Here is a 139,569-nt window from a genome sequence, read left to right as displayed (position 1 = left end):
AGGAGGACACACACTCTTGAATGAGCCTCAGGGGTCTGTGTGACCCCCTTCCAAAGTGAAGGCCAGGGATGCCTACATGGAAAGTAGGGCAGGACATTGTTTCACTGTGTAGGGACATCTTGGGACCTAATCACGAGGGGTCCACCATGTTCTAATCTGGCCTGACAATAATACATCCTCAACGTGACCTCCAGGGACTCCTTGTAGGAGGCTCCAGATATGTCTACAAAAATTAATACTTAGTTGAAGAGGCAATCGAGGACAGAATGGATGACAACATAGATTTGAACACAATGTAGTGCCACGGAGTGATAACTTTTGGATATATCAATTGCAAACAGAATATTCAAGTGAGTGTAACGTTGAAATAATCTGTTATGGATTATATGGAATCTCTCTTAGACCCCTATAGTTAAAGTAGCCAAAGTTCATGAAAGGTGAGGAATAACAGGACAGACTGCAGTTCTGTTAAGTTAGCATTCCTTAACAATCAAAACTAGCTGCACATCATTTATAGCTGAAACGTACCGGAAATTAGGGTGCGGCACACTGCAGTATTGTAGATTCACATTCTAGCCTCTGGTGCTCACTTTGATTTGGGGGTCCTTACGATGGCCTAGAGTGAGAATTCTGTGCTTCTTCCATACGCCTCTCCAAGAACTGCAGGCCCCAAGAAGAATCTTGGTTGGACCAATACAATACCAACCACTGTGTATGAGAGATGGAATGTAAGAGGACAGATGCACCACTTGTTGCAGTGAGGCACTATCTTTGCTATGTCTCTAATAGAGCCAATCTTAGTCTTGCGCTGTAATGATAATTTGGTTCAGGCCCAACGTGAGCAGGAAAGTGTACAAGACCCATCTCATGAATATTAATGAGGTGCAGTTTGGCTGTGCCACTAATTGGCCATCAGTTAGTACGGATCTTTGCAAGGAACTTCAGACCTCAATGCCTGCTTTCGCATCACAATGCCGCCTCTGTGGCATCCTTTGTGGCATTGCGACCCCTGTCACTTTAAGGAACAAACAGTTACAAAATTCAGATTGGGGGAAATGGACAGGGAAGGGAGAGCAGGTGGCATATGCCACAACTACTGCCTGTTCCGCTCAATGCCAGCAATGTCACCATGCCTAGAGGAAGGTGCCCGCCCTGGGCAGCTTTCACTTTTTACCCTGTGTGAAGGGTCATCATTCAGTGTTTTGGGCGCAGTGACAGTACCAATTTCAGAAGACAAGAGATACAATTCAGGTCAAGTTGGCAAAGAAATATTTTAGAATTTAGATGAAGTATGACCAAGGAAAACACGTTTGACGTGTAGCACAATGCTCTAAAAATAAGAATTAGAAATACCCTTTCCATTCTTCTTTGCGTGTCAGTGTCTTCCTTGTTCACCTACTGTATCCAGTTGAAGTTTGGATGTGTGATTTAAATATTTACCTAGCGTCTGGGATTCTAATAGACTTCATATGTTTGTGTTCGTCATATAGTGCAAATGGTGTCGAGGCAGCAACTTGCTGTGCTGGGTAAAGGTACTTTAAATGTGTAATTGGAGGTGTAACTGGTTGCATAGGAGTGAAAGTGGACTGATACGGATTCATGATGCACTGATCCTTAAAGAGGGGCATCTTCAGCTTTTTCTGATACTGCAGCAGGCTTGGAGCAGTCCTGATGGATGCAGGGCCGCATTTCAGAGCCTGGGTGCATGGGTGGAGAAGGCCTGTTGCCTTGGTTTTACTTTTCTTTTTCTTTGCATTTCTTTGGTGTGCTGAGAACCACCAGAGGTGCGGGCTTGTCGGCTATATACGAGGGGTTGCATGTCACGATGGCTTTGCAGATGATACAGCTGGTTTTGAAGATGGTGCGGGCTGGCAAAGGGAACCAGTGGACGTCCATCAGGGTGCGGTTAAGGCTATGGTACAGCAGAAACACATAAAAGGGGCCAACAATTTATGAATAACTTATCAGATAAATGTTTGGTATTGTGCATGATGAAAAGATTTGATTAATACTAAAAACACCATTAGTTACAAAATAATTGCAAATTCCAATGAAATTTGTGTCTGTTATCTTCCCCATTTCTAGACAAGTTGCTCATTCTTAAGTAAATAAACAAATACATTGTTCACCTATCTGTAAGGAATGCCTCTTTTTGTATTGTCACGCCTACATTTGAGTCGAAAAGCCAGCAGCATCAGTCCAGAGTGTATGTACTGAGGACTGATAACCAGACTTCAGTGCCAGTGCCCTTACCCTAACGTGTATGCCAAATTGGCTTTTACCAGATTACCATGAGCTAGCTTACCTACAAGACCCTAGTATATGATACCCACGGCATGTAAGTTAGAGGGTCACCCCAGGGATTGCAGCACTGGCTGTGCCACCATGAGTATGTTAAAGGTAAAATGAGTCTGCCAGTCCACCACTGTAGACTGGAAGATGAGTTTGGAACTGCTAGCGAGACTTTGACATTTACAGCCATGCATATTCAAATCATTCCCTGAAATGTGTAAATCACCCCATGATGGGCCTACTGAGCAGTAACGCAGGGTGCAGCATATTTCTTGGACAAAACGTGTATTTTATATGCTCTAAGAGTAAAAATAAGAAACTGATGTTTTTGGCGAGCAAAGGGTTAAACACTGAACCCTGAGCTGCACTAACTCTTGAATGGTGCGACCAAAGTGGACACTCCAAGGTATCAACAACTTTTTACATTGAGCCCGACTAGACTCTCTAGTTGAAATTAAATGTAACAAGTTGTGTTGTACAACGTTTACAAAATTTCCACTTTGTTGCCTTCAATCGCCTGTGCCCTTAACGGTTACACAAATAGCATGAAACAGAGAAAGCTTTCTACCCTCCTAGGGAGATATGCTAATGACTCCCAGGAAAGGAGGCAAGAGGGGGCCTGCTCAGGAGAGAGGTGTTAACACCCTCCTGCAGGAAGCCACACAGGTGTTGGCCCAAAAGCCAAGCTTTAAAGCAGAAGCTGCCCTTGAAGAACAAATGGGGACCATTTAGGAGAGGGGCAGCCCCATTGTTTAGGTAGACTAGTTGGCACCTGGGAAGTAGAGGGCAAACCTGTTGTCAAAGTGGTTTTCCAAGGGAGTCTAATCCCCTTGATAGCCTTACCTTTGGGTTGGACTAGAAAGCTCTGGATGCTGAGAGAGTGGTTCTGCTTTCTTGAGTGGGCAGAATGTTGCATCTCGGGATAGTCAGATGCCATACTTCCCAGAAAGTGGTCATCGGGAGGGAACCTGGTAGCTCTTTGGCTACCAATCAAGTCTAACCTGACGGCACTTTCTGAGCATAGAATGGCCACCCAGATCTCGTCTGGACTGGAAGGAAGACTGCCCTGCTGCACCATGGAACCGGCAAAGATAGGCTGCACTGGCGTATACTGCCTCCCAGTCACAGACAGGCTTATGCCCAATGACAGGGCACTGACAACAATGGTCACTCTGAGAAATCCGAATCATCAGTTTTGGTGAGATTTATAGAAAATGGGACTGTAATGCGGAGTTGGTGCCAACCAGGAAAAAAACTGAATCTGAGTTTAAGAAACTCTAAGGGCCAGTTAAAAGGAAGAAACTCTCTATACCAATGACTTCCACTACCCAAAGAGAATGGAACAGCCATTCTGTAATATTTGCGAGGGAACATCTCTCAATCAATCAGGATTTATAAAGCACAGCTAATAACCTGATAGAGAATCCATGCGCTTGCAGGTCCCAGAGGCGTATACGAACAGCCAGGTCATGAGGGCCATTCGGAATTCTGGAAGTGAGGTGATGGTCCAGAGGCTGTTGCAGGTCTTTGCTGACATGTGGAAGAAGGAGCGTCCCCCACTTCTGCTTCACTAGATGCGAAGAGTAGGGGCAATTGAATGGGAGGCGGAGCGTAGTCTTCTCAACAGTTGGTGGAAGTTCAGGCGGTGGTTAATGTAGAGCCATGTGTTCGTGGGTCAGCAGCTTGAACTGGCATCTCTTCTGTACGGGGAGCCAGTGAAGTTGCCTGAGGTGAGGTGTGATGTGGGTTTATCAGGGAAGGCCGAGGATGAGTCTGGCTGTGGTGTTCTGTATCTTGGACTATCTGGAAATGTTACATATATGTTCATAAGTCACAAACGCCTTTGTATGGTTTGGTCTGCCATTTTATTGTCTGATCTGGACCCACTCAGCCAGCGCTTGCACATAGGTTCAACAGTGTGACCTATGAGAAACCTCAATTCAGTTCATTGTGGATACAGGCACATTTAACTGATCATCGGAGATGTCCAACAATTGCACATGTTATGAGAATAGCCTTCAAGGCACAACGTTTTTGATCTCCATTTTGTCCAACAGTTACAAGTGTGTCATCTGTAGCTGTGCAGAAAATGAATGCAGCTTTTGGTGCTAGGAACGTGAACCAGGAGAGTTGCAATGTGGCATGTCAACAACCTACGTGAATTGTTTATTTCAATGGTATCAACCTGCACACCCTGATTCATAAATTTCTACTGTGTGTACTCCTACAACTGCAATGATTCAGTGTGTGCTGGTTCATGAATGGGATCTGCCACTGTCCCTAAATAGATACTTGCAAAGCTGAGTGCGCAGAAACCTGCGCACCGTCTTCAAGCGCACTACACAATGACCCCAAGAGGTTTAAAAAAAAAACTGTAATTTTGTAACGTCATTGTTATTTATAAAATGCATTATTTTTGTGTTCCGGCAGGTGGCCAAATATTCTTTCTTAGTCCACATCAAATCTGTTCCCTTGAAGAAGGGTTCCAAGAACCCGAAATGCATTGGGGCTGGCATAAGAAATAGGTTCACGGATTCTGTTGTTTGTATTCTGTTTGATGCATTTATCATTGTCCACTGAGAAAATATCGATGTTTAATTTGAAGCGGATTGTCAATTAAGTGTCAATTTTACTTTATGAAAACTTGAATTGATAAATACATGTGTATATCAAAAATGACAATCTGAAAGAAACACGTTAGTTAGATTCCTCACCTTAGAATATCCCCAGGCGTCAGGCTGGATCCGGAAAGATTTTTATCAGCAATACCCCTTGCCTGTCGCTAGGCGTCGTCTGCGGCTACGCGTCCATCGTCGGCGTCGTGCGCCGGAATGACGTTGTTGGAATACTTAGACGCCACCCTCGCGCGGTGACGTCAGTTCTTCTTTTTTCCGCGTCAGACAGCGCCGATCCGGGAAGAGCTTACCCCTTTACTTTTTGGACTCTTTTGTCTACTCAACTCGAACTGGTGCCGGTAGGATGCCTGGTTTTAAAGCCTGTGACTCCTGTCACCGACTGATGTCGGTAACGGACCACCATCACCGGTGCCTTTACTGCCTGGGGGCCGACCACAATGCAGAGTCGTGCCTCGACTGCCAGGCCTTGACCTCGAAGGCTAGGCGGGAGCGGTCCCGCAAGCTGCTCGAGCTCCGACACTCGGCTCCGTGCCGTTCAAGGTCCCGGTCCAGGATGAGGTCGAAGGACCAGTCGCGGAGCCGCAGCCACCATCACCGCTGGTCGAGTTGAAAGTCTTCGGGTAAGTCGAAGCATGGCAAGAAGTCCAAGAGGCGACATCGCTCTTCGTGCTCCCCTTGCCGGTCGCGCGGAGCCGCGTCCGTCACCATCCCCACCGGTCCCTGGGACTGATGCGACTCCGGCGGAGATCAGTGCCTTCCTCTCTGCCATGAGGCGCCTGGCTCTGCTGTCGACGCCTGCCGGCGCGCCTTCGGGCCCCGCGGGCTCGACTGGGCGGCCTAGTGAGCCGGCGGCTCGGCACCGTTGTCGACTTCGGTCCCGACGCCGCAGGTCCCCGAGAGATCCAGGCTTGGATCTGTCGGCGCCGGTCGACCTCACGACGCCTCCTCCGCCGACACCGGTTCCACCTCCGGTGCCGTCTCCGGACGACGCCGTTCCCCGGTTCAGCCCCGGTCCGGGTCCGGCGCCGCATCCGACGCCGATGGATGACCATTTCATCTACCGTCCGGCTCCGGTTATTCCCCCTGTTTATCAGGAATCGGATGACGGGGGCGACTGGGAGGGGTCTGAGGACACTATGGCCCTGCAGGCCAACTTATCACAGGACTGGGCAGATGAGCTGGGGGATGCCAGTGGTCCGGACACCTCCCCGCACACTGGCTTCATCTCTGCTCCGACTGTGGTTTCGGAGGAAGGTGCTTCATTTTCCGTGGTGCTGCGCAAGGCGGCCGAAGCCCTTGGGCTGGAGTTGCCTGCTGTGGCTGTGAGGACTAATCTCCTCACTGAAGTGCTTCAACCGTCAGCAAGCTCCTCGGAGCCTCTGCTGCAGTTCAATGAGGCACTAGTGGACGTTCTGAAGGGCACCTGGTCCAAGCCCTCCACAGTACCTCCTGTGGATCGGAACGTGGCCCGGCGCCACCGCCCTGCACCGGGCGACCCCAGTTTTCTGTCCCAACACCCCATGCCCGAGAGTCTGGTTATCCAGGCCTCTACTTCCCAGTCCTCCTTCCCGTCCGCTCCGGGAATCCAAGAGGCTGGAACAGTTCGGTAAGAAGCTGTTCTCTTCCCTTAGTTTGGGACTGCGGTCCTTGAACTCCGCTTGCCTCTTGGACCGTTACTCTCACTCTCTGTGGGATACGGTGGAGGACGTGCTGCCCCTGTGTCCGGAGGAGGCCTGGACACGGCTCGCCCAGGCTCTTGCCGATGGGCGAGATGCAGAGCGACATGCTATACGATGTGGACTAGACACTACGGACTTGCTGGGTAGGGCGATGTCAACCACAGTGGCGCTCCGCCGCCACGCCTGGCTGCGGTCCACGTCTTTCTCAGGGGATGTACAGAGCACCCTCATGGATCTGCCCTTTGATGGCACTTGCCTTTTTGGCGAGAAGGCGGATAGTGCGCTGGTGCGCTTCAAGGACTACCGGGCTACGGCCAAGTTCTTGGGCCTCTCGGCCCCGTGACCGCAAACTTCTGCCTTTCGTGGCCAAGGAAGGGGCGCCCCCTCACGTCCGCCTAGCCACTGGCCGCAGACCCAACCTGCATGCGGTCGCGGACGTGGATTCCGCCGAGGCCCATTCCACGCCAGTGGGAGGCAGAGTTCGCCATCACCTGCTCCACTGGCGCTCCATCACTTCGGACAGGTGGGTGCTGCAAATCGTCCGAAGGGGCTACTCCCGCCCCTTCGAGACGACCCCTCCAGCCATGCCACCACAGTACCACCGTATGTCGGGGGATCATTTGAATCTTCTGTGGGAGGAAGTTACGGCCCTCTTGGACAAAGGGGCCGTCGAGTGCATTCCTGGTCCAGAAGTATGTCGTGGTTGCTATTCCCACTACTTTCTGGTTCCCAAGAAGGGCAAAGGGGGCCTACGCCCTATCTTGGACCTCAGGAGCGTCAACGCCTTCCTCCGGAAGGAGAGGTTCAAGATGCTTACCCTAGCTCAGGTTCTGGCTGCTCTGGATCCAGGAGACTGGATGGTAGCGTTGGACTTGCAGGACGCTTATTTTCACATCACCGTCACAGTGGGTCAGGAGCATTTTCAGTTCACAGTGCTGCCCTTCGGCCTCACCAGTGCCCCTCGGGTGTTCACGAAAGTGATGGCGGTGGTCGCAGCTCATCTGCGCAGATCAGGGGTTCCAGTCTTCCCCTATCTCGACGACTGGCTGTTGAAGGCGGGCTCGCCCCAGCAAGTAGTCTCCCACCTCCAGACTACGGCCGACCTCCTGCATTTACTGGGGTTCTCCATCAATGTGCTGAAGTCGCATCTGAGTCCCTCCCAGAAGCTCCTCTTCATCGGAGCGGTTCTGGACTCGGCGCAGTTCCGGGCTTATCCGCCGGAGCAGCGGGTCTGGGATATTCAGGCTCTGATTCCCATCTTTCAGCCTCTATCCCGGGTTTCGGTCAGGTTGGTGCTGTCGCTTCTGGGTCTGATGGCCTCCTGCATCCTGTTAGTGCATTACGCCAGGTGGCGAATGCGCGCTCTGCAGTGGGACCTGAAGTTTCAGTGGGCCCAGCATCGAGGCAACCTGTCCGACCATGTCTTGATCTCGGAGGGCACTGCGAAGCAGTTGCAGTGGTGGCTCACGGACCGCGATTGGGTCAGCGGCAGATCCCTCTCCCTACCCCAACCGGAGCACGTAGTAGTGACGGATGCGTCCCTCCTGGGATGGGGGGGCCACATGGGAGAGGCAGAGATCAGAGGACTCTGGTCTCCGGCGGAGTCTCTGCTCCATATCAACCTTTTGGAGCTGAGAGCGATCCGACTTGCACTGAAGGCATTCCTTTCCGTTGTCCGGAGAAGTGTGGTGCAGGTGTTCACGGACAACACCACCGCCATGTGGTATTGCAACAAACAGGGCGGGGTGGGGTCGTGGACCCTTTGTCAGGAGGCTCTGCGCCTCTGGACATGGCTGGAACATCAGGGCATCACCCTGGTGGTTCAACATCTGGCAGGCTCTCTGAACGCCAAAGCAGATGAACTCAGCCGCCGGTTTATGATGGATCACGAATGGCGTCTAAACTCTGACGTGGCGCAAGTCCTCTTTCGGCAGTGGGGAGAGCCTTGGTTAGATCTATTCGCCACAGAAGAGAACGCGCAATGTCAGCAGTTCTGCGCGTTGGAGTTTCCAAGGCGGCACTCGCTCACAGACGCTTTTCGTCGCTTTTCGTCGCGAGTGGAGTTGCGGTCTGTTGTTCGCCTTTCCGCCTATACCACTTCTGCCCAGAGTGCTGAAGAAGATCAGGCGCGACCGGGCCCAAGTCATCTTGGTGGCTCCGATTGGGCACGAAGGTACTGGTATCCTGAGCTACTCAGTCTGTCAATCGATTCCCCCGATACGACTGCCTCTTCAGGAGGACCTTCTGTCTCAGCAGCAGGGGACGGTCCTCCACCCGAACCTGTCCAGTCTCCACCTCCATGCGTGGAGATTAAGCGGCGACAGTTGATGCCATTTGAGTTGCCTCCTGAAGTCTGCGATGTGATTCTGGCAGCCAGGCGTCCCTCCAGAAAAACTGTATACGCCTGCCGGTGGAACAAATTTGTGGCATGGTGCACAGCAAAGGCTGTGGATCCCCTTTCCGCCCCTCTTTCTGAGGTTCTCCTCTTTCTTCTTTCCATGGCCCAGCAGGGCTCTGCCCTGGGTACCGTAAAGGGTTATCTTTCTGCTATCTCTGCCTTACGGCTTCCTGATCAGCCTTCTTTTTTCAAATCCCCTGTTGTTTCTCGTTTCTTCAAGGGCATTACTCACATGTTTCCTCCTGTCCCCTTCGTAATGCCTCAGTGGGATTTGAACCTGGTCTTCACATTTCTGATTTGAGCCTCTTCATAATTTTCCCCTTCGTCTTCTGACTCTTAAGACTGCTTTCCTGGTAGCTATCACCTCGGCTAGACGGGTTAGTGAGCTCCAGGCTCTATTTTCTAAGCCTCCTTTTCTTTCTGTCCATCCAGACAAGGTTGTCCTCCGGACTCGTCCTTCCTTTCTTCCGAAAGTGGTGACTCCCTTTCACAACCGGCAATCTGTCACGTTGCCCACCTTCTTTCCACCTCCGCATCCTTAGAAGGAGGAAGAGAGGCTCCACTGTCTGGACCCAAAACAGGAGCTGTCCTTTTATTTGGACCGCACCAAGCAGTTCCGGGTGGACGACCAACTCTTTGTTGGATACGTGGGTGCTAAGAAGGGGCAGGCAGTACACAAGCGAACCATCTCGCGGTGGGTCGTCTTGTGTATAAAAGCCTGTTACTCCTTGGCTAAAAAGGACCCTCCTGTAGGGCTGAAAGCCCATTCCACCCGGGCCACAGCGGCGACTACTGCCCTGGGCCGAGGAGTCCCCTTGCAGGACATCTGTTAGCTAGCAACGTGGGCCTCGCTGCATACGTTTGCCAAGCATTATTGCCTGGACAGCCAAGTCCGGAGAGATGGCTTCTTTGGCCGTTCTGTTCTCCAGGACTTTCTGGTGTGATCTTGGTTCGCAGACCCACCACCGGGGTTGGTATTGCTTGGGTATCTATTCTAAGGTGAGGAATCTAACTAACGTGTTTCTTTCAGATGAACAAGTTACTTACCTTCGGTAACGATGTATCTGTAAGAAACATTAGTTAGTTAGATTCCTCACCGACCCACCCATCCTCTCCGTTCTGCGAGCCGACATCTAGGGTTAAGGCTATCCTTTTCAGGGCCCTAGATTTTTTGGCACCAGTGTCGGTCTCTTGTATGGCTCTGCGTTCCTGGCGCGGAAAGCTGTGTACAAGAACTGACGTCAGTACGCGAGGGCGGCGTCTAAGTACTCTGACGTCATTCCGGCGCCCGACGTCGGACGCGGAGCCGCAGACGACGCCTAGCGACGCGCAGGGGGTATTGCTGACAAAAATCTTTCCGGATCCAGTCTGACGCCTGGGGATATTCTAAGGTGAGGAATCTAACTAACTAATGTTCTTTCACCTGGAGAACAACAATGACAGCAACTCCTCCACCCTGATCGACAACCTCGCCAACCTGAACGACTGAAACAGCTAGTCACGACGCCGACCCACAACGCCGGCCACACGCTAGATGTCATTTCGCCTCAAGCCCCCACGTCACCTTCAGCCACGCCTCCGAATTCACCTGGACAGACCACCACTGCATCCACTTCTCCTTCCGCAAACCGCCCACACACCACCGCACCCTACAGACCCCCCGCTGCCGCTGGGGCAAAATCACTAAAGAACAACTACAAACAAACCTCGCACTCTACCCCCCGACGACCCCAACCAACCCGGATGAAGGGGCACTCGCCCTCGAACGCTGGATGAACGACTGAGCCAACACGGTCGCTCCACTGAAAAACCCCACCAACACAGACAGCAGCAGAAGAGTCAGCTGGTTCACCCCGGAACTCCTCAACTCCAAACGCACCTGCCGGAAACTGGAAAATATATGGCACAACGACAAGACGCCAGACAGCCGCTCTGCCCACAAAGACGCCATCCGCAACCACCACCACCTCATCAGGACCGCCAAAAGAACCTCCTTCACAGACCACCTTGACAACAACACACACAACAGCAAGGAGCTCTTCACCATCGGGAAGGAACTCTCCAACCCCAGCTCCAACGCCAACGACACATCACCATCGCAAGCCCTGTGCGACTCCCTTGCCACCTTCTTTCACCGGAAAATCACAGACATCCATGACAGCTTCAGACCCCAGACGACCCCTGCCGACCACACTGCACCGAACCCACCGCACCCCAGCGCCCACAACACCCTGACTACCTGGGCCAACGTAAGCATTGAGGACAGAATCAAGACCATGGGAACAATCCACTCCGGATCCCCATCCGACCCTCTCCCGCACCACATCTTCAACAAATCCAGCAAGTCCACCGCTCCCCACCTGCACAAAATCATCAACCTGTCCTTCGAGACCGCCACCTTCCCCGAGATCTGGAAGCATGCAGAGATCAACGCCCTACAGAAGAAACCCAAGGCGGACCCAAGCGACCTCAAGAACTTCAAGCCCATCTCCTTGCTTCCGTTCCCAGCTAAGGTCATCGAGAAGATAGTAAACAGCCAGCTCACCCGGCACCTCGAAGACAACAACATCCTAGACCCGTCCCAATCAGGATTCCGCAGCAACCACAGCACCGAGACAGCCCTCATCGCCGCCACAGACGACATCAGGATCCTGCTGGACAGTGGCGAGACGGTTGCCCTCATCCTCCTGGACCTCTCCGCCGCCTTCGACACAGTCTGCCACCTCACACTACGCACACGCCTTCACGACGCAGGGATCCGTAACTAGGCCCTGGACTGGACCACCTCCTTCCTCTCCGGCAGAACGCAGAGAGTCCGCCTCCCCCCGTTCTGATCCGAGGCCTCCAAGATCATCTGTGGCGTCCCTCAAGGATCCTCCCTCAGCCCGACACTGTTCAACGTCTACATGGCACCAGTAGCACGCATCGCCCGACAGCACGACCTCAACATAATCTAATACGCCGACGACACTCAGCTGATCCTCTCCCTCACAAAGGACCCCCTCACACCAAATCCAACCTTCACCAGGGAATGAAGGCCGTCGCCGACTGGATGGAGGACAGCCGCCTCAAACTGAACACAGACAAGACGGAGATCCTCCTCCTCGGATCCAACCCCTCTGCATGGGACGACTCTTGGTGGCCCACTTCACTGGGGTCCCCTCCGGCCCCCACCGACCACGCAGGCAACCTGGGAGTCATCCTCGACTCGAAACTCTCCATGACCAAACAAGTCAACGCAATTTCCTCCACCTGTTTCAACTCCCTCCGCATGCTCCGCAAGATCTACAGATGGATCCCGACCAACACGAGGAAAACAGTCACCCAGGCCCTAGTCAGCAGCAGACTCGACTACGGAAACGCCTTCCATGCCGGAGCCCTGTCCAAGCTCATCAGCAGACTACAGAGAATCCAGAATGCCTCCTCACGCCTGATCCTCGACGTCCTGCGCCGCGACCACATCACCCCCCACCTGAGGAACCTGCACTGGCTCCCCGTCGACAAAAGAATCTCCTTCAAACTCCAGATCCACGCACACAAAGCACTCCACAAAACCGGCCCAGCCTATCTCAACAGTCGACTCTCCTACGTACCCAACAGGAACCTCCGCTCCGCTGACCACGCCCTGGCCACGGTCCCACGCATCCGGAGAATCACTTCCGGAGGCAGGTCCTTCTCCCATTGCGCCGCCAAGACCTGGAACACCCTCCCCATCGACCTGCGACAAACCGAAGACCTGCTGTTTTTCAGGCGACAACTCAAGATCTGGCTCTTCGACCAGTAACAGCACCTACCCCCACCCAGCGCCTTGAAACGCTACCGGGTATGTAGTGCGCTTTACAAATTATGTGATTGATTGATTGATCGTTACCAAAGGTAAGTAACTTGTTCTTTTATTGAGTTGTTGTAAATTTGTTTACCATTGATTATGCACTAATTTTTTGTTGCGCCTCTTGGAGTCATTGCGTAGTGCATTTCAAGACGGTGCGCAGGTTTCTGCGCACTCAGCTTTGCATGTCAACAACCTACCCATGTCAAACCAAGAGTCCGGTGCCTGGACACTACTCCAGTCTCAATTTCTAGATGCCCCAGCTCACCGAGCTTAACCCAAATGGTGGGTGCAGTCAACCCCGGTGCTGCTAATGCACAAATCAAAGAGTTCATAGGATGCTACCCAGCAATTAAATCATTGTTTAATAGGAATTGTGTAGGAGAGTAGGGTCTGCTTTCTATGTTCACCCCCACTTTTTGCTTTTGCTTTACTGGTTTTCGACTTAGATGTGGCTGTGGGCCTGCTAATCAGACCCACAGCCCTGCTGTTCTCTCTCTAAATTGATACTATGTACTTTAGGTGCATAACCCATTTGGATAGGATCACCTTATTGGCCCCTGTACAGTGTACCTTAGGTACCCAGGGCATAGGTGTATCCTAGGCCTACCAGGGGCTGCAGCATGTATTATGCCACCCCTGGCCTGGCCTTCCATTATGACACAACTGGCTGATCACTCAGCTGGGGCAAGGTCGTGTAATCACTCCTTGCTTAGGTGTAGTATTCCTATACCTATCTCCTATATAGACACATGTGTACCTATCAGCCACTCCTATAGCAGGCCTTAACAATCCTGGAGGCAGAGTGCTTGGTAACATGTGGGATGGTGCTCTAGCCTGAGCTGAGCCTGTCTGCAGCTTTCCGAACCATGTCCTTATAGCTGTTCTATGATATAGCCTACCATATACTCTTAAAGTGCCTTATAATATTAAACGGTTATGGTAACTTTGGTTTGGCTTTATCAAAACATGTCGTGTAAGGTGTCTAACACTTTGGAATAATACCCCCATCCCATTTCTGGGGATGAGGATATTATCCCTCCCTTCTAGAAGGAGAAGACATGTTGAAACCTACTTACCCGGTTAAAGTTAACCAGAGCCCCAGCATCTCAAAATGGATGCTGCGGCCACTACACAAGTCTGACCTCCTGCTGCTGGGAGTGATCCCGGCAAGGGAGGCTTGGACAATAGGTTTCCTGCCTTGGGAGTTGCGAGCACCACCCCAGACAGGCCTTAGTGTATTGGGGCAGGGAGGGATGAATGAAACGAGACACTGCTTGGGGCACACAAGGTGTCCCATGCATAGTCCAGTTCAAACCGGTGCTGGGGCACACCAGCCCCAGTCCTGGTGCGAAACTGGACAAAGGGAAGGGGGTGTAACCACCCCCCCTCCCAGGTCCCACCCATAAGGCGTGACCTAGCAGGCAACCCAGCCCCCCAGATTAGTATAAGAGTGGTAGCTGGGCCCCAGGAGATTAGATTATCCTGAACCTGCAACTTGAACAGAAACTCTGGACCTTCGACATTCGACGAAAGAAGAAGACTGAAGGGGGGGACCCCCAAGCCCACTTGGGGGTCCCCCCATACAGACCCCCAAGTGGGCTTAACCAGAGAAGCAGGAGAGACGGGTCCCCTTCAAGGGAATCCATCCACTCCCATGTCTCTAGCATCTCTAATGCCTCTTCTCACAGGGGAATGACTTCCCCCCCCCCAGAGATAAGAGCATGAAGCCAGAATGAGGGAAGCGAATCTGAGGATTGAGAGGGAAGAACTTGCCCTTGCCAAGGAGAAGCTTGCTCTGGCTAGAGAGCAAAAGTTATGTGGGTTAGAGCCCACTGGTGGCAGCAATATCCCTAAGGATAGAGACAGGCACTATGATAATAGAAACCTGAGCAAGATTGTCCCTCCCTACAAGTGTGGGGATGACATCCACAAATGGATAACTGCTTTGGAGAGGGCTTGCAAAGTACAGCAGGTACCCCAAAGTCAGTGGGCAGCTATCTTGTGGCTCTCCTTCTCTGAGAAAGGTAGAGACAAGCTCCTCACAGTTAGTGATGAGGATGCAGACAATTACACTGTCCCGAAGAGTGCTCTAATTGATGGGTTTGGCCTAACTACTGAACAATACAGGTTGTTGTTCAGGGATACCCAGAAGACACAGACTCAGGACTGGACTGACTTTGTAGATTGTGCCACTAAGGCTCTGGAAGGCTGGCTAGTGGGAAGTAAGGTTAAGGACTATACAGGATTGTATAATTTGATCATGAGAGAACAAATCCTTAACAACTGTCAAAACCAGCTACTGCATCAACACCTGATTGATTCTGATCTGACTTCGCCCCAAGAATTGGGAAAGAAGGCAGATAGATGGGTCAGGACTAGAGTTAAGCGGAAAAACCAGAACCAGGGTGGTGATCAGAAAAAGGCAGACCAGAAGGGTAATGATCAGAAACAAAAAGACCAGAAGTCTTCACCAGGCCCCCAAAAGCCTCAGGGGGAGGGTGGTCCCAAAAAGGATAAAAAGAAAGATGGCCAAAAGAAACCATGGTGCAACTATTGTAAGTCCAACTCACATTGGTTTAGTGAGTGCACCAAAAAGGATAAGCCCCCAGCCACCATTGCCCCTAAGGCAACTGTACCCCCTAGTTCAGCTGTAAGTGGTGGTTCCCAGCAAAAGGGTGTAGTAGGGTTAACCCTGGGAACTGAGGAGGATTCTGGCCTAGTCAGAATACCTACTCAGGCTGTTCTGATCTGTGATGGGGACTTAGCTTTGTCCTCTACTGTAGGCCCCAGTAACCTGGACAAGTACAGACAGACTCCTTTTATCAACCAAAGAATAGCTCAGGCCTACAGGGACACTGGGGCTAGTGTCACAATGGTGACACCTGCTTTTGTGGACCCTGGACAGATCATACTAGGTGAGAATTACCTAGTGACCAACGCTAGCAATGCCACTACCTCCCATAGTGTGGCTATTGTTAACTTCTCCTGGGGAGGGGTAACTGGCCTCAAGAAAGTTGTTGTTAGTTCAGACCTTCCTGTAGAGTATTTACTGGGCAATGATCTTGAAACTTCAGTTTGGTCTGAAGTGGAGTATATGACCCATGCAGAAATGCTAGGGATAGATGCACATGTCCTTGCTGTGACCAGGTCACAGGCCAAAAAGTGCACCACTGAACAAGTGCTGGACCCTGAAACTATGGGCCAGTCACAAGCCAAGAGAAAGAGCAGTAGGGTAAAGGCTGTGCCTTCACCCTGCCTCAGGCACTGGATCAGCCCTCACAGGAGGATGATTCTGAGAGCCCTGAAGGAACTGTCCTAGAAGAACTTGAACCTGATCAGGTTGAGTTTCTTGGGATAGGGGGACCTTCAAGGGCAGATCTGAGGCAGGCACAATTAGACTGCCCCTCTCTTGAACCCCTCAGACAGCAGGCTGCTGCTGAGGCTGCTGGGAATGCTGAAGGTACCCATAGAGTGTATTGGGATGAAGGGCTGCTGTATTCAGAGGCTAGAGACCACAAGCCTGGTGCATCCAGGAGGTTGGTCATACCACTGAAGTTCAGAGGCTTCCTTCTTACCTTGGCCCATGATATTCCCCTTGCAGGACACTTAGGCCAGAACAAGACTTGGGACAGGCTTGTCCCTCACTTTCACTGGCCCCATATGTCAGAAGATACCAAGGAGTTTTGTCGCTCCTGTGTCACCTGCCAAGCCAGTGGCAAATCAGGTGGCACCACAAAGGCCCCCCTCATACCACTCACTACCTGTGGTGGGGGTTCCCTTTGAAAGAGTGGGCATAGATATTGTAGGACCAATGGACCCACAAACAGCATCTGGGCACCGATCCATACTGGTGATAGTGGACCATGCCACCAGGTATCCAGAAGCTTATCCCCTGAGGACCACAACAGCTCCTGTTGTGGCAAGGGCCCTACTTGGAGTATTCTCCTGAGTGGGCTTTCCAAAGGAGGTCATTTCTGACAGAGGTGCCAACTTCATGTCAGGATATTTGACTGCAATGTGGAAGGAGTGTGGTGTGAACTACAAGTTCACCACCCCCTATCACCCACAGTGCAATGGGCTTGTTGAGAGATTCAACAAGACCCTAAAGGGAATGATAAAAGGTTTACCAGACAAGCTTAGGCGAAGATGGGACATCCTTTTACCCTGCCTTCTGTTTGCTTACAGAGAGGTCCCACAAAAGGGGGTTGGCTACAGCCCTTTTGAGCTTTTGTTTGGGCACCCTGTAAGAGGACCCCTATGTTTAGTAAGGGAAGCATGGGAGAGACCTCTCAGACAACCCAAACTTGATATAGTGGATTATGTACTTGGTCTCCGCTCCAGGATGGCAGAGTATATGAAGAAGGCTTCTAAAAACCTTGAGGCAAGCCAAGAACTCCAAAAAGCTTGGCATGACCAAAAGGCTGTGCTGACTGTTTACCAGCCAGGGCAGAAAGTGTGGGTGTTGGAGCCAGTGGCCCCAGCAGCACTCCAAGACAAATGGTCTGGACCCCACACTATTGTTGAGAAAAAGGGAGAAGTCACCGACTTGGTGGACCTTGGGACTCCCAGAAGCCCCCACAGGGTGCTTCATGTCAACAGATTGAAGGCATATGTTGACAGGGCAGACATGGGCTTACTCATGGCTACAGATGTGGGGCAGGAGGAAGAGAGTGACCTTCTCCCAGACCTGTTGACTCAGAACCCTGATGATGGCTCAGTTGATGGTGTGGTCTTTTCTGACAGCCTCACTGTCCATCAGCAACAGGACTGCAGACAAGTTCTGCAATCCTACAGACCTATGTTCTCTCTGACCCCAAGTCAGACAAACTGGTGCACCCATGAGGTGGACACTGGTGACAGTCTGCCTGTGAAGAGTAAAATCTACAGGCAACCTGACCATGTCAGGGACTGTATAAAAGTTGAGGTACAAAAGATGTTGGAGCTGGGAGTCATTGAACCTTCAGAGAGCCCTTGGGCTAGTCCTGTAGTTCTTGTGCCAAAACCTCACACCCAAGATGGTAAGAGAGAGATGAGGTTTTGCGTGGATTACAGAGGTCTCAATGCTGTCACTAGGACAGATGCCCACCCAATACCTAGGGCCGATGAGCTCATTGACAGACTGGCAGCTGCTAAGTTTTTTAGCACATTTGACCTGACAGCAGGCTACTGGCAAATCAGACTAGCTGAGAATGCAAAGGCCAAAACTGCTTTCTCGACCCCAGGAGGACATTATCAATTTGTGGTAATGCCCTTTGGTTTGAAGAATGCACCTGCCACTTTCCAAAGGTTGGTGAATCAAGTCCTTACTGGGTTGGATGATTACTGTGCAGCTTATCTTGATGATATTGCTGTCTTTAGCTCCACCTGGGAGGGTCACCTGGTCCACCTGAGGAATGTTTTAGAGGCCCTGCAAAAGGCAGGCCTCACTATCAAGGCCACTAAGTGCCAGATAGGGCAGAGCAAGGTTGTATACCTGGGCCACCTAGTAGGTGGGGGTCAGGTTCAACCACTGGAGAGCAAGCTCCAGACCATAAAGGACTGGACTCCTCCAACTACCCAGACTCAGGTCAGAGCTTTCTTGGGCCTGACTGGGTACTACAGAAAGTTTGTTAAGAACTATGGGTCCATTGTGACACCACTTAATGACTTGACCTCCAAGAAAATGCCAAAGAAAGTTCAGTGGACAGTAAGCTGTCAAAAAGCATTTGATGACCTGAAGCAGGCCATGTGCAGTGCACCTATTCTGAAAAGTCCAGACTACTCCAAAGAGTTAATTGTCCAGACAGATGCTTCTGAGTTGGGTGTGGGAGCTGTTCTTTCACAACTTAATATAGATGGTCAAGACCAGCCCATTGCTTTTATAAGTAGAAGGCTGACCCCTTGAGAGAAACGTTGGTCAGCTATTGAGAGGGAGGCCTTTGCTGTGGTTTGGGCCCTGAAGAAGCTGAGGCCATACTTGTTTGGCACTCACTTCAAGATTCAGACAGACCATAAGCCCCTCTTGTGGCTAAATCAGATGAAGGGTGAAAATCCCAAACTTCTTAGGTGGTCCATTTCCCTACAGGGGATGGACTTCACAGTGGAACATAGACCTGGGACTGACCATGCCAATGCAGATGGACTCTCCAGATACTTCCACTTAAAACATGAAGACTCAACTGGTCAAGGTTAGTTTAATGTCCCTAAGTTTTGGGGGGGGGGGGTGGTTGTGTAGGAGAGTAGGGTCTGCTTTCTATGTTCACCCCCACTTTTTGCTTTTGCTTTACTGGTTTTCGACTTAGATGTGGCTGTGGGCCTGCTAATCAGACCCACAGCCCTGCTGTTCTCTCTCTAAATTGATACTCATTGCTAAACAAGTGTTTGAGCGATAGTCATTCAATGTTGTCAGGTAAATCATTTGAGGTACAAACAGCGGTTTTCGAAGAGTCACTATACATCTTTACAATAAATGTCTTGCATCAGACAGACTGGTAGCAATGGCCAGATCTAATCTTTTGGATAATGGCCAGAGAGTATCCAAAGGTTATTTATCCGCTTTAATGTCTGCCTGCACAATCTGAACCAGTCTTCATTCACTCGCCACGTTACTCAAGGAAAAGCCCTATTTTGACCTGATGGGTATGGAGTAGCAGGGGCAGAGATTAGTGATGCTGGTCGCTACTGATCTTGCTGGACATGGCCACATAGGCGCAGCTATTGAGGCTAAATGCAGTATCGTCTGGGGCTACCTATTGGAAACAACAAGAGAACGTCCCGTTGGCACTCATGCTGCTCTTGTAAAATTCTTCTGTTGCAGTCAGATTGTGGTCTAGTTGGAGTTGATTGTCTCCAGAAGAGACTGACACATTTATCTGCTCTCCATCTTTTTCTTTTTTCATCTACCGAGGCTCACGGCTTGGATATTTTGACCTCTAGTCACCTGAAGGTTGAAATTAAATGGAGAGAACACTGAGGTTATACGTGTGGGTACCAACCCCCAATTGTGGGGGCCACATCACTGGCTGGCTACTCTTGGATCACACAAGAATTCTACGGGGCGAGAGATGCACACCTTCATAATGCCATTTCATCGGTATTTACTTGATTCATCACTATATCGGCGTGCTAACTTGTACGAGCTTCGTCCCTTTGCGCTGCAAATTATATTTAGACAGAGGCAACAGCCGGCCGAGAGGGCGTCCACGAGCAAACAGATGGTACAATCCCCAATCGAACCAATATCAAGGAGAGATCACAACCAGGAGGAATGTTTACCGATGGTAACGGAAGAAATAGGATCCATATACAATCTATCCAATCAAGCCCTTTCACCGGCTGAAATCCAAGTTCTCCAAAAAGGCCTATCATTCATCCCGACGGCAAGACCAGACCTCAACCAAATGAAAATGGAAATAATCCAACTTTTCCGAAAAATGAGACTCAAAATATTCTTCCAAGATAGAGAAGAAACTCCATCTCGAAATTTCTCCGGCTTGAAAAATCCATCTTCCTTTTTTCCGAACACACTAAACATGCCCGTAGAACTCTTGACATTCGAGAAAAATGTTTTAAGAGATCTAGACAACCTTGAAAAAAAGAAATCTTTCATAAAATGGAATTTGTCAAAGAAAGAAACGGAAGCCTTAGACCATCTGGCGCATAACAAAAACCTTATAATCAAACCGGCAGATAAGGGAGGAGGAATTGTTATCTGGCCGAGGGAAAAATATGAAGCTGAGGTACAGCGCCAACTAGCGGACATCAAATATTACAGAAAAACGAATGAAGATTGGAACTCGAAAATCAAAAGAAAACTCTTGCCCATCATCAACATAGGCAAAGAAGAAGGCTGGTTGACAACAAAAGAATCAAACTACCTGATCAACGACAACCCCAGGACACCAATGATGTACGTCCTCCCAAAAGTACATAAGGATTCCCGGAATCCACCAGGGAGACCCATAATTTCGGGAGTCAATTCGATATTGGAGAGGCCAGCGAAATATGTGGACACATTCCTAAAACCATTGATCAGAGATACTCCAAGCTATGTGAAAGACACAATGCAGGCAATCACCATGTTTGAAAACTTCCCTTTCGACGAAGAGAACGAAATCCTTGTAACTCTGGACATTGTCAGCCTATATTCAAACATCCCTCAAGAAGGAGGTCTAGAGGCAATACAAGTGTTTCTCGAAAAAAGAGTTAGACCACACAATGTACCAACAAACCACCTCGTCCAACTAGCAGCAATCTGTTTGAAACACAATTTTTTTACCTTTAATGACATTCAATATCTTCAAGTCACGGGAACCGCGATGGGATGTCCCTTCGCCCCTGAAATGGCCATAATGTTTATGGCATTATATGAAGAAAAATGGGTATACAACAACAACCCATACGACGGCCATATAAAATTATGGCGTCGGTACATCGATGATGTGTTTATGCTGTGGAGAGGCGAGATACAAACCTTAGAAACATTTGTGATATGGTTAAACAACAGAAATCCAAACATTCAATTCACCATGAACTACAACAAAACAGAAATGAACTTTTTGGATCTCCTAATAAGACACGAAGACGGTCACCTTTATACAACACTATACACTAAAAAAACAGACAAACACCTTTCTCCATTTCTCAAGTTTTCACCAACGCAACTTACGTGAAAATCTTCTGTACAGTCAGTTTCTGAGAATAAGGAGAAATTGCTTCAAAAAAGAGGACTACTTCACAAATGCCAACTTCCTAATGGAAAAACTGCTTAAAAGGAACTACCCCAAAAAATTGCTCAAAAGGGCACTAAAAAGGGCATGGTATACGCCCAGAGAGTCCCTCCTATCCTCGAAACCGGAACAAACAACATCTAAATTGGTATGCGTCACGACTTTTTCAAGCAGAACAACTGAGATGCAAAAGATTATCTGAAAAAACTGGGATACAATAAAAGGCATTCAGTCTTTCACACAGATACCAATTTTTGCCCTAAAAAAAAACAACAGTATAAGAGAAAAACTGGTACGTGCAAATACAACCTATAAACAACCAGTAGTATCATTGAGGTCCATGCTCTCATTACCTCCAATAAAAGGACACAGAAAATTTGGCACATGTGTATCCTGCGAAAGCACAGTGGAAGGTACGAAGTTCGAGTACGGGCAGAAATATATAATCCACGACAACTTTACCAACTGTAACACCCATAATGTCATCTACTGTGTTCTATGTTCATGCCCACTGGCGTACATCGGGAAAACCACACAACCCGTGAAAAATCGAATTTCCCAACACCGCTCAAGAATCAAATGCAAAATTCAGAATGCACCGATGGTGTCCCACTGTATCGAGAAAAACCACAGTCCAAATGAGCTCAAATGGACAGTTCCACGCCACATTCAAGGAAGAAACGTCGACGCAACTTTATCCAAAATGGAAGCAAAAACCATCATGGTACCATAGATAATGGACTAAATGAAATGACGGAAATAGCACACATCGTATAATAGGAGTTAGATACGATACTCCCCCATTTCAACAATACCACTTGTGGACACACAACAGACATCACCAACACCAATCAAATGTGTAGGATACATCTGTACTCTTGGACCCACTCTTGGACAGTAAAAACAAAGTTCAACTGAGACTAAGAAAGTTTCTCCCTCTCAAAACAACAACGATGCTTTAACCTGCAGCCGAAAAATAAAGTTTCATTCAAACTTTTTTCCCTGTAAACAACAACTTCGTAACTATGACTACGTTTAACGTAACCACGCCGGAACCTCGACATAAATCAACCAATGGCAAAGAACGTTTCTCAAGCAATTCGATAATGCCGGAAACGTGAGAATAGCCGAGGCCACGAAATCAACGCCGCAGTTTCCAGCGAATCGAGAAGAAACTCTACATCGAAAAAGGTACGAACTAGCAAGCATAACCAGTATTAAGGTAGACGCGCAAAGCGGGAACGCCAGCAAGTATAAACATTATTAAGGAAGACGCGCAAAGCGGGAACGGCAAAAAACACCGGAGACGGGATAAAACTTCCCTTACTGCGGGCATTTTAAACTCCATTAAGTTCTGTAAGCGCAGATACCGCCTTGAAGGCAATCATAACCATCGAGAGCTTTGCAGAAATAACACCGTGATATGGCAAAACATATCCACCCTAATACGAAATTAGCCGCATCAGCTTAGAAATAATCGCAGAAAGGAGGCAGCAATAAATCATAGCCACACCAATGCATCACGGCAAAAGCGCCAACGCCAGGTATAAGCCAGTAATCTTTTATCTCTCGTCCCCTAGAGAGAAACAAGTCAGACCAGAAAATACAAACCAACCCTTCGAGCCGGCAGCCCACGAGCAGAACGGCAAGGTAGGAGAAGCACGATGATAACCACCATATATTCACCAGATAACCAAGAGTGGCACAACACTCACAATACATTCATCTATTGCAGATAAAGAAGAAAAAGTCTTCATACCCGTTTAAAGAGCGTAAGTTAACACAAAACTATTGTATCTAGAACACCCCCATTCCGTATTAAAAGTAAAATAGACGTATTTTTTGTCCTTGCAGGGAGATAAGTCCGATCTCAACTATACACCAGCCCTGAAGACGACCTTACAAACAAGATATAGGTCCCCATTGTCAAAGGTCGAAACGCGTTGGCAAAAAAAAGCAGAGATCAAAAGCACTAGTGGGGGAGATGAATTCAAAACAGTGCCCCATCGAGCATACACATTAAATAAATAAAGTTTGCTCGCATAAATTCACTGAGCCTTGAAAATTGACTCTGCCCAGGACCGCAATCATAGCAAGGACTATAGGAGCCAACCAGCCAAAAGTTCTTATAGACAATCTATATCGGACAAACGATTAATGTCACACCAAAAATTGACTTTCTGATTGTTTCACATGAAAAATTGACTTTCTGTTTGTTTTCAATTTCATTGCAATGGTATTTTTGATACGTCACGAAGTCACTGTACAAATGTAAATATCTGTCACTGTATTTTGTATTTAATAATGTGCAACGTGAGATGAAGTAGTGTTTGTTCTGTTTAAATGGACTAAGCAAGTGAAAAAAGTGTTTCCAATCGCAGTCATTAAATAGACTAGCTGATATAACAATGCGTGATTAATGGTGTCAGAGGTAAACCAATTGTTGCGCAAATTATACTAAGACACAGGGGAACCGAACAACGATCCCACCAAGCTGCACAGCCGGAGCACTGTACAAATCCAATGAGTTGAACTCCACACGATATTTCAAGCTTGTATCCATAATTTTCACCATTTATGTATTCATTCTCCAAACTTGACTTTTGTTCAAATCATTTTATCCATATTAAATGCTGAGCATGGATATTCACAAAGGGCACAGGAACACACGTAGTTTCCACATGTCATGGTTTTATTACTCAACCCAATGCATTTCGGGGAAATGATTACCTTCGTCAGGCGCATCTAGAAAAATACAAACACATACATCTGACCAAACTTGATCAACGTAATTAATGACTTTCTTATTTTAAACCACTGAAATCCAACTATCCTCCTTGAAGGTCACATTTTCAATATTCCACACTCCCCGTTAATCGAGCTTGTTCCCAACACATTCACATCGATATGTTTGTACCAATCCCATCCCCATTACCCTCACCAATACCACTGTCACTTCCATGCCCAAACCTTTAAGAAAAATACGTTTAGCTCTAGATAAATTCAGCACCTTTCATTAATAACCTGATGCCACTTATATTTAGTCACAAAAATATCCTCTAAGATTATTAGCACTTGACATGACTTGCAGTTGATTATATTTAAAACAAAATTCTCTAAGATTCCATTTTGCAAGGTTCACAACTGTTTTAAACTTCTTGTTTCATTTCCCTGCGCTTGTTCCGTAAGAGTACTGGCTAACTCCCTTGTGAAAACAACCTTTTCATACGTTCTCCTCCCAGGTTATTTTTGTGACTAAATATAAGTGGTGATGGTAATGGGGAAGGGATGGGGTACAAACATATCGATGTGAATGTGTTGGGAACAAGCTCGATTAACGGGGAGTGTGGAATATTGAAAATGTGACCTTTAAGGAGGATAGTTGGATTTCAGTGGTTTAAAATAAGAAAGTCATTAATTACGTTGATCAAGTTTGATCAGATGTATGTGTTTGTATTTTTCTAGATGACCCTGACGAAAGGAATCATTTCCCCGAAATGCATTGGGTTGAGTAATAAAACCATGATATGTGGAAACTACGCGTGCTCCTGTGCCATTTGTGAATATCCACGCTCAGCATTTAATATGGATCAAATGATTTGAACAAAAGTCAAGTTTGGAGAATGAATAAATAAATGGTGAAAATGATGGATAAAAGTTTGAAATATCGTGTGGCGTTCAACTCATTGGATTTGTACAGTGCTCCGGCTGTGCAGCTTGGTGGGACCGTTGTTCGGTTCCCCGGAGTCTTAGTCCTCTTGGATCACCTCCAATTCCTGTTTCTAAAGTGACAAACGTCCCATGAAAACTCACATTTCTAAAGCCGCTTCCACCCGTTTTGGTGTTTTAAAGCGGTTAAAAAAACAAAATCTCTGGATAATACCCTTTTCTACTCAACGAACTGTCATTCAGGCTTTGATTTTGTCAAGGCTGGACTATGGAAACATTCTGTACCATGGGCTGGCAAGACTTCACTCAAACACCTACAGGTGGACCAGAACACGGCCACCAGACTGCTATTCCATCTCGCCAAACACGCCTGCTCATCAATCTCTTTTGTGACCTCCACTGGCTTCCGTTGGAAAAAAACTGATTCGGTTCAAGGCCATGTTTATTGAAAGGCCCCTCTTTCTGCAATAGCAGGTGAAACACTACTGCCTCAGCCGCTCCCTTTGCTCCAGCAATCGGAATCTTTGCATGGTTCTGAGAATTAAAATAATACAAAAAATGAAATTTAAAAAAAAAAAAGCCTTCAGGGCAGTCGCTCTTTTTCCTATCTGGGATCTAAGTTGTGGAACACGTTTCCAGACTCGCTAAGAAGGTGCCAATGCTTAAGCGACTTTCTAAAACTCTTAAAAACATAGCTTTTCAAGCTGTTCTGCTGGATCTTGGCCAAGCCACTTTACCTTATATGTTGAGCGCTGAGAAACCCTGTCTTGTAGCTATGCGCTTTATAAAATTATATAATAATAATGTGTATTTACTACGTTTTGCTGACTCTTTACCTGACAAATAGGCATGGATATCTTAGGCCGTTACATCAGCTGCCAGAGTTTACTGTTTTAAGACTATTCCTGCATAGTAGGCCGTTGGATAAGGCTTGTTTGTAAAGAGGCATAAGGTCCAGAGAGGATTAGGAGGAGCAGGAGGAGTATTAACAGGAGGATGATTAGGAGGAGGATGGTGGTGGTATAAGGTAAAGTTTCATGCTGGCTGTAAAAGGAATGCTGGCTTGTGGTGTGTTGTGGCGGGGGGAGGGGGGATACATTTGGTATATTTCAGAGCTGCTAAGGTTTTCAAGATAGTAGACATTACAGGGACACTAACCGTGTAAGGTTTTCACTGGGAAATAGTGTGTGCTTGATGGTGTGGTCTGGAAGCCTGGGAGTTAGAATGCCAACAAGTGTACGGACCTCTTAGATCTCCCGGTTTTGAATGTTGTCAGGGAAGTGTTTCGTAGAAGTTAGCAATAGATCTGTACTGATACATAAAAAGTTAGGTCTCATTTAATGGTACCTACAGGAAATTTTATTTATAAGGATTTTAATTCACTCGGTCAGTTTAGCCCTAGCTGATTATTTGTGTGTTTTACTATTCAACGACCATTCATTAGCACTAAATGCAACTTTAACGTACTGAAATCATCCTCCTAGACAGGGGGGGTACTCCAGGATGGGACAGTCACTCCTGAACTGAGCCAAATGGATCAGAGGTAGGATGTGACTGAGAATAGCCAATGGGATGGGTTGAGCTCAGACAACCATATGGATAATTCCACCGCTTGTCTCCTATGCTGAAGTGCTCAATGGTATAAACAGTCCGTGTCGCTGCGGAGATATGTGGGAGGGGCTGTGTTTTAAGTAGAAAAGAGCATGGAATGTGTATGGTTCATATAGGCTTGCTGAGTTGCTACCTAGAAGGTATGGAAGCACTGGTCTGGCCTGATGGTTGGGGGCGGGGAGACAAAAGACACATATGCTTCCTAAAGTTGTACTGGGCCAGCTTTGATTAAATGGCAAACGGATTCTTTCCGTCATCAGTGGAAGGGTTGTTCCATGGGTTTCCAGGGTAGTATCTAAGTATAGGGATAGAAGTATGTTTTTATTTTACTTTGTTATGTGGTCCCTAAACACTGGCTTACCATTCCAGTCTTCCCAAGGCTTGTTTTTATTTTGGTGAGGGATGGTGGGGTGGAGTGTGTCAATGAACAGTTGGTTACCTTATTAAGAAGAGTTTGTGAGCCAGTGGTAGGATATATCAGAAAGAGGGGCACAGGAGTGAGGTCATACAGGTTGCTTAAATGTGGACTGTTGGACCTGGCCCTTTTTACAGGATTATCCCCCAAACTTTGCCTTCTTCCTCCTATCTTTTCTGACCAGTTTTTGTTGGCTTTAGGACTCTGGGCACTTTACCACTGCTAACCAGTGCTAAGGTGTATATGCTCTCTGTGTACATTGTATTGGTGATTGGTTATCCATGATTTGCACACCTAATTTAGTAATAAGTCCCTAGTAGAGTGCACCAGTTGTGCCCATGGCCTATAAATCAAATGCTACTAGTGGGCCTGCCACTGCAGTGTCGGTGTGTGCAGGTTTGACTCTCTCTCCCATAGGTTATCATTGGAGCTGCCTTGTAACCTCTTACAAGTGTAACTTCCACTTGGGAACAGATAGCGGTTTGGAGCTGGAAGTCTCTAAACTCACAATTTACATTTTTTTTTGTGAAGTTGGTTTTTAAATTGTGTGTCTGAAAATGGCACTTTTAGAAAGTGGGCATTTTCTTGCTTTACCATTTTGTGTCTCTGCCTGCCTGTGGAATCCATTTCTGAGGGAGGGTGACAGTTGGGCTGTTTAACCATTCCCTCTAGAAAGTCCCACAGAGGGAGCTGAGGTGTGCCCTGCATATCCTGATGGCCCATCACAAGGCTGATGGGTCTTTCTGAGCTAGCGTGGTAGGGGGAGTTGTCACTGACACCTGAATAGGGCTCTGCCTGTCCTCACACAAAGCGGTCTCCACCACCCTATAGTGTGTCTGGAGCCAGGTCAGGGAAAGGCAGTCTTGAGCACTACAAAGACTTTCCTTTGGAGTTTGCCTACTTCAAAGGCAGAAACTGGTATATGTACTGCAGCTGTGACACCATAACGTCAGAACACTTCTGGACTAAGAGGAGATTCTGCCAAGAAGCAGCGCTGGAGAATCTGTAGAAGGGGAACTGCCACTATGCTCGTTGCTGTTTCATGTTGGCCTACTGCTTCTGTCTTGGGCAGTGAAAGGAGTGGACTTTGTTTTCTGCATTCGGCTTGCCAACGTTTTCCAAAGGCTTGTGTGTGCTTGCCTCCTGTTTAGTCTCAGTGCCAAGAAAGACTTCATCTCCAGCCCCTGAACTCCTCTGCTGAGAGTTCTGACCTGCTAAGAGGTTCCAATTCCGGTTCTGGGCTCTTGGAGGTGGCTTTGCTGCAAATTAACCAAGACAATACATGCATCGACCTCTAGTGCCTGTTTTTCCCCGATGCAGCACTGTCATTCAGTTGAAAAACCAATGCATCGCTAGGGCTTAATAGTCGATGCAGACTGAGTCCTGAGCACCGTGTTTCTAATATCTGAGGCACCCACTTCGACTCGGACGCAAGCCCTGCTGTGCAGCTGAGGAAATTGACGCATCACCTGCTCAGGGCTGGAAAATCAGCGCAGTGCCTGTTTAACCGCCACATCAACCCAGCACATCTGTATTTGCGACTCATGTAAGTTATTGGTTATTTATACAGCGCTCTCTCAATGGGTAGGTCTCTTGGCGCTAGGTAATGAAAAGTCCAGGAGCCCTACTATTTATGAGCCTGTGTAAACACCACGTCTTCAGAAGTTGCCTAAATTTGGTGTAGATAGATGCCTGCCTCATTTCCAATGGAAGTGTGTTCCAGATGCGAGGAGGTGCTATAGAGAACCTATGTCCTCCAATCCTGAGTTTCTTGTAGGTGGGGGGTGACCAAGTAGTGAAGGTAGCTTGATCGCAGTTCTCTCGTCTGACAATATTTTACAATGCAAGCTTTCACAAAGCCCTGGCATCTCAAATGCAGCAGCTTGAACACCGTGCAGCATGCCTTAAATATGCATCTCCATGCCACAGGCAGCCAGTGGAGGTCCCTAGTCACCCACGTGATAGAACGCCCTCCTGGAAGCTGAACTAGCAGCCTGGTTTTGAAATAACTGAAGCTTGCGCAAGAGGGATTTCGGAAGATCCAGATAGAGAGAGTTCGCGTAATCCAATCTGAACATAACCAGTGCCAAGATAACTTGGATCAAGGCCTCTCTCGTCAAGAATTTCCTAATCTTTTCTTATCTGGCGAAGTTGCTGGTAACAGGCCGAGGTCACTGTACTGACCTGCTGTTTACATGATAGATCCTCGTCGGTGATCACCCCCAGGCTTTTTACTGCCCTTTTCGGAGTGGGAGGGGAGCCCATCTCACTATGTCACCACCCAGGATTCCAACATACCATTCTACTCTTAGTGAGGACTATCTCAGTTTTGTCTGAGTTAAGTTTCAGTTGGTTATCATTTATCCATCCTCTGATGAATAGCATGGTGTTTTGGAAGTGCAGTCTAGCTGCATCGCTATCGTCGATCGTGAACTACAGTTGCATATCATCCGCGTAGTTGAAGATGTTTACTTCCATCATCTTAAGGGATCTTACCAAAGGTTGGATGTAGATGTTGAATAAGTGGGGGAGGGGAGAGAGGACCCTTGGGGCACACCACAGCTCACCTAGGAGCGAGTCACACTGATTGGGATCTTTCCTTCAGAAACAATCTCATCCAATTCAATGCTGCGCCCTGTAACCCCGCGGCCCAGACGTGGTCAGCCAACAAAGTGTGGTCCACCGTGTCAAAGGCTGCCGACAGGTCAAGCAGCACTAAAGCTTGAGTGCTCCCCTTATCCACTTCTCTTCGCAATTCGTCCAACACAGATGTAACCACTGCTTCAGAGGAGTGTGCTGGTCGAAACCCCGCCTGACACTGGTCCAGAAACTTTGACTTCTCTAAGAAATCGCAGAGGTTGTGAGCAACGTAGGCTTCCAAGATCTTGGCTTAATACGGGAGCTGGGACACTGGGCGAAAGTTCTTCATGTCTGAAGGGTCTTCCCCCACTTTCTTCAGAAGGGGTACAATGACTGCCTTTTTACAGGATTTAGGTACCAGGAAAGAGCTGATAGAGTAGTTAAGAAATTGTCGGAGACGGTCTCCACCAGAGGTTGCCACCTTTCTCAGGACTCTTGGAGGACAGATGTCGTTAGGCGAACCTGCTTTAACTTTCGTCATAAGTTCCATCAGGTCGTCCTTCGATACATTGGGGAAGTGCGAAAGCATAAGGTTATTCGTGTCCCCCGGCAGGGAGTCGGGAGCAGACAAGCGCAAGGGGATGCTTCTTATAATTGCGTCAATCTTGTCCACAGAAAAGTTATTGAGAGTGTCACACAGACACTGGGACGATGTGATAGGGAGGGTCATCCTATCTAAATTAGATAGTTTGTTGACAATTCTGAAAATTTCCTTGGATTTATTAGATGCCTTAAGGATTTTATTCGTGAAATGGCTAACTTTAGTTTGCTTTACTAGAGACTTATACATTTTAAGTTGTTGAATATAACTGGTTCTCAGAGCTGGCGAATATTCCGAACGCCATTTCCTTTCTGCATGTCTGCGATTAAGTTTCGCCATTCTCAGATCTACAGAGAACTATTTCCGGCCTTGAGGTTTCTTGTCTTGTTAGACCTATGCCTGCTGGCATGAATGTCACTAGTCCCCTTCAGTCAGTTAAACCCATTTTGCTCATAGTCCTCAATGTCCTCCCTAGGAGCCAGAGGGGATTTCCCCAGGTCCACGTAGAACTCCGTGAGGTTAACCCGAGCCCAGTTCCTAAAGGAGACCACTGGTCCCCTAAGGGGGCTTAGTTCCTTTGGTCTGGTCACCGAATAGGAGATAAGATGATGGTCTGACCACCCGCACGGGACAATGATCAAGTTCCTCAGAGGTAGTTTCGAGGTCCAGATTTGATCTAATATGTGGCCTTGAATATGAGTTCACCACCTGTTCCAGGTTCAATTCATGTAAGGTAGCTGTAAGGTCCAAGGCTTGAGGTCCCCCCATCTCCATCCCTGACCCAGTAATTTAAGTCTCCATCCAGGAGAACATTGGCATGGTCTACTACTAGCGGAGCTATGGCTTCAGCAAGAGCCTGAGCAAACTCTTGCATATAGTGCGGAGGCCTGTAAACCAAAACACACACAAAATCCTCTGTGGCAAACTTTAGCTGGATCACTAGTTGTAGGGCAGTTTGGCAAATTGGATGGATTTTGTGATTTTGGCTGCCCTTTTTTCGCTGTTGGCATATAAGATATAATACTCACTAGGGAGCGCTGCCAAAATGTCAGGGGATGGTTCCTCTGTAAGCCATGTTTCCGTAAGTAACAGCAGATCTGGAGACTCCGACTCAAGAAGATGAAAGATTTCATCTTGATGTTTAGCCAAAGAGCGTGTGTTGAGATAGATAACCTTGGTGTCTGCCCTCTCACTCGCTTCTGCTGAGGGGTTGACACTCCTTACCCTGTGCTTCTTGTTAGGGCTGACCTGGCAATCCTCCTCTTTCTGGAGGGGGCTCCATAGCCCTACTTTATTCAGGAAAGACATGAGGGTACTAGGGATGCTATTAGTCTCCTTTCCCACAGCCAGCAGAGCTTTCCTATCATAGGAAATACAATGGGCATAATGGCTGGATCCTGGCCCCGTCCGGCCGCGGACAGGCAGATGCAACGGCTTGCCTTGGGCACGCCTTCGCACTGATTTTTATGGCAAAGCCTGCCCTCTCCACGGCCCCTCACCAATCAGGAAGCTTATTGGACCCCCAACAACCAATCAGCATCTCACAAGCTCCACTGGAGGCTGACGCGCTACTAACGCCGAGCAACGCTACGGTGAGCTAAAAGGTGATCAATCCAGATTTAAAAGATTCAATTTCAATTTAAAAAAGTTTAACTTCAAATTCAGTGTAACCAAGGACAGAGCAACGTGCAATATAGCACATGCGCGCCAAGTTCTTGATGTTGCCCAGCAGTAAGGAACCAATACTGCGTGCCCAGAGATTGACACATCATCTCCACTGGCAGTAAGGAACAGACGCATCACTTTGCTTTTGCAGTATCTCACCTGCACCTGTTTTTGTCTTTGATTCTGATGCCGCACAGGTACTTTGTGGTAAAAGTGACACATTCATAGTTTCCTATAGACTGAACTATTATGAACCTTTTAAAAGTTATATTTTTACTTGTGTATGTTGGATCTTTGTTGTTTTGGTCTTGTTTTATTCAGATAAATATTAGTTACTTTTATAAATTGGTGTGCTTTTGGAGAGAGAGAGAGAAAGAGAGAGAGAGAGAGAAAACACGAACGAACGTGTGTGTACATGTACAAATGCTTTACACATTGCCTCTGAGATCAGCCTGACTGCTCCTGCAAAGCTGCCAAATGGGTAAGCAGGGGTTATCTTGGGTGTGTAACTCCCTTACCCCGACTACAAAAAGGGTCCCTACTTGGACTGGGTGCACACCCCCTCCGTTTCTAACATGGACATATTCAAGGGAGAAGGAATCCAATCAGTCACTGGTGCGTTAAGACCCCATCTGTCAAGTCACCTATTACATTCTACCAACTACTGCACAGGAACACTCGACTTCTTACCGACTGGAGTCCTAGAAAGTAAAATGTGCTTTTTCCCCCAGTAGATCTGTAAACACTGCCAGCTTGAAGAGGCAGCTACAGTATTTAGGTTTACAAATCCAGCGAGAAGCAGGGATGGTGCACCTGGTCAGAAAATGATTCTCCTCTTTATCTGAACCCTGATGCGTGTTTAGGTCTCCAGTGCCTTTCATTTGTGAAAGGTGGGAGCGCCGACCTAGTCTATATTTGCTCTAGTCTATATTTGTTCAAGTGGCCCCCTCTAGAGAGGGTATTTCCCTCTCTCTGTTCTAGTCCTCTCTGTTCTTGTCACTCCATAGTGCGTGGAAGTGAGCATGTATATGAATGTTATAGCGGGCTCTTATTCATCACCCTGATGGCATCCTCGGTTCTGATGCATGAAAAAGTAGGCAGCCCCACACTGGCATATACCAACAGCCCTATAGAGTGCAAAGAGTGGGGGCTTAATACTCATGCAGCAGCAAAGGCAGCGAGGCATGTTGCACACTACCTTAGTGGTGCTCGATGTTGTGCTATTAGAGCAACACCAGGCCTGACACAGACACTAAGGGGCAGGCGCGCAACACCCATTGGACTCAAAGGGCGTCAGCCCCCCCCGTCGTGTGTGGCAGCCCGGGATGAGCCAGCTTCCCGGGCACACACACAGCCACACCCGAGCACTTCACAGGTATTTAAAACACCATTTGCATGTACACAACCGCACCCGAGCACTTCACAGCGCCAGGATGCCCTTGGGTTACAGTGCGCTTTACAAATATAAATACAATACAATACAGAACAGGTCTTTAAAAGACCATTTGCATGTTAATGAGGCCTCGCTGTTATTTCACCCCTTCTAAGAGCCCCTGCAGCTCCACTCTGCCTATTGCTTAAAGATTCAGCTCCCCCCCGAAATTTTTGTTAGCCCCCCCCCCCCCCAACCCTCCCGAAATTTGGCTCTAGTTGCGCCTCTGCTAAGGGGCATATTATAAAGAAACGGCATTACAATTATCGCCGCTTTAGCGGCAGAAAACTGCCGCTAAAGCGGCGATAATGGGCTTGATAATATGCCCGTGAGAATTTCCATAGAAGCCCATGTTCTGGTGTCAACATGGGTTTCTATTGGAATTCTCTGCGGCATATTATCAAGTCCATTATCGCCGCTTTAGCGGCAGTTTTCTGCCGCTAAGGCGGCGATTATTTTAAAGCCGTGGTTGATAATATGCCCCTTATTTTCTTAGAGTTTGTGAATTGCCATCAGAGGATCGCCACCTTTTGCAATTTTATTGCATCTTTACAGCATAAGGATTTACTAGGCCGTGCAAAGACTTCCACTCTTGACCACCCCAGAAGTGGCCTACAAGTTCTAAGCACCACTGTGAGAGTGCTGACTGCCAAAGAGCACTAATAAGGAAAACAAGCATTGGCATAGCCAATAGGTCTCGCCTTTGGGACCTTATGAGTATTTAGTTATGTAGCAGGTCCCAAAGGCGAGACCTATTGGTCATGCCAATGCTTGTTTTCCGTCTGTTGAAGAAACGTGAAGTTGCCTGAAAGCCAGCGATTGATTCATTGCTGTGGTATATAAAACATGTTCAGCAGTTAGTATGCATTAGTCAAAAGGGAAGGTGTGCCAAGATGAATATTTTTTCATGCAAAGTAGCATTGTCATTTTGCGAAATGTTTCACAATTTTATGCAATTTCGTGAAAGTGTGGTTTTAATATAAAAGTGGTTATAAAGTGTCTCAGTAGACGTAGTTTTCACGTTGAGGCACACCAGCGGGCAACTAGTAGATGTAAAAAACTATTTCTCAAGCGAGACATTTCCTGCACGAACCAACCTCACTGAAGTGAAAATGACTCAAACCCGAAAAATACGAAATTATTTTTTAAAAAAAGTCCTCAAATGCCCGGTAACTTGAATTTCAGAGTTCTTTTAACAATTTCCGCCTAGAAGTTAAATTTCAACCAGGCCTACGATTTACACTGAGTGTTGCAGTTGACTGCAGGGGCTTCTAATCAGTCATGAAAAGGACATTATGGGCGCTCAGGTAGACCATGTTACACGTGCCCGCGTGAGGTAATGATAATGAACGTTGTACTTTTCCTTCAGCCCCCTCCCGCCAGTCACGAGGCCAGGGCCGAGGTGCGCGAGATGGAGCTGATCTCGCAGCGTTCCCAGGGCCGGAAGGCCTGAAGGATGGGTCTGCGGGGACTCGGGGAGCCGGGATGTCTCTCTCTCTATTTACCTACAGTAGCGACCTGTCCGAGGCCCTGCGGAAGTGGGCAGCCCCTGCCACTCGGAGAGCCTCTTTGTTTTGGTTAAAAGCCAATTACTGCCCATTGGAGGACCTGTGAACATTAAGACCTGAATAGACGTTGATGGGGTAAGCAGGATTACAGAGATAAACGTCTAATTGCTTCCAGAATCGTATCTCCTTTCCCCCTGCAAATGTTCTTACAAGGATATGGGATTGTTAAAAAAAAAAAAGGCCTGCAGACAAAATTCTGCATGGGTTGGAGGGTGACAAATGCAAAACCAACAGTTGATGGACAGAATGCAGAATATCATACATTCACCCCAGTACAGAGATCTGGGCCTAAATCCATCATTCATTTCCTTACCATGCCACCCCAGTGTAGACCTGGCCATATGCAAATCAGTCTTGACCCTGTGCCTCATGGGAACAGTTCAGCTCGAACTGCCAAGCCAGGTCCTCCCTGGACTGGAAACAAGCATCCCAGGACGGGTTTCACCCCTCTTCAGCCAGGATAGCTTGATTCCAGGCAGTGACATGGAGGGCACGGGACCCACGTCTGGGCATACCCGTGGCATACCTGTCCCACTTGGGTGACAAATGCAAAAACAACAGTTGATGGACAGAATGCAGAACAATGTCATACATTCACCCCAGTACAGAGATCTGGGCCTAAATCCATCATTGAAGGGTGAGACAGACACCCCTGCACCCGCCCACACCACACACACACACTCCTTCACCATTTGCCCCTACTACACCATCCTAAATTTGGCTTCTTGTACATGCTAGTTTAACAGCCACCAAGCTTGCCCTGCCCTTCTCTGGCCCAAACTGTCATTAGTTCTTTGCATATGGCGCCCAGAGAGGGCTCAGTGTATTAGCTGGCAGTCTATGCATTGCTATATAAGTAATACATATAACAGCTGCTTGCAGTACTCCCATGATAATCGATTAGCAGTTCAATGTTACATGTTATTTATTATTACACAACCCTGTGGTACTCCTTTCGTCCGACTTATGAAAAGCTGCCGTAGTTCTAGCAGGAATTCCACCTGCGGATTGCATACACTTTTCTGCAACAAAACACGCAACCCACTGAGCTATCTCACCAGCCATATTACTTCTCTTATATTCGTTTGATCGTGCACTATACCGCACCACGGGGCATATTATCAAGCACAGCGTTAAAATTATCGCCGCTTTAGCTGCAGAAATCTGCCGCTAAAGCGGCGATAATGGGCTTGATAAAATGCTGCCGAGAATTCCAATAGAAGCCCAAGTTGACACCAGAACATGGGCTTCTATGGGAATTCTCAAGGGTATATTATCAAGCCCATTATCGCCACTTTAGCGGCAGTTTTCTGCCGCTAAAGCAGCGATAATTTTATCACCTGTCTTGATAATATGCCCCTTAAACATCCCCTTTCTCATAGTTGAATTACGTGGATGTTGGTTCTCTTGCGCTGTGTTTTTTGGCCCAAGGTGGATATATGTTGAGCGTGGGACCCTACAAAAGGACGGATAATTAACCATCCCTACATATGTTCCCTTTGTTAGGGAAACGTTAATTAGCCACACTGCTGGGCCATACGTGCCGTCATTAAGGGTGCAATGCGAGCTGAAATTGGCGATGCCAAATTTGATAGGCTAGAGGTACTGTCTGCTTCCTGTTCCCTTGCTATTAGATAAGCGCTTAGAAGCAGGCAAACACGTGTGTGTGTGTGTGTGTGTGTGTGTGTGTGTGTGATATCAAACCTTCGTAATTGATTGAAGTGCCTTTTCTACAATGGTCATTCTTGCTAAGGTTGCAACTGTAGTATTTCTTTCTCTTTTAAAAAGAAAACCGGGGGGGCGTGGCCAAGATGGCGAGGTGAGCGGACGGCTTCTCCGCCGGCTCCCGCTTCCGTGAGGCCCTAGACCGAGTCTAATTGCTGCATCTCCCCCCCGGAGGTGCGGGAAATCGTCAGCCAAGACTCCGGAGTGCGGGGGGGGGGGGCTGCCCAGCCCCCGGAGAGATCAAGGGAGGCCCGCGGCGCCCGCCGGAGCGGAGATCATAGCCGAGAGGGGGCGGAGCAACGGGCCGGCGCAGGGAGCAGTAGACCCGGACGCCTGCCGAGGAAAGCACCCGGCTTCACAGAAGCGGTAGGCCGAGACAAGAAGGGACGCCCCACACATCAACCGAGGACCCGGTAACGGCCCAGACAGGAGCTAATAGAGACACGGCACTGGGGCAAGAGTGACCGGACCCGGGGGGGGGCTTGACCCCCCCCCCCCGGAGGCTGGAAAGCAGAGTAAGCGCTTGGTGTGGAGAATAGGCGGTGCCCCGGTGGCCCAGCAGAGACCGGAGGGGCAGTTTCCAGCCCGGTGGAGTGAATACAGCGGCGGAGCTGGCAGTGGCGCTGCACGGGACGCGGCCCTGAGAGTGGGGTGCGGGCCCCCCAACCCAGAGGTAACGCAGCAGACAGAGGCCTGTGGGACACGCGTAGGCAGAGGAGACACGTGCGCACGCCGGCGCTGCGGCCTGGAGATAGCGCTGGTGGGGTGAAGCCGCTGGATCGCGGGGGAAGCGACTGCAGGAGCACCCCCCCTTTTGTTCCCCACCCCGCAGCCCTTGGAACCAGCTTCGGGGTTGGATGGGCACCGCGGACTGAAAGGAGTGCTTGGAGAGACCTGCCTCATGCACACGGGAGCTAGAGTCACGATGGACGGACCCCGGCCTACGCGCTCCCCATGGCGCTGCACGAGACGGTAGCGATAGCAGTGGCCGGACGAAGTACAGAGAGTGATTGGCGGGAGGGGGGCTCGCGGCCCCCGGCGGCGGCAGCTACGCCACGAGCACCGAGGTGAGCGCAAGGGGCCCGGAGGGGCATATCGGCAGACCACAGGAGCGCTTCAGCAGAGGCGGGGGCACCACAGGGAGAGAACACGGAGGAGGACAATCGGAGCCCCGGAGACGCAGAAGCGGGACTGGAGCCCTCTTGGGGGTTCAGTGGCTCAGAAGAGGCGATCGGCATTGACTCCCGGGGCTCATGGCGGGCAGCAAGGGAGGACGGAAGGGGGACCGCACTCTCCCCGAACTACTGAGTAGGAACCAGCAGAGAACCGACCGGGGGCAGCAATCGCCCGGGCCCTCCGGCGGGTCGCTGGTCGCCGATGGTGGGGAGCCTCCGATCACCAGATCCTTTATGGAATCCCTTTTCGGCTCCCTGCGGGAGGATTTCCAAGCTTTGAAGAAGGAGGTTGCCAGCGAGGTGCGGGAGGTCCGGCGGGAAGTGGACAGCTTGGGAGAGCGGGTGGCTACGATGGAGGACACCGGACGGAACAGGGATGATGAAATCGAACGTCTGCAACAAGAGGTGCTACGACTACGGGATCAACAGATCGACCTCCAGGCACACGCTGAGGATCTAGAAAACAGATCGCGCCGCAACAACATCAGAGTCCGAGGCGTTCCAATCACAGAAGAAGGGACGGATGTAGCGGGCTACCTGCAGGATCTGTTTCGAGAGGTTCTGGGAGAACCGGCGGGGTTCCAGGTACGGATAGACAGAGCGCATCGAGTAGGGCCGCGGCGCAGGGCGTCGTTGCCACCCCCGGACATCCTGGCCTTTCTTCCGGACTTCCCGCTCAAAGAGCGCATCCTGGCGGAGGCTCGGAAGAAGCAGCCCCTCACCTTCCGGGGCTACCCAGTTGCCTTGTATCAGGATCTGTCCGCAATCACGCTTCAGAAGCGGAAAGCGTTCAAAATTGCCACCGACTTCCTGAGATCGCACGAAACACCATACGCCTGGGGCCACCCGTTCAGGCTCATATTCCGATGGAATGGCACTATGCATCAACTACGGTCGCTGCAAGAGACATGCGGAGTCCTGGGCATATCGACACCGGAGGAAGACGCGGCCCCGCGGGGGCGCGCCGGCAGTGGTGGATGGCAACGGGTGTCGAGGCGGCACAACCCGGCACGACAAGTGAGACCAGATTCACCCACCATCAGAGCCAGCATGGCGGAGGCGGTGTCCGAGGTGGCGGAGAATACTGGACTAGGTGACACGGCGCGGACGGCATAGGTCTGCTCCGGGGGGAGATCTTCACAGCCTTCGACACTAAGCAGGTTTGGGGGCCAGATTGGGACAGGGAGGGGGGGTTCAGTGGCTGGACGTCCACTGGAGTACTTTACCAAAGACTTGTTCCTTCGGGACTGGACTTGGACAATGTTGACTCAGGTTGAAGGGAGTGGGAGGGGGGCAGTGCATGAGGGGGTTCAGGAGACATTGGCACGTTGCCGACGGGTGAATGGTGGGGTGGTTGGGGTGTTTGTTGCAGGAATCTGGGAGGGGAGGGGGGGGACTACGGGAGAGGGGCGGGGGAAGGGGAGGAAGCAGGGGGGGTGGGGGGGGGAAACACGGCCGCAGTAGCGGCACACACACTCCGATTCCTGAAGTCCGTAGATTCCAGGGATGCGGGGGCAGGCTGGGCGAGTTTCCAACATGACACCTACAACATTTAAAATTGTCACGCTCAATGTCAGGGGCCTTAATAACCTGATCAAACGACGAGCCGTACTATCCCTGCTAGAGAGCACCCAGGCAGATATCTGTCTCTTGCAGGAGACACACCTCCTGCCTCAGGACTGCCCCAGACTGAGATCCCCCGCATTCCCTACACAATTCTACTCATCCAGCAACACTAAAATAGCGGGAGTGGCGATACTAGTGGCCCGGCGCTTTAGAGGGGAAATACTTCACAAACAAACAGAATTGAAAGGTAGGCTCCTGGCCTATAGAGTTCGAGTAGCGGGCCTCACATTCACGATTGGGTCCATCTATAGCCCGAACGACCGGCAAGACCGCTTCCTCACCTTGGCGCTGGAGGAGATCGCGGCTACACAGGATAGGCACGTTATCATTGGGGGCGACCTCAATATGGTCTTTGACGGCGCCGCCGATAGATCCGCCCAACGCTCCCCACAGACCGGGGAATTCTCAAAGGAGAATAAGGCACACCTAACGGAGATGGGTATGGGGGACCTCTGGCGGCAAATGCACCCTGCGGAACGGACCTATTCGTACTACTCGCATGCACACAAGACGTATGCGCGGCTGGATTACCTTTTGGTCTCGGGACCGGTACACGCTTTGGCCACGGCGGCGGACATGGGGGTGATTTCGGTGTCGGACCACGCCCCGGTGACTGCCACCTTCTGTTTGCCGCCGGCTTCATACTCTCCTAGGGTCTGGCGTTTACTGGACACACTGCTCAGTAGACGAGATGTGGTCCAGCAGGTGACGAAGGCGATACAGGAATATCTGTCCCATAATGAGACCCCCGACACGTCTCGGGCGACTCAATGGGCGGCTCTGAAAGCAGTGCTTCGGGGGGAATTTATCGCGATTGCCTCAGCAGATAATGCCATCAGGCGGGAGAAACGGGAGGAACTCACGCAGAGGGTCCGTGAATTAGAACATATACATGGTCGGACGGGCGCACCCCGGATTTGGCGGCAACTCCAAGGGGCGAGAAAGCTTCTGACAGCCCTAGACATGGATCGTGCGGAATATGCGGCACTGCGCCTCAAGCATGTCTATTACACAGGGGGGGGACAAGTGTAGTAGGTTGTTGGCGAGCAAGCTCAGAGCCGCCCACAGAAACACACGGTGAAGGCGATCACCGACCCCACAGGGTCCACGGTTACAGAGGACGCTCACATAGTGGAAAGTTTTCTCAAGTACTATGCCGACCTGTACGCTGGAGACCCTCCAGATGCCCTTGCGACACAGAGATATCTGACCTCGGTCTCCCTACCGTCCTTAACGCCCTCACAGGCGGAGGCACTAGAGGGGGACATTAAGACCGAGGAAGTGATATCGGCCATAGCCCGTCTCAAACACGGTAAATCCCTGGGGCCGGACGGCTTCCCGTCTCTCTTCTATAAAACATTTTGCACATTACTGGCGCCGATTCTCACACGACTGTTCAATACCTTCGCGACGCCGGGAGCGATCCCACCAGATCTGCTGCGGGCATCCCTCGCGGTCATCCCCAAGCCGGGAAAGGATAGATCACACTGTGGCTCTTACCGGCGATATCTCTCCTAAATGTAGATCTTAAATTATACACAGGGATCTTGGCGGCACGCCTCGCCCCCCTCTTGCCGGGACTTATCGACCCGGACCAAGCGGGCTTCGTTCCCGGAAGGCAAACGGTCGACAACACCAAGAGAATCACACATCTCATTGAGAAGGCGTCACGAATCCGGGGAGAGAGGATGTTGTTACTGGTGGATGCCGAAAAAGCGTTCGACCGCGTGCACTGGCCGTACCTAGAACAGGTGCTGGAGAAGATAGGGGTGAGAGACAAATTTCGTCATATGATTTTTAACTGCTACAAATCCCCAACGGCTGTAGTACGAGTCAACAGGTACAGTTCGAGGAGCTTCCAAATTGAAAGAGGTACGCGACAGGGATGCCCGCTGTCACCCTTACTCTTCGCGTTATATATGGAACTCTTCGCACAGCGGATCCGGGACAACCCGGCGGTAAGAGGGGTGAGATTCGGTGGCTTTAGTCATGCCATCAGACTGTACGCGGATGACGTGATACTCTCTTTAGACGATCCACTCTCGGCTTTGCCGGCTTGCATTGACGAGTTGACCTGCTTCGCAGAGGTGGCAGGCTTCACGAGGAATATGGGAAAATCGGTGGCCTTGGATCTCTCCCTCGCACCAGCGACCAGGACCCTTTTACAACATCGGGTCCCAATAGTCTGGTCTCGGGAGCCAGTGCTCTATTTAGGGGTCCTCCTGGCTCCAACCCTACCGGCAATGGTGCTGGCCAACTACACCGCCCTGGGCCGGAAAATACGGGAGGAACTGGCGCGTTGGGACCGAGGCACTCTTTCGTTACTGGGTAGAGTTGCAGCAGTTAAGATGACAATCCTGCCCCAGATCCTATATCTGTTTCGGGCACTCCCGCTGCGCCCACCGGTGGGCTGGCTCCGGCAGATGCAGTCGGAGCTGGGGCGCTTCATCTGGCAGGGCAAGAAACCTAGAATGAGGAGAGCACTGTCACTGCTAACACCGGAGACCGGGGGACTAGGCATCCCGGACCTACGTAAATACTTTTACGCAGCACAGTTGCGTTACATGGTGGAGTGGAGCAGGTGGGAGTCGGACAAGCATTGGCTCTTCCAGGATCAGGCGGTGGCGGGGAGGCCTCTACAGGAGGTACCATTTTTACACAGAGCTCACCGACCCGCTAACTTATATGCCTCTTTTATCACCAGAGTGCAGCTCCAGGTCTGGGATGCTACAAATCTCACACACGGGCTGACCACGTTTCCCTCCCCGTTAACGCCCTTGACAGATAACCCGGATTTCGCTCCGGGGATGGAGAGGGGGGCGCGTTCGTGCGCTGGCGGGAGGCAGGGTGTAGGGCTCTATGCCATCTCTACAATGCGGAAGGGATTATCCCCTTCGCGGACCTCAGACAAGAGTATGCATTATCAGAGACCGAGAGATTACGGTACCTGCAGGTTCGCCACTGGGCGTTGCACCCACAGGTGCGCGAGGCGGCGGACAGACGACTCCTACCTTACGAACGCTGGCTGTTAACGCGGACGTCCGACGCTAAACTCATCAGCGACCTGTACGGATTCCTCCAGGTGCCCCCCTCGCACTTTTATAATCCGGGACGCGAACGATGGGAGGGGGAGCTAGGTAGGAGTCTGAGTCACGATGAATGGAGACAGATAGCTTACAGAGCTAGGCACTCGGCATATCACACGGGCCTCACCGAAACTTTCACCAAAGTTTCCACATACTGGTACTACACCCCAGCACGTATACACGCCATGGATAGCAGCAGGGAGGACACTTGTTGGAGGGGCTGTGGACATCCAGGAAAACTGACACATATCCTGTGGGACTGCCCCCTGCTTGCCGCCTACTGGAAGGAAGTGATAGATGAGGTAGACTCCCATTTCAAGATTGAGTTACCGCGCTTTCCGGCCTATATCCTATTGGGTCTCCCCAACGACTTAATGTACCCATTAAAATCCCGCAGAGGCAGGCAGATCGCCATAGCGTTGGGGTCCACCATTCAAAACATCCTAGTGCACTGGCGTACGCCCACACCCCCCACGATCACGGGCTGGTTGCATAGATTGTGGCACGTGTTAGGCATGGAAAAATTGGCGTTGACAGTGGCAGGTGACACGGAGACATTTAATGACATCTGGCAGCCCTTCCGATCCCTGTTGACCACAGAATTTAGAGAACTGACGTGCCCAAAATACCTACGACTCCTGAGACTCACCACACAGGAGGACTCTGCTCCTTGAAGGGCCTGTTGACAGGGCCGGAGGGGCGGCTCCTGGAAAAGACAATAGAATCTGACAGACATTATGGGATGCACGCACTGGACTAGGGAGGGGGAGGGTGGGGGAGTTGGGGCGGGATTTTGTTTTGTTTCTGAGTATCACGATGGATGGCAGTCCCGAGGGGCTAACTGTAGCCGAAGGGCCGGCGGCAGAGACCGGGCCCTGGTTCGCCAAGTTTGGACACCTCCCTGAAGGGTGCCCTGCGGGCCTGATAGCACAAGATACACGCTATGTTGGTTGCAGCTTTTGAAACTCCTATGGTATGAGACGCGGCCGGCCCTGAGGGGTTGTAGGCGACATGCTGTGTTAACCTTGACCTACCCAGGGGACTTGGTGAGAGTGATGTTATGCCAGTCAGTAATGTGCCGGCCCGCAGGGATGTAGGCGGAAGCTGCTGAGGCTGTCGTTGTTACCTTATTTCTATTAAAACCAATAAAAGAGTTAAACATAAAAAGAAAACCGCTGTCCATAAAATATTGATTTCGCGTTATGATTTCAGAAGTTTTGCTGATTTGAAGTTCATGCTTTAGTTTTTTTCCGAGATTGACACGAGTCGGCATATCCTACACTTTGGATTGTGGCACATAATAAAATGGAGCACACGGTCCTGAAACGCCTTTTCTTTTTACATCTCCCTGAAAGCGACGGAGACCATTCAGAAGGATACCGGACACCGCTTGATTGCTTCCTAATATTCCTAGGGCTGTCTAAAACCCCTTATTTCCGTCCCAGAGTAGGGGCGACCCGGGCGAATTTCAGGTGTGGTTTCCATGGATATGTATCACCAGCCGGTACTCAGCCCCTGCTGACCAGCTCACCTTCTTCCTAAATAAATAAAAAAAGATATTTAACAACTTTTCATATAGCGCTTTCTAGGTGTACTTTTGACGGTCTGTGCGCTGTCAATATTATGTGTTACTACAGCCTGAAGAAAAACGGTTACATTTTCACGCCCACACTTGAAGCGAAATTATTTGTCTCGTTACACATTTTTTGATTTTTCTCTTATGACCGACCTAACCGTTGCCCTCTCCCCCCCCCCCCCCCCCTGAAAAATAAAGGTCATAATAATAATAGTGTCTTCCTGCAGCGGTCTAGGTTGCAAATAACATGCTATAACCGAATACCTTTTTCTTGGCCGTGCCCTTGTTGGTGTTTCTATTGCTGGGAGACCTTTCTTTCCCGAACCTGTGCCTTGCTGGTGGTCGGCTGCGCAGGGCGCTGTTGTGTTGTCGCCCAAGTTGTGAACTGGGAGAGGACTACAGCCCCCAAGGTGCACCAGTAGCACTGCAGCTGCCGCGAGTGAAGGGGAGGCGTGGTCACCGCGGTCACCGCGCATAAAGCGCTGCCACTGCACCCGCGACGCGGGACGGCGCCCGGACCAAGGGCAGGCCCCTCTGAGCCCGGCAGAGTCCGGCAGAGACTGGGCTGGGCCACCCCTTAACATTGTATCTGTAAGCATTGTATTTGCTAGCCCAAGTTGTTGCTGATTTTAGGCTGCAACCAAAATGAATAAGCGTGGGGGGGGGGGATCTGGAGTTGTGGGCACATTAGATGCGTTCCTTTCCAGGGCTGAATCAGCACCGATTCACGAGATCCAGCTCACCGAACGCAGATTATCGCTTGAACCTCAATTACCTCTGAGCAGTACAGCATCAGTGCTCCTTCCTGAGCGCATTGTCACTGATGATGTTATCCCACGTACTATCCAGATTTCACTGGCACTACCACATTCTCCACCCCTTAGTACGGGGAGCACATCCCATAACCCCAAAACCCTTATGGTACATACGAGGAGCCAGAAGTCCAGTCAGGTCCGTGGGGCGGAACCGCCTTAAAAAAAAAAAAAAAAAAAAAGGAAAGCCCAAGGTCTCTCCAATCAGTAGGTACCTAGAGCCACCAAACGTAAGGTGGGTGAAAATGGGAGCGAAGGTATCTTAAAGACCAACACTGCCCCCAACAATGCATGTATAACCACTACCACCACTGCAATAACTGATTCTCCATCATATCCGCCTGAGGTTGTATTTTGCACACTGATAGAAAAACTCCTAGCCCTGACCAATCCGCTTCTAGACAAATTGATCCTGATAGAAGGAAGGTTGGCAAAAATAGAGCAGTGTATTTCTAGTACCCTGCTAACTAATCCTAATGTGTGGCAAGGTGAAGGTACGGATTCTCAGTTGGTGAGTGGGACACACACTAGGGCACTCACAAATATTGCACCTTGCCCACCACCCCCAGCTGCTGTAGCACCGGTGGTCAATCAATCCTTACATTCTAATCATAGCGGCGTAGCCCCTCCATCAGCTCCAACAGCGGGTGATTCCCGTACTTGGGTTCCCCAGCAACATGCTATCAGCAAATTTCATGCCCATACGTCCCTACACCTCCCTCCGGACACGACACCTTACACAGTTGTTTTGGCCAATGTCCCAGTGTTACCGCCTGCTACACAGGAACACTGGTCTACGCTGAGGAACAGGGCATTACATCTGCTGACTGTCAGGACAGGTATCAAGCATGACCTTTTCCCTGACTTCAAAATGGTTCGTAGAGTACCATGGATCGGTAAATCACACAAGTCCCTGTCTGGGGACTGTGTGGTCTAAGCTTTGGGTCCCCGGGTTTGGTTCAACACATTTTGGACAGGGGAGAAAACCGACAAATTAAGACAGATGAATTAACATTCTTCCCCTGGGCTTTTTTTTTTTACCAACTGACTGCAGATAACAGGTGCAATACACGGGGTGTGGTACCACAAGCTTGTGGCAAATATAACTATCCAGTCCCTACATATAATCATAAATCCGATTGGCCGCACTCTGCTCGTCCTACCAGCGTGTTACCCCAAATCATTGTGGTCCATGAAGTAGCGTCGGCGGGTACGCCTATGCCAAAAGTTTAAAATGAAAATGAGTGTCGCGTTAGCCATCCCTGGACACGTGTTTCGAGGTAGTTGCCTCTCGTCAGCAGGGAGTAGCTGTGTGTGTAGGGTTGCTGCGCAGGTGGGAGGGGATTGGCAGCTCAACAGAACACTCAGAGTAGATAGGAGTGGCAGGTCCATGGAACATGGTGGGCAAAAAACGATGGAGTAGGGGCATGCACAAAGACATCGGAGGGCAGGGGGAAGGAGAATAGGGGCAGCAAGCTAAGCACAGAGTTTAAGCAGGAGGTCAATGATGGGGCATAGAATTGGGCAATGGAGGGCAGGAGGAGGGGACTGGTACATCATACTAAATTGAGGGCAGTGGCAGCACATCAGACCATGCATGGCAGGAGGGAGGAGGCTAGTCCATGGATTCACACAACAGAGGATAGGGAGGAGGGGGATGGGGCAGCAAGCTAACTGTTCAGAGAAGGCGGGTATTAGGAACTTTATTGTTTTTAAAACGTGTGTCTGTGCGAACTACTTAAAATATGAACAAGTTTGCAGCATAATCTCACTTTTATTCAGGAAGAAGAGGACGTTTGTGACTGTGACTCCGGGCTCACATGGCAGAAACACCCCCTGACCCTCCACCCCCTATCGCAAAATGTAATGCCCGTGAAAAGGGTAGGTGAACACAGTGTTATATAGAACATAGTCCTGAGAGCACGATTGAAAATGAAAACTAGATATAGTGTATGGTATAAACTATGCACCAAAAAGTGTGATATAAGACGAACCGGGTGTGAAATATAATATGCAATACATTGTGCGCAATGACAGATTCATTGGAGAGCGCGAGATAGTACAGGCACTAGCGCGTGCCATGCAATGTGCGCCTTGGAGTGTAATATGCACAGGGCAGTGTTGTGTAACCTAACTAGTCTCTAAAGTTGTAATATAAAATATGTGCTGGGGAGTGTAACGTTGCATATGCACTGTGACAAAGATATGGATCCCAGATTGTAATATGTATGGCATAGCACTGTGCGTTATAACATAGGCATCGAGGAAGGCACATTAGATGGGGCAATATAACCCGTGCGAAGACAAGTGTGGCATGACATATTCACGGGGTGGTGTTACAGTGCACATGGGCTAGAGTGTGTCATAGCATATGCACTAGCTGGTGGAATACAACACAGAGGTGTGTGGCACTCGGCAGGCAATGGTGGGTGTAACACAGCATTGGGCTCTGCCAGGAGCGCACTGTGACTCAAGTGATGTTCGTCCCCTTTCCAGAGAGTAAAAAAAAAAGTATTACACATCCGGCAGTGGATGTGTGTTTTATTAACCGTGAGGGGGGTTTCTTACATAGTTTTGGTTGAATTTTTGTCGAATCCCCTTTGAATGGCTTGGTGTACATGTGTATTAAATGTGCCCGTCAATAGCTACCCATGTTTGTATAAATAAACGACAAGGGTGTCTACTGGGATTAGGCACGGTAGGGCATAAGACATGTCAGAGCTTCACTAGTGGTGTAAATACATTCCACGTGGATTCATTGTATGCATAGTCGCCTTTTAATGAATATCACTCAAATCGTCATGGTGATCGGTACGTACGGTTTGTCCAGCATGTCCTAGGTGTGTCTATAAATATATATTTTTTTAAAATAATAAAAAACAGTGGCCGGCCCTGGGGATTGGGGTAAAAAAAATATAATTAGGAGACAGGCCCTGGGGGATGGGGTCATCAGGGCCAATAAATTAGAATAAGAAGGGGAAATTAAAATAAATAAAAGAATGGCATCGTGCCGGAGGCCACGCCCCCTCCTTGCAGCACTCTGCAAACGCGCCTCCTGGCGAGTTGTAAGTTGGGGAATTAATTCCTCTTCCATACCGAGGGTCCCTGAGGGCCAACTAGCCCAACAGGCATCTCCAGTATGCGCCAGGGAGCTGCGCTGCAGACAGGTGTTCTGAGGCCAAGCCCCTTTTTACACCTCTGCAACGCAGCTCTGTGGCGCTTACTGGAGGTACCTAGTGGTCTAGTTTGACCCTAGGGACCCTTAGGATTCAAGGGGACTTTATCTCTCAACTTAGAACAGCCACAGGGCACGTTTACACAGTGGTGAAGGGAGGGGACGGGGCCTGAGGTGACGTGTGCAAACACGCACTATGGCACGTTTTAAATTGGGGATATAATTTCCCTTCAATACTGAGGGTCCCTGGGGGCTAACTAGCGGGCGCGCGAGTTATAGTTAGCTGAACTAACTATAACGGGGGAATTTCAATGGTTTTGTACAAGTGAAAAGTCCAGCTAACTATAACACCCCTGAAACCTATGGTTTTTTCAGTGAATATATATATATATATATATATATATATATATATATATATATATATATATATATATATATATATATATATAGAGTTAATCTTATGGTGCACAAGGCCTGTTCGGGGTAGTCAAAACATGGCTTTTTAAAGTCACGGCACAGTTAGAGGGTCGCCTTAGTCTGCGTCTGCATACAGCGCTGGGATGCCTCAGGGTAGCTATGCGCTCTATAAATGTTTCTTTTTCATTCACTTCATTCTTGAAAGCAAAGCAGTAGCCATTCCATGACCAGTGTCACAGAAGGAAATATTGGAAAGTTAATAACGCACCTCTTCACATCACTGAGAATTCCTACTGCACATTAGTGGAAGGCAGCAGAACCAAGAGTGGGAAAACTGTTGTGGATTAAAGTAAGGAATATATTTAGTATAGAAAAAACTACTCTGACTACTAAAAAAAGGAAGCTATAGCAAGTTCTTTGGGATTTAGTAATCATTATCTACAAAGGTTGACAATGTAAGAAAAACAAATAAACTGTACATTTTGAGAACGTCATTGACGAAGAGGCCAAGGGGATATTCATATGCAGAGATTAAGGTTTTAGATTTAGTTCATTTTAATTTATTAAATTTAAAGCCTCCAAAGCAATTAACAAATCTTACAAACTATTTGTGCAATAGAAAATTATTAAAAATATTAAATTCAATGATAAATTGAATGATTGGCTTGGGCTACAATTTAGGACAGAGCTTCTCTCACAGTTGTCATTCTATTATTAATAAACAATGGGGCACTCATTTTTGGAAAACATTTTTCAGGACTCAACTTAAATAAATGTTATTTAATTTCTGGCTCCCTGCTTTAAATAGGAAAAGCAGTTCCTTCAGGTTCATTCATACCATTCTCAATGTAACTGATATGAGTGGAAAACCCTCAGTCCTTAATAAAAAATCTCAGAATTTCAAGATGGTGCAACGTTCCAATAAATTCCTGAGATTGTGTGTTTGTGGACATCCACTATTTTGTATGTGGTCAATCGTGCAAAACTTACTTTTAAAATCTTTTTTCTTCAAATCTAATTGCATCTGGTTTGAAGAACCAAAGTAGTAAACTTCACTTACAGACCCATTTAGTTGTTGGAGGGCAAAAGTAAATTATTCTGGAATTTATAAGAAACAAAAGAATTGAATGCCAATTCTTTTTCTCAAAGCTTGCACTGCATTCCTAGAAGCACGGGGCAGTAAACAATGTATTATTGACCTTTAAGTAACAAATTGCTTCAAAATGAACAAATGGCTTTAGCATGCACATTCTTATTATCGTAGCCTCCATTTTGTTACAGAAAGAGAATAATACAACTATTTTCAATTGATTAAGTCTGTGCTATGCCTCTTTTAGATGGAAAATATGTCCTATCCCCCCCCCCCCCCAAAATCTAGAAAGGGCATGGATGCCTCTGCCAAGGCTTTCAACCTTGATTGTTCTATAGGAGGGAAATCAGACATTCGAAAAAAGATCATATGCATGTATACATGGCATGGACTTTATGTAAGGCCTCCTTGCCAGCTTCCAAGGTAATGGAAGATTTTTTTCCACAGACAAATTTTGCTCTCGAGATTCCTTTTGAAAATGCAGATATGCTGATAAAACATCTAAACCAAATGAAATCCAATTGCAGCAAGAGCAAAAATAAACACCGGCAGCATATAGTAGTTTATACATTAAATTACTGCTGGTGATAACAGAAAATTCCCTTAAATCCTCGAAAATTAGTGGGAAGACATGGAACAGGGAAAACAAAATAGGAGCAAAAAAAAAAAAAAGACCCTTGCAGTAGTTCTTGTGTTTAAAGTCTTTTGGTTAGTCTTTTATCAACCCACATAAATACTTTATAACAAGAGCTACAGTGTTTAGCTTTGGAGCCGGGACTCCCCATTACTGAGGCAACCATGAGCTGTATAAATCTTCTAACATAACTGTGTACTGCAAGCAATAGTTTGAAAAGACCAGATAGAAAGCTCAAGGTAACCAGTCGCTGCCACCAAGTTGGTCTACTATCCGACTAAATGTATTTGGAAAAAATGCTGTGTAAACTGGTTGATTCAGAGTATATGAATATTGAACAAACTCTCCTAGACAATCACTATGTTGGCCAGAACAAGCAAGTCTGTTTAATGTCAAATGGAATGATGTTCTGTCTCTACCGACAGAGGATGTTCTTGGAGGCATGTACTAAATATTTTCCAAATAGTGTCTTAAAGGCTAATTTAGCAATGACTATGATATTTTTAAATCTTTCTATTAAAAAGGGGAACCAAAATACTTCCTTTCCCTCAATCTGGATTCGAGGGAGGAATAAAGAATTTAGAAAGAGGGAAAAGAATTCACAATGTAATGGAGGATTATTTTTTTAAACCGACTCATCAAGACTTCCTGCCCAGATTTCAAGCCATATTTATATACAGCTTTATATGGTCAGAAGGGAGATTGAGAACTTCTGCCTCAAAATGGCACTGTATGCAGTTGAGCATGTCTTGGTAGATCAAGGGTGGTCCAGAAGGAGGAACAGGAAGAGTAGGGCATAACCCTTGTGGTTTAGCTGTGTGACTCAGTGATCTGTTGCGATAGTCTCAATTGGTGGAGACATGGAAGATCCTTCCTGTACTGGAAAGTTGTGGTTACAAGAGACAGAGGAGGTGACAGAATATTAAGCAGTAGAAGATGGTTTGTATTGGATCTGCTGCTATTGGTGTCCCCTAGATCCACCTGACCCAAAATGATCAGTACATCTCTTGGGGCGTCCAGATGTCCTGAGAAGGTGGTATATGCTGCTTGAAAAAAAGAAAGTTATGTAAAAAGATGTCGGATTATCTCAAATGAAAAGAACGTTCTTGCTTTAAACCCAGAAACCAGCATTTAAAATTTTTAACTGATGCACAATGTTTGGAGGGGGGGGCGCGGGGTTAAGAGGGGTCTTTAGAAATGTAACACTGTTTAGAAAACAAAATAAATGCTTGTGTAACCTAAATATTCTGCAGCGTAAATTTGCAGTCTTAACACATTGGGCAAAGTCATGCATTTTCAACTTGGATAATCTATAATCAAGACTATACTTCCCAAAGGGGCAAGTGCAAGACGAGAAGATCTAGTTGTCACAATAATTAAAAATTAGTATTCAAAGAGCATTAAACTACAAATACACAAAAATGGTAAAAAATGAAAGCATTTAATTACAATACCCACCTACAACATACATGTTCTAAGATTTCAAAAATGCACATCACATTTCAAGGTTTTGTACAAAGAATGAGCAGGCCAAATATTTGTAGATCTTCTCTGAACAAGTTCTCATATTTTGCTTTCAAATTTATTCTGGTTTCATGAAGCATACATGAAACCTGTTTTAGGTTACAAATAAATAAAGCAGTGATCAGTTATTTTCCATTTTTTACTTTATATTTTACAATTCTCTTCAAATTGAATAAATCCAGGGAGTATGGGTAATTAATTTAAAATAAAAAAAAAAAGGTGTCTTGTACATTGGAACAGTACTTAAAATCTGACAAAACTATGCTTTGCTCTTTGTAGGATCTTCCTTATTTCTTCTTTTTACATCCCAATTATACACTCTGGCCATATCTGGAAGAAAATCACTTAAGGAAAAAAACCTCAAATAAACAAATACATGATTTACTATAATGTTTGCAGAACACATTAGTACCTTGTAGCAGTGTACAGACAGCATGCATACTACCAGTGTGCATTTAACTTGCATCTCTGCCACGTTGCATGTCAATCTTACCCAGCAGATGACTGAAACATTTAAAAAGTACAACTCTTTACAACTGGGAAAATGATGTTCAATGCAGTCAACTGACTTTTTGAGCCAAGGATGACATGACGCCATTTGAACTGCTTGTCGTTCTACGCACTTGAAATGAATGTGACATAATTGACAAGAAAATACGTTTTTCCACCACAAAAGTGATTTCACTAAAACATTTTACAAAAGGATGCATTCAAACCATTTTCAATGCTGTCAAACATTTCATGTTTGATCCAGAAGTGGACATTTGTGCTCACCCGGATTGTTTTACCTGAAGTACAAGTTACTTACCTTCAGTAACGATGTATCTGGTAGAGACTATTCTAGCCGCAGATTCCTTAACGTAGAATTATCCCCAGGCGTGAGACTGGACCCGGACTGGACTGGACTGGACCCGGAATCTGCAGCTAGTAGTCTCTATCAGATAGTTCCACTCCCGATTGCAATACGCTTTGGCATCCAACCTTCGGCTTCCTAACTGGAATACTTGCTTGATTGTAGGCAAATACGTTTCAGTCAGAATTACAGATTAAAACATAGGCAGTTTAGACACTACATCAAAAATCATGTACATGGCTTAATTTCTCCCATTCACTCTTCTCTCCTTCATTTACTTTCCTTATCAATTGCTCTCCATTTCCTCCCTTTCTTTAACTATTGTCCGCAGCGTTGGTTCACACTCATGAAGAAAATGGCAATGTTTAATAATGCTGGGCTGTAACCTATCATTTGTGATGTAAGCCATTTATGTGTCTTGTCGCCTGGTTGGGGAGGAGACAATCAGTTTAGCACAGAAGGGGAATATTCAGTACAAATTTTCTCAGGAGTCTGCTTGGGTGCACTGTATGGCATTCCGACTGGGGGAGATCTTCACTGAACATCGCTGACAATACAATATAGGGAAAGACACTCATGTGACAAGAGAGGGCATAAGTTAACGAAGGTGATAACTACTCGGGCTCCCAGGGCTGTGGCATAGTTACTCATTTGTGGCAGGCTATTCTAATCAGGAACAGCATGTGGTAATGAAGTCTGGTAGCTGAGGTGTAAGTTATAGATGAAGATTTATTAGTCTTGGTTGCAGATTGAATATGCTACTTACCAGTATGCATCTGTTCTTGGCATGTAGGGCTGCTGACATTCATATCTGTGCATAGATCGCCGCCTAGTGTTGGGTCCGGATGTTTGCACATTGTTGTCCTGGAAGAGTCTTCGAAGTATCCTGAGATAGGTGACTCCTCCCCTGGACCACAGTGCGCATGGGCATCCTCTCCATCCTCAGATTGTTTTTCGCCATTGTGGCAGTGATGGAGTAGATACAGAAAGTGATGACCATGCTATACAGTAATTCTGAGAGCTGCAGCTGCTACAGGCGCCGGGGAGGGGGGTGGGCGATATGAATGTCAGCAGCCCTACATGCCAAGAACAGATGCATACTGGTAAGTAGCATATTCAGTTCGAGGCATGTGGGCTGCTGAATTCATATCTGTGCATAGAATAAATAGCAGTACCTCCTATTAGCGGCGGCCACCAGTGTCAGCTGCAGCGGTCTGAAAAAGAGTTCTGAGAACAGCCTGTCCTACAGCTGCCTGCTGTTTTGAATGTACATCTACACAGTAGTGTTTGGTAAATGTATGTATAGTGTTTCCCAGGAAAGCCATGGACGCCCCTAACTTACGTGTTGAATGGGCTCGTGGAGGAATCGTTAATGTGCGTTTAGCCTTTTGATAGCAAATTTGAACACATTTAACGATCCATCTGGCTATACCTGCTTTGGAAATGGCGTTGCCCTTTGTGTTGTGGGGAAAAGGCAACGAAAAGTTGTTTTGTCCTCCTAAAGACTTTAGTTCTGTCTATATAGTACATGAGAGCTCTTTTTACATCTAGTGTATGGAGCATTCTCTCTGCTACGTTTTGTGGATTTTGGAAGAAAACAGGCAGTTCTATAGTTTGATTCATGTGGAACTGTGATATTACTTTAGGCATGAATTTGGAGTTGGTACGAAGTACGACCCTGTTTGCGTGAACCTGTATGAATGGCTCTTGAATGGTTAGTGCCTGGAGTTCACTAACTCTTCTTAACGAAGTGATTGCCACTAGGAAAGCTACTTTCCAGGTGAGGAATTGAATCTCACATGAGTGGAGAGGTTCGAAGGGTGGACCCATTAGTCGAGTGAGGACCAGGTTGAGGTTCCACACCGGTGCTGGTGGGTGTCTTGGGGGAATTACTCGTTTAAGTCCCTCCAAGAAAGCTTTGATGGCAGGCACTCTGAACAAGGAGAGGTGCTGCCTGTTCTGGAGATAGGCTGCTATTGCGGTCAAATGGATACGTATTGAGGTGTATGCCAGATTGCATCGGTATAGGTGTAGGAAGTAACAGATTATATTTTGAATGGATGCGTCTAGCGGGTTAATGTCATTGTTGTTGCAGTAGATGACAAACCTTTTCCATTTAGCTGCATAGCAGGCTCTGGTAGTGGGTCTCCTGGCCTCCTTAATGATCTCCATACAGTCAGGTGGCAGGTTTAGGTAGTCAAACTCTAAGACTTCAGGAGCCAGATTGCCAGGTTCAGCTGTTGCGGATCTGGGTGCTGAATTTCGCCATGGTTCTGCGTTAAGAGTGCAGGTTTGATCCACAGCCTTTGATGCGGCACCACGGAAAGTTCTAGAAAGGTGGTGTACCATGGCTGGCGCGCCCATGTGGGAGCAACTAGGATGAGCGTCAGTGAGTGCTGTCGCAGTTTGCGTGCCACCAGCGGTATCAATGGCGCTGGGGGAAAAGCGTACGCAAATCTGCCGGACCAGTTCATCCATATCGCATTGCCCTGCGACTGTGGATGTGGGAACCTGGCGGCAAAGCTTTGACATTTTGCGTTTTCCCTTGTGGCGAATAGGTCTATCTCTGGATGACCCCACTGTTGGAAGTACGGTTGGAGTACTGACGGATGTAGCTCCCACTCGTGCATCTGGTGGCTGTGTCTGCTGAGCAGATCCGCCATCTGGTTGTCCTTGCCGGGGAGGTGTTCCGCCATGAGGAATATGTTCCTCTGAATGGCCCACTTCCACATGCTCTGAGCCAGATGAGACAACTGTGGAGAGTGTGTTCCTCCCTGCTTCTGTATGTAGTACATGGCAGTCATGTTGTCCGTCCGGATCAACACGACTTTGTTGCACAAGTGTACTTTGAATGCCTTCATTGCCAGGAAGATTGCCATCAGTTCCAGAAGGTTGATGTCCATCTTCTTTTGTTGTATTGTCCATAGTCCCTGCACTGTGTAATTGAGTACATGAGCTCCCCATCCCTGGAGAGACGCGTCCGCTGTCAGTATTATTTGTGGAACAGGCTCTTGGAACGATCGGCCCTTGCAAAGGTTTTGTGGATTCCACCAATGCAGAGAGTTGTATGCCCGACCACTCACCAACACTAGGTCTTTTAATTGCCCTTGAGCCGGATTCCATTGACGTGCTAAGCACTCCTGAAGCGGGCGCATATGTAGTCTCGCGTGTGGGACTATGAAAATGCAGGAGGCCATCATGCCTATCAACTGCATGAACACCCGCGCAGGAAGGGAGTGTTGAGGTTTGAACTTTGAAAGCAGCATCTTCATGCTGTTGATCCTCACTAAATTTGGCTGAGCTGTGGCTGCCAGAGTGTCTATGGTCGCACCTAGGTACTGTTGTACGTGTGCGGGTTGGAGATGTGATTTTGGGTAATTTAGTGAGAATCCCAGGCTGTGAAGAAGGTGGATGGTGAGGGACATGTGGTTTGCACATTGCTGGGCTGACTTTGCCTGAACAAGCCAGTCGTCCAGGTAAGGGTAGACGTGAATGTGTTGTCTCCGTAGATGTGCAGCCACTGTAGCTAGGCACTTGGTGAAAACTCTGGGTGCTGTTGTCACACTGAAGGGGAGGACTTTGAATTGGTAGTGCTGCCCCTGAATAGTGAACCGGAGATATTTCCTGTGTGACGGGTGTATGGGGATGTGGAAGTACGCATCTGAGGTCTAGTGTGGCTAGGAAGTCTCCCTGTCTGAGCAGCGGGAGAACCTGCTGTAGGGTGAGCATATGGAAATGCTCTGAGAGAATGTAGTGGTTGAGGGGTCTCAGGTCTAGTATAGGTCTGAGTGACCCGTCCTTCTTTGGTATTAAGAAGTACAGAGAGTACACCCCTGTCCCTTGCTGGTGGACGGGCACGACCTCTATTGCACCTTTTTGCAGCATACTTAGCACTTCCTGCTGCAATACTGCTAAGTGCTCTGAGGACATAGGACGGTGCTTTGGCGGTATTGTGGGTGGAGTGGAGGTTAATTCGAGACAGTAACCGTGTTGGATAACATCCCTGACCCACCTGTCTGTGGTGATGGTATTCCACGTGGACAGGAACCGCTGGAGTCTCCCCCCGACAGGTGTTATGTGGTCGGGGGGGAAGGGAGAGGGCGTCACTGTTTGTTCTTGGGTGAGGACCTGGTGTTGCCGTAACCGCGTCCTCTGCCCTTGGTGCTGGAGCCACGATATCCACCTCTGGTGTTTATCGTAGGTACTCTGTGTGCCCCCTTTATTGTATGTTTGCTGTGACCCCTGTCCTCTAGCCGCTCCCCTATTTCCGGGGCGACGAAAGGAGCCACTACGAAATGTCTGCGTTTGCAGAGCCCCCATTGACTTTGCAGTGTCTGTGTCCTTTTTGATCTTTTCTAGGGTGGTGTCAACTTCTGGTCCGAATAAGTAGTCGGGGTTGACAGGCTGATTGAGGATGTTATTTTGAACCTCAGGTTTGAATCTGGAGATTCTTAACCAAGCGTGTCGTCGTAGCATGACGCTGGTGTTTATTGCCCTCGCCGCTGTGTCGGCGGCATCTAATGCACACTTAATGGATGCGTTTGTGAGAAGTTGTCCCTCTCTGATGAAGAGCTCCGCTGCCTCTTTGTACTCGTCTGGTAGATGTTGGAGTAGTGACTCCAACGTGTCATAGTGTGAGCGATCGTAGCGAGCCAGGAGCGCCTGTGTATTGGCAATGCGCCAGATGTTTGCTGCCTGGGCTGCAATCCTTTTTCCGGAGGTCTCCAGCACCATGGACTCCTTGTCCGGGGGAGGAGCATCACCAGTTGTCTGCGAGTGCGCTCGTTTGCGAGCGTTAGCAACCACGATGGAGTCCAGAGGTAACTGGCCTCCAATGTACATAGGGTCCCCGGGCGCAGGCTTGTATTTTTTCTCGATCCTGGGGTTTATCACCCGTGCCCTGGTTGTTTCCTTGAAAATGTCCTTTGCTGGCTTGAGGACACCTTTTAACATGGGCAGAGTCTTGACAGTCCTCTCTGAGGAGGCAAAAGTGTCCACTAAGAAATCATCCTCAATTGTGTCCGAGTGGAGTTGCACTCCATGATTGGCTGCGGCACGTTCAATGAGGGCATTGAAGGCAGCAGTGTCCTCTGTGGGAGATGTTTTGGCGCCATAAAGCTACGTGTCCTGGGTATCTGTAGTGGCACCCGGGTCTGCAGGGTCATCCCAAGCTTGATCTGGGTCCTGCTGCTCCTCAGGATCTATATCCCTGGGGTAGGTGGTGTCATCACCCATGTAATCCTCCATTGCGTCCGTGTCGGAGGGCGTCGGAGAAAAGGACTGGGGATCTGGATAGGAGGTGTGGAGGCGTTCATATAGAACTGGTTCCGATTCTGCTGGCAGTTTTTGCTTTAGAGGGATTCTGTAAGAGTCCAAAGCCTGGTCGGAAGTGATTTTCCGTTTTCGGAGCATGAGCCTGCCGGTGTCGGCGTCGATGGATTGGGACGGGGAAGGCCCAGTAGGAGAGTGTCCAGTAGATGGGGACCTTGTCTGGGTGACACGTGTTCGGATCTCAAATAGTTTTGGCGTTGTGGACGGCGGCAAACCAAAAGTGATGTTGGTTGGTGCCGAAGGTGCCTTTGGAGCCCTTTTCGGCTCGGAGCCCGACGTGGACTGGAGGGCTGCCTGTTCTTTGATACGTTGCAAGGACGCTGCAACTTGTCGCACCGAGAACGCCGACGGTTCTTTGGTGCCGAGTGGTTCTGTAGAGGTAGGCGTGGACTTCTTCGGAGCCACAGGGTCATCGAGTCGAGGAGAGGTAGTAGCGGTCGACGGCGTCGATGACTGGACCGTAGTCGCTGCCTTCGAAGTGGATTCCGATGGAGCGGCCATTTTAACCTTGGTGGTCGGGGCCGATTGCTTCGGTGCCAGGGGCCGAGGCGCTTTGGTGGTACCGATGGCCTTCCTTTTTGGATCGGTGCAGACATCCGCTGCAGCGAGTTCGGCGCCGAAATCCTTTTTGGTGCGTTCGGAGCCGATGATTTTGGCTGTCGTCGAAGGAGTGGAGGTCTTCGAGCCGACCAGTGCCAGTTTCACTTTCGGTTTCTGTTGAACCGGTGCGACGATTGGTTTCGGTTTCGTTGAAGGGAAACCAGTCTTTTTCGGTAATAATGGCTCTCGCTGGATGTTCGAGGCCGGGCCAGAGTGCGGGGCCGAAGAACTGCGGGATTGATCTCGGGTAAGGCCCGAAGGCGATCCCTCGACCGGAGCCGTAGACTAACGCACTTTAATAGCCTCCGTTTGGACGGGTAGGCCCTGCTCTTCACCAGAGCTATCTTCTTCGGCCCCGAAGGCCTCATCGTAGTCCCCTACCTCATCGTCGGCTTCTTCCCTGTGAAAAAGCTCTTCATCGGCGTCTTCCGATCGGGAATCGTGTTCGGAAGCGGAGCTGGAGTTTGTTTTCCACGCTTTCAACATCTTCGTCCTCGGTGCTGAAGATGTTGGTCAGGGCCGGTGCTGATTGCTGCGCTTCTAATCTCGCTGCTCGTCGATTCCGGAGAGTCTTCTTGGATCGGAACCGGGCACAGGCCATACATTTCGATTCGTCGTGATCCGGAGGGAGGCATTTGTTGCACACCGGGTGGACGTCGATATGTGGATATTTGGCATGGCAAACAGGACACCGTTTGAATGGGGTGCTCGATTCCATCGTCGATGTAAGGTCGATGGTCGGATTAAACGGATCCGAAAAAAGTTGATAAGGTTGCTAAACTAGCAAGTAAGCAGTCGATACTGAGCGGGAACAGTACCGACGAAAACTAAAGGCCTTTTGGCCTGAAACTAAATTTTCCTAACTTGAGTCAAGATAAGCACATCCGAACCCAATGGCGGAAAAAAACAATCTGAGGATGGAGAGGATGCCCATGCGCACTGTGGTCCAGGGGAGGAGTCACCTATCTCAGGATACTTCGAAGACTCTTCCAGGACAACAACGTGCAAACATCCGGACCCAACACTAGGCGGCGATCTATGCACAGATATGAATTCAGCAGCCCACATGCCTCGAACAAGTATATTCATACCTAGGTCCTTAGGACAGCCCCACCAGGAGCAGTCTTCCTGCTGCTCAGCTATACTCTGACTCCCAACCTCACAGGCACCCAAGTACTCCATTGCATCACCATGCACTCCGACATTTTACACAGCACATTCACACTGGCTGAACAGCAAGGGCCAGAGCATCAGGGAACATGCAAAGTAAAACACAAGATATAACCACTAGCCTGATGGACAAGTCCAGGATAACAGAACAGAACATGCAGGATGTAGAGCATGAGAGCCTATAGGATAGTAAGGAAAGCATGTGAGGAGATGGGGGAAGGAGGGTAAGAGGTGATGGCATGACCAGGTGCGAAAGATGGCAGATGTGTCCACCATACGCTGTAGTGGGAGATTTAACCAAACAGTTTTGCCCCAATCCTGCAAGATAAACAAGTGGCATGTAAAGACCCAGGTCTCTGAAAAGACCACAAACCCTCCAATAACTGCAGTATGCAGACGTGCAGAGCTGCAGCCTGGAAGAAAAATACTATACAGGCAGCTCAGAAAAAAACTGCTGAGTGAAGTTGGCAGATCAGGCTTCATACACTGCTTAGGCTATAGAAGGTGTTTTCTTCACCAAGGAAGAATGACAGTCACTATCTGCGACTTCAGTGGTTTAAGATAACCAGCAGTAAGCAAGCATATGTAGAGTCACAAAATTCAGCACTATTTCCTTCTGGTATTTTCAGGTCTCACCTACAGACCGCCTGCCATGAACAGAAACAGACCAAGATGTGTGGACTTTTAGAAAATCCCCATACAGCCACAGGCTGTTTGCATGTTTTTGTAAGCTGGCAAAAGCGCCATAGGGTTTTCCTAAAGTCATGGCATTTCGTGGGAAGTTACATGGGACTATAAATGAACCCAATCTCGGCCCTTTCTCAACCCATCCAACGCTCTGCCAGCCCCACTCAAACTTACCTCCCCATCACTCTAACCTCCCTTCACCTGCCCAGATTAGGATTTATCATTACAGACCAACCCAAATAACGTAAGAGGAGCTGGGTACAATGTGGTAGAGATACAAGATGGTCCAGACGTCCCTTATTTGGCAAAGCCAAACAGGGGATTGTGACTGCTCAAATTAATTTATTACGTCACCGAAGTAAGTTTTCACATATATTTTAAGAGCTTTACATCCTCTTAACATCACCCTAGAGAGAAAAAACACCACTTCTGTTTTCTGGAGACACTCATTTATATTCTCTTTTTCAACATAGAATAAAAAACATACAAATGTCAATGGTTTTGTTATAACGGTTGCTCAGAGCAAGCGTGGAAGATTTTATTTATTTATTGCTAAGGTCATCATTTACTGTTGTGACTGGGTTACCTATTTTACTAGTAGAAGCGGCTAATAGTGTTAAACAATCATCTTGCATACATTTGTCTTTTAAATCCACTAAGCTAATGGTTTCATCAATGAACACTGGTAGAGCCAGAACGCAAGCATTGCTGCTTTAAAACAAAGGATACTGACTTCTGTTGTAGTGAATTGGTCTCTGAGAAAATCCAGATCCTCTTCTGCTGAATCCAGGTTTCTCGTGGCGGTTGATAAATTCTTCTCTAACAGAGTTTGAGCATCATCTATATCGTATTCTAGCATTACATTTGCCTTGGATACAAAAACACAATAGGTTTAAAGAATTTTTATTTATTTAAAATAGCTGCAATAAACTCACAAATCTAAACATGATCTTGACTATGTTCACGTTGTTATTCTTATGCACTTACAGTAGGGATGAGCTGATAAGGAGGCTCATGCATAGTATATTATACGGTAAAAGTGAAATCAGATAAACTGTCACGGGCATCGAGAATGCAAGTCTTCGAATGTTGAGATTTCTCAGACTGCATAAAAATAATGCAATATATTTTTGTTACGCTTGCTTGTCTCAGTCCGAAAATCTGTGATTGATGGCCTTCCCAGATACTGTGAAGACAACTGCAACTGAGAAATCCCATATTATTTGGTTAACAAATTGTGACTTATTCAAAACTCAGCAGCCATACTCATGCTTCACTTACTTGGCAAGTAGCATATTTCACAACATTCGAAGGCCCTCTACTGGCTTCCAATTACAAATCATTCACTGTTCAAAATTCTGTTCTTCACTTAAACTCACATCTTACCAGTCTGACTATCTCAGGAAGAGACTTAAACTATCATCCTAGAAGAATTCTCTGCTAATCAAATGCTTGCAGCAGACCAGAGGATGAGGTATTACAAACTGGGTGGTTGTTCCGTCTCTTGCGGTCAGGAATTGGAATTTTTCGCCTACTCCAATTCATCTATTGACCAACTATCTGGAATTCAAGTAACCTACATCCCTTTTGCCCTTCTTCCACAGAATGTATAGTACCAAGACACCCTTTTTATATATAAATTAAAATGAGGTTAGGATACATCAAGGAAAACAAGCATTGGAAATGCCAATAGGTCTGGGACAGTCTTTGGTTCTTTGGTGCACTAAGAATAGATAGAAGCCAGCATCGAGAAAAAGTCTCTGGTAGAATGGAAATTGAACCCAACAACAGTGCATGGGAAGAGGAATGATGTGAGAAAGCACACAGGGCTGAAGGAGAGCTGAGCCACTCAGGGACAAGTGCCAGCAAGTGGCTTCGACAGCACGTAAATGGTCTTAACCATCTGTTTATTCACTGGTTAATTATGGAGGAAGTCCAAATGTGATTTTAACAGAAGCATACTGAGGTAATTTCAGTAACGGACATAGCAGCCGCATTAATCACAACCTAAAAGCAATAGAGAAGTCATGTAAGTTAACAACGCAAGGCTGCGTTCCCTTAATCCATATGGGATGAGATAGCTTCTTGAATCGCCAACCCTCTCCCTTCAACTCTGAAGTAAAGAATAATTTTCCTTAAACTCTTCAAAAGGGAGTAATGCACTAGCAATTTTTTTCAAGTGGGAAAGATCGGTGTTGCTAATAAGACCAATGGCAGAGTGAGCCAAAAACCAGCGAGAATGAAATGGAGGTTCAGGTTAAAGGACGATTCCCTAGAACCAACAACTCCACTGTAGCTGCATTCACCTTCAAAAGGTTGTTGGTCATCCAACATGTAGATGAAGCAAGATATTGCCAAAGTTAAAAATCAGCATTACAACTTTGTCCCAGGAATGGAGTATTAACAGTAGTTAATAAAAAGAAAAGCAAAGCAAAAAGAACACAATAAAGCATCAAATGAGGTTATATAAATGATGAAGTCCAAAAAGTGCACAATAATTCTCAATAAAATCACTGTCCAACTAATTCACAAACCACTAAATACTAGCTGTCCAGAATGGAGGAGCGGGTTGAGGATTCAGAAGGGCATTCACGTCAGAACAATTTGAGATTTGTAGGGTTCCTAGACTGAGGGGCAATCAACAGAGTTGCTCTGGATAACCAATTCTTTGAAGCCTAGGGAACTTTTAAAGTTTTTGTTACCCGCTACCGGCCATTATAGCTTGCCTCTAACTACAGGGACCACAAAGCCATCTTTCAACACGTCAGGGTACATAGGTTGTCACAATTTAGTGGACAGAACATCATGGTGTTCCCGTATTACATGCCGATTAAAAAGAGGTTGTGAAAGTTGAATCTTCGCTCTAGCTTTATATAACAAGCAACATTTTGAATTCAATACATGGAAAGGCATTCTTCTTCGCCACCTCAGGTGAAGCCAGTGACTGGGTGGACTAGCTCAGTGGCACACCGTAGAAGTAGCTATGTGGCTGCAACCGTGCTGGTAGGGGTCATAATCTGAAGTAACCATGACTAAGGAGACACTACACGGGAGCCCAGCAAGTGGTATGGATTGTGGACTGTCCGGACGACATGCTGAAGGACTAACTTTGTAACAGACACCCATGAATCCTTTCTATGAAGGAAGGGGAGCGAGATTTTTTGAGTGACAGCAAGTACCTGGGCTGATCAAACCAGATGCTGAGGGACACATGTCATTGAAGCACTGGCCCAGCCCCTGCTATCTTGAACTGGGGAGTAGTTCATGGTGTGCATTAAGCTCTGATACTAGGGGTGCGTAGACGTTTGCTGGGGAAGAGAGGTTCTATTGATGTTCGGCCTGCTCAGATGATATTCTGGTGAGGATTAGGGAATGTGAAGGTCTTGCCCGCAATGGGTGGGTCACCGAATGCATATTGGAATGGATAGGAGAGGAGAAATCTTTGGCGAATATCTCAACTGTAGTTATGCTTGGACAATAGACTACTGCCAACATGCAGCCTTTGATGGCTGCAGTTCCGCAGGGGTGGTTTGAGTGCCTTTCGGGTCTTGCGCACCCACGGGATGGTATGCTCTCTGCAAAATACACACAGGGAGGTTTAAGCTGTGGCCTCTATGGGGTGATGGGCGGTGGATGCTGCTTATTGGCCTGTTGATTGCGGGCTGGAGTTGTTTGGGTTCCCTGCCGATTGGTGGGTGGGTGGCGGTGGTGGTGAGGGGTCTGGGGAATCTGTTGCTGTTTGAAACAGAGTTTTGGGGAATGGAAATCTGACAGGACTGTACTACAGTTCCTAAGACGGGGAGGTGCAGAAGGAGAATAAGCGGGATCCCAAGAGGATATCGGAAGTGCGTCCCGAAAAGAGGTGGGAAGTCCTTCCTTTCGGAATGAGGACACTCACACCCAGCCCACTGGGTGTCATGCTTCATCATCGGGCATGCTCCTCGTCAGGTCGTCGCTGCAATACCCGACATGCACCCTATGCAGGGGCTCTTTGGCAGAGATCTTTTATTCCTTGCCGTATGGTGCAGTGGGTGTCAGGGGCCTAAGAAGTGTAGAAAAGTGTGTGAGATAAGGTCAACTAGACCAAGTGAGTTAAAACAGGGGACCTAAAGAATCAGGCAAAACAACTTTAATGACCCTGCCTTCTGCCCGGATTAAAAAAGTGGAGTAGTTTGTTTTACTTTTAGTAGGGCATGTATGTTGGACCTCCCTAAAAAAGCCCTTTAGCCCTTTTTGATTGCAGGACTGTACTACAAACATAACAGTGTATGCCTGCGACAAAGGCTTAATATATGACTGGGGATTGGCGACAGACGTTATGGTGCAGGACACTGAATGGAAGTTCCTAGGAGTGTATTCATATTTGAGATGGTATGGGGGGTATGTGTGGCCTTTCTCCAGGAGACGCATGTATGATAGGATTGCATTGGACAACTGAGGCAAAGGTGGAAAGAGGCTTGTGACCTATTCTGGCTTTGCACGAGGAGTAATGATTTGGGTACCACTGGGGATTCAGTTTTGTGCAAAAGGGGTGCAAGTGGACATCGATGGACAGGATGTGGTTCTGTTTGGGACCCTGGATGCCAGGAAGGTGTGTTTCAGAAATGTCTACGCTCCAAATGTGGATGCTTTTTTTTTTGGTATTGCGGCCAACTACCTGGGATCAGAGGCCCTGCTGACTGGGGATCTCAACTGTGTGTCAGATGGCATCGTAAATCGTACTCCACCAAGGGTGCACACTGAGCCAGCCATGACAGGGGCCCTTCAGGGGTTATGAGAGGACTGTGATTGCATGAAGTCTGGAGGGTATACCACTTCAGGGGCCAGGTCTAATCATATTGTACCCATGTGACAGACACATAGTAGACTTGGTTGTTTGCTGTCTGGTGGTATAGTCCATGGTATGACTAATATATTTAGCACAGGGTGGGCATGGCTACGGCGCTTTGCGTGATGGCTGTCTGCTAAGGGAGCTCCGCAGGCCAGGCTCTATTATCCGGCAATTACCACCGTACAAACTCACCGGCACTTGCCAAAAGCGAACGCACAATCGGCCAGGATCATCTGGAGCACATGCCTGTGATCCGGTAGCTTGCCGGCGTTGGGAACCTGCCGAACCACGGCTCGAAAGAGCACGACGGTGACGGCGAGAAAATGGCCGCCGGAACCTGCGCTGGGGAAGAGTAACAACCGTGGCTGAGGGCGGTGGTGGCGACCACTGTACAATTGATTGGCTGTGAGGCACTACACCGAACTGCAGAGGACTGTAGGATGGGCGCAGCACTAATTACTGCCCTGGTGGCGCAGTGAAGAGCGAGGCACTGCTTCGCCCGGTCGGACACCGGCGGGAGAAGATTGAGGAGCATCGCCGGAAACCTGTGGCGCCTCCCCATCCTGTGAATAGCGGCAAAGTGGCATACCGCAGAGTAGGAGAGGCTGGGGCACCTGTGGCGGCAGCGGATGGCCCACAAGGCTAACCGGAGCGGAGGTGAGTGTGGTGAGCCAGGTGTGGCGGCTCTGTGCGTTGCGGCCTAGGCCTCCCCTGGCATATCAGCCCTGTGGGGCCTGGGATTTGCGGCGTGCGCTGGCTCGGCCGGGCTGGACTCCCGTGTCCCAACTGCTCCCTTCATCTGGGGCGATGCTGGCTGCGCTGATCGGGGTGGCGAGGTGTGCCCAACTGTGGGCTGCGGGCGGTGCCCGGTGGACCCCTAGCAGCGACAGCGGGGGATTGCTGCGGCAGTGCGCGCGCCTACCAGAGCTTCCCTCCCTGGCTCTACGGCCCGGCCTGGATCCTATAGGTCCTCGCCTGGCTAAACAGGACATTGCTGGCATTCCCTCCTACTGAAATTGCTCGGGAGAGCAGCCTTGTTCAAAATGATGACTCTGCCCAGATTCTTATATGCGCTACAAATCACCCCGTCACCTGTTCCTGACTCCTACTTCAAAGCGATCGAAGCAGAGGTGGGATACCTCCTATGGGAGGGAGGGCCCCCTCGGATAGCGCAGCGTAAGCTTATGAGGAGTTGGTATGACGGAGGAATAGCCCTCCCCAATATCAAATTCTACTATTGGGCCTCCCAACTCATTGTAATTAACCAATGGCTCCATGCCCCGCAAGACGAACCTGCATTACGTATGGATAGGCACGTTTTGGGTACAGAGGGGATTATGGGAGCCCTGTATGACAGCAAAAGGAGGAAAGGACTATGGGGCCCCACAGCACACACAGTACATATATCTGGACGGTGGCACAGCGGGCGTTAGGCTGGGAGGGAGTGATGACAAAACATACACCACTCTGGGACTCTCCCAAGCAGGGCAGGCTACGCACCAGTAAAGGTTTTTCTCGGTGGGACCAAATAGGCATTTCTGTGGTCAGGGACCTATGGAAAAAAGGGGAAGTGGTGACGTTTGCCCAGCTACAAACAACATATCAAATGGCCGGGACTGAGTACCTTAGATACATACAAATAAAGAACGCTCACAAAAACGGTACCCCCGGGAACAGAATTCCCTGACGCCTCGCCGCTGGAGGACCGACTACTGACAGACCACCTCACCAAAAAAGCGACACCCCTGACATATCGCAAATTGATAATCAAACAGACCCTAGCCGAGGAAGTGCCTACTTTGTGGGATCCAACAGACTTGAACCACATAGAGCAAAATTGGGCAACCATGGGTATGGCATATGCCAAACGGAATATTGCTCGGCAGTGGGGGGCTCCAGTGGCTACCTCTCAAACAATGGTGTGCTGACCTAGACGGGGCCATGGTGGCAGAAAAGGCAGTCTTTATTAATAGAGGCTGTCCTCAAAAATGGAAGAGGGTATGGGGCAGATGGAACGAATTTCGTGGGAATTTGTGTTCCCCACCACCAAGGGACTCAGCTCCAGACCTGAGTGACTACAAAAGCATCAGAAGATCATTGGTGGTCGTCACACAACGCATTTACAATTTAAGGGACTGGGTCAATAAGCAAGTCTAATTGTATAAGCGGTGAACTCTCCGTGACACAAGAACGGGTAAATGATTGTACTGACTCTAATATGGCATAATTAATTGTATCGGACTGTGAATCATTGTTAACCTCAATAAAATGTTTAATAAAAAAAAAAAAAACTGGACATTGCACTGGGGGGCGAGAGGCGCGATCACACCGGCCATTCTAACAAAGGTACTATAAACAAACGGACGTGACGGGTGCAGATCGTGCCTCTTATCACCAAAGGTGGTTGATTGCAGGGTGTCACTGAGACGCGGTTCCTATCGTCGAACCAAAGATTTACCATCCTACCATCTGAGGTGAAAGCGGAGGAGTGCGCTAGGGACACTCACCTTCGTATTGTTCGGTCTTGTGCGCTGCTTACCTTAGCGAGGTGGGGAGTGAAGGCCATATACCGCCCAGGGTATAATTGCGCCTACCTGACGCTCAAGACTCCGTCAATTAGTCGTGGAACGAAGATTGAACACGACACCTCAGATAGAACTTACGTAACATAGTGGAAAAACAGGCCACTATTATCCTTAGATCATGGGCAAGGCTGACCCCAAACAACCCAAGATTACATTTGAGAGTAAATGCCAAACACGCACCATGGACTAGTCGTCGGAAGGGGGTACAACTCAGGGTTCAACAGCAGTAGCGGACAACCCTGAGGAGGACATGAGGTCTATCCTGCTAGAGGTGCGGTCTGGTCTTAAAACCATCGATAGTAAGACGCCCCTCTTGTCCAGCCTCGACGCAGTAAAGAAAAAAGTGGACATCCATGAAACCTGGCTTGACGTGATGGAAAACCGGCTCTCAGATACCCAGGATGCTCAGGCTGAGTCCAGGGCACAAATACTCAGTATGGAGAAAGCACTGGAAGTCATAAGGGCGAAAAATGAAGATTTGGAGGCGCGCTCGCGCCAGAACAACCTCCGAATTACTGGTCTTCCTCAGTCGACAGCCATCTCGAGGATGGAGACCTTCATTGCAAATCTACTGCGAGAACTCTACTGCGAGAACTATTTGGATCGATGCTCTCCCCGGTTATGTCCGTGGAGAGGGCCCACCGATCACTCGGACCCCGACCGGTGCCGGGTGCGCAGCCACGCAGCCACGCCCGATCATTGCCTGTCTTCTCAATTATGCAGACAGACGCTATCCTACGGGAGGCGAGAGCCAAGAGCCCCATCACCCATTCGGGTAACAATCCGTCCTTTCCGGACTACACCCCAGCAGTACAGGCTACACATAGGGAATTTATGCCAGCAAAAAAGATTTTGCAGTCTGCCTCAATTCCATATGCAATGCTATATCATGCCAAATTGAAAATCACTCATGATAGGCAAGCACATTTTTTCACGGACTCCAAATCGGCTCTGATGTTTTCGAAACATATGTCCTCGCAAGCTGTCGCAGATCGCTGCTCAGAGCTCCACGACGACACCATCACTAAGTGATACTGACTATTGGCCGATTAATTTGCAGGCTTATTTCGTCGTATACCTACACAATTTACACACATGGACACAGTAGGTTATATCCTTACCTATGAGCCCATACATTGAACGCGTGGGTGTGCTCACAGAACCATGAAAGTTGAACTATTTTATTGATATTGTTAACAGGCCTTTGGTGAGTTTACTATAACCCAACTGAGATGTGGACTGGGGCGAATTGTGGGAGGGTGGAGGGACTGTATTCTCGACCTAATTGGGAGGTTGGAGTGGGGGGGGGGCCTAGGGCAGATGGGTTCAAAACGTTTGAAGTTAGTCAATGTTTAGCTGTAACACTCAAGGGGATTGTTTGTCGGGATCGCTTTGCCACCAGCAATGGGGACTGCATTTTCACTCTGGTGCACTATGGCTGCCAGCTACTTGACTCAAGCGAGATGCAAAGTACTAGTGAGGCTAATGGGTAAAAGCTACCGATACCTAACGTGGAACATCCGAGGTTTGAACTCCCCGAAAAAAACCCGGCAAGTTTTTGCATATTTAAAAAATATATATCATACATTTAGCATAATATTTAATCGGATCATTCCCCATTGTTGGTCACTTACAGTGCGGGCCGGAAGGCTCCCAAGGTCCCACTGCGGAAATGGTGGGTGGAGGCATTTTTGGATTTGGTTTTCGCTTACACCGTTACTGAGGTGCTGTACCATTATTTTGAAGAGAACTGGAAAGTATGGCGAGTAGGGCCACAGAATGGGATGCCATGAAGGTGGTTCCTCTTGAGGAGTGTATGAAGATGGTGTAGGGTATCAAACAGCAACTCTTGCAGACCCTAGAGGTATATGAGAGGCAGCTGGGTGTCTTGGAGAGTACAGTGGTTGTGGACCCAGAAAAACTGAAGGAACGGAAGGAGAGTAATTGAGACTTAGGACTGTCTGGATACGTTTGTTCATAATACCCATAGGCTGCAACTCCATGAGGAGGGACACAAGGCAGGTAGGATGCCTGCCACAATCCTAAAAAATGAAGTCCAGAGGGTTCCCTTTATGGGGGTGAGGAATGTTCAGGGGGAGGAGGAGTATACGCAACAGGGCATCACTTGGGTCTTTGCAACCCACTTGCGGGTGTGGGAGGCTATACTGTCCACAGGGGACAGCCGGGGGATAGGGCTGCTTACTTGCCTGATTTGCAATTGGCTCGGCTTATGGACAAGAGTCGGGAGAGGGTGGATACTCCCCTCACCAGGGAAGAAATTATAGTGGCCATTAGAGACTTGAAAACAACAAAGCTGTAGCGGGAGATGGCCTCCCGTCTGAACTATCAGACAAAAGCAGAGAAGTTCACTGATCACTTATTAGCCATTTATAATGAAGCATGTACCTGCAGTGTGTTGCCGGAGTCAACGAGGGAGGCACTTGTGGTGCTGTTGTCTAAACACAATAAGGAGGTTACATCTTATCGCCTTCTCTCAATGCTGAATGCAAGTATGAAGATCCATAGCAAGATACTGGCATCCAGACTGATCTATCTGCCAACTCTGATACATGAGGACCAGTAAGGTTTTATACCCCACCGAAATACATGTAACCTGCGTCGCCTCTCCCTGTTCTTGCACAATCCGGTCCTGTCAGATGTCATGTATGCTTTGCCACTGCTAGATATAGAGCAGGCATTTGATGCTATTGATTGGGAATTCTTATGGCAGGTATTGAGGAACATGGGGATCAGGAGATCCTATGTCCGGTTGATACAGCTACTATACAATGGCCTGATGACGAGGGTGCACATTGGTGGGAAAGTGTTGTAGTGTTTTTCTGTGCATTAAACCCAGGCAGCGTTTCCTGCTGTCGTCGCTGCTTGTGGCACTGGCAATGGAGCTGCTAGCTTGTAGGTTGCAGTATAAAGAAAGGTGGTCCCAGCATACAGTTCATTGACAACAAAACATTCACATTAATGGGACATAATATAGACGGATGACTCAAAAAAGTTCGAATGTTATTTAATCACATCGAACATGTTACATTCTTTCAAATAGAATCAAAAGGATTTTTAAGCAACAATTTGAAAAAGTAAAACATGTGCCCAAGGGAAGGATGGGGGGTGAGTGAAATAGTGCAGAATTTGAAAGGAAGTGAACACAGTGGTAAACGTTACTGAATTACACTCAAATTGGACGGCATATTTGAGTCAATGCCGTATTTCGAACACAGATTCAATCATAATCACAATATTGACAATTCGGAATAATGCCATATAGAAACAATCACAGTGCAAAATGTACTGTTGACGATATTGGCCAAAGATGTTGAGTCGACGTTTCGACCCCTTGAGTGTTGTAGGTATTGGATGTAACCTTACGAAGTGGGGTCTTCATCAGGACTGGGATAGACAACGAGGGAGGGTGGGCACCTGAAGAAACAAAAGTTTAAATGAGTAGGGACTCATCAATCTTTTATTTAGGGGAGCTAAAATATATTAAAAACTCAACAAGAGTTACCATGTCCGTCGGAGGACAGGCCTCTAAGACGTCCGCAGGTCGTCAGAGAGAGAGGGAATCAAAACTCCTCGGTGGTAACTGACAGGCGTAGAGAGTGGTGGACACCTAAAATATAATAAGGTGAGTCAAAATGGTGAACCAGGCTAGTTAGTTCAATGAAAGGTCGCTCCCAAAATTTAGCGGGAAATAATTTACCATCGACCACAGCTCGTGGGGGTTAAGTCTTGAGGTTAATGAAAAAGCATTGCCTGGAGAGAAATCCAGGCGTTGTGGATGGTCGAACTGCTGGAGTCAAATCACCGCTAGTTCACCAAAGGAAAGAATCTAAACAGAGAAAAAGACAAATCGGTTGGTGTGAGAGGGGGAGGACCTGCTAATGGGAGAGTGCTTGAGAAATCACTATTAGAGGGAGGTATAGTATAGGACTTGTCGTTCGTGTAAGTGAGTCCCGTAGGATCACGTGGACAGTGGAATTGATATAAGAGCATGGCTGGTGCTCGGAAGTACATAAATTACAAAGGGAGAGAAAGTGTCGGGAGCCGACACGGCATGTCACATAATACATGCGGAGAAAAATAAACCATAATAGGCAGAGCAGGGTGTCTCAGACAAAGTACAAAAACCAAGGAGCCAGCATTAAAGTTGGAGATACCTTACCCTACGTCTCAGCGTCTACTGCATCAATGATTGGGAAGTGCTTGCCCAGGGCGCATCATTAAATAGGGAGACGCGCGGTGAACGCGTGGTCTCCGTTAACGTGCTGGCGCTAGATGCCGGTTTTGCAACCGTAATGAAGAAAAGACTATGGTCGGTAGCGTCACGGAGTAGACAGCGTATTGGAAAGTTGCAGACACGGAAGAAATGTAACGCGTGAGTTTAAACAGAACAACTAAAAGGTGTTGATTAACCAACCTGGAACATTGCGATTTGTATAAACAATGTATAACAATACGGTTAAACACTTTTCAGTACAAAATCAGAGAACGACAAAACATTACATGATGATAATCCTGTTGGGAAGAAAACACGTATCCATATGCAAAATGTCCACACAGTCAAAGTGTTTAGCAGCACTTAAACACGGTAAATATGTAAGCATTATAGTGTATAATAATGTGTCTACTAAATGGTGGCCAGCAGCTCCTGGCACAACCAATCCAACTCATAGAACAAAGTATGTTTGTCATATGTAAACCTGTGGTTAGAGAGAGAAAAAAGTAACAGATGGGCTCCTCATATTAGTGGTAGACATAATGACTCATATCCCTCGGGAGAGGAGAGAAACAGATATATCGAGACCAGATATAGCTCACATTAATTAAACACGGAGGACTGCTAATTGGGCGTTACTGCCATCAAGTTCATTAAGCCCATTAGCCACCGTGTCCATCATAGACATCCATTTGGATTCTCTCACATTGAGGATGGCTGTTAGATTACCGCCTCTGGGGCCCAGCTTAACCTTCTCGAGAACCAGCCATTTGAGATCATCCGGTTTATGATTTTTTGAGGTACAGTGTTCAACGAGGGGGGCTCCCGCCACGTTGCACCGGATTCTGCTATGGTGCTGCAGAATTCTAGCTTTCACCTTTTGTTGTGTCTGCCCAATGTAGAGTAAATCGCAGGGGCAACTGATGCAATAAATCACATTGGAGGAGTTACAGTTCGTAAAAGAACTGAGAGTTATCGTGTGTCCTCTATAGGTAAAGTTCTTCGTCGAGTCAGTGGAATCACAGGCCTTACAGTGGCCACACTTAAAGTGTCCGATCACTGGTGGTAGACTCCAAAGTTCTTGGATGGTCTGTGTTGTTGCTGTTTCAAGAAACGAGTGGACTACATAGTCCTTCACATTCCTCGCTTTCTTGAAGGAGTGCATCGGCGGGTTCGGTTGGTTGATGTCATCAGCTACTAATTTCCAATGTTTGTTGATCACTTTCTTAATTTCATTACTCCGTGTTGAGAACGTAGTGACACAAATCAGTCTCTGCAATGCTGTATCTTGTTTAGCCTTAGGTGTTAGGAGGGTTTCACGGGGATTGAACCATGCCCTCTTACGAGCCTTCTTAACCAATCTCCTGGGGTATCCCCTTGATAGTAGACGATTGCTCAGGTCCTCAGATTCCACAAGGTAATCTTCCTTTTTGGTACAATTTCTGCGGATCCTCAAAAACGGTCCAAAAGGTAAGTTATCCCTAAGACCACGTGGGTGGTGGCTACTGTATCTAAGTAGGGAGTTACGTTCTGTGGGTTTCCGATACAACGTTGTGTGCAATTTATTGTCCTCACAGTAGATTTTGATGTCCAGGAAGGCAAGTTCTTTGGCATCCGAATGTATCGTGAACTGGATGTTGTCATTGCGTAAATTGAGCCATTCATGGAAAACTGCCAATTCCGTGGCATCACCATTCCAAATCAGGAGAATATCGTCGATGTAGCGTCTCCATAAATTGATCTTGCCAGAAAAAGGATTATTGCTGAAGATAAATTGACGTTCAAAGTGATCCATGAAGATTATTGCTAGATCTGGAGCAAAGGCAGCTCCCATGGCAACACCTTTAGTTTGAAAGTAGAATTCTCCTTGGAAGATAAAAAAATTTTTTTGCATGGCAATAGTCAAGAGTTGAATTATAAACTCTGTTGGAACTCTCATAGGTGCTGGTCTAGTATTAAGGACTTCGGTCATCACCTCCAGTGCCGGTATCTGGGGAATGCTGGTATACAGGGACACGATGTCGCAGGTCACCAGTAGCTGGGTATTTGGATCGAAGGGTAGTTGGTCGACCAGGTGTATCGTCTGCATCGTATCCCTAAGGTAGGCCTCAGTTTGCTCTGCCAGTGGTTTCAGGAAGAAATCGACATATTTACATAATGGTTCCAGTAGGGAACCGCATCCCGAAACAATCGGGCGTCCAGGCGGTTGCTGGAGATCCTTATGAATTTTGGGTAGGGTGTATATAGTAGGTAAACGAGGGTATTTCTGATTGAGATACTCAAACTCAAGTTTACTAAGTATACCTTGTCCATATGCCTCGGAGGTAATTTGTAAAATTTCTTCTGCCAGTTCTTTAGTTGGATCGGATCGTAATTTGGAATAGCTGACGCCATCCTGAAGTTGCCTCAGGATCTCATCCTTATATGCCGTTGTGTCTTGAATGACGATCGCACCACCCTTGTCAGCAGCCTTTATTACAATGTCTCTATTGTTCTTCAATTTTGTTAACGCTGTTCGTTCCAATTTCCTGGTGTTGGGGATGGTATGTTTGTAGTTGCCCAATAGCTTGTTTACGTCGGTTAGTACCATGTTCTCATAAGCCAAGATCTTGTTGGACATCGCACTCGTGGGTGGGACAAAAGTGGAGGGGGGCCTCAGCACTCAAGGGGTCGAAACGTCGACTCAACATCTTTGGCCAATATCGTCAACAGTACATTTTGCACTGTGATTGTTTCTATATGGCATTATTCCGAATTGTCAATATTGTGATTATGATTGAATCTGTGTTCGAAATACGGCATTGACTCAAATATGCCGTCCAATTTGAGTGTAATTCAGTAACGTTTACCACTGTGTTCACTTCCTTTCAAATTCTGCACTATTTCACTCACCCCCCATCCTTCCCTTGGGCACATGTTTTACTTTTTCAAATTGTTGCTTAAAAATCCTTTTGATTCTATTTGAAAGAATGTAACATGTTCGATGTGATTAAATAACATTCGAACTTTTTTGAGTCATCCGTCTATATTATGTCCCATTAATGTGAATGTTTTGTTGTCAATGAACTGTATGCTGGGACCACCTTTCTTTATACTGTTCCCTACCCAGGTCCCAGCGACTTCATATGGGTTGACCCTTTATGTTCTCTACCTCAGCTTGTAGGTTGCAGGCGGTTCTGCGGGGCTGGGGCATGAAAGTGAGCACGATCACATGTGGTCTCCTTATACGCAGGTGATACTCTAGTAAGGCTTCTCCAACCTTTTCTGTAGTAAGAGCTACTTCCGCTCAATGAAAACATTTCCAAGGCACTAATATTAGTGTTATATAATGACCACAAACAAGATTACATTAGTGGCCACCATATGCAAGATTACCAGCAATCATCTCAGTTCATCAAACACAGATGCCAGCAGTATTATAAAAAGGCTGTCAATGTGGAATGACTCTTCTTGGGTAACACATTACAATCATAGCTGCAAATTCTCTGGCAACAAGGTATTAGTAAGAAGTCTCCCCAATGCCACATGATGTATCACTCAAAAACCCGCTTCAACTAGATTTTGAAAAATATATCTATATTGATCTAAACATTAGCTTCAGAGTTTTGCAAATACACACATTTTCCGCTTTAATACACACTTTCGAAATTTAGTATACATATGTTAATTCAACCAAGGAAAAAAGTTTCTCATTTAGTAAGCTGGGCTGCGGACACAGGTGAGCTACTTATACATTACTGAGGAGCTACCAGTAGCTAACGAGCTGCTAGTTTGAGAAGCCTGCTCTGTTGTCTGCGCCAGCCAGAATACTACGTCCCTATTATACTGGCTGCACTGTTGGAATTCGGGGACCTATCTGGGCGAACTGAATAAAGTCTAAGCCATATCCGTTGGGTGCTTTGGCGAAGGGTCCCCGGCAGACTCCCAGAGGTGGGCCTCCTGTGGGAAACCACCAGTGTTAAATACCTTCAGATCCAAATAACCAGGGATTTATTTATTTTTGTTTCAAGTTTTATATAGAGCAAACTTGACTCAAGGGTATCCGAGCGCTTTACATGTTGTGGAGAGCAATATTTACAGACAATGTATAGGGAAATAATAAAGACAACGGGCAAACATGATGATATGTAAATGATGGTGGAGTAGACAGGTTAACAGCAGCGTTTGAAGACCATACACAATGGAAAAGAAATGGGTAGGTTAAATCAAAAGATTGTTAAGGTCAGAGATAGAGTTGCTCAGGTTCTTTGCTGGTTGGAGGGAGAAGATCGATGGGGAAGTTGGTTGTTTTAAGTGGGAGGGTTCAAACATTCGGAGAGAAGGAGGAATGAAGCTATGTTAAGCGGCAGAGCATGACCTGGCAGCCAGGAGGCCTCTCCTCACTGCCCTTCCATCACCACATTCTCTACTGCTCCATCAAAGACCGGTGTCTGGCTAGGTCTCCACCCTGCACATTTGCGAACATCCTACTCCATGATGCACGTCACCAAGTACCCACTGCTGTACATGGTTGTGTGACTGTCGATATGTATGCTTTGCTCTTGGGTGGCTGTTTGTCCCTAAACCTTGTGTAAGTTTAAGTGTGTGTGTTGGTCTGTTTGTTGCTAAGAGTTGGTTTGAGTGTGGCTTGTATCTTATGCACGCTTATTCTGTGCCGCTGTGTACATGCATTAGTCAAAAGACAAACCAATTTTCTTAGTTGCTGCTAACTGCGTCAAACCTCTAGCCGAGGTAGACAGCCAGAGGATTTGCAGTTCTGTAGCATTTACCGGCACCCTTGGCCAACTCATACTTTTTATCCTTGCCAAGCCACTCCAGCGAAATCCATCTGACTTGGCTGTTGGGGGCACCATTTTGTCAAGTGATCCCAGTAATCTTTTAAACCGGACACAATGGTGCAATGCAGTGTTCAGTTCCGCCAGGGCCCATCTACAGCGCTCACAGCGTTACTTCCATGTCTTTAGTTTTTTTGGGGGAAAAGGGAACAGTTTTCAATGACATCAAACACTTTCTTGATACTGAGAAATTTAGAAAAATGTGTCTACTGATCTTAAGGCTTTATGACTTATTGCAGTTACTCCTTTTACTACTCCCACTCTTTCTTCCAAATCACTTTTCTCAGCCTCCAACCATGTGAATCTATCCCCTGCAGCAAGTCTATCACTGCCCTCGTCTCCATCTTAATTAATGCCCTACCCTTCCAATGTCTCGTCTGTCATGCCTGTGCATCTCTTCATTGCAGGCTGATTGGCCCAACTTCCCTTTTTTCGAACCCCTTTAGTCCCTCTATCTTCGGTCAGCAGCAGGAGGCCAGACCGTGTCTGTGGCTGCAGCATCCATTTTGTGATGCCAGGGCTCTGTTAAGTTGGTACCGGGTATACTGGTGCTGTCATGTTTCTCCCTCTAGAAGGGTGGGATCATATTCTCACATCTGGAATTGATGTGGGGGTATGATTCCAAGGTGTTTGACATCAAACACGACATGTTTCCATGCAGCCAGTCCAAAGTTAGCATTAACCGTTTTAGATATAATGCACTTAAGAGTATATGGTCAGGCTGCCCTACTGACAACCCCAGAGAAGAGATTCTGAAGGCTGCAGAGGGGCTCAGCTCATGCCTGGGAACCCTCTCACACATAACCAAGCACCCTGCCATCGGGATTGATAAGGCCTACCATAGGGGTGACTGATAGGTTTCTATGTGCAGAGATAGGTGAGATATAGTGAACCTATATCTCAGTAAGGGGTGCATGCACTACCTTACCCAGGCTGCAGTAGCAGACCTGTGGTGTCATTTTGGAGGGCTTTCCAGGGAGGGCATAATACATTCTTCAGCCCCTGGTAAGCCTCTGGGGTACATAGTATACCATATACTAGGGACTCATAAGGGCACCTCAGAATCCAATCTGTGATGTATCTAAGGTACATGGAATCATTTGTAAGAGAAAGCAGATAGGCTGGGGACCTGATTAGCAGGTTCCCAGCCAAACTAAGTCAGAAACCATCAAAATACCAGGAAAAAGTGGGGGCAACCATGTAGTCCGATTCCACCTTCCTACAACCAATTGGGAGGAAATTATCGCTGTTGTCTTTCTAATCCAAAAGGCTGCGAGATGGCCATTGAGGTAGATTCTTGCAGTAGGCATGCAGTAGTTTATTCCCATGATCACATATGTGGGACTGCACTCTGATCTCGGGAGGACTGTTGCTAGTAAATTCCAATCTACAGAACTTGTCTGTGTTAAAAGATGCAAGCAGGGTTAGGGATTTCGCCTGTTGAATCTTTTCCACCAGGTGTGTTGTGTGCCTAATGCTGTGTGTCTGCCTACCCACTATAAATCCACACTGATCTGCATGGACCAGGCCCGGCAGGATTTGTTTAAGTTTGGTGGCAAGAGGTTTTGCAGAGGAGTGCTATTAGTTTATATGAAGAGCATAAACCTATATCTTGCCTGTGTTTCTGATTAGGGCCTCGGTGATAGAGGGACCCATGCTCCTACCACGACGAAATGATTGAGCAGCCCAGTTAGTTTATGGGACACCCGTGAGACAAAGGATTCATAAAAATTCCCAATAAATCCATTCAGTCCTGGAGTTTTATTATTCAAAGTTGTGATCACCTTCCAGACTTCCTCTTCTAAAATAGGGCCGATTCTTTCCTGTACAGTGAAATGAGGGAGTAGTTATAACCTCTTAATGTAGTGTGACTGCTGAGCGGGTGAGTACTTCTCTTTAGAATGGAGGGAGCTATATAAACTCCAGAATTCCTATACTTTCTCCTCCTTGGATTGCAGCAGTGTCCTAAGAAGTCTTAATTTCTTTTTAAGTACAACCTCTTTTTAAATCTCCCATGGCATGGTAAGACTGCAACCACTTTGTCCCCATCTACAAAAGAGCTGTGTTTCAAGAGGAATAATGCTAGTCCTGCCTTATTCCAGGAGATGTTTTCTCAGTTGGCCTTTTGAGTTTGCTTCTACCCGTGCAGGTCCAATTTGCTAGTGGACATACATAGCTTTCGTAGGAGCAAGCACATGTTCAGTATCGAGATGTCCATCATGCCACCATAGAAGCACAAGACTAGATTGTGTGTTCCCAGTGATCACTGGGAAAAGAAGTTAATGAGAGGGTGATTTAAGTATTCTGAGCTGCAAGTAGAACGGAGGGAATCACAATATATCCGAATGGGGTCTACAAATTCCATTACAACCATCAACTGAGTTTTGAAACAGCACACTTATCAGTTCTTGGTGTGGATAGCAAATAAACAAGCTCCAGCTGCAATGCTAAGCAGTGGCGGCTCCTTTATTAGGGAGTTGGGGCATTGCCCCTCTATATTTGCCCCCACTGCCCTCGAAAGTAGTATAAATAAACGTAAAGTTCTCCGGTTGCGGGCGTTGTGTATTTGTTTAATCAGCCACGAGCCGGTTGCTTAGTGAGGAGTGGGTGGAGCTTAAAAATGCAACAAGCTCACCTCCTGGTCGTCACAGACACTTGCACTTAAAAATCCGCATGTCAGGTTGGCCGACTGCCTTTCTGCGACTAGCCTGACATGTGCACTAGAAGCCCATCACACTCTGTGCGTAGAAAGAAGAGGGGCGTGGGCAGCCGTAGCTTCCTGCACTCAGAATGAGGGTTGGGTTCACCTGTCCGATCCAATCCTGGCGCTGCTCTCAGCAACGGAGCAGCGCCAGGATTGGCCAGGACTTTCGGCACTAACGGCAGCTACATGTCATCGTTTCTCCCTCCAGTTTTTCTAACTACCTCCTGCTCGTGGTAATGCAGGAAAAAGGTAGTTGGGCCAGGGTGTAGAGAGGCTGTGGGCATGAAAGAAGGGCCGGTAGGCAGACCGAGAGGGCATGCTTCAGGCAATTGCGGCCGTTGAGCTCCAGCGTCACCTGCATCATCGCTGCTTGAAGGAGAGGCTCAGGAACAAGCGAAGACCTAGAGGAGCGCAAGAAAGTCTTCCTTGGTGGCCTCCGGAAGGTCCTGGGAGAAGTGACCCGGGACATCAGGTGAGTGCTGGGGGGCAAGTGACCTGCGGCTCTAGAGTGCTGGGGGGAATACGTTAATGTAAAACGTAGTGAGTTCCTCAAATTGCTGTGAGTTGATGGCGTTTTGTACTTCTGCTTTCTTCATGAAAAAATAAAAAAAACCTCTGTGCTTGCGCTTCAAAAAGTATGCAGGGGGAAAGATGGGGTCCCGCACTTACTCAGTGTACTAACTCTGTACTATAGTTTGGCCTCCAGCAGCCTCACTTTTTGTTTAAAATGTTAGGGCCAGCACTCTAATAATGGCATTGGAACTGCTAGGACATTTAATCACGCTCCTTTCCTGTGCTGTGTACACAGAAAGGACCTGCAGCGCCTGTAGAGTAGGAGGCAGTTAGAGCAGATGTCGGTAATGTGTGTAAAAGAACAAGTGCAATTTAAAAGCCTTTGAGTGTCATCTGTCACGAACGCAGCCTTGGGTGTAAAGGATTTGATTTCAGATCATGTGACGGCCCCTCAGGCCAGGGGTATGTAATGTGACAGAATTACACTGTCAGATTTTAACATCTGAACTGTACATTTTGATAGCCTGTTAAGTGGTGCAGTGTGCAATTTTGTCCTTGTTGCACACTATTGGAAGGGTCTCATAACTGAAAAAAATGTCACTTTCTTTTCTAGAACTACATCTTCTCTGTCCTTTTAAACAAGCTTCCTTGCATTGAAATATTATAACCCTTGTTATTTACAACTATAAAAGTGCTAGCATTTTAACAACAACCGCAGTGTGGCAGAAGACGAACAAATCAATACCATTGCAATAAATTGGTGCCCATTTTGTTTCATTTGCAGAGCTTTTATAAATGAGATTCCTAGCTCCAACATTCCCCATGTTTATGATTAATTGAAAGAACTTCTACTTTTCACTGCAGTTTAAGGATGTATGAAATAATAACGAACATATTGATTTGATGAATTTTAAAAATGGAGAAGGTACTCCCACTAAGGTTGACAGTTCACTTTTCAGTTGCATATTACTGTATTTGGGAACTAGTACTAATAAGTTGAATCCTTCTTTATAACAGTGTGGCTCGCTCCCTGCGCTTGGTTGCCACAGGTCATTCATCACAACCGTTCACACCTCACCACTTTCAAATGTCACCAACAGCCACTGATGCTAAACATTGCATTCATTCTTCAGGAAGTGTTTAGGCTAGAAAATATAGTTTATTGCTTTGAACATTTATCTGGGACTTCAAACAAAAGTACACTTACTACCCAGTCAGAGGACAAAAACTGTACATACAAATATTTAAAAAAATACCTGAGAAAGCCCCAACTGTACTTACCCCTAACCACAAACAAACTTTATCCGTAGGGGGAACAGATGCTTTACAGTAAAGATTATCAGCCAATAAAAACCTTGTCTCCATTGGATCTGTGGATTCCTAAAAAAAAAAACATTTTGATTAGAAAGAAAAACGTAAACGCTCTGTGAAAGACGGCCCAGAAAGCAGGCTGCTAAACAAAAATGTATCAATGTAATCCTTAGCAAATCTTAAACAAGTACCACCTACCAATATTCAGCTTACTACCCAAGTTAATGTGGCCTCTGGTAACCAGAGTCTTTATAGTTTTAATTCCAGCATCTTCTACTCACAGTACTCATTTATAACTTGCCTATGTATGTCAGCATTTCAAATTGGCCTAACACAACATACATGCACAGTGTCTTCATTACATAGAGTGTATTTGCAAACATGGATACAGACAAAACTGGAATGCCCCGATAAGCAAGCCATCTGAACCTAGTAAGAGCAGCAAAGTGTTTCTTGAATCATGTATGCAATGGAGAAACAATTCCTCCAATACAGCCTGGTGTTGGAAGGGTTGATGGCCAAGTACCATTTTCAGAAAGCAGTGTTGACATAGCTGTCTCAGTACTGCACCTCTACAGAATAAATTGAGATTAAGTGCAGTATTATGGAACCTGGACTGCCCATGCTATTAACTCATTTGATACCTGCTGTTAAATACTCCCAAGACATTGTTGGTTGGTGCAATCTCTAGTTGAGAATCTGAGACCATTTGGCCCTTGCTTTCCTTTGACCTGACAATTGTGTGTGTGTGTGTCTTCCAGTATGGGTGTCCACTGGGTAATTCTAGTTAGATCCGTGTTTCCATAGGAAATGCGTTAATTGTGTTGATAATAACTTTATCGAAACAGTCCAAAAGGGTTCTACTTTTTAACTACTATATGCAACAAATGTTTTAGGGCGATCTGTCAAGTGGGGCCAGAGGGAAGGAAAAAAAATAAAAAATAAAGAAGGAGTGGGCCCAAAACGCAAAATACATTTGAATTTCCCATACCCATATTTAGGCAGGGTTACAGCAAAAAATGCTATACGGAACTACACCAAATTTAGCTCCCCAAGCCATTATAGTCCTGAGGAGCCCACTCCTGTGGCCAAAACTTACAAGAAAAGTGGAAAGGGCTGCTACTTTTAACAAATAGGGTGGAGGTCCAAGCAGCCCCCACTCCCTGAGCCATCAATGGCCAGAGGACTCCATCCCCCGGGCCAGCTTACTTGCTGTTTCCCGTGAAGCTTATCACCGGAACACAGCATTTTCACACAGGGAAACTTGGGTTTGCTCCAGCTTGATGGGAGCATTTTTAAAAATCCTGCCAAACAGGAATAAACACAGACTGCTCCCAGACTTGTGATCAGTTACACAGGCAGGGAAACCGATCAGACTGCTCCTGCCCCGAGGGAGTGTCATAAATATCTGCTTCCTCAAAGCAGGAACTATGTCCGCTCCAGGGGACGTGGGGCTTCCCCGCAGCCCCAACATTGTGCATGGTGACTGCTCTGGGTAGGCACCCACCTTCAAATTAATGCAGGCCCTGAGGGATGGAGATGCCCAGGGCGAAATAGGCACGCTGCCCCCTCCTTAATCCAAAAAAAATAGATAAATTGCACAGTTATCCCTTTAAATACTGCAGATTATGCAAAGGCACCAAATCACCTACAAGCTCCACTCGTTTGGCCAAGCCACTTCCAGTTAGTAGTATGCAACGATGTTCCTGCTATTATCAGGCTGATGGGCAGTGTTGCTTTACAATGTTGCTTGCTGAATTCCAAGATGGAAGCAGGCGAGAGGCCCTGTTGCCAACCCCTGCTTTGCATGGCCGAAGACTGTGTGCTGTTAGGAGTTGGCTGTACATATGGTAATAAAATAAAACTTTCCGTAAAGGACAAAAAAACCTAGAAATTCCCTTGAAAAAAAGGTTGGAGTAATATTATAGTTCGGTGAATAGTTCAGTGAGAACACACCTTTTGAACTAGAATAAAACCACAGAAAATCACCAGTTAGTTAGCAGAGCAAACTAACTTGTGCCCCCGCCATGCACTGCTTATGACCTCACATACTACATCACTAATCACTGGTTCTAAGACAACTCAAATTACCTCACTGCGGTCCTCACCTCATCCAAGATTCTTCTGTACACATTACTCTATAAACCAGTATGGCATTAGAGACCTGAAAGTACGTGCAAAACAGCTCAGAATGATATGAAGCATCACAGATCCAACTCCCTGGACAAGTGTCTTCTCCAAAATTGATGCCCTACAATGGACAGCTCACAGTCACAGAACCTACATTAAGAAATGAAGTCGATAGGAGTAGAAAAGTGGGTACTTTAAACCGGGTTTACTCTTTGGGGAGAGTTCAAACTGTACCACATACTGTTTGCAGACAGTGATTCCAGAGATAAGGCATTAGAGTATCAAAAAGCATCTACTAAGAATATTGTACACTATGCAACACTTGCAAAAAAAAGACACGGTTTGCTTAAAATAACCAAGGTCTGAAGGTGCTAAAGATTTTGCAACCTGCAGCCTTAAAAAAAAAACAACTTTACAGAGTCCTTATCCAGTGGAGCCGTGGAAAAGGCACTCTGCAACGTTGAGGCTTGGATGACCAGGCTCTCAGGCGTAGGATGGAGTGGTCAGAAACGCGGGGTCACCAGGCGCCGGGCGGTGACTCCTGGCGAAGTTCTTATCCACAGGGGCCCCCGTTACCGTCCTCGACCAAGTGCCCAACAGGACGTCAGTGAGGGCGTTGTTGAAGGGAAGCAGGGGCTCCGACGAAGTAGACGCCGTCTGGAGCACCTCAGTGAGGGGATTAGTTTTGAGGGCCACCGTAGGAAGATGGAAGTTGAGGACCTCAGCAGCCTGACTGAGCACCATCGTATAGGAAGCACCTTCCCGCATGGTAGGCGGGGGAGAGGCAAACCCCGGGTCAGAAGAGACATCGAGGTCGCCGGCGTCCTCCATATCGTCCACCCAGTCCTGCTCGGAGTCACACTGACGGGCAAGAGGGTTCTCGGACCCCTCCCAGTCATCCTCCCTCTCCGTTGCAGGAGGAACTGGCCGCGGCGGTAGAGCCGGAGCCAAGGAAGGGACATACGGCGTCGAAAACTGCGCCGTCTCCCAATGCGCATCACAGGCAGGAACAAAATGGTCCTGGAACCGGGGCAAGGGCGGAACGAACAGCACCCACTGCGGTGCCGGAGGTGGAGCAGAGGGCGGCACTGGGGCCGTAGCCGGCGGCGACGGACCTCGTGGCGCCGGGCTGGAGCCAATGGCGTAGGATCCTGTGGCGCCGAAGCTGGATCCACCGGTGGCACCAACGGCCCAACAGGATCTGGATACGGGACCGTGGGGCCCGAAGGCACGCCGGCGGGAGACCGCGGCATAAACAGGCGGTCCATGGTGGCAAGAAGTTCTTGCACCTGTTTGGGAGTCGCCGACAGTAAGGCGGGTAGGCCGCGGGACTCCCAGGCTCCAAAGGAGCTGCAGGGGCAGAACCCCTGTCCCCCTCGTTCGCATCCGAGGACCGACGGGGGGGACGTCGGAGACCGAACACGCTCTTTCGACTTCTTTTTATGTCGTCGCTTACCAGAATCCGAGGGCGAAGACTTTGAGCTCGAGGAGCGACGACTGCAGCCCCACGAGTGGTCCCGGGAACAGTCCCTGGACCTGGAACGGCGCTGGGACGAGTGCCGGACCTCCAGTAGTCTCCGGCGCCGCTCCCTCAAGGCCTTCGGGGCCATGGCCAGACAGTCCCAGCAAGAACGGGAGTCGTGGTCGGTCTCCAGGCAGTAGAGTCAAACATCGTGGGGGTCCGCCACCGACATATTGCGATGGCAGGCCCCACAGGACTTAAATCCAGGCATCCCTACGTGCACCAGGAGAAAAAAGTGGAGACAAAAGACTCAAAAGAGTAGTTAAAAAGTAACTAAGGTACGTGCTCTATCCGGACCTGCGCTTGCTGGCGTGGAAAAAGAACTGACGTCAGCGTGCATGGGTGGCCCCTAAGTAGTCTCCGTGACGTCATCTCGGCACTTACGACGCCAGCGACCGACACGGAGCCCCAGGACGCCACCTACTGACGCGCAGGGGTACTGCTAGCAAAACTTTCCGGATCCAGTCTGACGCCTGGGGATATTCTAAGGTAAGGAATCTATCACGAACGTGTCTCTTTCAGATATACACAATATACATACATACACTTTCTGCTAGCCTCATTTCACTCCTGTGTGAGCACAAAAGTATCAAACACCTATTACATAACATTTGCTTGAATTAAAAAAATTCTACAACTGTAATGTTTCTGCATGGCGATTGCCATCTTTATGGAAATCTTCCAAAATTAACTGTTCAGTTACGACATCTACATCTGGGATCAAAATTATATCATATGCTGATGATACCTAGCTTCTGTTTACCTTTAAAACTGCCGCCACTTTTGATCCACTAAAAGAGTGTCTCAAGAATACTGCAGCCTGGATGGACCGCATTTTCTTGAAACTCAATGCAGATAAGACCGAGGTCTTATTTTTCAACCAACCCTCTCCCCTCTCTTCTAACTTGTGGTGGCCAGAGGAACTAGGCATCGCTCCGGTACCCAATGACTCGGTTAGGAATCTGGGTCAAACATCTGTCCCTTGCCACGCAGGTTCAAACGGTGGCTGCCGCCTGCTTTGTCAAAATTAAAATCATCAGGTAATTTCTTAACTATCTGCCCAGCGCAACCCGAAAAACTGTGGTCCACGCGCTGATAACTTCTCATTTAGATTACGCGAACGGCTTATACATGGGTCTTTGATTAGGCTTGCGCCGCAGACTTCAGACCGTACAAAACGCTGCAGCCCACTTAGTCTGTGGTGTTCCACTACCACATCATATCTCCCCGTATCTACGACTACTACACTGCCACCTATTGCAAAGCAAATAGAATTCAAGGCTCTGACATTCGCTTTTCCGGCAGGCAAAGGTCGAGGTTCCGTCTACCTTAGTAGGAGACTCCGTCCTGATTGTCAATGTAGACCTCTACGGTCCAATAATAAACTCCTGCTTGCCACCCTTCGGTTCTCAAAAGCCAGATCAGGAGTAAAGACCTTTGAGGTAGGAACCACCCAATGCTGGAACAAACTACCCCTTTATTTACGCTCGATTCAGTCAGAAAGTGAGTTTCACGAATCCCTCAAAACCTGGCTAGTTAGCCGTCATGACTAGTTGTTGCACCGGCTTCTGCCTCGCTTTCTGTCTACTATAGCACCGGGACACCTCGTTGGGGTAGCTGCGCGCTCAATAAATGCCTTACTATTATTATTACTAATGACTAGAGAGAGTTATTGAAAAATATTTGAAAGTTGTTGAATGTGTAGAACAATGAACCACTGTTGCTTATCTAGATGGATTGCCTAAGATTCACAGATGGTCCTATTTTTTTTTTTATAAACATGTAGCAATTTTAGCAGCTAAGTGATTAAAAGCAAATTCCTATTGACCCTGGAAATCAGCATCTCACCAAGACCTTAAGAAATGAAACAAAACAACAAAATAGGAACCATGAACACTTCTTTATTAGTAGAGGCACACAGACCCTGAACATATCTTGCTTCAGTGAATCTCAGGTTTAATTTATTTTCAGTTTTGATTTATACATTTTTATAACATGCACCCCACTAGTGGAGGGTAAAGGGTAATCATGCTTTAAAGAGAAACACTGAAAGTTAGAGCTTCAACTTAGAGTAGGTAAAAGTAGCAACTGCCATGCGAACCACAAAGCAGACATTTCAAAGTGCAAGTGATACCATTATGAAAGGTGGAAAGTGGGATGGGGTAGATCGAAGTAAAGACGTGAGAAGCAAGAATTCAGGTAAGGGGATTTTTAAACTATAACGAGGTCATGAGAGGAGTCTGATTTAGGTAGGATAGATTTGAAGAGATGGTATAAGGAGTATGAGAAGCAGGTTGACAAAGGAGAGTCAGAAAGGGGAATGATTATTACAGGAATGTTCCCTGCATGGTGTACAGTTCTGCTACCCTGCACTGAACAGAATGGAGTCTACCTGGTCACTTGATTGTTTGGCCATGGTGGGGCTATGTATTACAACTTCTGTGGATGTACAAAAATATATTATGAAAAAAAAGTTAGCTAGAAGTGATTAGTACATGCATGAGGAAGAGGTGTGGCGCAGCAGCCAGGGCAACTGACTCGGGAACCCGGGGGCTCACGGTTCGATCCCCGGTGCCGGCGGCAGATCAGTCCAGCCCATGTGACTCTGGGCAAAAGCTCGCTTAATGTTCCCGAAGCCCCCCAGTACCTTGACACCTTCGGGTAATTGTTCACACATAAATGGCTTATGGATAAATGTGAATGAAATGGTCATTGTAATTATTCCAATGGTACCTCAGGTACTGAAGATAGAGGTGTTTTGTAACGGCTGACTAAATGTAGTTTTATACTTGGAATTTGGTAGTGCAAACATGGGTGGTAGGAGTGAAGTCTGAGTTATGTGTTTTATTAGGTCAGTGGGGGTGAGAGGAGTCTATATATAGATTTGTATGATTAAATCATGGTTTTCCATTTATGTATGCAAACCAATAAATAATATTGAGACATTTACAATGCATAAAGTTTTTGGTTGATTAATCTTGTGTCATTTATTTATGTAAAGATTTTTCTTTGGAGGTGGGTTTCTAATTTCTTGATGTTTATCTGCCCCCAGTGTACAGACAGTGGACTACTGTCCGGTCGTGGGTTTAGTACATAGATCCCATACTGGCTGGATGTACACTTGACCTAATCCACAACAGTTGCAAATTGGGGAGTGTAAGAAACCGGCTCTATATATACTGCACCAAAGTGAGGTACAGTGTGTATAGAGTCCAAGGGTCTCCAGAGGTTTGGCAGAGGTTAAAGTTAGATAGAACCTTACTCTCTAAAGTGGTAGCTTGGTCGAGCAGTAAGGCAGTATCAGAGGACAGTGTTAAGCATTTGATGCACCCACTCAGTCAGCAAATTAATTCACACACTCATGAACTGAACTCTAGGCCAATTGTTTTTGTATAAAAAAATACTGTTTTATTTCTAGAACCAAGCAAGCCTGGTACAGGTAAGCATAAAAATACTTTTCAGTAGTAAACTATTTGTATGAACACAGTACAAAATTGCAGTGTAAATTGTACTGGTTTTGGTTACCGTTTTGAGTAAGCAGTTTGCAACACATTGCAGGTATAGTACATTCGAATGAATGGGCTTTTAAAGTAAAATGCAGTTAATTACTTTTTAGATTATTTTTACTAACAGGGCTGGATCCTAGATTCAGCCCTGTGACATTTCCTTAAAACAGGTGAGTGTTAGACGGACCGGGAGGGTCGGCCGAGGACAAGGGGAGAGGTCTCCGGGGAGAGCCGTCTCCAGCGATCGTACAGACGAGTAACTTCCCCCCCCCCACAGACGTACACCACACAAGGATAAGGTTTAACGTGCTTTATAAGCGATCTCTTAGGTACGATGGAATGGTACAAGGAGGTCTGGACTCATGGGTCCCCTCGATTCTAGTCTCTTGGTTGGGAAAGGGGGTAGCGGGACAGTCTTGTTACCAATCTGGTAGATGCGATGATATGATGAATAGCTCACAATCCTCGAGCTCGGTGTTCTAGATGGACGGGCCGCGGCAGCGCCAGCAGGTCCCGGTGAAGGTGGTCGTTACAATGGTCCGCGGCAGCGCCAGCAGGTCCCGACGAAGGTGGTAGTCACAACGGTCCGCGGCAGCGCCAGCAGGTCCCGACGAGGATGGAGGATGCAGAAGGCCGCGGCAGCGCCAGCAGGCAGGACGGTAGTTCACAAGGCAGGGCTACGGCAGCGCCGGTAGTCCGTCAAGGATGAGTTCTTCACGGTGTCTCTCGACTCCAGGATACAACTGCCTTCCTGCTCTGGAGCTGCCCCAGTTATAGGTCTGGCGCCCTTTGATGTCCGGACCCTCGCACTTGGAGGTCGGGAAGTCCGGGATGAAGGAGTCCAGACACCCAGCAGGGGGGTGGAGCCAGCGCCCGGGGGAGCTGGGGGGCGATCGGCACCTGGCGGGGGAGAGCCATCGACACTTCTTTCTCCCATCGACCTGCCAAGTGGTCCGTTCACCTCCTGGGTGGATGGTGGTGCCGGGATGTCGGGCCTGGCCAGGCCCAGGGTTAGGGTCGAGCTGAGGCCACGCGGCCTCGTGGGGCAGTGTCCAAGATGGCGGCCGGGCGAGTGAGCCGGTAGTGGTTCGGCCCCATGATACAGAGATGTCCGGGGGCAGGAGTCCCGTCTGGAGACGGGGTGCGGGTTGTTTCTGTGGGTAACACCTGGAGGGCCGGGGCTCGGGCCCTGTCCTGCGGGGAGGGAGCAAGCCCTTCATGTGGCCTGTCCAACATGCGTCCCCCCCAGCTGAAGGCGGGGAGAGTCACCCATCCTCTTGGGGACTCTCCTCGTCGAGGCGGAAAAAGCGCGACAGGCCATCTGCGTTGGCGTGGTCTTGGCCCGGTCGATGTTCCACAGTGAAGTCCATCCCCTGCAGGGAGATGGACCAACGCAATAGTTTGGGGTTTTCCCCCCGCATCTGCATTAGCCACTGCAGGGGTCGATGATCTGTTTGCACCCGGAAGTGGGTACCGAAGAGATAGGGCCGGAGCTTTTTGAGGGCCCACACCACTGCGAAGGCCTCCCTCTCGATGGTGCTCCAGCGCTGTTCTTGGGCCAGGAGGCGTCTGCTGATGAAGGCCACCGGTTGGTCAAGTCCCTCGGAGTTCAGCTGGGAGAGGACCGCCCCGATGCCATGGTCGGAGGCATCTGTTTGCACGATGAATTCCCGACTGTAGTCGGGGGCCTGGAGCACAGGGGCAGTGCACATGGCGGCTTTCAGTTTCTCGAAGGTCGCTTGACAGTCTGGGGTCCAGTTGATCTTCTTCGGGTGATTTTTGGATGTGAGTCCCGTGAGGGGCCCCACAATGCTGCCATAGTCCCTCACGAACCGCCGGTAGTAGCCGGTGAGCCCCAGGAAGGCTCGGACCTCGGTCTGCGTGACTGGGGGCTGCCAGGACTGGATGGCAGCGATTTTGAGTTGCAGAGGGGCCACCAGACCGCTTCCCACCTGGTGTCAGAGGTAGGTCACGGACCCCTGACCAATTTGGCACTTGCTGGCCTGGATTGTGAGGCCGGCCCGTTGGAGGGCCTGCAGGACCTCTCGGAGGTGGTGGAGGTGGTCGGACCAGTGGCGGCTGTACACAGCGATATCGTCCAGGTAGGCGGCGCTGAACTCCTCGAGCCCCGCCAAGACCTGGTTCACCAGTCGTTGAAAAGTAGCTGGGGCATTCTTCATGCCGAAGGGCATGACCTTGAAGTGGTAGTGGCCATCGGGGGTAGAAAAGGCGGATCGTTCTTGGGCCCGGGGTGTGAGACCGATCTGCCAGTAGCCCGCTGTCAGGTCGAAGAGGCTGAGGTAGCGGGCAGCCCCCATGCGGTCGATCAATTCATCCGCTCGGGGGATGGGATGAGCGTCGGTTCTGGTGACAGCATTCAAGCCCCGATAGTCGACGCAGAATCGGAGCTCAGGAGTGGTGCCGGGGGCAGCAGCTTTGGGGACCAGCACGACCGGGCTGGCCCAGGGGCTGTCCGAGGGCTCGATGACCCTGAGCGTGAGCATCTTTGATACCTCCTCTTGGATGCAGGCCCGTACCCGATCTGGTACGCGGTACGCCCGGTGTCTGATAGGGGGACTGTCCCCAGTGTCCACGTCGTGCAAGCACCAGGGGGTGACCCCTGGGGTGAGGGAAAACAAGGTAGCAAACTGCAGCAGGAGGTCCCGGCAGCCTTGGCGCTGTTCCGGGGTGAGGGCATCGGAGAGCCGGACCCCGTCCACGGATCCATCTTTCTCCCGAGTCTTCAGGAGATCAGGGAGAGGCTCGGAGTCTTCTTCCGCTCCACTGTCTGTAGCCATCAGGAGGCTGAGCTCTGAGCGCACAAAGTGGGGTTTGAGTCTGTTGGTGTGGAGGACCCGGAGGGGGTTCCGTGGAGATTCCATATCGGTGAGATAGGTGACGGGGCTCTTGCGTTCGACCACTTTGAAGGGCCCCGTCCACTTGTCCTGCAAGGCACATGGTTCGGTGGGGGACATCACCCACACTTGTTGGCCAGGTTCGAATTCGATGGAGGAGGCATTTTGATCGTACCATTTTTTCATGTCCTCCTGACTGGCCTCAAGGTTCGCTTTTGCCATTTCTCTGAATCGCCTGGTCTGATTGCGTAGGGTCAGGAGGTACTTGAAGACGTCTGGAGGGGTCTTTAGGGGGGCCATCTCCCAACCTTCTTTGACTAGGCTGAGGGGCCCTCGCACAGGGTGCCCGTACAAGAGTTCGAAAGGGCTAAAGCCGAGGGACTTCTGGGGAACTTCGATAGGCGAAGAGGAGGCACGGAAGTAGTACATCCCACTGGCGACGGAGGGGCTCTTCCAACCCCCCAATCATTCTCTTGAGCGTGCGGTTGAACCGCTCGACTAGTCCGTATCCTTGAGGGTGATAGGGGGTCGTGAATCGGTAGGTGACCCCGCACTGTTGCCAGAGGGACTTCATCTACTTTGAAATAAAGTTTGTGCCTCTGTCGCTGACGACTTCTCGGGGGAAGCCCACCCGGGAGAAGATCCCCATTAAGGCCCGGCCGACCACCGGGGCTGTTACAGTTCGCAGGGGCACAGCCTCGGGGTAGCGGGTGGCGTGGTCCACCAGTACCAGGATGAACCGATGTCCTTGTGCTGTACGGGGGTCCAGGGGTCCCACAATGTCTATTCCCACCCTCTCGAACGGGGTGGTGACAACTGGGAAGGGTTGCAGAGGTGCTTTGAGTTTGCGGCCGCTCTTCCCGCTGGCCTGGCACGTGGGGCAGGACCGGCAGTGGTTGAGGACGTCGCTTCTCATCTTTGGCCAGAAAAAGTGGGTCACCAGGCGACTGTAGGTTTTGTCCTGGCCCAGGTGTCCAGCCAGAGGGACATCGTGGGCCAAATTTAACAGGAAGTCTCTAAAACGGAGGGGCACCACCAGCACTCGACTGGCCCCTAACTCCGCGATTCTCTGTTCACTGTACAATAGGTCGTTGTCCCAATAGATCCAATGGGCTCCGGTGGTGTCCCCTGCGCTCTGGGCGAGGGCTTGCTGGCGGAGTCCCTCGAGGGAGGGACAGGTCTTCTGTTCTTGACGGAACTGTTCCTGGGTGGGCCCCCCTTCTTGACGCCACTGAGCCAGGTTGGGAAGGTCCTGGGGCTGAGCGAGCCCTTCGGGGGTTTGCTCTGGGGGGTCGGTATGGTCGGTGTCCTCTACTGGAGCGATCAGGGGAGGAGGTGCTGGCCATTCTGGTTCTTCTGGTCGGGGGATGGCACGGGCGGCCATGGACCGGGTGGTTACGCACGCCCAGTCCGGGAGGCCCAACATCCCCAGGTGCTCTCTTCTTTCTACGGCGGCCCACGGGGAACTCTCCAGATCATTCCCCAGGAGACAGTCCACGGGGGCATCATCTCGGACCGTCACCTTCAACATGCCGGAGACTCCTCCCCATTCGAAGGGGACGCAGGCCATCTGACATAGACTCTCCGAATTGTCGGCTGAACGGACGGGGCAGAGAATGTTCGGCAGGATCTGCTCTGGTTTTACCAGGTGACAGCGGACGGCCGTCACACTGGCCCCCGTGTCCCGTAGTGCTTCGGCCCGGCGTCCATTAATGTTCACCCACTGACTATATTTTCTGGTGTTGGCGGGTAGGGGAGCCCGCGGGACCATGTCTCTTCCCCCTAGGCACGCTAGAACCATGGCGGCCGGTTCCCACTCTTGTTGTTCCTGCTCGTATTCTTCCTGTTCTTCGGAGATTTGTTCTCCCCCCAGGGCGGCGGCAGCTACCTGGCGGGGTCTCGGAGTTTGGTTCTGTGGACAGTTCGGATCATTGGCGTAGTGGCCGACTCGCTGGCATCGGTGACACGTGACATTGGCTCGGAACCCCGGGCGCATCGGGGGGTTGCCCCGGCTGGCCGGGGGCGGGGTGCTGGCAGCGGGAGCGGCCGGGACGGTGTCTCTTCCTCGTCCCTGGCCTCCTCCTCCTCCTCGGGGACGGTGCTGACCTTGGTTGTTCCGGTTCTGTTCGTGCGGCCCTCTCCGGCCCACTCGGGTGCTTTCCCACCGGTCAGCTTCGGCGGCGAGTTGCCGTGGGTCAGTCAATTTACTGTCGAGGAGGTGCTGCCTGAGCTCGACGAAGCAGTTGTTAGAGAGGTGCTCCCACACCATGAGATTAAAAAGTTGCTCGTAGGTCGTTACGTGGTTTCCCTTGATCCAACCCTCGAAGGCTCGGCTGAAATAGTGGACATATTCCACCCAAGTTGTACCCGGGATCCGGGTGCAGTCTCGGAACCTCTGGCGGTACATTTCGGGTGTGAGCCCATATCGGGTGAGGAGGGCAGCCTTCATGTGGTCATAGGATGACATCTGATGGTCTGGGAGCTGTAACAGGGCATCGCGGCCTTCATTGACGAACCTCCCCCATAGACCGGCTCCCCAGTCACTTCGATCGATCCGGTGGGAGGTCATGGCGATCTCGTAGGCCTTGAACCACTGTTGTATGTCGTCCTCTCGGACATACTCTCGAACGACATCCTTGGGGATGTGGACTTTCTTTTCTGTCGCTCCCGGGGTGCGCGGTCGCTCGGGCACCTCCAGTTCTTTGTTCTGCTTCCGTAGGTCTATTTCTGCCAGTTTGCGCTCGTGATCGTATGCTAATCTCTTTTCTTCGAGCTCTCTCTGCCTCTGTTTTTCTTCCCGTTCTTCTCGGAGTCGCAGATGCTCTAGGTTCAGTTTTTGTTCGGCTAATTTTAGTTCACTGTCCATTTTGAGCCGTGCCATTTCTAACTCATGTAGTCTGTTTTTTTCTCTCTCTTGGATTTCTTCCTGCGAGAGGCCCGTTCTTCGCTCTTCGGGAGCCGTGGTGTTCCTCTCTGATGCTGCAATGTTTTGGTCCGGGGATCTGGCGGCCCCGGTTTCTGCCCACGACTCAATGGCGTGCTTGAAATCGTCTTTGGTACTCAGGCCGGTGGTAGCAATGCCTAGTTCAATGCAGAATTGTTTCAATTCACGATGGCTGTACTCTTCCAATTTCTCCATCTGGAATTTCTCGGTGGATCCGCTCTCTTTGGTTGACATTGTGGTTTCGTCGTGGGGTGAGCTACTCTCTGTACGATTACGCGTTGATTCATATCGCGCCGCTGGCCACCAATGTTAGACGGACCGGGAGGGTCGGCCGAGGACAAGGGGAGAGGTCTCCGGGGAGAGCCGTCTCCAGCGATCGTACAGACGAGTAACTTCCCCCCCCCACAGACGTACACCACACAAGGATAAGGTTTAACGTTCTTTATAAGCGATCTCTTAGGTACGATGGAATGGTACAAGGAGGTCTGGACTCATGGGTCCCCTCGATTCTAGACTCTTGGTTGGGAAAGGGGGTAGCGGGACAGTCTTGTTACCAATCTGGTAGATGCGATGATATGATGAATAGCTCACAATCCTCGAGCTCGGTGTTCTAGATGGACGGGCAGCGGCAGCGCCAGCAGGTCCCGGTGAAGGTGGTCGTTACAACGGTCCGCGGCAGCGCCAGCAGATCCCGACGAAGGTGGTAGTCACAACGGTCCGCGGCAGCGCCAGCAGGTCCCGACGAGGATGGAGGATGCAGAAGGCCGCGGCAGCGCCAGCAGGCAGGACTGTAGTTCACAAGGCAGGGCTACGGCAGCGCCGGTAGTCCGTCAAGGATGAGTTCTTCACGGTGTCTCTCGACATCCAGGATACAACTGCCTTCCTGCTCTGGAGCTGCCCCAGTTATAGGTCTGGCGCCCTTTGATGTCCGGACCCTCGCACTTGGAGGTCGGGAGGTCCGGGATGAGGGAGTCCAGACACCCAGCAGGGGGGTGGAGCCAGCGCCCGGGGGAGCTGGGGGGCGATCGGCACCTGGCGGGGGAGAGCCATCGACACTTCTTTCTCCCATCGACCTGCCAAGTGGTCCGTTCACCTCCTGGGTGGATGGTGGTGCCGGGATGTCGGGGCCTGGCCAGGCCCAGGGTTAGGGTCGAGCTGAGGCCACGCGGCCTCGTGGGGCAGTGTCCAAGATGGCGGCCGGGCCGGGCGAGTGAGCCGGTAGTGGTTCGGCCCCATGATACAGAGATGTCCGGGGGCAGGAGTCCCGTCTGGAGACGGGGTGCGGGTTGTTTCTGTGGGTAACACCTGGAGGGCCGGGGCTCGGGCCCTGTCCTGCGGGGAGGGAGCAAGCCCTTCATGTGGCCTGTCCAACAGTGAGCAAATGTGTTTTAGTTAGAGGTACGATTTTTAAAGAATATTGTTGCATTTCAAAAGTAGACACTTTGAAACTTTTTCACAAAGAATCACCAATGTTATCCTATGGGAGGAAACTCACTTAGCAGGTAAGTTATGTTAACGATACTTTTTCTTACTCCGTGCTGGATACCGAGATTCAGCACTGGGACATTTCTTGAAAACAGTTGAGGAAACGAGTTTTGGTTATTCGGCTGATTTTTAAAGGAATATTTGTAGTTTCCAAAAGTCGACACTTCGAAACTTTTTGGGAGAAAAAGTGTCAATGTTATTCTATGAGGAAAAAGAGGTTATCGGTTTCCAGGTAGTTAATCAGTCTTTTGAGTTAGGGTCCTGGGGTTAGACTCAGGGGTCTCCCAGGGTCAGTGATGCACTGTTGTTGCACCCCCAATGGCACGAGGGCTGCCGGGTGCAGAGTGTTGAGGCCCAATGTTATCCTATGGAGGATAGAGGGGCTTCGATTGGTGGCTGCTGGCAAGCAGGCCACGGGGTTGTGGGACCAAAGCTCCTAGGGTTAAGCTCAGGGCGAGTTGGGGACCAAGTTAGCACCAAAGGGGCACCCTCAGCGGCACTAGGGTGGCTGGGTGCAGGGTGCTGTTTTGAGGCAGGGTGCCCTGTTGATTTCAATGGAGATTCTCCAGGGCAAAGAAACACTGCAAGCTCGGGACGAGGATCTTCCAGGAGTGACCACCACTTCGAGGGGTAAATTGGGATGTAGAGGGTTGGTTAAGCACTCCTGGGTTGAGCACACAAGGCCGTGGGGCGTCAGGTGCAGGGGTGCCTTGGGACATCGGATTTTCTTACCTGCTCTGGTTGCGGTGGGGGGGTGGGGTTCTCTGGATTGAGGCTGCAGGCGTTAGGAGGCTTGAGGCAAGTCAGGTGTCGCCAGATCTCGGGTCAGGATCGCTGGGGGGACCTCCTCGTGATATTTGTCCACACGAGCTCGGGCCGGATTCGGCGAGTGTAGAGTGGGCTGGATTTGCGGTTTCTGGCTGGCACCAGAAGCTGCAGTTCAAATACGTCCAGTGTTCACGGGAGAAACAGCTTGGAAACTAAATGCAGGCAGGTCCTACGGGGGTTTTGAGGTTGCTGTCCGCTGGACACGCCGGGGTTTTGCAGGAGCAGGTTCGAGGGAAGACAGGCCTGTAGGGCTGGGGCCAAGTCAGTGGCCGTCGTCCTCTTGTTAGATCTGCATGGCTTCTCGTTCTTCTCTTCTTTTTCTTGTTGTTGCTGGGTCTGAGGAAGGAAGGTTCAGGGTGCCCCTAAATACTAAATTAAGGGTGTTACAGGTAGGTAAAGGGCAGGGACCAATGGGTCCCTTCCCTATTCTGCCACTCTCCAGTGGAAGGGGAGCAGGAGCCTGTCACTGGTTGGCTGGGTCACCCATCCTCAAGATGGCGGGACTCAAGGTTGTGCTTCACCTCGCCTCCCCCACCCTAGGGGTGGAGTTAGCAGAGGTGGGCACACCTCTCTTCCTCACTTTGTTTTTCCCGCTGGATCTCCCGCCCAAAGTGGGGGGTAGAACCAGTGGGGACCAGTTGCCGAAAGCAGCAAATGGTTTGGAGAGGCTCACAAAGGCTGCATGCCTTTGAAGCTTCTCCTTCGTGAACCCTGTCCATCCTGGGGGAGGAGGCTTGGCACCTCGTCCCAGGATGTGCATTGGTTCAGGCCCCCGAAAGCAGAAAGCTCTCAACCCAGGGGTCCAGAAACATGTCTGGTGGTGGCAGCCTAGCCAGCCACTCAGTCAGGTCACTGGGAGTTGGTCGAGTTTCAGGGGGCATCTCTTAGATGCCCTCTGTCGTGCATTTTACATTAAATCCCACACTGGCATCAGTGTGGGGTTAATGTGCTGTGAAGTTGGATACCAAACTTCTCAGTCTTCAGTGTAGCCATTATGGTGCGGTGGAGTTCGTAATGACAAACACCCAGCACAATATACTCTTAATGGCACCACTGCACTTACAGGGCCAAGAATGGACTTGGGCACTGTAGGGGTCCAGGGCTCATGCACCCGTACCCTCACCACTGGCATATGGCACCCAGCTAGAGGGGTGACTGATGTATGCCAGGGCAGTGGTTTGTTGGCATGGCACACAGGGATGTGTGCCATGTCGACTCTTGTTTTGTTCTGCACCAAGACACTCAGCCTGCAAAGGCAGTGTGTGTGTGTCAGGGTACAGGGACTCTAAGGGTGGCACAATAAGTTCTGCGGCCTTCTCTGGTCACAGTGCCCTGGGTACCTATGGTACCATTTATCAGGGGCCGACACGTGGCCAGAGATGCCAATTGGGTTTAGGCTTCAATGCTGTTTTAGGAAATGAACACAGGCCCTGGGTACCCGATTGGCAGGAGCCCAGGGCGCACACAGTCAAAGCACATCAGCAATTCAGCAAAAAGTGGGGGCATACCATGCAAGAAAGAGGGCACTTTCTCACAGGGAGGTTGTAAGTTTTACATTAAATAGCATCTCTGTACAGGCCACTCGGACAGTATGTGCTGCAGAATCGGATAGGCTGGCCAGTTCCTGTAGGGCCTGCATCACAGGGACAGGTTTCCCTACAGGCGATAATTCCATTGGCTATAAATGCCATCATGGACTATTTGCATACAAAACTTAACAAAATGGTTACTTTCTAGTACTAGTAGTTTTGTAGCCTGAAGATTCACATGCTGGGTATTATTCCGCCATTGAGTGGTTGGCTACGGAAACGTCTCGTTAATCCACCTTTGGTCTTTTTATTTCCTTCTTCTCTGGTTATGGTCTGTAGCCATTTGGTGTTATGACTCTCCTCCTGTGACGTAAGATGTGCACCCTGGAGCCTCTAAGCTTGGTCAGATTATGTTTTCCCCTTTGGTGAATACTTCTGTACTCGCTGGCTTCTCTTCTAGTTTTTGGTATTGCAGCATACTTCCCTCCTTTTTTCACCTCATTTCCTGGGAAGACCGAGAACGCGCATTTGAATCCATAAAATTCTTCAAGCTGAACAATGACTCCTATTGTTAAGCAACCATTTCATTTTGCAGGTTGAATCCTTTTCTGGATTCACATGCTGTGCATTGACTTTGTAGCATTATTCTGGGTCACTCTTGGCGGTGAAATTAAAATGAGGTTGAGCTTGTTTCAGTAATCTCTGTCCCTTCTTGAAAACACAACAGTGTTTTGTGCAGGTGTGTATTTAAGGGATGTATGACGATTCAACGCAAACAAACAACGCACACCACTACATCGCATTCATTACATCGCACACACCGTTACATAGCATGCATTCACCACGCAAACCACAACATCGCACGATGCCTTCACACGCATGCAAAAGACATTTACAACGCACACCAAGACCGCGCATTCCAGCACTCCGCCCGACACTCACGGCAAAACAGTACCATACACTAACATAAACCCTAAGCCCTAACCCTAAAGCCTAAAACACGTACATACACGCCCCCTAACCCTAAGCCCTAACCCAAAAGCCTAAAACACTAGCCTATACGCCCCCTAAGCCCTAACCCTAAAGCCTAAAACACTAGCATACACGCCTCCTAACCCTAAGCCCTAACCCTAAAGCCTAAAACACTCCCATATACAACAATTAACCCTAAGCCCTAAAACCTAAACCCCCCCCCCCCCCTCCACTGCACTACCCATAAACTACCCTAAACCCTAAAACAGCGTCGACCTAACCTGGTTCCAACGTTGTCTCCCCTGCCGCCCGTGTACCCGCACCTGCGTTCTAACAGCGCCCGCGATGCAATGGCACCCGCGATGGAACGTCGTGCGTAGTGAACGCACGCGGCGTAACGTCGCGTGCGTTGTGATGGCATGCGATGTAAACGCATGCGATGCGACGCATGCGTTGCGATGGGTGTTCCCCGTATTTAAGACCATGTGGGTGCCGTACATGGTCATAATTTAAGGGCATTGTTTATAGGCACATTTGCACCAAAGGCCAGATTTATGCTATTTCGCCATATGGCATTTTATTGTGATCGGGATGCTCACTTCCTTTGAAACGCTTTTCCGTTGCCTTTCACTCTCTTCTGGCCAGAAAATAAAAGTCAATCCATAGCAGGTGGCGGTGGGAAGCTAGAGAGAAATCTGTGGTTAGATAGGCTATCCAAAAGAAAGAGCGTTTCATAGGGTAAGTAACTTGTTCTTCTGATGGATATTACTAACCGCAGATTTGCCGCCTCCAGAATAGATAGCAAAAAAAGATTGTGCAGGACTGAATAGGAGATATGCCCTTCCCATCAGACCTGGATATCAAAGGAGTAGCGATTTGTAAATATGTGCACCGAAAACCACATTATGGCCTGACAGAACAGGCATTCTGAATACCAACGCACAGGCAAAAGCCTTCGCCCTGGTGGCCTGGGCTCTCAGACCTTATGGAGGCTGCGTTCTGGCCAACGCATAGCAGATCTTCATGTAAAGGACTAGCCATTTTGACAGGGTCCGTTCCGCACCACCTTACCTTTTGTTGCTCTTGAGAATCCTACAAAATGCAGACTGTCCACCTGATGGTCTTTGGTGCGATTGATGAGATTATAGCTCTTATGGGGTGCAGCTTTTTCGAGGTGTACGGCAGATGTGAAAAGGTCCTCAGCACCATTTTATCAGAAATAAAAAAAAGTGGTATAGGGCAGTTGCACCAACAGGCTATAGCGGGATATAGTCTTTAGAGTCAAAGAGGCAATGAACACCTGTCCACAGTCCTGAAGGGAGTATGCATTAGCAATGTCAGGACTAAATTAAGGTATCACAGTGGCATCACAAACAGTTTGGCACTGTACATGTGTTAACCTTTTAGTAATCTGCATCATAATTGGCGATTTACACATGGCCAGTTGGTTCGGTCACACCCCAGAGGCCTGAAGGGGCAAAGACAAAGCAAACCAAAAAATATAAAACAGCTTAGCTTGCGATGGGTCTGTCCTGCGGGCTCCACGACAGGTCACAAATTTGTCCCTGTGCCTGGCATAAGAAGACTTCATGGAAGAGCTCCTGGCACCACACTAGTGCTGTCAACTCGCCACAAGTAATTAGTAGCATCCAGGCAAGCACTATTTACATATTTGGCAGCATCTTGAATGGTTTGTGCTAAAGAGGTCCTAAACTCTTTGGGACAGCCAGGCATGCATTCAATAGCCTAGCTTGCAAAATCTGCCTCAAGGCAAGGCTGAAAAAATTCAGTTCAGCAAGTACCACAATCCTTTTTTGAATCCTTGGTGAGGGGATGGAGAGGGAATAAAAGTGACGAAAGCATGGACCACCAAACTCACAGGCGTAGAATGCTGTGTAAGAAAATCTGAGTCAGCAGGTATGATCTATGGTGCCTAGACACCGGCCTGTTCACTAGCATACAAGAGCAAGGTTTAGACCTCCTCAGCAGGCAGCCAGAGGAGAGAAATGGGGAAAAAAATCGTACATCAGAGACGTATGAAGCAAATTAGATTCCTGTAAATCCGTGTACAAACAGTGATGTGATTAAAATGTCAGTAAATCACCCCCATCATCACCATTATCTCCAGGTGGTAGCAAACTGTGGCCACAATCAGATCAAAACGCTGATAAAGACTCAGTGGACTGCTCTGCGGTAGGTGGAGTGTATTGTCGGAAGCAAGCTGAACAGAAACTGGGTGTGGTGAAGAGGAGTTGGAAGGTGACTTCGGTTGGGGTCAGACTGAGTCGGCTTGGGGTCTTACATCAGTCAGGACTGGCATTTATGAAAGAAGCACTGCCAAGGGGTCTTGAAAATGGTGCAGAACCAGGGGTGTAGGGGCTAAGACAGCACTGAGGATTGGTCTGCTAGCAGTAACTCAACTTGAAACCCCTTTGGATATTTGGTGCCCGAAGGATCGCTAGAGGGAGCAGGCCAAAAATACAGAGTATGGCCTCCCTAAAAGGCCTAGTCCGACTCTGGGGTAGTCGATGGGCCGGGGGAATACTGCGAGTATCATGTTCAACTGCCAAATCAGCTCCTCAACCTGGGATTGGGAGTAGCACCTCGACACCTTCGCAACTTCTCTTCAAAAAGAATGTTGGGATGGGTGTCGAGTCCACCGTCCCCTTATGTTTCCTCTTGGAATAACCACGGAAAAAATAAATTCAGAAAAATACAACTTTGACCTTGGAGTACTTTTTCACTGACAAGACATTATGACTCTTGGACTTCTCTGTGTACTTCGGTACTTTTTTCACAGGTCTGAGCTACGGATTGGAAGAGTGATTGCACCCTTGACCGGAAGCAGGACTGCACACTTGACTGGGAGCGGGACAGGATTTAAGTGACGTCAATCACTTCTTCCGATGTTTGGCGATGTACAGCTTTGCTTCATGGTCCAGGGTGCAAGAGAGCACACTTGTTGCACGACGAAGTTATGCCAGCATCCGAAACACCAAAGGCATTTTGCACTGGTGGATTAACAATGTATATGCAACTGTCACACCACGGTCTGAACCCGGTTGTTTTAGGTGGGGGCTTTGTTGCCCACTGGAGTTAGATTTCAAATAGCATCAACACCAATGAAAAAGGGAGTGGAGTTCCAGATCGAGCCATGAAGGTTAGGAAAGAAAGGAAACTGGTGCACAAGAATGGTGCTTATACTTCCACAAATCTCGGGTGGAACGAAGCTAATGCAGTGACACCTAATGTTGCGCAGGAGCACTGCAATGAAAAACGGACAGGTCCAGTCTGGCAACTGGGGAATATTTTAAATGTGAAGCTCTGTTTAGAAGTATCCATCAGAAAGTTTTGGACGTTTCATGCATTTGAATAATTCTCGGAGACTGTTTAGAGAGTTAGTTTTCTATGTACATATTCGGTGTCACTAGAGAATGGAGATTTTTTTGGAGTCCCTGGTTTTTACTGTGGATGAATTAATCAGAGAAGTCTGTATTGAGTTTGTTGTTTGAGAATGTAATTTTCATTGGTTGGTTGCATTGCCGATTTCCTTAGGCACGGTGTCCCTGCAGATGTTGATTAAGTGGTTTACAACATGAGAAAAATCTAACACTTTAGTTATAGCTTTTGACCAGTCCAAATAGGATAACTGTTTGAGTATACTCCTTAAGAACAGTGCACGTAGATGACGAAAAACAGTAGCATGTACCCCATAAGATGGATGACGAATTATGGCCAGAGAGTTCCATCAGTAAATGTGATTTGTAACAAGTGCCAATCACAGGCACCATATGTTAACATAAGCCTCAGAAACCTTTCCAAAGAGCAAAACTATGAACAGTCTGCTGCGGTTATAAACATTTTCCCTGTGTGTTCTTGTATCACTGTTCCTTATAACCAGCAACTGCATGGGTTAAGAGTGACTCAGGATCAACTAGCATTAGGTAGCCTAGGTGTAACAGAAAATGCATGTAACCCCACAGGGAAATCAAGTTAAATAAGGATTGGTCCTTATCTTCTTAGCTGTACTGATGGTATGGACTTTCAATAGGTCTTCTACAGAGTGTACATGGGAGGTGGCAGAACCTGATGAGCAGTCAATCTAGGAAACATTCCTTGGTGTGTCAAATAGCCAGGATTAACAAAGATAGGGAGAAAACAAGCCAATCTTTAATGTTGGTTGAGAAAGTTTGTAGGGTCAAAATGGAACTGTAAAGTGAAACACAGTAGCAGACTGTACGTACTAGAAACAACCTTTAGTCATAATTTTATAAGGTCAACACCAATGCAATATGCATTGGGGAGGACATGCTGCACTTCGGCATAAAGTACATGCACAAGTCAGAGTACTAATTCATTTGTATGGAACAATCTTCCCACATAATTGATTAATCCAGAGACTAAATATTTAGAACAGCACTTACAATGTGACTAGACTAGTAACTAATCCATATATAAATCATACCTCTAGTTACTTACTCCAAAATCCCAGTGCTTGCATGCTTAGGTGATTTAACGATATAATCTTAAATATGCAAGGAACATGGCCAGAATAAACAAACAGTTAAAACACTTTTATACCGAGTTAAACAACCAAGGAAATGAATCCAAATTTACCTTTTTCTTCTGCATGTGTTTTAAGATTTCTAATGTTTGCTTAATCTCAGGTATCTGACTTTTTAGCCTGTTGAACAAAGGAATATTACCATTACAATTTCAGACCATATAAAATGCTCTGCATTAATTTCAGAAGTAAAAATTCATAACAGCAGGTTAAAGAACGCAGACAAGGCGTTAAAAGTATCTTTGAAAAGCATCTCAAGTTTGTATACAGATGAAATAAGTCCACCAAAAAAAAAAAAAAAAAAACACACAAACGGAATCCATTGTTTTTTTTACCAAAGTTGCTCAAATGAAGATTGTATCTGGAGGCTGCTGCTCAGAGGCTGGTGAAGGGCCTGACCAACCATTTAAGTGCACCTGGCAGCCAAAACGGCCCATGGCTGGAGCCGGCTTTCGATCGCGCCAAGAGAGGCCTCTAGGCTAGATCGAGCACGCCCAATAACTAGCAATCTTTAATAATCAATGTATGGTTAAGCCCCCTCGGGGACACAGGATCACAAAACTGTAACTAGCAATCTTCAATAATCAACTGACATTCAGCAATAGATGCTGTTTAAGCCCAGAACTAGTGTCCACCTTCATAGAGCACGATAGAAGAGTAGTCAAAACACCAGTAGTTGCTTACCCCATGCATCAAACGGAATCTACCCTGGAGAAACACACAAGGAAACTCAACACTACATTGCAGGCAATACTTGATATAAAAAGTGCTCTGCAGTCAAAGACTGGAGTAGTGACAATTGAGATGAACTTACTTTGGAGCGGATCATAAGCAGCTGACAGCGAGTAGATTGTAGCTATAATGCGCCCCACGACGAAATGCAAACTTCATTTGCAGACTTTGAAATCTAAGTTGTAAGAACTGAAGATAAGAGCTGAAAGGCTCTGATGGGAGTTCTGGATGCAAAAACATTGAACTAATTGGACTCCCAATGCTCTGAGGGCCCAAACATGGAACTACTTCTGGAAGAGTAGTCGATGAACACAGTTCTGGCAGTACGGGCCTCAATTTTCTTCTCGATCAAAAGAACACATTGCGTGCCAGGCCGCACCCCTCCCTGTCTGGCGGTGCGCTCATCGCTGTCCAGCTACTCAATTGTAGGGTCATAGACCTCCTTCCGCAGCTCTGCAGAACTAAAGGCCATGGCCTTACAATTGCAACGTCATTACTGAATTCAGACTATGGGGAGGATGAATTAGTTTTACAAAGTGTAACTGGTAACCTAAAATTAGTGTCCTTGCACTGGACTGATAAAGCAACCAGTTTACTTTAGAAGTCTTCAAATATCTACAAACCTTTAGGCGATTGTCTTCACCCCTTAACTAAAGAGAGGATATTCCATAGTTTGGGAGCTAAAAATAGAAAAAGCTCTTTTCGAGTCAGACTTATTCAGGAGATCAGTAAACAGGAAAACATTAGCAGACGTTAGAGGCCGACACAGAAAATAGCCCTGATGAGAATCTGAAATAATTTAAGTACCCAGATTTAGTCAGTTCGATGAGACATAAAAGAATTCAGTTCAAAATAGCTTGTTTCAATAGGTAAACAATGCAGAGTTTTCAATATAGGAGTAGCAGGCGTATTGCTAGACACCTGCCAAAACTTTAATGACCCCCTTTTGTACTGCAAACAGGCTATCGCCTTAATCAATAGCATCAAGTATAGGGCATTACAGTAGCCCAGAAGCAATAAAAATTGTAGCCTGGGCCACCTTCTTATGAGTCCGTTTTAAGTAGCAATGGGAGTACTTTTATCAGCATCTTTAATATAAAAAAACAAACCTGATTTTAAAAACGTATATATTCGCTTCTCCATAGTAAAATCAATCACCAGAACCAAAGTTTTTCACTTCAGCAGTTGGAGTTGAAGGATCACTGAATTCAAAGGTCCACTAATTTGGTGCATTGGTGATCGCAACTGGCCAAAACACAGCAGCTTCATCTCATCTCTATTAGGCTTCAATGCATTGGCGCACATCCATTTTATCACTGAAGTCACTCATGCAGATGAGTCCACTTTAGATTCACCCACCATCGAGACAACAATTTGGGTATTGTTAGCATATGACATATGTGATAACCCAAATTATGTTTTATTATTGAAGCAAGGAGAGAGACATAATAAACAAGGTGGAGCTTAATATAGAGCCTTTGGGCCCGCCACACAATGACTCATTAAAGCAAAAAAGTCGCCATTGTCACGGTTTGAGAACGATTGGCCAAGAATGAAGAGTACCAATCTAAAGTTTCACCTTACATTCCTGACATCTGCAGTCTCTGAAGCGAAATGAGACCTTATCAAATGCAGCCCTATACTACTGAAGTGCAGTTCATTCATACAGTTCAGCCTTTTAGACCTGAAATAAACCCTTTAGATTTACTGCGAAACTCAGGGTGGTGGAAGACGATGCGTCGCATTTAATTTTCCAAACACCAGCGGAAGCATGGTCCTTAGTACAATCGAAAGGTGTGGTGATCCCAGCTAAGAGGCAACCTGGGAATGAGAACGATCTAGGAGACAGAAAAGGAGATCCCGTGGATGCTCTATCATAAGAAGCAAGCGGCCACCGAAAGGAGGACAAGTGGTGGTCGTTGTCCTATAATACACTAAAAGTCCATTTGCAGTGCTTGTCTCAGACCACAACAGATGGAATCTGGAGCCCAGGAACTCAGCTATGGAACAGTTGAGGAGACCTACTATAACACCCATGGTGAGACAGTCGTGATCATGAGTCACTGAAAGCTACAAAAGGATATCCAGGGTCACTTTGGTGAAGAATGCCCTGATCCAGTTGTAGGTCGCTAAACTTGAACGCCTTGAGAAAAAAACTCATACGTACCCGCCTACACGGACATCTGCTCACAAAGTATCTGCAGGCTAACATAATACACATTGGACTGCAGATCAAAAACGAACCAGCAATTTTTATTGATATACCTAAATTTAAAGAAGGGTTCAGCTTCGTGGCTAATAACGCATCCCAACACTAGATGGTACTCGGCGTCGAGACAGCGGCTGAACAAGTTCAAACACTCTCACGTGAGATTGAGGCACTCAAGCAGGAGATTGCAGGTGACACTACCCTGACCAACTCTAAGGAGGCCCTTGACAACCTGGGTAAGACTTTAAAGGACTTTGAGACAACTACTCAGAGTAAGAAACTTGATAAACTGTCTAAAGACATCCGTTTTTATGAGAACACCACAAACCCTTACCTGAACGAGGATTACTACAAGCAAGACAATCAGGGACGATTTACAGGAAGAGGGAGAGGAGGATACAGAGGGAGAAGAAACTATACTACTTTCTCGGATTCTTCAGTGAGCACCAACAGTGATAGTGAACAACCGGGTACAAACACCGGCTACGGATACCGGGATAGTTGGTATCCACCCCAGAGTTACCAACCTTTTTTAGACGAGGGACAATGGAGACCCCCAAGAGGACGGGGTGGGAACTGGCCCCGTGGTCCACCAAGAGGCCAACAACCCACCAATACCGGATGGGAGAGGGGTCGCGGAGCAACACCCAAACAAGTCAGCTTCCAACCCGAGAATCACCGCCAGATCTCCACCCGCAGAAAGGTTTAGAGATGGTAAATACAGACAACAACCCTGTGGTGAATATTTCCTCTTATATTTTGAATGAGGATGAAGAGAGAATCCTTTCAAAAAGGTCTGTCCTTTGTACCCACTGCCCATCCAAACATCTTCAGTATTAAAACTGTGCTACATAGATTTTTCCGGAAAATCTACCTAAGATATTTCTTCAGGAACTCTGCAACACCAGTAAGATCACAAACAGGGTTGAGGGTCTCCTCGACATTCTTTCCTCCGACAAATGCCATGACTAACAGAATCCTGGCCTATGAAACCATGGTTCAGAAAGATGGTATCCAAACTACTGACTACATACAAGTACACCGTCCAGAATACCACAATGTCTGCGGACAAGGGGGGGCGCGATTGTAGTGCAGGATACTACAGCATACAAAACAGAGATCATGAAACAACTACAGGATGGAGTAAGCTATGCCCAACTGAGAATGGACCCCACCAAGGATCTAGCGACCAAAATCTTACATGTAACCTCAGAAGCAATGGAGATGGGTTTCTTGAGTAAACATGAATTTGATTATTTGAATCAAATCACCCCCGTCTTCCAACCATATACACCTTACCTAAAATTCATAAGGACATTTCCAATCCACCGGGACGCTCTATTGTTTCGGGCTGTGGATCGTTACTTGAACCTCTTTGCAAGTATATTGACTTCTTTCTAAAACCTATCGCGGAAGAGACTCAGGCACGTCTGAGAGACACTATGGAGACGATAACATTAATCGACAAACAACCCTTCAATCCAGATGCTCAACTACTAGTAACATGTGATGTATCACTATACACGAGTATACCACAGGACCCAGCTCTGGAGGTCATAAAGAAGGTCTTGAACCAACGACCAGCCCCTGTTATGATGCCTACTGAATTCATAATCAGCCTATTGACTATAGCAATGAAGAAGAATTTTTCTTTTTTCAAGGCCATCACTATGTGCAGACCAAGGGTGTGGCGATGGGTGCAGCATTCGCCCCAGACCTGGCGATCATCTACATGGACAATTTTGAACAGTCCTTCATTTTCAATAATAACCCTTTCCAACTCAGGGTTAATTTATGGAAAAGGTACATAGACGATATTCTGCTGATATGGAATGGTGATAAGACAGAGCTGGACCTCTTTCACAATTGGTTAAACCAATGCGGTAATGACATCAAATTCACACTACAATCAAATGCCAATGAGATAGCATTCCTGGACATCAAAATATGCTGTGAAAATAAAGTTATTTACCACTCTATATCGTAAGCCGTCGGAACGCAACACACTCCTGAGGTACAACAGCCACCACCCACGAGTATTGCGAGATAATCTTCCGGTTGGCCAGTTTTTACGAATCAGGAGGAATTGCTCCAAGAAAGATTATATGAAAGAAACTGACGACCTCAGCAATAGATTACTATCAAGGGGCTATCCTAAAAGGATGGTGAGATGTGCGCAGAAGAGAGCTTGGTTCAGCCCACGTGAAGATCTGCTGGTACCCAAAGATAACAAGCATTTACAATGCAATGGTCTCGGCATTGGTAAAGTTAGAGCTATTGGTATTGCTCATGACATTATTTTTGTTTATGTTTTTGTTTTTAAAACATAGAAACGGCATTGTTATTTACAATGTCAATAGCTTAATCTGTGTGTGGGTGCAAATGCAATAGGTCTCGCATTTGAGAGTGATTAAGCTATTGACATTTTAAATAACAATGCCGTTTCTTTAAATGTTTTAAAAACATAAACAAAAATAATGTCATGAGCAATGCCAGGATCGTATGCTGTGTGAAAAAACAGTTTCGTGTTTTTCAGTCTGATCGCTAAATTTCATTGCAAGATTCCTAAATTACTAGAATTTACTTTTCAGGAGTAATAGACCAGACTTAAGGTGCCCGAAGCCTGCACCCAAACAGGTTTACAGTCCTGTTGCCAATTACTGGTGTGGAATAAATGAATAGCATGGTGAATTCATAGCAGCAGTTAACTACATAGTCCAGGCGTGAGTAGCTCATCTTGGTAATGGTTCTTTGCATTCTGGGACTTGAAGTCCAGATTGGACATTGATACAAATAGGACTGCGCGCCCCAGAAGGCCAAGCCAAACAAAAAATCTTTACCGGATGTGCTACTCTGCGTTGCATGTGAAAGAATGGCAGGTGAGTCCTCCGACACAAATTGAACAATAATTAAGTGAACCAGAACCAATGTGCGAGAGTGCATTCAAAGATGGTGAAAAAACAAGATTCGATATTTTAAGGGAAGGCGGGTCCCTTTATTCAACCGGGCATTTCCCAGTGTGCCGGGGGGCCGGTTTTAAAATCCTAGGGCCGCTCCTGGGGCCTCTCTTCATCCAGCCCCGAAACATAAATTGAAGCAGACACTGATTGGAAGGATTTAGGAGAGGATAGAAAAAACGCGTTCAGAGTGGGAGAAAAGAGGAGTAAACGCGAAGGGAGTGTGGCTGGTTTTCGTCCCCAGTCTGGCCCTCCGGGCCCCTATCCGAAACCTGACCCCGTACGCACTATTTCATGGACGAAGTGTAGGAAAACTAATTTCAAACGAGTCCGGATTTCTCCTATCTTTGTGTAGATAACTTTAGTTTGGTGCCTTCTGTTTATTTTTTCCGCGTTTCCCAACCTGTGTTTATCCACACCAGGCGCGCAACACCCATTGGGCTCAGCTGCAACTTGATACCAGGGCACCGCTTGCCTTTGAAGAGGTCCTCTAGTAAGCTGCCTGATTTTATTTAAGAAAGCGTTATCTCCTACTTTAGCACATAATAACGCTCATTTACGAAGTCTCTGGTATCACGTCCTACCCTGCATGGGTCAGTCCATAAGAACCCCAGTTGTAACCCATACAGTATACTTTTTACGTGGGCTAGCCAACCCCCTCCGGCTAAAGCCGCCGGAACTATCAACATCTTCCAGTACAACACTTGTTTTAAGACTGGTATTTTAGCACTTCGCATAAGTTCGATCTCTGCATTGAGCGTTCGTTGGGGAGTGACAGGCCCCACAGTCGTTCGAAGTTATTTCCGACTACTTGCAATGGGGGTAAGTTTCCATACCATCAAAGCTCGGCCTGGTGCTAATGCTTTGTGCCCTTGCCTTGCCTCTGAATTTTAATACCGCCCGAGGTCTGTGTTAAAGCAGTGCTTGCCTTCAGTATCGGGTTCTTCCAACTTTGGGGCATATTATCAAGCCATGTGATAAAATTATCACCGCTTCAGCGGCAGAAAACTGCCGCTAAAACGGCGATAATGGGCTCGATAATATGCTCTATGGAATTCTAATTGAAGCCCATGTTACGTCCTTCACATTTAACATGGGCTTCAATTGAAATTGCATAGAGCATATTATCAAGGCCATTATCGCCGTTTTAGCGGCAGTTTTCTGCCGCTAAAGCGGCGATAATTTTATCGCATGGCTTGATATGTAACGGTCGCGAGCTCTCCCGCCTGGATGGTGGACGTGCACAGTTAGGAGCAACAGTTTTGTGCTTACCGCAGAGGATTTCCTGGAGCGAAAGAGCAAGGAGTTTGAGGGACCGTGAATTTCTTTGTTTACGGCAGTTCTTCGGTGGTTTCGGCGGCTTTGTGCTTCCCTTCCCGTGTTGGTCCCAATGTTTCGTGGTGGTGGTGGAGAGCCACTGCAAGGACGCTGGGAGGTGTGTGGGCCAGCAGCAGTGGCACGGCTCAGGAGGAGTCGCCGCGCTGCAGCATGGTCTGGATTCCCGTCCAGGAGCTTTGACGTGTCGGGGATATTCAACGGCATTCCAGATAAAAAAGGAAAATTTCTCGAGAATACCCCCAAGAAATACACCAATGAAAACCCAGAGCTGGATTTCACCTCAAAGGAGCAGGAGCTGGGAGATGTAAGCAGGGAAACAACGCCGATGACCCCGGTAAGGAGATAGGGGCAGGCTTCACCGGACGTGGGTGTTTTTGGAAAGGTGTGGAATTCTCGGAAAAATAATCACCTTCTGAAAGTATCACTGCTCGGCGGTTTTAAAACTATGCACGCCCACGGTTCACTGGAGTTTGGGACAACCACACCGAGCACAAACAAGCCGAGGGCACCGGAAGACACCACCGCCTTTCTCCGAGGCAGAGCAGAAATGCCTCGGAGAAACGCAGTGTCCTTTTCGGATTCGGGGGCGTGTTTTGCTGTTGTCTCCTCCCTGAGACTTTTCGCAAAAAACACGCCCCCCGATCCGAAAAGGACGGGGCATTATTGGAGTGACGGGACCTCTTCTCCAATGGCTGGCCAGCATTTACTAGGCCAGCCAATGGAGAACAGGTGCGGGTTCAAGCCCCTCTTCTCCCAAGTCATTTTCTCTCGCGAGCGAGACTGCGCAAGCGCAGCCATCGCTAGCCGAGACCTAAAAATGGCATCACTACAGAGACTCATCTGTGTGACAACCTTTTCAACAAGGAGCAATGCGATAAAGGTCATCAACAAACATTGGAACCTGGTCTTGGAGGATATTGAACAGCCAACACCACCATTGCACGCGTTCAGAAAAGCATTAAAGATCATGTGGTTCACTCTTTACTGGATACAAGAGCCGAAATCACACTTCAATCAATGTGGAATTTACCACCGGTAATGGGACACCACAAATGTGTTCAGTGCAAAGCCTGCCAAACTACGATTCAGACGAAGAACTTCACCTACAAGCAGCAGAAAATTGTCTTACAATCTTTCACCAACTGCAACTCTATGAACGTTATCTATGTCATTGTATGCCCTTGTGGTCTGCTTTATGTAGGCCAAACGCAGCAAAGAATTAAAGTTAGAATACTACAACATCAAAGTAGGATACGCTGCTCAGTCCAAGGGGCTCCGCTCGTAGAACACTTTATTTCAAAAGATCACAACCCAGACCAGCTACAATGGTTGGTACTGGAAAAAGCCGGGTCTGGTGGCTCAGTGGACTAATGCGTCTGCTGCAGGGGCCTGTGTTCGACCTCATGGTCACAGGTTCAAATCCCGGCGGGTCCACTCAGCCTTTCATCCATCTGAGGTCGATAAAATGAGTACCATTGAGTTGGGTAACAATAAACATCTGTTATTCAGCGCCAAGATACCCGTAGTGGTGAACGTGCGCTTTACAAATACACGTGTTATGTTATGTTATGTTATGTTAAAAAGCCACACTGGGACCAAGGGGAGGGGTAATAGAGTCAATCTTAAACACACGCGAAGCAAAATGGATGATACGCCTTGACACGATTAATAATGGGCTCAATGAACTGGAGATGCACAATTAGCATGCCTCACAGTTGAATGATCTAACCAAACCTGGTACCACCGTCATTTAACTGGATTTTGAAACACCCCACTCTGAAGCTAACAAACGGTTTTGCTAGGGTGTTATCTAATTGGTACAATACAATACGTGCAGTCTTAGATTTGTACACAATGAGGTTGTTTTCAACCGATTAATACAGATGTGTTGCACCAAACTATTAATGTTACATGACAAACTTATTCTATGCGCTGTGTACTATTAAGTATTTGCAATTTTGCTTATCTCCCCAATATTAAATTTGGTTTGTTCTCTCCAATATTAACGTCAAGTACCCTATTCTAATGCATACCACTTGAGATTTCCTGTACTTTTTGATTAGAATGCATTTGCAATCTTGCTAATTCCCCTATGTAGAATTTGGTTTGTTCTCTCGAATATTAATGTCAATATTCTAATGCATATTACGTCTGAGATTACCTGTACCTTTGGTTTAAAATGTAATTACACGTCATGCATACATGCTCTGCCAGACGAAGTCTGTCTTCATGTTCAATAGTACATTTAGCTATGCCACGTTCCAGAGCGCCAAGCGTCGGTAGAACGTCCTGTACGCCCCCCGGCGTACACTCACGTTTATATAGAAGCCGACCCTGTCTTAACCGGTTGATCCGCTTCTCAGACCTACACAGAGTAATACGGTGAGTGCTGCTTCATTTCTCGTCTCAATGGCCCTTTATCTACAACGTAACGGGCCACCCAACATATCTATTTATCTGTCTTCGCTGGGCACGATCCAGGCTTCCCACAATTACTAACACCAAATATAGGCATTGTTGGGCCTACTAGTAACGTATGATTAATGTTAGATGATTCCGTTTAAGCACAATATTAACGTTGCATGCCCGCATTAACATCCGCGCTTTGGCATCAATTATTTTCTAGCCTTGTACAATATCGCTATATGCGCGCACATTAGCTTACTCATGTGCTCCTTTTCACCATCACCGGAACACGGAACCGGCTATCACTATTAAATTTAGTAAACTATGGCCAACCAACACAGCTGTTTAACGCACATTAGTTATGCTCACTGCAGGGCCACCCCTTGAACTTTGTTCACACCGATACCATTAAGCGGGCGTAACTTTTGACTGACTATTGAGACTGCACTTGTTGATCAACGATGATGCACAGTACGTGAGCATGTGGGGCCGCTGCGCATTTATTGCCCATGCAGCCATGGATGCTCTTACCCACCGGGTCCTCTCTTCCTTTTCTACCCTCTGTTTTTAATAAGATCCGCAGACTCCCCTGATTCATTCGGGCATTCTGATTTTCCGATTTACACGGATTCGCCATAACTTTGCCTTGGATCCATGCTTCTTCTGGACCAGTTTAAATACAACACTAGAAGTAAGTGCGTTTTCCCAGAGGTAATTTCTCTCTTGCCCCATTATTTATGATATTTCAACCGACTGACGGGCAACTCATTTCTTGCAGGTTTTTTCTCACTCCCTTCTTCCTACGTTTGGGAACCACGGAGTCCATTGAGCCTCCACCAGTCAATTGTGAAAGGGCCCCATCCCCAGCCAATCATGGTAACTACATCAACCAGTACCCTTGGGTTAACTGGTTTTACTCTGTTTTTAACTTAATTTAGGGTCCTAATGTACCATTCTTTTGTCCTTGTCAGGTGCCCCTCGCACTCCCTACTTCCGTCCTGAGGAAGACCCCGCTTGTAAGGGTCTGAAGAACCTACACACACACACAGGGGTCGAAACATCGACACTTTGTTTTTCGCCAGTCTTTCTCATCAGTACTCATTTTACTGTGGATTTGTACAGGACATGGCTAAATATGCATAGATGAACTGTGATTAATTCCCGATTGACCTTTTATGCGTGCAAATTGTATATATCCCCCATTGTTGAACTGAGATATTGATATCACTACCTATATTTCATTTACCTCACCACCGTACACAAATCACTTTCCCGCCCCTCCCTCCTCCCCCTTGGGCACTGTTATGATGATTTTGTTTCACTAAACTATGTCGATTAATATCTGTCGAATGATTTGTCATGTGGTTTCAGTGTGATTAAATTAACACTGCAACAACTTACCCAGTCTTGTTCGAACATTTTACTTCAAGTATGATTGTCTATTTTTTCTTCTCCTTGCAAATGATGCTTTGAATACTGGGACCACCATTAAAATACTGCCAATCCAGTTGTAAGCAGCAGCTGGTGAGAGTATACATACTGACTGGCTCATCAAGGGGCCTTGATAACGAAGCGCAACTTCTCATGAGCCACGCTTCCAATATTCAACTAGGGTACATTAACATCTTGGTGTGGGGTTGCAAACAGAGTTGAACATCATAAACAAGGTCATTCTATGACGACTTATTGGCAAGACACACTGAACTGGTTTTTTTGTTGTAATGTTAACATGGGTCTTTGTCGAAATGGGACACCTGAAGTTGTTAAGTAGTGGGAGGCATTTATATGGAATATGGGCAATATGTAAATACTACTGGGCATCATGCCAGAGAGCAACGGGGGAGGGGGGGGGCACACTAAATATGACCAAGTTACTTGGAATGCAAGTATGTAAATAATTAGATCTAGGCTTTAACTTGTTTTTAATCGTAATAAGCACATAGGTAATGCACATTGGAATATCACTGGAGTAGGAAAATCACACTGAGTTACAATGTGGCATGTACATCACTAAGTGCAATTTCAGTAGGATCAATTGCCCACATATTAAGTATAAGCAATACTTCGGAGAACAACAGGATGCATCCTGTGCTAAAACGTAGCACTTCACCAGGGTGAAAGTCTCTCCTGGGCACCCCTGTGAATAAAACGGGGGCAGGTAAAAGAGGGATATTTTACAGGATTGAGCATGGAGCTAGGGGAGCTGGAGGAATTGTCGTGGGAGGGATATGTCTATGGACATAGGGCCCCCATTTCTGCTCCACTGTTACCCAAAAAGCAGATAGAGGCAGAGTTGCTCATCCAGATCCAGCTTCGGGCATAGCATTCAAACTCCCACTGTCAGAAGCAAGGGGGATGGGGTGGAGTCAACGGCGAGAGAGCCATTGGTAAATCTACTTCCGACAGGCTATCCCCCAAAATTCCAAATTTCGCTCGCGATATGCTTTGCCCGCAACCATCTCTCCTCCGCCACACACCATTTTTGCATATCCACCAACCATTTGCCACTTGCCAGGGAGACAGGCTGTATCCAGTGGATGGCCACCCGTTGCTTGGCCAGCACCAATGCCAGGACAATGATCCAATGGCTCACCCTGGCTCCCTGCTGAGGCATCGGTAGCACCCCAAGCAAAAAATGAGCAACTGAGGTTTCTACTGGCATCTGCACAACTTCTCGTAATGTCCTCAAGATCTCTTCCCAAAACCCTCGAAATGTGCTACCATATGAAGAAAGGACTCTGGGGCTAACCCACAGCATCAGAACTATCTCGGACGATCCTATGAAACTGCTGTGGGGTCATTGGATCTATGCTTAAATTAGGGCCAACAGGGGGGCGTGGCCAGTAAAATGGCTGGCTAGATGCGTTTGCCAGAGCTCCGGCAGCCCAACATTTTTCCTGTTCAAACGTATACCTTCACCGATACCATCCTTTTTTTGTTTTCGGTGCCCTTCACCCTTTGAGCTCCAGGAAGGTGTCCAAAATGGTTCAGTCGACTCGGATTGCTGACTCCACGGAAAGAAGGAATGGTCCGGTGTGGAGCAACACTGCCACGCAGGCCGACGGCTGCAACGAGATGCTCTGAAACGGCTGGCCACCGCTGGCAACCGTGCCAGCAGTGCGCCCCCATGAAGCATTTCGCCGTGGGGGGACATGCGAAAAGAGAGCATAGACGCAGCTCAGGGGCCAGTCCGCAGAGTAATCGAGCAGTGGTTCTCCTCCGTCGAGCCTAAGAAAAGGCCCAGGGGCGAGTGACAGTCTGGTGACCTCCATCCCGCGAGGACACACCGGATTGCAGAGGCAGGGGGCACCCGGCTGGGATCAAGCAGAGGACAGGGGCGCGGGCCGGGAGAGCTACAGGAGTTCAGGCTCGCCGGCGCCTAGATAAGGGGGACGGGGGTCGAGAGTTGGCACCCTGCTGGACAGCGAATGAGGCCTCTGCAGGGGCAGCGACCGGGGAGGCTCCATCCCCCGTATAGTGCGCCAGAACCGACCCAAAGGAGAGGCCCTGTCAACACTATAAATATGCACATGGATTAGGGGGAGCAAGAGACTCAGCCTTCCCAAGAAGAGCTGCGAGGCACAGGGCCTATTCCAAACGCAGACGAGAGGGACTGCGCTCAGGAGGAGCAGAAATAGGCTGGTTAGATATACTGTGACCCAGAGGGTGTGAGCGGCCGAAGAACACAAGCCCAAGTCTGGAGACTGAGCAGACCAACGACCGACCCCAAAAACGTGGGATTCCAATTCGTATCAGAGCGGCCTAACACGCATTGTAGAAGAATGTACAAACCGGTGCTGGATAAGGGGCTAGATTATATCTTTACAGCAGCTTAAAGGGAAAACAATATCTCACAGAGTACAGAAACGTGCAATGTTGAGAGAGGGGCAACAAAAGGAAGGCAATAACAACTACTGACATACTCTGATCCAGCGCCCTTGAAAGGCACAGACGACACACTGAAACGTCCAACCTTCGATCCTCAGACAGGAGAAAAACGAACATGGCTATTAACTCGCAGATAAGACTTAACTGTTACCAGAAACAGGGCAAAATGGATGAATATACAAAAGGTACTTCCACCACCTATGGAAACGGAGGGGGGACCCTTGGAACTTCCAGACAATACAGCCATTCTCCAGGCGAGCCACGCCTCTAGGGATGCCATCGAGGGCAAAATGGCAGAAATACGTTCAGAGGTCTCCCTTTTACGCCAGGACATGCATAATATCGCATAAAGAATGACTCACGCTGAAACCCGCATCTCAGAAGTGGAGGACACGACGCACAAGCTACACGTGGATGTCAAAGACCTGAAGGTGACCATGAGAGAGGTCGCATGGAGAGTAGACTAGGCAGAAAACAGAGCACGGAGGAACAACCTACGTGTTATTGGGTTTGCGGAAGGAACAGATGGCTCAGACAGATCAAGTGACATTCCTGATGTGGGTACGCGACTCTGTTGTGGGTTTATTTTCATTTGGTACCTATGTGCAATTCTGTTTGGTACCTATGCGTAATTCTGTCTCATTCTCTACTACTGTTGCTGGGTTGTGACTCACATACTGTGTGGTCATAGCATGGCAACAGAATGCTGGGGGGACTGGGAGAATGTTAAGGGGGACAGTTGGAGGAGACTGCTGTTTGGACTGGTGGTCCTTTACCTTTGCTCTTAATTAAACTTCAGCTTATTCAAATCTACTTATGGACCCATTATTGAAGTGATGATAATCTTAACACTGGCGACGAGTTGACCTGCTCTGGGGACAGGACTTGACCACCAGTTTCCCCATAAACGAACCCATTGGAATTTGGAATTGCCTTATTGGATCGGGATCGACAATTCACTGGCTGAAAAGAGTGACGAATTACATGAAGCCTGCGACTACGGAGAGGACTGTGTGAAGGACTTCATGGTGATAAGTGTATATTTCAGAGGTGGAGCATTGGTAACGTATTTGAACTTTGTGCTGACATTGCCTTTGGGAGTGGAGCGACGTGGAGCTGCACAGGTGATCGAGCACGGATTGTCTTTCGATCGCCTGGGAAGCAGCTATGAGATTTGGGCTGTGAATTGTGCAACAGTGACGCGCCGTGAGGGAAGGTGGCCACTAGTAAGGTGTGAGGAGCTTGGAAAGACGCCTGGCTGTGTTCACCGTGCAAGGGGAGGTGTTTAACATCAAGCACCTTGGCATGGAGAGGCTACGGATTATTAACAAAGTCGAGTACTTTGGTAATGAGCGGTGGCAGTTTGAAAAACGAGAAGCATTCTTACCGAGCTCGAGCGCTGGAGCGTGATGATTCTCGTTCCTGCATCTTCGGGACAGCATTAGCGAGCCATGAGCCACCCGGTGATACTTACGTAATGACCTCACGCAGCGTGCCTCCATTTTGAACCATAGAGAGCAATCGTGGTTTTGGAAGCAGCGTTTTTGACGGCGATTTCGCAATTGTGTATCGGTGATACACACACCTGAGAGAAATTGGCATAGTTTGGACAAACTAGAAGAATATTGAGCATGGAAGTAATATTTAAGTAATTTTCAAGCGACTGACATTCTTCATTAGTTTTTTTTTTCTCTTGTCAAGTTTCTTTTGGCCAATTAGTTTGTTAAGTTATATGATGGTTCTTTTACAATCACATTAAGAGGGTTAGCTTAGGGCCTCATCGTACAATTTAATTGTTTTTTTCCCTTATTTATTGGAGAAGTATGGCTTCCTCTGGGATGTCTCAACCACCACAATTCTTAACTGATGTGGGTGATCCTGCTCTACCTTGGAAGAGGTGGAAACCATTATTTGATTCTTACCTCATAGCTATTGGGGGAGAGAAATTTTCAGCTTTACGCAAACAAGCCACGCTCTTACATAATCTGGGAGTAGAGGGTAGGCACGTCTATGACAGCTTAGACGAGATTCCTTTAGGGCGTGGAAATGGTGAACCGGAGAACATATATGACATGACAGTTTTGATGTTGGAGACTCATTTTGGTTCAAAAATTAATGTTGTGTTAGAGCGCCATAAATTTTTCTCAAGGGTCCATGGTAAACAAGAGAAGATTACCAGTTATGTAGCAACTTTGAAGACTTTAGCTCGCACATGTGAATTTGAACAACTTACTGATTCTCTTATCAGAGATCAAGTTGTTAGATGTACTAATGATCCAAAAGTTCAGCAAAAATTGCTAGCCAAGAATCCTGACCTAAGAGATACAATATCAATTGTTGAAGGTATGGAGAATACCAATATGTGGGTACGAGAGATGAAGGTTGAGAAGAGTACCGACACTAACAGTGAAGAGAAAACTGTTCATGAGATAAAAAAAAAAATGATATCAAGAGGGATGACTCAAGAAGTATGTTGAAAACAGGCTCAACGGACAGCGAAAAAAAAAATTCAGGGTCAGAACAATTTCATGCTAGATCTACGCCTTCACATTCTGAACAGTCAGGGTTCAGGCACAGCAGGAATGATTTTAGATGTTTTAGATGTGGCAGTGAGAAACATTCATCTAACAGACCAAATTGTTTTGCGAGGACTGTAGTGTGCAATAAGTGTGGGAAGAGAGGGCACTATGCACGGGTGTGTCGTGATGGGAAGATGCATCCCGTCCAGCTCATTGAGCAAGAAAAAAAAGTTTATTTGTAGTATTAAGCATGATGGCATAGTGGACGGTGATGAGTTGGTAATGCCAGAGTGGGAGGTGTTGATTGGTGGGGAGCAGTTTACTGTTCTTGCAGACTCGGGCTCACCGTACACAATGGTCGGTGATGCGAATTGGGATGCAGCTTTTGGATTGGATAAAACTGAATTGTTTCCCCCGGATATTAATCCAGTGGGCTATGGGGGGGTCAGAATTGACGTGTTGGGATTTGTTGTAAAGAAAATTCAGTTTAAGGATAGGGAGACAATAGGTAAGGTATATGTGGCTAGGAGGGGTGATAATCTTCTTGGGTGGAGGCATCAGAGGGATATGGGGATCAAGTTGGATCCGAATTCACCGCAGAAGGTTTTACTTCTCTCTCCTAGTTTGTCGTTGGATGTATGCTCACAGTTTCCCAAAGTTTTTGGTGAACAATTAGGGTTGTTGAAAGATTTTCAACATAAGATTATTCTGAAAGACAATGCTCAGCCTTTTGTTAGCAAGGTTAGGAAAGTTCCACACATGCTATTGGAACCTCTGGATGCTGAACTTAAGAGATTACTCGGTGCTGGTGTGATTGAAGAGATTGAATGCTCGGAATGGTTGGCTCCCATAGTTTTGGCACCCAAGGATGGTGGGAAGGCGATTCGTATGTGTGTGGACTTGCGTGGGTTGAATAAGCATATTTGGATTGACAGACAACCACTACCAAACATTGCTCAAACTCTTTCATTGATCAAGGATGCCAAATGTTTCAGTGTGATGGATTTATCTGCTGCTTACCATCAGATCTTGTTGCATCCTGATTCCAGACATTTAACTTCATTTGTAACACCTTTGGGAGCTTTTAGGTTTGTTCGCATGCCCTTTGGGTTGGCCTCTGCGGCGGCTTGTTTTCAGAGGGTTATGAATAAAGTTTTGATTGGGTTGCCTAAAGTGTTGATCTTTCAAGATGACATATTAGTGTATGGGAAGGCTGTCCAGGATCATGATGATGGGTTATGGAGAGTTCTGCAGCGGTTAGAGGAAGTTGGTCTTGTGATTAAGAAAGAGAAGTGCAAGTTTCGTGTGTCATCTGTGGACTATCTGGGGCACACCATTTCTGCAGATGGGATTAGTCCGAAACTTGACATTGTAGAAAGTATTGTGAAAGCTCCTGCACCGGCGAGTAAGGACCAGGTTCGTTCGTTTTTGGGTTTGGCTGAATTTTGTTCGAAATTCATTCCTAACTTTGCAAGTGTTTCTTCCCCACTGAGAGTTCTGCTTAAGAAGGGTACATCATTTTCATGGTCAGATGAGTGTTCGTTGGCTTTCAGCTCTATCAAGGAAGTTATTAGTAAAATGCCCACATTGGGACATTTTGACACAAAGAGAAAAACAATTTTGTCTACTGATGCTAGTATGTTAGGGTTAGGGGCAGTGCTGTCTCAAATGGTGGATGGAGAGTCCAAGATTGTTGCATTTGCCTCGAGATCATTGAGGGGGGCAGAAGAACGGTATTCAGTGATTGAGAGGGAGGCAATGGCGGTTTATTGGGCTGTTCATCACTAAGTTTTATCTTTGGGGTTTGCCTGTTGTAGTGAGGACAGATCATCGTCCTTTGTGTCAGATTTTCTCATGTAGGGATGTGGATAATGTTTCGCCCAGAATCAAGCGTTGGATTGAAGGTCTAGCAGAATTCAATTTCATTGTTGAATATGTTCCTGGGTCAGCGAATGTGGTTGCAGATTGTCTCTCGAGATTACCTTTGGATCAAACAAGTGTGGATGTAGAGAATTCTTTGGTTGGATGGATACATGAATCTGCTGTTGAGTTGGATGAATGGTCGTTGGCATCTCAAAGTGATGAGGAATTGGACATGTGTAAAAAGTTTATTGTTGAAGGGTGGCCTGCTGAAAAGGATTTACCCGAGTGTATGAGGGGATTCCTCAATGTAAAGGATGATTTGTGTGTTGTGGAAGAGAAGGTGCTGAGGGGAAGTCGTGTGATTCCTCCGTGTAAACTTAGGGGGAAAATTATAAATTTAGCTCATGAGGGTCATCTGGGGAGGAATTTAACTAAGGCTAGAGTACGAGAGTGGTATTGGTGGCCCTCTATGGATAGACAAGTGGAGGAGGTTGTGAAAGACTGTTGGGAATGTGCCAACAATGATAAAAGTAAGAAAACTCGCACTGCACCACTCTCACCGGTTGAAATTCCTACTGAGCCATGGACCAAATTAGGTTTGGATATTGCAGGTCCATTTGAGTTGTTTGGTTATGATGAACGCTATGTGCTTTTGCTTGTGGATTATATGTCCAAATGGGTAGTTACGAAGTGTGTGCCTGTGGTGAACTCCAGAACTGTTATAGAGTTTTTGTCTGATGAGTTTTCAAGGGAAGGAATTCCTAAGCAGCTCATTACGGATAATGGAGTTCAATTTGTTTCCCATGAGATGAAAGAGTTCTTGAGGGAGTTGTCTATAACACATCTTAAGACAGCTTTATATTCTCCACAAGCGAATGGATTAGCAGAGAGGATGAATAGGATTGTGAAGTCGTGTGCTCAAAGAGCTTTGCAAACTAGATCCTCGCTGAAGAAAATGCTTAGAGAAACGTGGTGGGCTCACCGCAACACCCCTAATTGTGTGACTTCGGTGTCGCCTTTCTCCATTTTGAGAGGCAGGAAGCCACATGACAAATTGAGCCCAGTCTGGTTAGACTTGGATGTGAATGTACGGATGAGTGATCAAGCTGTTTTGAAAAGGAATTTGTATCAAGATAGATATAAAGAAAACTTTGACTCACGCCATTCTTCTTTCCTCAAGAATTGGAAGGTGGGTGATGAAGTGTTGATCAAGAAACCAGGTCTATTGAGGAAAGGTCAATCACGTTTCACTGGCCCGTTCACTATAGTGGAGGTCAGGAGGAATGTGGTTGTTCTAGATTCTGGTGAGGTGTGGAGTAGACACCAGGTTTTGGTGGTAACAGTCATAATTCTGAAACTCAAGATAGTGTTCCCATTGTTCCAAAACAAGATGGTCAACGAAGGCTAAGATTTAAACTATCTTGGCACAGAGATTATGAAATGTCAAGTTAAGTATGTTCTGGTAAATTATGGCTGTATAGATGAAGTTGTAGGTTACTGTACAAACAAAGAATGTTTAGTAGTTTTTCTTTTTGTTGGTATTGTATTTATTGCATATGAGGGTTGCTATAGATTCCTTCTCACATTTGTTTGGGAGGGAGATGTGTTGTGGGTTTATTTTTCATTTGGTACCTATGTGCAATTCTGTTTGGTACCTATGCGTAATTCTGTCTCATTCTCTACTACTGTTGCTGGGTTGTGACTCACATACTGTGTGGTCATAGCATGGCAACAGAATGCTGGGGGGACTGGGAGAATGTTAAGGGGGACAGTTGGAGACTGCTGTTTGGACTGGTGGTCCTTTACCTTTGCTCTTAATTAAACTTCAGCTTATTCAAATCTACTTATGGACCCATTATTGAAGTGATGATAATCTTAACAGACTCGCTACCTATGACAAAACAGGATGAGAACTTAGCCATCGAACGGGCTCATAGGATGCCCAAAAAGCGGCAGCCGCCGGGGGCTCCTCCACAGCCCTTGATTGCAAGGTTCCTAAACTACTAAGACCGCTAGATCATCCTCAGAGTCACGACGCCTAGGGGAACTCAAGCTCGTTAATGCCAAGATCATGATCTTAACGACTATTCCAGAGAAGTGCAGAAGATGAAGACTATTCCAGAGAAGTGCAGAAGATGAGGACTCCGTAAAGGTTAGACTGAGGGCCATGCAGGTCCAGTATATGCTCCTCTTCCCTGCTAAACACAAGGTTATTTTTCAAGGCACTTCTTAGTTCTTTCAGTCCCCAGAAGAGGCATTGGCTTGAATAGAAGAACGCCCAATGCTACGAAAACAAGACAACAAAACTAATGAGACAACCCAAAAGTACAACAAGGCAGTGGGAGCCCAGGCCACAGAGTTAAAAAGCGGTGCCTCCTTAGGGGAAGACACAACAAACGGATAGAGACCCCTCTGAGAGGAACCCAATACAGAGCAGATACACAGACCTTCGGAATCAGATGATGACCCGCTTCAAGAACAAGTCCGGAAAACAACATCACAGATAGAGAGACAGTACCCACATAGATCAATCAGACAAGGAATCTTCATGCGGACACGGACAGTGATCATCCACTCCTTAGAAACATTAATCGTCTTGAAAAGGGCACCAAAGCACAAAACACAGAAGATACACATCAGCAACAGGGAAAGAGTGGTGAAGGCTGAAACAGAGGCTACGCCGATGGCAGACGAAGGGTCAGAGCTACCAAGAGCCCCAACCCCCCCCTCAAGACATATCCTTTGTGTTGTTTAAAATGTAGGGGGATATGGGAAGGAGACTGACCTCTCAAACGGATCCTACGTTAAAGTGGTCATGTTGATAGTTTCGGGAATAGACGTAGGGAGTGCGAGAGAGTGGGGTGAGGGTACAGAGTTGGAGTGACCACGTTTTACAGTATGGCCATTACACAGGTTTTTTGCACAGCCAGAAGCAAAAACATTACAACTGACCGGCAGATACAGAGGGCATGAGGCCCATAGGTAGTCCCACAAATGCACAAAATGACAGACACCATGAATACAAATGATGCAACTTTTACAGCTCTAACATGGAAAGTTAATGGGTTAGGCAGTAAGATTAAAAGAGGATTGGTTACCAGATACCTTAAGAGACTCAAACCAGACATTGCCCTTCTACAGGAACCGCACCTCCGAGGCACACAATGCACAGTCATTGGAAAGGGGGATACAGAACCCTAGCACATGCGGGATTTTCCCCGGTGAAACGTTGGGGGTTGGGGGGGTCGCCAAACTAATCAGAAAAAATTCCCCCTTCCGCACAACTAAAACTTGGATAGACCCCAACGGGACCGTTGACGCCAACCAAGGGTACTGGGGAAGACACAAAATCACACTAATCGGCGTCTACACCCCGCCACGACTACAAACTCAAACCCTAGAGGCCATCGCCAAAATATTATTAGAATCAGACGCACCTATACACCTCATTGGGGGCGATTTTAATGATGCGATGGACCCAAATATAGACCGAACACTCAGCCACAGGAACGCGCATTCCTACCCTTCTGGCAGACTTTGTAGGCTCACTGGGGCTCACCAACCTCTGGCAACAACAAATCCAATTGTAAGCGCCCATTCCTATTTCTCTGGGGAAAACAGGGTTTTTTCTAGGCTGGATCATTTCTTTGCCCCAGCGGGTGAAATACGAACTGTAGATAAGGTAGAATACTTGGCAAGGGGTATATCAGACCATTCATCACTGCGGTTGACAGTGGGAGGCAAGAGCAGCAGACACAAACCAGACTGGAGGTTAAATGCATGGGAGCTCCGGGACAAATCCATTAGAGAAACAATAAGAACAGAGACAAAGTTATTTTTCCAAGAAAAAGAGGGGTCAGTGACCTCACATAGTACCCTCTGGGAAGCTTATAAGGCAGTACTACGGGGTAAAATACAAGACGCTATAATCTAGGACTCATAGTTGCAAAGCGTGACATTGCCAAATACTGGGGGGAAACAGAGGTGCCAACTATAATGGATCTATACATGTGGGCAGAGAAAAACATACGCGGCTAGAGGGTGTCCCAAAAAGTTCAGGAAAATCTGGCAGCCATGGTTACACACGTTCTAAAACCAACACAGAGACTCCTTGTGAGATGGACAGAGGTCAACACTGGACAGATAATGACTGGGAACGTGTCTTAGCCAGCACCACACATATACCACGCAACTCACGCTTCAAACTTATACAAACATATATATTACACAGAGCGCATCTCTCGCCGGACAAGATCAATAAATACTTTAACATCACCACACCCGATTGCCCGAGATGCCATCTTCTAGACGCTGACCTACTGCATATGGTGTGGTCCTGCCCCAGTCTTATTGGCACAAGATAATAGAAACTCACAAGCAGCACCAACACTGAGATACCGAACACATGGGAGGTTTGCATTCTGGGTTTTTATAAACGAACAAAAGCCAACAAAGTAAGCTCTGGATTCTGTGATTTAGGCTTAATCACTGCGAAACGATTGATAACCAAGAGATGGAAGCACAAGGACCCTCCGGAAACACCCCACTGGTTGAAATCCTTAGAAATTTGGGCACAGGCGGAAAGCACTATTCTTCTTAGGAAACTTACGCAGCCCAGCCGTTTCTTCCCTATCGCACAGGCTTGGGACGATATTCTGAAGGCCCTTATATAAACCAATGCGGCACCGCTAGCGCCCCCCATGCAACAGGTGGAAGATGATGCCTGAAGCGCTGCCTGGGTGGAACGGATGGGTTGCGTTCATAGGACACCTCAGCCATGGCTGTCAAGTTAGGCAATGACCCTACATCCCCTCATGACATTCCATAGACAACTGCAGATGCCAGATACCTTAGTGTCCGCGCAACTGCGTATTAGCCAGGAAAAGCAACTCACTTCCGCTAAATGCACACAACCCCCGACAGGACCTCATTTGAACGGCGCATACAACGCTAGATATATGCTCCTTTATGGATTGGATATCTCTTTTTCTTTTCTTTTATATTTATTAGTTGTGGTTTAACTGTTAAAAACTGAAGATATCTTGCAACAGATGATGATGTTCAATGCCTATCACCCATGCTTCATTGTTTATTGTTATCCTACAATTGTATTGCATATGGGCCTTGTGCCATTGTAATGATAGGCATGTTTTGCATCTGATTAATTACTATTGGGAGAAATCACATGTGATGGACGGATCCTGCCCCTCAATCAGAGGCGACGGTATGCGTGGGTTTTATATACCCATACTAGTCTGCTAAAGCAAGTCAACTCCTGCAACGTAGATACATATAGCGCTATGGTTACCGAGAAGTAACGCCTGGAGTGATGTACGCAATGACGTAGCGATAAATTTGATTTCTTGTAGGATGTGTAACATGTACCTATGCTTGATTTGCTGGTCTCATGAAAACGATAAAAAATGCAATAAAGATATATAAAACAAACATGGTTACAATACTGTGGTCTAGAGATGTCCGGGACTAATATAAACAATGTAAGCCCTCGCACACAAGACACATAACTTGTTGCTTGATAATCTTGCTACCCAAGGAAACATACCGGATATGGGTCAGGCCTAACCTGGAGGGAGGGGGGTGGAAGGCCAGTCGAGAATTTACTGTGGTGTAACCTATGTATTCATAAACGTTGTACTTATCAGTAATGTCAAACTTGTGGCACATAAGACTTCAATGCTCCTGTGCTGGCTATTGTTATAAAGCGCCAGGCTATCAATTTGTGGTGAGACAAACGCATCGATACATGGAGGTGAAGAAATCTCTTCTCACAGAAGAACCTCTTGAAGGAAAAACTGGTTGAGCTCTGAGTTCCAAGATCGGACTCCATTCACCCGTCGCCCTCATCACCAGGAGGAAGTTGAAGCAGAACAAGTTAGTTATCTTTGGTAATGTTCTTTCTGGTGGATACTCAAACCGCATACCCTCACCTTTTAAATGCCTCCAGTTACCAGACTGGACCTGGAGATTTTTCTCAGCATTGCTCCCATGCGCCAGGAGGTAGCGTTGTATGGTACCACTGTGACTACACTTTGCCCCAGAAGGGACGCCAGATCCACATATATGCACTACCCAGAAAAGCGGACATGCATTTTGTTCAAGACTCTGTCCTCGCCATACTTGGAGCTTAACAACCGATAAGATAGGACAGTGTGCACCTCTCTAAATTGGGATGTTTTTGTTGATTGGGGGAGGGGGAGGGGGGGGGGGGGGGGGGGGGGAGAAGAAAAAAAGTCCATTCCACCGAAGGGAGATGGGTGTGGTGAGGAATTTGCAATTAGATAAGAGTATTTATCATAAAAAGCGCTACTGAAAGTAAGTAACTTGTTCTTCTGATTGTACTTCTAAATGCAGATCCTTTGCCTTGTGAATAGATACCAAAGCAGAACTTTCCAAGATGGTGGGTCTGTGGAAAAGCTCAAATGAGAAAATTCTGCAGGTCTGTTCAGGCAAACTGCCCTTCCCATTGGACCTGGATATCAAGGCAGGACGGCTTCAGGAAAATACAGTGACACACAATGCAACCCGACAACGCCCACAACAGGCACTCCATGTGCCAATACAGAGGTATCAGTCTTGTCCCTATCTACCGTAATATGGTTCATTTCTGCCCTGTCTAACCATCTTCACCCCAGTGAACCCTACAAAGTGCTGACCGTCCACCCGATGGTCTTTGGTACGATTGGTTTAAAAGCTTGAAGCTCTTCTGTGGTCCAAGTGATGGACAGTCTCCTCCTCCTCTTTTGAGGGGTGAGATGAAGCAAAAAATTCTGGATAAAAGAGGAGTCACAAATTATCTTCGAAAATACTACCCTGTTCCATAACACCAGTTTCTCCAGGGAGAAGGTAGCGTGCAGTGGATGAATGGACAGAACTTGTAGCCCACTCATGCATGGATCGTTTTGAAAGGCAGTAGACGTAAAGAACAGCTGTACTACGGCTCACATGGAGTACATATCAGTAAAGGGAGGACATAATTAAGGTCCCACTGTGGCAACATAAGGTTTGGGTGATAATATAAGAACCAGACATAAGAAAATGGTTCACAACAGGTGAATTAAAAAAAGGATGGCTAGTCCGGAAATTGTAAAAAGGCCAAAAGGTCTGACAAATAACCGTAAACAGTGGCCATGACAAGTCCTTGCTGGGCTAAAGACAGAACTAAAAGCAAAATATCAGTGATCTTTGCCTGTAATGGGTCTGTAAGGCAGGAATTACAACAGGCAAAACAAAATTATCCCAGCGTCCGTGTTAACCGTTTTAATAAAAGGGCACCCGGCCACTAGAACGACATCCAATACATGAGGTGAGACAGGAGAGCAACAGGGGAGTACACCCAGGCGTTCTAGGATCCCACAAGGTGGTTCACGACGAGAGGCACCCTGTTGATTCAGCCAGTTCCAGAGGTGTACACCATCCAGGTGCAGAACTCCGGACCATGCTGCTCCATATTTGTTGCACTACCACTTAGTACTGGAGTGGTCTGCAGAAGCTGTAACAGCCTCCCTTTGGTGTACAGTAGGAAGGCCTTCAGCGCCAAGCGAGTGACCTGCAACTTTCAAAACACAGATGAGGAAATAGGACTCCACCAGTCTTTTGATCCCCACCTCTTCCATGGGCCAAAATGAGCATCTTGAATTTGCCCTTTTTAAAGGAAGAAATTGACAGGGCGAAGCCCTCCAACCAAGAAATAACAGGAGCAACACCCAGTCCCTATTTCCAATGCCGGGACCCTCTCTATGGCTCCTTTGTCTAAAGGAGCCTTGACCTACTGCAGTAACATGGACTAATGGTCCTCGACAGCCACTGTGATGTAGGTGGAATACGCAGTGGATATAAAAAGTAGATTATTCCTTGGAGGTAATAACTTAATTCTGCTCAGATACGGTGACCATGTGCTGCAGAGGACAAGGTAAAGTGGTTTTGTGGCAGTAGCCAAACTGAGCAGTGTATTGATCCTGAAGCCCTGGAGGTTGTCAGTTGGATCCCCGACTGCCCGTTTCGAAAGGACTGAGGAGGTCTGGTGCTGTTGAGGATTGTCTTTGTGCCTTCTGAATCCTCAAAAGGGTTGAAAAGGTCATAGATACTGCCAGAGGGGCACACAAAAACCCTAGGGAGCACACCTTAGTCCTGCTTCCCTTGAAGTGCTAAAAGCCTGAGCCTGCCTCATCTTCAAAGAGATAGAATTTACCAAATGGCATGTCCATTAGCAGCACCTGATTATCATCTGTGATGCCATGGCCATCAACCGCGGGTAGTGCCTAAGCCAGTGGTGTCCAGCCCAGAGCAGATGACTTACTTTGAGTGTCCGGACCATTCTGAATGAATTGCTCATGGATGGTGTTAATCAGGGACTATTGGGAAAGATATTGCTGGCCATATTCCGAATGCACGCAGGTATCATCCCAGAAGGCCACTGGCATATACTGCACTAATAGTGAGGCTGGCTGAAGAAAACATTTTCTTTTTGAAAGCCCCCCTCACCCCCCTCCCCCGACATTTTTAATCCCCATCACTAGAGGTTGTAGGGAATGAGTTAGGCATGAGCCTACTCGTGGACGCCTGGACCACCAAACTTTCAAGCGTAGGGTGTTGCAGTAAAGGAGGATCATCAAACTGTGTTGACTGGTGAGCAAGGTTTGACCCAGTTGTCCATCAGTGTGGCTGTCAGGGCTTCATTAAAAGGCAGAAGTGGTTCTGTGGAAACCTAGCCAGGTTGCAGGATGTCTGTTATGCCATTAGTCTTCAACGGACAAGAGATGGGTGTCTAGAACTTCATCAGCCCATCTGATCACCATAGAAAAAGAAGCCGGTTCCTCTTTGGATGGACCAGAAGAAGAGTTCGACCGAGTATCTCGGAAAGTGTCTATCTAGCCCGTTGGCCTTTTGAAGGTTCATGAATAGAGTGTCCTCATCATAAATATTGGATGAATCATCGTGTTTATGGTGTTTAGAGTCTGAAGTGATAGGAATGTGAAGTATGCAAGATAAAAGCAGAGTATTATCCATACCAAAATGAGGCTGGACTGGTTGTGTCAAAGGTTCTGGAGAGTGTGGATTTGGCAGAGATCGGGGTTTGCTCGAGTCCAATAAGACAATGAAATCTTTCTCTAGCAGCATCCGCGCAGGAGTTGATTCACGAGGGGCCAGCAATGATTGCGGCAATGGGTTTGCAGCCTGGTTGGGAGTCAGACCAGAGAATTTGGGTAGTATGAGCTATGAAAGATTGTTCAGTGAAAAGAAAGGACCTTTGCTGTGCTTCCAACTTCTAACAAGAGCAGAGGGAGAGTCACGCTTTGACTTCTTGTGTTTATTTTTTGATTTTGAGTTACCCGATGACAGTACGAAGAGGGCCTCTCACAGGAAAGGCCTTGAAAATTGAACCAGGTCAGCATCTTTTACTTCGACCGGAACGGACCTTATGTGCCTTCAGACGGTGATAGGGGTCTGTCACAGACATCTGCTTGTGACAGTCTCTACCATGTGCAAATCCTGTAGTCTTCAGTGGGACATAATCCATTGCACATAGAAGAGAAAAAAATGTGAAGAATAACTCCACAAAAGGACAAAATAAAGTGGAGTTCAAGAGCTCCAGATCAGCATCCCAAGGGGTGGCGAAAAAAAAGGAACGCTAGCATGCAGAAGTAGTGTATATATGTTGCTCCAAAATCCCTTTCAGGGTGAGACAAACCTGACACAGAGTGCAGGTCCAGTCTGATTCCTGGGGGTAATCACGAGGTAAAATGGAGCAGATGAGTCTTCTCCGTCTATTATGGTCTACTTTTCCTGAAAGGTAAAGGACAGGTGGAGTCGGAGGGACGGGGGAGAACCCAGATGCGACTGAACACTGAGGAAGCGCCCATCTATAGCAAAATATTTTCAAGAGGTTGTGCATGAAAAATAGGTGCAAAGCTCCTTAAAGTACTGAAGTGGCAGGTGGGATGGCAGGGTTAACGGAGGGTGTTCTCTCAACAATACTATTGTAGCTGGGGTTCTGAAAGAATAGCGTGCGTTAAGAGGCAGCTGCTTCATTTTGCACCTCTTGAAGTTTGGGAGGGAGACCGGTGGCAATGATGTGGTCAACCACTGGAGGAGGTATACCATCTATGATTCATCTTGCAGCAACTCAATGGTGGCAAGAGTGGGAGTTGTGCTTTATCCCAGCAGGAAAACCAGAAAATAGAGTAGCTTAGGTTATGCTGAGACTACAGTACACAACTCAGGTAGAGGTTTGGAGGAATCAATAGAGTGAACCAGTACTTGGTCATTATCCACACTACGAAGGAAGACTTGCTCGATTGTTCTGTGCAACAGCTCTATCAGTGCCATTGCCTGGAGGAAGACTGTTCCCAGTCAGAGGACTTCTTACCTGGCAGTCCATTGGTGTCACTTCTCTGGATTGTGACAACTGAATAGGATTCCTGTAGAAAGTACAGTCCATGTCGATAGGAAAACAGTACAGAGGGTGCCTAGAAGTTGTGAGGGTGAGATCCTCTTGGGAGACAAGGAAGTTACCTGTGTAGTTTGCACCCACTGGAAGGATCCAAAAACTAATCTCCTGGCTCTTCTTCTCCATGATGAAATCCAACAACTCCTATAGAATCAGTGCAACCGTACTATGTATGCAAGTGAGGAAGTTAGGTGTACTCCCTACTCACAGTAGCATCGAGTATATGTATGCAACATATCACTAACACTCGAAGAAGAGATTCTACGTTTACAGGAGTCAGCAGCTGCAAGCCGTTGCTGCTAGGGTACACTCTGCATACAGCTACCCCATTAGTGTATAAACTACTCAAGCTAATGGAAAACAAACGTTAGAAATAGTATAAATATAAAGGGTGTTGCAGGCAAGGACCACTGTTAGGAAATTGCAGTGTCTCAAAACCAGGTTCCTGGACCATAACATTTGGCTGAAAGAACTGGTGAGGATGCGCATACGAGGAGGACCAGTATGTTAAAATATGCGTGCAACACATCCAATTTAGTAGCTTTTGAGGTTGCTTCCAGGCCATGGCTTGGCGGGGTACCCAGAATGAGGTAGAAGGGAACGAGACAAAAAGCAAGAATACCGCCAACAGATTTACTAGACTTGGTGAACATTAAAATACCTCGGATTTCTAGCAATCATTAATTGAACAGTATGAAAATTAACAAATTTAAAAACCTACCTCCTTTTTTTCTGAACAAGGTTAAGTTCCATAAATTTATATTTCTGATACTGTTCATCCAACTTTTTGAGTACTAGATCAGCTGTCTCATTCCCCGGTTGCTTCATGTAAGATTCAACATCTTCCTTCAATAAAAACATTGTGGGGGGAAAAAAAAACATTCAGTCATACTTTTACAATTAATATTTCAGAGGATTCTTAGAATTATAGACTACAGATCAAGTACTTGAGATTTTGACAGAAATTGTAGGCTTAGTAGAATTTTGGTAATATTGGAGGTCCTGCAGATAATTTATTGTTTTAGACATAAGAAGTTGCAGGAGATATTAACAATTGCCTATCACCGACCCCTTTCTCCCCTCAGTCAGCTATCCCACCCTTCACTTTCAAGGTGGTACCTCATCGAAGCAGGTCTATACTGGAGAGAGTAACAAACAAAAACCCTATGTAGAGCATTCCCACTGTACGCTTTGTCATGGAGATTCGACAAGTGATAGGACTACAGTTTTGGACTCAGGGTAGCCTGGCTCCATGGGAATCCTCTTAATGCCACATTTTTTAAAATGTGGCAACAGTAGAACCAAACATGGTGTGACCTTAATGTGCATGCTACCCTTATTCACAATGCCGTACAAATGTCTGATCTTGGAGATGACGACTGTTTAGCACATTTGCTTCACAGTAAACATCGCATTCACTACCAAAGAAAAAAGTATGTTCGAAGAAAAACCCAGACTGGAATGTGGCCTGAGAAATTTACAGTGGGCAAAACTTTTGCATTCCACCCATCACGTTTGTGCTTTTCTCTGTGCGATGTCCATAATCATAACATGTCTAGGGTGTTTCAGTATCTGAACAGCTAAACTGAAAGACATGATAAAATTAAGAGAATTCTACATGAAAGGTAGTGCTGTCTTCCTAAACTTTCCAGTTTTTTCTGCAGCATTCAATACATCAGATCACAAGAAATAACTGGTTGTTCTGGGAAAACAGACTGAGCTTTAGAGATCACGTTTCAAAATGGTTTACCTCTTCTGATATGCAGCATCCACCAGAGTTGAATGTCGTACCCTACACTGTTCTAAATTATCTAGAACCAGGCAGTATATATTGAGAGCCTGGTGATACAATCTATCAATTCACAGACAAGCAGATGTACATACGATATGGGAATTGTTTTTACAGAAAATTAATTAATGCACCTAATAAATTAGGCTTCAAATCGCAGAAGATGATTATTGGGCAGTGTCCGTAAAAACAAATAGGTCTCTGCTTACTAAATCAGGCTACTAGGTCCCTGACCATCCTAAAATGTATTTCAAGCAAAGCACCTACTCATTTACACACAAAATACTATTGCTACTCCAGCTTAATTCCTCACTTTGATCCTCGAGTACAAACGTTGTGTATGTCCAAATCAGGGGGGAGGGGAGTCGTATTGCAGAGGGGAGGCCTTCAGTAAAATGACTCAAATTATGTAGTACAGACAGCAGAACTATTTAGTTACGTTGCTTATATTGTTAATGTAGATCTCAATGGAATGCTCCATCTTTTACCCTCCAGTAGACAGTGCAAACTAGACAAATCTGCAAACATTCCCAACAGACGACTGCTGATAGCCAGATTTAAACTTACAAAACACCTTAATTGGTTATTGAGCAGCAAATTCAGTGTTGTGTACAAGGGATCCAGGTAACGTGTACGCATATCAGTTGGCTGGCACGTTCCCCATTCAGACGTACGTTATTTTTACTTCAAATGTCCTCTCTAATTAGAAGACCTACAAGGGGCACACACTTGACACCAGATCAGCACTTAACGCGTCACTGCACCAAATAACTTATTTTCTTTAGTCTTGAGGTCATTAAAAGGAGCATCCCTTCTATTAAAAAGACTACATATTTTGCTCTTTTACTGGGCTGAACCTTGTGCCCAACGTAGCATGTGAAAAATAAGTAGACATGTGGCTGCAGTGCCCAACGTAAAACTTGCAACTATCCTCATAATTATATTATAGAACTGCATATTATATTTTAGTTCAACAATCATGCAAAATTGTGTTGTCTGTATGCAATGCAAACACAAGCCCTGTACTAAACAGGACCGTCACTCTTACAGCCGAATAGAATTAAGAAATAATACATAGATGGCTCCAATGCTTCCACGCGCAGTTTCTGAATGAATTTTTAAATACCATACATTTTGGACCCTGTAATAGGCCGAAAGTATATCATGATGCACTAACTGGTCATATTTTTTCATACAAATCCTTTTAATAAAAGTGGTTTACATCTTCTCACATTTAACTAACCTGACTGTCGAAGTGTGCTTTTAAAAACGCAAGCTAAGATTACTGTTCTAAAAAAGAATCACTAAGAAAGAAGTACCAACAGACCCTAAGAAGTGGTAGTTAAATGTTTTCTGTCAATCTGGATAGGACCTTGTGTTAAAGCAGATAAACTCTTAAGTGGCCAGGCCCTGGTAGAGGGCGATTCAGAAATGACAGTGAAAGTAACTTTGAAATAAATTCCTTTTTCAAATAAGAAACTCCTTCCTCACACATGCACGCTTCTCAGCAGTAATCAACCAATATTACCACGAGCAATATCGCGTATCCACAAAACCAGCGTATGCTGGTCAATAGAACATCCTGTGACAGGTAATTTCACCAGTCATCCAAATTCTTCACATTGAAAGCTCCAGTCTCGCTCACTTGTACAAGCATGTGACACACAAGGAAGTTGTAAAGTCACCAAGCTTTTTAGGTCTCGCCTGCGTTGCAGCACCTGCGCTGCTTCGCCTTGGCGAGATCTATAGTTGTTGCTTTTCTGTCTGGCTTCTTTGGAAGCAGGGTTGGTGTCTGCCCCGTCTACCTTAGGCCCCGTCCACCCATCATCTGTTGCTCACGAGTCAAGACAGGAGATGTGCACACGCGGGAAACAGCTTTCCGGTAGCGGGCCTCGCCCACCAGTCGTCTGTTGCTTGTGCAGTGTCCTTGCCTCACGCTCGAGCCACAGCCTCATCGAAGTATCGCGGCTGCACGCATTTGTTTTGTTCTTTGTCCATTCCTGCATGTGTGGATCGGGAGTCTCGGAGCACGGCTCAGGTTAAATTTAGACTTAGGAGTCCGCTTCCTTTTATGTATTTACTAACTAGGTGTGCTCACCGAGAGGTGCAATCAATCTTGCGCAGCTCGCTGCTTCTTGCACCACGGTAGATGATGATGACTCCTTTGCGCCCCCGTGCGACTCACGTGGGCTTTTTTTTTTAACTCGCGCCTGAAACTGTACACCAGTTACAAAGTCGGGCCGGAAGTCAAAGTCGACCGTAAGCGGAGGCAGGCCACGGAATTGCTGCTTTCGCTGCCTAGCCTACAGAGAAGTATAATTTGAAAGTTTATAATGCTGCCTCATAAAAATATATTTTTAGACTCCTCAGCGCACCGCACATTCATGATCACATTTATTCTGAACTGCCACACAGCAGTGTCTGCTCACTGTGCTACTTCATTTTCAGACGCACTAATTCCATTTTGTGTCCTGGGGTGAGCCACGATGGTGCCGGTCAGTCCGGTTTGAAAACAACTACTTGGCCCTCGCTGATGGGTGTCATTGCTAATATTTTTTTATGTTTTCCTAGTCTTTATTGCTTGAAAATAATATTTGCATGCCAGAAAGTTAAAACTGTATTAACTCAGATTGCAATAGTTGAAGTTAGCATTTAAAAATGTAACATCAAAATTACACATGGTTTTGCAAAAAAATATTTCACCTGCTATTACAGAAAGGAGTGCCGCAAACCATGCGTTATAATGGATAAGAAAGAGTAGACCCACGAGCGGATTGCTGCTCACAGATTTGCAGTGATCTTTGGCTCCGGAAGCTTGCATTCCATTCTCATTGCAACGCAATAGGTCTCGCATTTACGCAAATGACAATGCCTTTTATTTATGTTTTGAAAATAAAAAGTATTGTTATTTGCAATGTCAATAGCTCAAACTTGCGTAAATGCGAGACCTATTGCATTGCAAATGCTTGTTTAACATAGGTGGAGCCCATGCAAAATGGAGACCTGGGCTCCGGTGTACCTATCCATCGATTTATCGACAGGTAACCTTACCTTATATAAATTCTCACCACCTGCATAACTGTCCCGTTTAAATTCAGGTTTGATAAAAATGTTCATGCTTGCATTTCACATGTCCAATTCAGTTGGGGATTTCCATTCTTTCGTCACATGATCTCAATGTTAGCACCAGTGGTCTGCTCACTTGATTATTCTCGATTCGTACCCATCTATCCAAATACACTTGAACATGAATCAGGCTTCTTTCTATCAACTCAGCTGCGAAGACTTGTTTCAGTGTGATCTTCAATCCACCTTCGAGGACTCATACAAATCTGGACAGTCGTAATGCTTTCCTTATTGTCTCGGCATGCACCCCCTCCCATCCATCCAGTAGTAAGTTATGGCCCCATACTGTTCATTTTTATTGTTTTCCTTAATCAAATCTGTACATGCTACCAGAGCTTTGGTTGTGTATTACTAGATGCCCTTGCACGTTAACAATTAAATGTTAAGTCGCTAAGCTCCTTCAAAGCTTTCCTGCTTACTCCTTGTACCTGACGACGTACAGGTCGCTAGTGCTTCTAAAGTCATAAGTACCACCGATCTAGATTAACTGAATAATAAAGTACAGATTTTCCTACCATGATTTTTCGGCAGGGGTACCTTCTGTAGTGTATTTCTATAAATTTAGTAACCCGTGAATTTCTCTTCTGACCTGTGCTTCGGGATTTCTAAAATCAATCACTGCTCTTCGAAAGCACTGCATAGTTAGGATGTGACCTAGACTCGAACGTATCTATTGAGTATATGGAAGTTATGCAAAACGTATGCTTTGTACAGAAAAGAGAACTTCTAGCCATGTAGCGAAAACATTTGAAATGTCTAGCATTTTATGTAATACTTTATATTTCTTTTGTACTCAATGTATCAAAAATATTTTAAAAGAAAGCACTGCATAATTACTTGTAGCTAAAACCATAGTATATTTTAGGAATCCATCGGAAACCCTTTAGTCTATAGAATTAAAATAGGATCCTATATATGTAGACCCTTCACATTAAACTATGATAAGGACTACGTTTATTTTGAGATGGAATACTTTCAAAAGGGCTGCAGACAAAATAAAGTTAGATAAACTATGCAAATGTGAAATGGTCACACAAAAAGGTGTGATTCGAGATAAAATGAGAACATACAAGCATCAAAGCTTCACAGTACTTCTTGCCGCCTTCAGTCGTTAGTACCAAACACCAGTACATGAATTTGCGTTGTTACACGCATAGGTCTCAATCGATCATTGTTATAATAGCCACCTCATCGACACAGTCGAATTTAACCAAAAATCAAATTAAAATATATCCTCATGGATCTCGGTTTTAGAGTGTCAGATGAAAAGAAAGGTTTGGAATATTGACGCTAAGTATGGCCACACCACCGTTTGTGTTCCCTAACGCGGACTGATACTTGGGCTTCGAATATACAAATAAAGCCAACTTGCACTTGGTTACTGCATTGCCTCTGTGGAGCAGTTTCGTGGAAAGAAGTCGAGAATCAACCAGTAAGTATAATGACAACTATGAAGCACTAACGTCAGCCCACGAGGACGCCAAACCGCTGTGTGGGAGGGGGTGCAGCTTCTAGGACCAAGGCAAAACACATGCAGTCTGACTCTGCCATACAGGGCGCTGCCTTGTAGGGAGACAGCGGAGGAACATGGAGCATGCTGAAAGGCGCGGGACGGCGGATCTCCGGGAACGCTCCTGGTCCCTACTTCCTCTCCGAACAACCATGCGCGAACAAACTGGGTTCTTACCACGAACACCGCCTCGGGGATGCCCAGATGCCCCTTCTTCAGGCCGCCAGCATTGCAGATCTCAGTGGAGGCTGCCATCTTCCACGCCCTGACGACGACGCCTGCGTCGCTCAACAGTCGTAAGACGTAGAAAAAATATCGCGTTCAGCGACGGCTCCGTAGACCCGCCCTCTGCCTGCGCTCATTGGTTGAGGAAAGTGATAGACATGTAACGAGGAAGGGCGATGTAAAGAGGGGACCTTAGGTTGCTGTTCAGCCTGAGTTTCCTGACTCTGGTGTCTGGAACAGAAAGAACGGTATGCACACCAAGCAAAACTACAAGTTGACTTTAAAATGAAGTCGGGCACCTGGACAAGTTAAGATGCATATATCCCAGCTACAGCCAAATCAAAAACATATAAACATTTGTTTCACTAAATCTAAGTGTAAAGTAAGCTGTGCCCACATATAAGTTATGGTTAAGCAGGTAGGCATTTTATGTGGGGCAACACATTTGTAATCAAAACTGACCACAAGCCCATAATGCATATTTTGTCCCCGGATAGGGGTTTAAATTCTATTGACAATATTGCTAGATGCTTAAAGCTACAAATATATTGTTTTAACATTACATATATCTCTGGTAAGGTTATCCAACCTGCGAATTGCCTATCAGGTTTGCCTTGTCCAGGG

General features: G+C 47.4%; 1 protein-coding gene and 1 long non-coding RNA gene across 2 annotated transcripts; both read right to left on the bottom strand.

Moving 5' to 3' along the window:
- Positions 1–51,824: 51,824 nt before the first annotated feature.
- Positions 51,825–139,026, bottom strand: VBP1 (VHL binding protein 1). The gene is made up of 6 exons (XM_085608151.1): positions 138,898–139,026; positions 133,017–133,141; positions 103,969–104,035; positions 81,551–81,649; positions 61,297–61,435; positions 51,825–52,256 (listed from the first exon to the last, which is right to left on the bottom strand). Exons 1-6 carry the CDS (start codon positions 138,973–138,975, stop codon positions 52,186–52,188), a joined length of 579 nt encoding a protein of 192 aa, XP_085464277.1. The 5' UTR covers positions 138,976–139,026; the 3' UTR covers positions 51,825–52,185.
- On the bottom strand, positions 71,208–71,891 carry LOC146829468 (uncharacterized). Its single transcript, XR_014961991.1, has 3 exons — positions 71,702–71,891; positions 71,507–71,611; positions 71,208–71,418 (listed from the first exon to the last, which is right to left on the bottom strand). It is a non-coding gene; the product is annotated as an uncharacterized LOC146829468 (long non-coding RNA).
- Positions 139,027–139,569: the final 543 nt, after the last annotated feature.

This window comes from Triturus cristatus, chromosome 5_2 (genome assembly GCF_964204655.1).
Source record: "Triturus cristatus chromosome 5_2, aTriCri1.1, whole genome shotgun sequence".
Classification (NCBI taxonomy): domain Eukaryota; kingdom Metazoa; phylum Chordata; class Amphibia; order Caudata; family Salamandridae; genus Triturus; species Triturus cristatus.
The sequence above is the reverse complement of the archived record's forward strand: the minus strand, read 5'-3'. Positions and strand labels throughout refer to the sequence as shown.

Excerpts from the sequence above, each read along its gene's own strand:
- VBP1 (XM_085608151.1), bottom strand. The coding sequence starts at position 138,975 with ATGGCAGCCTCCACTGAGATCTGCAATGCTGGCGGCCTGAAGAAGGGG. Across the intron at positions 104,036-133,016 it reads CTTGTTCAGAAAAAAAGGAG|GCTAAAAAGTCAGATACCTG; the intron begins GTAGGTTTTTAA and ends TTTGTTCAACAG. Across the intron at positions 81,650-103,968 it reads AACACATGCAGAAGAAAAAG|GAATCCACAGATCCAATGGA; the intron begins GTAAATTTGGAT and ends TTTTTTTTTTAG.